The following is a 144,179-nucleotide window of genomic DNA, read 5'->3' on the forward strand; positions in this document are numbered from 1 at the left end:
CCCTGTTCATCACAAAGTGCTACTCATTTTAGTACTCCCTGTTCACCACAAAGTACTATGTTTTGGCATTCCCTATTCATCACAAAGTGCATTGATCTATCCTATCCTAGGGCCCCTACTTGAGTGTATCCTCTTGAGTAGTTTCCTAATTAGCAACATATGTTCAATCACAAAATTATCAATCCTAGCCATATCTGCTATTGTAGTCTTCCCTAGAGGACCTGCTTGAGTGTATCCTCTCAGCAGCTTATCCAATCAACAGCTTATGTTCATCACAAAAATGTTGATTTGGCCTAAAAGACATAAACGCACCTTTATGACATAAACACGCTTACATACTGCACATATGCGTCTTCTCTGCACATACGCGCCTGACATACATAGACATGCCTGTTAGGGATCCCACAAATACTGAGAGGGGGGGTGAATCAGTATCTAACTGGTAATAAGAATTTCTTAAGTTAAAACATGCAGAACATAATATAATAGTGTACCGGTATGCAAGAAATAATGCAATAAATAGAATCAAGAACATCCACATCAAAAGTACACCATAACACAAGATGTTTAATGAGGAAACCCGGTGAAAAACCTCGGTGGGATTTGTGACTCACAATATTCACTCACTGGCCAATAAGAGAATATTACTTACAATAGGGGCCTGCACATGCAGGAAGACCAACTCCCTAGAGCTCACTACTTAATGGGAAGTCACACTGACTTACAATAAGGATTATACTAATCCAATGACTTGTACTGCTTTACAATAGCATCTTCAATGCCAGATTCAGTACCGGTTCCTGCTCTGTTCTTTACATATACCCTTGACCTATATTTCGCACATTAGGTCTGCCTAATATTTTTCTTTTTTGCTTCTACATCACTCCTACAAATGCCTACAATGATCTCCTTTATATAAGAGTCATTTTACAATTTGCCAAGTCGGCTTACAATCATAAACAAAATATTATATAACAAAAATCTTGTTGGCCTTTGTGCCAGTATACTTGTTTTCTTCTGTGCCAGTGCCGGTGTCCTGAGTGTCAGTGTAGAGTGTGATCTGCTAATGCCAGTGCACTATCTTTCATGTGTAATACTTTGTCGGTATAATGTCTTGCCAGTGCCATAGGATTGCAAGGTTGCCATCAATGACAAAACCTTCAATCACATACAATGTCTCATTGGAGTGTGCATATGCCAACAATCTCCCCCTTTGGCATTGATGGCAACACTCATGAGAAATTTCAAAAATTATCCAAAAATGTGTAGTCCAAAAATGTTTACCAAAAGTGTGAGAGCTCCCCCTAAGCATATGATTCCTGTGTTTTGAATTTTCTCATCCCACTACTCCCCCTTTCGCATCAATGACAAAGGTTGTCAAGATGTCAGTAGAGTTTGTAGTTTCATCTATCCATAGACTCAACCTTGTAGCTGGGTGGTTATAATCTGAAAAAGATCTCCCAAAATTAAGTTTATACTATCCATAAACTTCTTACTATCTTTTATTGTTGTCTCAGTTCTCTTCACTGTACCGGTGAGATGCTGCAAATGCTCTGCCAGTGTTTTGCTTCCCTGTGTTAGTGCCTCAAAAATTTCCTTCCGCAGAAATGCTAAATAGTCCAATCTTGGACTTAGTTTAGATCTCAAATGTTTTGCCTTATTTATTATTCTTTCTTTCTCCCTTTCCAATTTGAGTAATTCTTCCTCAAAATTTGCTATCTTCTCTTCAAAAACTAATAGTGAATCCGGTGAGTTGACAAAGTTGTCTGCAAGTTTATTTATCTCATCATGTGCCTTGCTTATTTTCTTGTCAATATCTACAGTCAAAAAGTTTGTTTTACATGTATCTTTATACAAATTTTTGTATTCTTTCAATAAACTACATAGTTCCGGTAGAAGTGTGTCAAAATCTCTGTTACACTTCTTTATTTCCTCATCAAAGAATTTTTGTTTTTCAATCTCTACCTTATCCTTTACTGACTCTTCCTTTATTTTCTCAATGTTTTCTGAGATATATTTACACAATGTATCCAATTTTCCTAAAGAATATTTATTATCTATATTACAGTTGGGAGCTATTACCTTCAAAATTGGTATAGAATCATCAATTGCTTTATAAGCCTGTGAGCTACAGTCAGTTATTTTCTTGATAGAATCAAGTAATACCTCAGTCACATTTGCTGACTTGAATGTTGATGATGATCCAACAATCTGAGTACCGGTGGTAGTAACCATGCTTGTATTGACCTCTGGTAGGTCAGTTTGTGTCTGCATTTCTTTAAGCACTAGTTTCCCTACTTCACTACTTACCGGTGGCACTGTTTCCTTATGTACTTGTTTCGGAGCCTTTAGCTCTGTTGGTTTCTCTGTTTGTTGTTTTGTCTCAGTCTCTGACTAAGTCTCTACCTTTCTCTCTATATCATCTACCAATTTTTCTGTTTCCCCTGCTACCAGAGGCTCATTTGCCATATCTGACTTATTAGTTGTATCTTTGTCTACTATTATGTTGATCTTCTGGGTATCAACATTCACAGTATATAGGACTTCAGAATTAGGATTGTTATCTTCTACATCCATACTTTCTGTTGCCGGTTGATCTTCAGTAGTTGTTATTTTCACTGGTGGGGGTAGGTTGTCTTTAACTTTGATGCTTGGTGGTCCACCAACTTTGCCTTTCCCCTTGTCTCTATCTTTCTGATATACCTTTATAGGTTTAGGTTTCCTATACTCTTCTTGTTTTTCTTTGTCAACAGGAATATATCCCATCCATCTTCTGTTTCCTCTATTACTTCATTAACTCTTCCTGCCATTAGTGAAATATGCTGGTGTGCAGTAGAGAATACTGACCAATTTGCTTGAGCAATCAAATCATCAATTTCTTTTGGAGAGTTTACCGGATATACAGCAAGTAGCTTCTCTATTTTTATTTTCTTATCTAATTCTATCACTGCTTGCCTTCTGGCGTCAAGTCTTTTGAATAAATCATCAGGAATTTCATTTGCTACTTCCATCAAAAATTTCTTGTACATGTCCATATGCAATATAACACTATTCTCAACTTGCTCTTTCTCATCAACAGTTAGAGTGTCATAAATTTTCTCTATGTTCTTCAGTTTTCCTTCCTCTGTGATTTCATGTAACAGTATATCAAGAGGTGCCAAGTCTTTGTTTGTCCTTTTCTTCTTCTTAGGTGTTAGCTTTTTCTTTGGTGTGGCCTTTCTAACTGGAGATCTTACTGCTTGTTGCTTTTGCCTTGTTCTTCTAGGTGAAGGAGTGGTTGTCGGTGAAGGATCTCTTTTTCTTACAACTCTTTTAAAAGTTGTTGGCATGTCACCTTCTGAAGAAGTACCTACCGGTGATAGGTGAGTTTCAGGTTGTGGAGTTGCCAACTCATCTTCTGTTATGCCGGTTTTCTTTAATACATCTTCCTTAATGGCTTGTGCTTGCCTGGATCCTTTCCTTACAAATGCCTCAACCTTCTTTACTCTTTTCTTTGATTGTATTTGGCTTTCTATAGTCTCAGCACTACCAAATACTTCTTCCTTAGGTTCATTTGGGGCTTCCAAAAGTGCTTTAGCATATGTTTCAACTATGTGGTAATCTGTTTCATAGCCCATCTCGGTTACCCAAATTGTTCTTGGGATGACCGCTTCCATCCAGATTTCATCTTTCTTAATAACAAAGCATATATCATCTTTGTATTTGTATACTATTTTTTGAGATAACCTTATTCTTTTCTTCATTTTGGTCTTTAATGCTTGGAAAAAGTCATGAATATTGTTCTCCTTGTTCTCACCCATGTTATTGAACAGTTCAGTTAATTGTTTTCCTACCGGTATGTCATATCCAAGTTCTTTGTAACCTATACTGGGAACCTGTTTTGTTATGTGTAGCAATAGGCATACTAACAGATTTCCAAATCTGAAAGTTCCTTTCTTGTCCTTCTTGATTTTTCCAAGGTTGTCAATTAGTTCATCCTTTAGCCATTCACATATGTCAATTTTTCAATTATCTGTTACCATATCATAAGCATTCTTAATGCATAAACTTGAAACTGAGTTAAGTCTATTAGAATGAGTGGCTTTATAACCTAATATCATACTGATGAATCTCACATTGATATCTTTTACATCATTAACCCTTAGAGACCTCTTGTCGAATGTTGCACTAGTTAGTTTTGTAACTAGGTCATTGGGAACCTTCTTGGTTTTATCTGGTCTCTTACCGGTGGTCGGTAACCCTGTGACAACTTTCACAACTTCCTTGGTGATCTTATGGATTGCATCTAACCAGAAAAATTCTCCATGTACTCTGCTTAAAACTATCCTAATCACATCCTTAGGAAATTAAGGAATGCTAGGGATTTCTGTAAATCCTAGGGTTTCAATAATCTTGTGTTCATTTTTAACATTGCTGGTATCATCACATATCACGGTTTTATACATGGTTTTGATTTCCTCATCTCCTAACTCTTCAATGTTGCAGTGGATGTACATTCTGGGGTCTTCAGCATATACAACTCCCTTAGGGATTTGGGAAAAAGCACCTAAGGTATCATCCTTCTTTGCTATCTCGAGAACTAACTGAAATATGGGCCTAGGTCTTTTAATCACTTCAACAACAGTAGGGTTTGCTATGTATTCAATTGCAGAGGTGGATGACATGATTAAATACCTTTTACTGCCTTGGGTGGATGATTGCTTGGAGTGTGCTTGCTTCTTGCTTGAAATGCCTTAGCTCGAAATCTTCGCGCTCTCTGAAAATTTGAAATCACGGTGAAATGAAATGGAGCCAAAACCTTACTTTTATAATGTCTTTTCGCCATCTACCACATTTATTGCATGTCGGTTAAGTATTCACTTAACATTGTCTGCCAGTAATAAGTAATTTTCAACTTCTTATCTCTAACTGAGGGAATAATTACCACATGTGTCATTAGATTGCCAAACCCTCAAAGAAATTTTCTTCAATTAGATGAAGAACTTCCTGCCGGTGGAGCACTGCTCTGTCCTGCTGGTGAAGTGTCACTTTGTCCTACCGGTGAAGCATTGGTTGGTTCTACTGATGGAGAGGTATTCCCAATATTTAGATCAGCTTTTCTAATCCATTGTTTTGAGAATTCTTGCTTAACCTCCTCAACTTTTTCTTTACCTTTCAAGCTAGCACTTTTGTTGTCTACCGGCGTTCCTTTACTTCTACAAAATTTAGCAATATGCCCAATCTTGTTACATGCATAACAAGTTACATTATTCTTTTGAATATCTTTCCCATAACCTATGTCGGTTTGTGTTCTGCATTGATTTGATAAATGTCCAAATCTTCCACAAACATAACATCTAACATTCATTATGTAGTTTTCAGAGTTGTGACCAACTTTATTGCATTTTGAACATAGACCAGTGGGTGTATTGATATTCTGATAATTCCTAGATCTACATTCATTTTCTCTATGACCATACTTATTATAGTTAAAGTATTTTCCATTGAATTTATAAGCATTAGGTTGTCTTACTGGTTTGTTGTGATCCTGAGTATTTGAAGTACCGGAGCTTTCACCAACTTCAAAGCCAATTCCAGAAGTGTCACCTTTAGGTTTTTGATTCTTCAGCAAGGTACCAAGTTCCTCTGAGCTTTTCTTGAATTTTTCTTTGTGTTGATTTGTAGTTTCCAGTTCTGTTTCCAAGATTTCTTTTTGTCTCATCAGTTCATTTGAGTCATTCTGAGTATGCATCAGATCTGTCTTCAACATGTCATTTTCATAGCTAAGTCTTGTGTTCTCATTTGCTGCATCACTTAGTCTTCTGGTCAATTCTTCTTCATTCTTCTTCCTATCCTCAATCTGTTTGCAAAATCTCATAGTCATATCCTACATTTCATTTTTTGTTGTCATGATCTCTTGTTTCAACCTGCTTATCATATCATTAAGTGATTCCTTTTCATCATTTTCATTTTGCAATTTTTCACAAAGTTCTCTTCTCTTATTTCTTGCAACAGTAAAATTTTCTTGAAGTGTCTGAATGATATCTTGAGCTGCCCTTAAATCATCTTCTAATTTGATATTTTTCAATTTCTCTGCATCATAGTCTATAAGAGCTCCTTCAAGTTGCTTCATCAGATTTTCCATCTTTACCGATGTCAAGATCTTCCTCAAGTTGTTAGGATTCTGAAAATAGAGGACCAGTCTCTGATACTAATTGTTAGGGATCCCAGAGATACTGAGAGGGGGGGGTGAATCAGTATCTAACCGGTAATAAGAATTTCTTAAGTTAAAACATGCAAAATATAATATAATAGTGTACCGGTATGCAATAAATAATGCAATAAACAAAATCAAGAACATCCACATGAAAAGTACACCATAACACAAGATGTTTAACGAGGAAACCTGATGTGGGAAAAACCTCGGTGGGATTTGTGACCCACAATATTCACTCACTGGCCAATAAGAGAATATTACTTACAATAGGGGCCTGCACATGCAGGAAGGCCAACTGCCTAGAGCTCACTGCTCAATGGGAAGTCACACTGACTTACAATAAGGATTATACTAATCCAATGACTTGTACTACTTTACAATAGCATCTTCAATGCCAGATTTAGTACTGGTTCCTGCTCTATTCTTTACATATACCCTTGACCTATATTTCGCACATTAGGTCTGCCTAATATTTTTCTTTTTTGCTTCTACATCACTCCTACAAATGCCTACAACGATCTCCTTTATATAAGAGTCATTTTACAATTTGCCAAGTCGGCTTACAATAATAAACAAAATATTATATAACAAAAATCATGTCGGCCTCTGTGCCAGTATACTTGTTTTCTTCTGTGCCGGTGCCGGTGTCCTGAGTGCCGATGTAGAGTGTGATCTGCTGATGTCGGTGCACTATCTTGTCAATGTAATACTTTGTCATTATAATGTCTTGCCGGTGCCATAGGATTGCAAGGTTGCCATCAATGACAAAACCTTCAATCACATACAATGTCTCATTGGAGTGTGCATATGCCAATAGTGCCTCTGCTCTGCACAAATGCACCCATACAACACAAACGTACCTACACAACACAGATGTGCTCGCATTTGACACACACGCACTCACATTTGACACAGACTCCTTTGCATTCATAGACGCGCCTGGCACAAACACAGACGCGCCTAGCCTACCCAGACGCACCTAGTACCAGCATAGATACACCTTAGCTTTTTTTGCCCCCTGCTTGACATATCTAAAATGTATTTATTACACTACCTAGCATACATTTATGGCAACATTTTATGTGACAAAGTACAAGGAGGTTTTGTGGTACTTACCGGCTCTCCTGCATCTACTGGCCTCTGATATCAGCGAATGCGATCAAATTTGTGCACCAATGCCATCATTGTTGACTACTCTCTGCTCTCTCTGCACTGTGATCTCTTAGGTGTGTGGATGACAATGAGGATGTTTTCCCCTTGTGGTCTATCTTATAGACTGCCCTAGCCCTAGCCCTAGCCCTAACCTGCATCTCCCATGTCAGTTTTCTTTACCCAGTGACTCTGTCACTCTATCCTATCTTGTCAATCTTAACAAAGCTGAAATCCCTATTGCCCTTGAGGAAGCACATTCAGGTGCTTGCGAGGGGCATTTTGGAGGGAGATCTTTAGTTTAGAGATTGCTCTAAATGGGATATTATTGGCAGACCATGGAAAAGGATTCCTTTGCATTTGCTAAAAAATGTCATCAGTTTCAGCAACATAGTAATTTGATCCATGCTCCTGCCCAAAAACTTCGATCTCAAGTAGCGTCTTGGCCCTTTTCTACATGGCATTTGGATCTCATTGGTAAAATATCTCCTCCTTCATATCAAGGAAATACTTTCATCATCACTGCAACTGTTACTTTACGAAGTGGGTAGAAGCAGTTCCTCTTTGATCTACTACTGCCAAAGTAATTTATCAATTTATTTTTGAAAATATCATTTCCCAATTTGGAATACCTTTCACTTTGGTTTCAGATAATGAAGCATCATTCAAAAATAAATATGTGAAGAAGTTTCTTGAGAAATATCATATTCAACATAAATTTTCTACACCATACTATCCTCAAACAAATGGTCAAGTTGAATCTTCAAATAGGATAATGGAGAAAATCCTTCATAAGACTGTGAACAAGCATGGTAAGGATTGGAATAATCAGTTTATCTACACTCTTTGGGCTTACCGGATGAGTGTTCGTATTTCTATGTGTTGGCATTTTGGCACTAAGTTGTCATTAATGTCAACCGGCATGATGGATAATCACATAAGGGTGAGCATAAAGAATGAAGATCTACCAGTAAAGTACAAACCGGTCTAAAGGTTGGCTGCTTGTTTATGATGAAGAGGCAAAATGTGAAAGTTTCGAGTCAAACCACTGAGGTGAAGCTGTGCTACCGATATAGTGTGCTCGACCGGTTAACAGAAGAAGAAACCTCAACCAACAAAGGGATGTACCGGTATGTGTTTTCCGGACCTACTGTGTGTTAGTGGGCCATGTCTTGATCATCATGATGCCATGTGGAGTAGAGGTGACAAACATGTTGAGGTTGGTGAAGCCTCATTGATAGGGTTGATGAAACAAATAATCACCATTAATGAAGGTGCCACAAATCATAACATTGTGTCTGACCGATTGCGGCTCAAGAAAGAAGGAATGACAGAGGAAGATTAGGGAGTAGTTGGCACCTAAATCAATACAACAAAAATCCAATTTAGGAAATCCTAAAAAAGGAAACAACTGAAGTGTCTTTATGGGTCGACGGATTTCAAGGCAGGAGATCTTGTTCAAGATTGCTATTTTTAGCAAATATGCATTGGATAATGCAAACCGTGTACAAATGCATCTTTGAAGGACAAGTGTCTGATCCAAGACATACTAGATTGGATCAAATTGAAGATCTTGTCGGAAAGAGGAAACCCCAACCGCTTCAAAGTTTGAATTGCATTCTAGCGGGAAATCACGAAATAAGAAATGAGAGCTCAAGACAGAATGCAGGGTTGATGCTGTGAAGAAAAAAGGAGTAGTGAAGAGATAATGAGTAAGGAAAATGATTAATAGCCATAGAAAGAGTTATAAGAAAGTTGTAGTGTGTATGAGCTAGCATACTGGTGAGAGGATTCTACCGGCAGAACTATAGTTGTGCAATTGTGCCTAACTGGCAAGGTGTGGCAGAGCAGACATCATCCAAGTGTGTAATAGTGTGTTGAGAGACAATGTGAGAAAGGGAGATAAAGGTGATAGAGGCTAAGAATCAATGTGAGATTCAATGGAGAAGAGAAGACTGTCAACTAACAAAGAGTTATTTGATCAAAGAGTTGCAGAATTCATTTCCAATAAGAAGCCTTAATTGTATTAAAATAGTATTTTAATATACATTACCAAGTTGAAACTTGGTGCAGGGGTTGGTGCTCCTTGGGTTGGTGCCCTAAATCTTTGTAAGTCAATATTTTACCTATGAGGTTGGATTGGAGCAGTAGTCTCCAACATCTTTTCTCATCGAGGTTTTTCCCATATTGGATTTTCCTCATAAATCTGGTGTTGTGAGTTACTTTTGTGTGAATGACCTCTTAGGCCTTTCTTCTTGTATCACCGGTGTGACTAGTTAGTGGTTAAGTGAATAACTGATATTCTGAAGTTAGATCAGATAGAGAAAAAAGTTTGAAACCACTGATTCACCCCCCCTCTCAGTGGTATTCAGTGTTTAACACTATGGGTTGTACTCCTTATAATCTTGTTTATGGTGTCAATGCCATTATGCCTTTGGAGTTGGAAATTCCATCTTTAAGAGTTTCTCTTAAGAGTATAATGGATGATGATTCTTATAAAGAAAAAAAGCTCCAACAACTTAAGATGCTTGATGAACATCGCATAAATGCTCTTGAGCATATTCAAGCCTATCATAAAACTCTACAATGAAGCTACAATGATAAATTCAATTAGCATTCCTTCTCAATAGGTTATTTGGTACTTTATGAGAATCAACGCAATGTGAATGCCTTACCCAAGGAGAAAGGAAAATTCAGCCCTAATTGGCTTGGACCATAAATTGTTCTTTAAGTCTATGGATAAGGTGCTTACATGATAGCAAATGTGGAAGGTGCACCTCTCAAGGAACCCATAAATGCTATGCACCTTCATATATACTATGCCTAGTTTCTTTTTCTATCTTTTTTCGTCTAGTTTATTCTCTCTCTCTCTTCTTGTGTCTTTTCTTTCTTCAAAATTGAATAATATGTTAGCATATCTTCATTAAAGTATGTGGTATTAAATGATATTGTATTGTTTAGTCTACACTACTTCATTCTTGACAAGCATGTTTCTTCACTCTATTGTTTGTCTTGGATTCATCTATGTAAATTGTAATAGATTTACATTTTATATGTGCTAGCATGTTATACAATTTCTTATGTGTTAAGTAAGGTTATATAATGTTGTGTTTAATTAGAGTTAATTAAATCACATTAGTCATATAATTCTTAAGCTTAACACATTTTTCCTTCTATATCACCAAAGCAACATTTAATTAAATACTTAGTTATTTAATTAAATCACACATGTATCAATTTAATCATGAAGCATTGAGAAATCAATCACATTGAAATTAAATTAGCAATACATGTTCATTACCAAATATGTTACTTTTAATTAAAACAAAGCATACATTGTTTCATGAATTAAAATAACATGTTTGAGACAAAATAGACTGATAAATGTCATAACATGTATATCACTGTACATCAAACATATCATATCATGATCATCTCTTATCCCTAGAACTAGTAGTTGGAGGATGGTGACTAGATGTCCCCTCCTGATCTGGTCGTGTGGGTGGACCCATGGGTGTAATTGTGATGTGGAGCATGAGTGACTCCGCGAGGAGCTTCTGCAATCCCTTTCCATCATGATCCTATGATATGTGGCTGCCTCTTCCTGAGACGCTGCTAGATCTCACTCTGTCCATTGTAGTCTCTCTAACAAAGTACTCTTCCTCTCTCTCTCTCTCCAGACCTCCATCTTGACCTGAATGGGGGTGAATAGTTCCTCATGTCACCCAACACTCCTCTGTGGTCTATGCACTATCTGTAATACTATGTTCTGGATCAGGGAGCACCACCCCTGGGTGCCAACTGTAGAGATAGAAGGAGATTTTCATTAGTAACATTCTATGTCATTAAATCTAAAATATTAAGATGCACAAATTAAATAATCACAAAATACTTTACCTGGATCTCCCTCTCACCAATAGGGGTCAGAGAAAGGGACCTCCTACGACTAGGACCGACTAGGCTATTTGCACTCGTAGTGTCTCTGCACAGTGGGCATAGGATGGTAGGGACTACAATTAGGACCCCTTATAGGGTCCTCCACTCGCGATGGTATTCTTGGTGGATCTAAGGCTATGGTGTCATCCCCAGGGTGATGAGGAACTCCATCTAACTCGTCCTCCTTGACCTCCTTGCCCACCTCATCCTCCTCATCCTTTCTCTCCTCATCCTCCTCATCCTCTCCCTCCTTGTCCTTGTCCTCATCCTCCTGATCTCCATACTCCTCATCATCACCATCCTTCTCTCTCTCCTACACTGCCAACCTCCTTCTGCTCTGTATCATCATCCTAATCATTTGTTTCCTCCTCACCAGGATCCTCAGATGTGTTGGGATCCTCCTCGTCACCTGTGTGTCTCCATGGTTTGAGGTTACCTCTATAATAGTCTTCTAGAAAGATGGCTCTAGGGTATGACCTACCCCACCATGTGATGTATCGCCAATGTGTTCCCACATCATCTCTATAATCGGTCACAATGTCCCGATCTGACCCATCTGAATCTGTGATATCAATCTCATCACTGGTCGACCTCAGAATGGCGCCTGACCTAGTAGTCACATGTGAGTGCCAGATATAGATAGGCATGTTTGTCAGAACACATTGTGGAAACCCAAACTATCACCAAACTCGGTCGAAGTAGAATGGGACCTCAAGGTGGTTGTATTGTCCGTCTAGTAGACGGTTCTGTTGCATGCAGAACAATTGCCTCTATATCACCACCCACATGAACATCCTAAGGTAGGGTCTCCATCTGATGGCCTCCATTGTCAATCTATCAAAAGTCATCCTCCAATGCAACAGATCCCTGAATCACTACTCACGAGTAAGTGGATATGCAAATACTCTAGGCTACTCCAGAACCAAGTCAATGGGTACCCCAACGGGTCTAGTGCACGTAATGTGCTTGAATATCCATATTTGTAGCAGCGTGCAGGTCATCAGGCTACATCCCTGCCCGAACATGTACACTCTTAGGTCATGGTAGAGGTGGGCTAACATGCTTCGCCCCTAGGATAATACCCTTTGATGTCTCTCCATGTCTCTAACTATGTAAGTGAGACCGCCATGCATATGTGTGTCGTGCCCATTAGGGCACATGACTAATGCAATGGTCACAATCATAACCTGTCTCACTAGAAAAATCTCATCGATGGGATGTAGCAGCCAACTAATCATAATGTGGCCCCTCATCTCACTGGGCATCTCTCTCTCCTGATGCAGTAGACCTGCTCCATCCTATAAGTGGTAGTGCTGCAGTTGGCTCGATATCTCAACATTTCTCCCCTAATGGGAAGATGAAGAATGCAATATACATCCTCAAGTGTGACTGTCATCTCCCCCATGGGTAGCAGAAATGTGGAGGTATCCACGTCCCATCTCTCCATCGATGACATCAACATTGCCAAATGGAACTTGATGGTGGGCATGGTCATCACATACCACAACCCTACAATGTGAAGTAACTCTTTATCCTCTGGTGAGAGCCGTGGAATCTGACTTCGTAGGCTCCGAAAGGTGTGACTGACAATATGCTCGTGAATATAGGGAAAAATATGTAAATTGAAACATCAAATCATTGGTAATTGCTCAATCGATCATCATCATCTAATAGAAAACATCATCATTCTATCCTATTTGTTTGACGCCTTATTTGTCACGATCCGTATTTTTGATAATGTGTTAGTAAGAGATATAATGTAGGTTTTTATTTATGAATTGAAATTGAAACATATATGAGCATTCATTTTGATGATAATTCAGTTGTATACAAATAATAAGAAATGATGTATGCATTTTATTCATGCAATATGTAATTTGATATCTAGTATTATTTTAATTGGGGATCATCAATGTTGATGAATCATTAAGTGCAAGTGATGCAGGGACAAGTGAACGAAGTTGAAGGTGAGAACATGACTCAGGTAGAGTTGTTTTTAACTTATGACTTCGGTAGACTAAGGAAATCTCTCACACACCACATTAGGATTTATAAATTGCATCTTGTAATGTTGGACGATTTAAATGACCTTATTTGAATGCTTGTTTTCATTAGAATGATGAACTTGGAATGAGTAGTAGATTGATTTATATATTTATACATGTGCATTTATTGCATGATTTGAGTGGTGATTGAATTAAATCTAAGTTGTATGAGTGATTGTGAAATATTATGTTTTATTGTTAAAAGAGATGAAATGTGTAAATGATTCAAAAACGAATATTGACCCTAGGTTTATATGTTCTTTTTGTTCAGATGTGTATAAATGTATAAAAAAATCGTACTTATGAGTTCACTTTTGTAAATTGGGTAATAGTATGATATATATATATATATATATATATATATATATATATATATATATATATATATATATATATATATATATATATATATATATATATATATATATATATATATATATATATATATATATATGTATGTATGTATGTATATGAGAAATTGATTCAATCATGTACATATATATATCTATATAGTTATTATATAAATATCCTATGATTGTGGAATTTAATTACGTCACGAATTTTATTTTATCTATACATAATCGTTTGAGATTAAATATGTATATGTATTAGAGTTATAATAATGATTCAATTATAGACTTATAAGTACGTATGTGAATATCGAATATGTAGATAAATTTGCATAACTAAATTATTCTATGAAAATCGATATCATATACATATATAATCATAGTAACGGTTTAATAAATAATTTGTTAACGATTTTAATATTTAATATATATAAATGAAGTCATTATTTATATATGTAAATATAAATAAAATAAAATAAAAATAACCATTGGAAGGCAACTTAATTGAAAACCTAACGATGGAAAGGGAAGGTGGCGGTTTAATGCAAAATAATGTTAACTAGGGTGGTCGATAGTAATATCGACCACCCCCCTTAATTAAAGGGAGGGGTCAGTATTACCATTGACCACTTCTCCCACCTTTTAATAAAAGCAAACCACGTTGCAAAAAAACAACACTTTCTCCCATGTTTAATAAATTAATACACCGACCTCGTTGCAGCCACGTCTAACAAAGTCATGCAGTGATAGGGTTTAATGTTGGGGTCGTAGTCAAACCCACGTAGTCATAGTCTACCACGTAGAAGCCATTAAGACTTGAGAGATCACTATTTACGTAACTAACCATTTGCATATAGAAGTCGATAGTCGACTTAGTAAAACTGTAGTTAACCCCTCCACGCGGTGGCTCACGACCATTGGGGGCAGAAAGAGACTTGGCATGTAGTGCCATGGCAATTTGAAAACTGCTGACTTCTCCCCATTTCACGGTGGTAGTAGGAAAGAATGCAGTTCCCATGGAGATAACTGATAAATCAAACAATCTCCTCAACGATCCAAGACTGGAGGAGGTCAACTCAGCTGCAGAAAACAACAATAGGGATCCAAGCACCCTAGACGTGTCGACAAGGTAGTTAAATATGAGGTAGATGGACTGGGGAGTCTCTTAGGAAGGAGTGAACATGGGGAAGAGGAGTGAGAGACCTGTCAATAATGTAGCTAAGGTCTCAAACCCATGATAATGTCTAAACCAAAATAATTGCAGAAAACATAGCACGATATTAGTATAAATAGAAACATAGGCTTGATAGAGAGGAGGCAGAGAAAAGATATAGAGGAAGATAGAAAATAGCAAGTTGGAGCAGAGAGAAATAAAGAAAAAGATAGGAAATTAGAGGGGAGAAAGATAGAGGAGAGCAAGAACATAGAAGAGCGACAAGAGATTAGAGAGAATAGAATAGTGGAGATTTTGATGTGTTTACGACCGAGTTGTAAAAGATCGACGATGATCATCTCCAATTTAGTGTCGAACTTAGAGGTTAGGCTCTTGGATGAGTGTTAGTTGCTTTATTATTATTAGAGAAATTCTCAGAATATAGAAAGGATAAGGACTGAGAATAGAGAGCTCGTGAGATAGAAGAGCGTCGAGGAGGAAAGCATTGGAATCCAGACATATTGTAGACAATTTGAAGTTATCAGGGATCGTAATAGCCATGGATCACGTTTCTTGAGGTAGGTTCAAATCTAGTATGCTTTGTTGAAGATATTTAAGAGATAAAGAATGATCTAGTTTTAGATTTATTAAATATTCTAATGGAAGAGTTAGAGTCACAATATAAATCGATTTATAATTGTTTAAATTACGATCATGCAAATATAGATGCAATAATGATATATTTTATGAAAGTTTGTTGATAAAACTTAGTGAAACTCTTAGAAATTAGATCACCCAATCCTCTAGAAACAGAGTAAGAGGATAGAGAGAGAAACTCTGAAATTGAACTGTGAAGAAGATGAAATATTAAGATTATGACTTATTAAATAGTGAAGTTTATTTTAATATCATAAGAAAAGACTTACACTTTCAAAATAGATCCTTGCACGAAGAGAAAAGATGGTTATCAGGTGTCTCATTAAAAAAAGGCCATATAGATAGGCACTTTATGAATTTTCATCATGTTAGACTGTTGTTATGATAAATTAGTAAAATTAGTGAGGTGAGTATTTAAATCATGAAAAATCAGATATTAGTATTAAACAAAATAATATGATGTTTTGAGAAAAGAGGTAAATGAATCAAGACACATGGAAAGAAGAGAGCTTAGATGATATAAAACTTAGATTTCTAAACCATAAGAAATGGAATGCATGTTAATGATTACACTATTTAAATGTTTTGATAATTGAATAAAAGAATGTGTACTCATTTTATTCAATTTATATGTAAGATACATACATGTGTTACACCTTCTTCTTACTTTGTATTTATTTGAATATTTTTGATGAAATTATATTTGCTTTTCAAATTATGAAAGATTGTATTTATTTAGGTAAAAGTAACGAAATAGTGTTTAATTTATGAAAGTGATAGGGAAGATGTTATATCAATTAGTCAAAAGATTGTATTCTTGTTTGTGGGAACCAAGCTCTAGATAGGCTGGTGTATAGAAAGTTTCCTTTCGGGATGGGTGCCGAATATGGAATCTTAGAGAGAATAGTTGCTTTTTCCAACTATTTATTTTTGCTATGCATGGAATTTTACTCGGCCGAGTAATGAATTGAATTATCCATAGAAATAGATGGAATTCCTTATTTTATGCTCTCTACCATATCCTTGCATGATAATGCTTGTTTTTTAAAAGAATTAAAAAAATGAAAATGCTTGTATCATCTAGGCACACACTAGATTCCCTCTTGTCTTTCGAATTCTTTGGTTAAAACAATTCATGCAAGGTCGGGTATTCTTGATTGACTAAGAATTTTGGGGAAGTGTAAGCTTCAAGGTTGGGCCGAAAAAGCGCTTGAATCTTATTCTCATCTTCATTCGATGGACTGAAAGGAAGCGACTCAGATTGGAGATCAACGGATGTATCTCACTTTCTTTATGATTGTATATTATTTAAGGCAATATGAAAGCCTGAGTAGGGTATAATGATATGTAATGAGAAATTTGTACCTTCCATTTTATATGAAAATTGTATTTAACTCTTTGATATCTATGATTGTTTTATCAATTTATTAAACTTGTTTTATATTATATGTGAAATATACTTCTTAATTGACCTATAAGTTTATTTATGAATAAAGAGGATTATGTCTTATAGATTAATTTACGTCTTTACATTATCCCATGTGAGTCTTGGCCGCTCCAAGCTGGGACCATGGTTCCCTGGAAGAACCAGGGTGCCCCTCTAGAACCAGGGCACTCCCTTGGGACCAGGGCACCTTGGGAGGACTAGGGCACCCTCTTGGGACCAGGGTACCCAGGGAGGACCAAGGTGCCCTAGGGCTCGAACAGGGGGCACATGCAGCATCTAGGTGATGACATCATCAATATTGAAAATTAATGCAATCAATGAAGTTAAACAAGAGTCAATGGAAAGTCAATTCACCTTGTCGAGCGGTCCACCAGTCAAAATGAGTCGGCACAAGATCTCCATCCATGTAGGTCAATCGGGTCAATGTCGAGGCATGCTAATTGATAAGTGGGCTCCTCTGTAGTGAATAATGACAAAAGTCAAAAAGTGACAAATGGGAGTATCACTTTCATATTTATGAGGTATGCACTTTTTCATTTTTATGATTTTAAGTTATAAACCCTAATTTCACCCTTTTTACTCAATCTATCATAACTTGAGCTAGGGACATGTGATTTTTGTGTTGTCGGTGGTGTTGGAATTGTGAATTTTCTCTCTTTCTCCACATTCATTCCATAAAGCACTTGGAAGTACAATCAAGCCTTGTTGAGAACATTTTTCATCAATATTTTCATCATAATTCACTGCAAGAAACATGATACCCTGTTTCACCTCACTAATAAGCAAGCCAAAACAGGGGGCATATAGCTACCCACAAATTTCATCACTTTCCTTGGTAAGAATTAGGTGATTTTGTGATCTAACATGTGGTTTTGTAGGCCGTGGTTCCTAATTGTGTACTATAGATACCGCTGGGGACTTTGTCCGACAACTTATGGATATATCCTTTTTCAAATGATGTTTATTTTTTATGTAATTTATCTTGCATATACACATAGTGTCATATGACCGCTAAAGTGGGGGCTAAATGTAGCGTCGTAAATTGTACACCTTTGCTAGGGTGGTACAATTCCACGCTTGGTTTAGCACCCACCTTAGTGTGTTTTGCATCTTGCATTTCTCATCTCCTTTAAGTATTTAATTAATTAATTTAATTAAATATAAATTCATATTTCACCTCTTCACATGTTATAAAGTTGGGCCCTTTATCCTAAGTGCCCCTTTTCATTTTATTCCTCCAAGTAATCATTTAATCATAAACCCTAATTATGTCCTATTTTGATCTTTAAGACTCGATTTCGCATGTTAAAACATCTTGGAATCAACTATAACTTTGGGATCTGCTCTAATATCATCACATCTAACGACCACAAAATTTTGGTGAAAAGTTGGTCGGACCATGTGTACTTTGCACACAGTCCCCGACATTTTTCTCGAAATTTCGGGACCATAATTATATGATATTATAATACTTAACCCCAAAATAAATTCAAATCCTAGGTCAGCCTAAACATGAAATTAAGATCTAGGGTTTCATACATAAGAGCTCTCTTTTTTCATTTGAAGGTCTAAGGAATCGAATCTTGAAAAAACTTTTGGAGTGATTACAAGGAGCCTTCTATGTAGCTAAAGAATAGATCTTTGGAGTCTTCAACAACATTCAACAACACCTATCAAGCATTCTTTCATAAATTGGGGGCTTTTGAAGATATGGGAAAACAATAGGAGATCACCGATTGAAGATTGGTTTGTACCTCTCCCTTGAGGTTGGGTATGATTTCATGTTGTTTCTATGTCTTTGTATGAGCTTCATTACATTAATTTGATTTAAATTCATGCTTTATATCACTTTTGCATCATTGATTTAGAGAATTTACTTTGTCAATTACAAGCAATTAGGGTTTACTCTTAGGGTTGCTCTAGATTATTTACTCTCATCCTAGGATCTTGCACACACACAAGGTTCTTGAACACACTAATTTACTTTACAAATCGTCTATGCATTGAGGTGGAAATCACCAAAACGGGGTTTGACTAAGGCAAAACCATACATAGCCACCCAAAACCCTATTTTTCAACTATAGGTGTAGGTTCGGATCCGAGCGTCGCTGGAAGTTTCGAGACCGACATAATGCATAGGGACTGTTTCGAGGGCTAGAATTCACCAAAATCCCCTAGTACAGGGGCGTGGCGCCCCGGTCCTCCCTATTTTCAATAAGGTTTGGCAGAGTAACAGGTTTTAGATCTCAGTTTCCAGTTTCACAGGTACAACTTCAGGCCAGCAGAATCAAGACAGTGGCGCAACACCTTGGTCCCAAACATTTTTGCTAAGATTTCTGACATAGGTGCACCTCTGAATTTTCCTCTTAATATGTACTTTTCAACAATATATCGGTTATTCTCAGTTCTGCATCTTTAGATTAGGATTGTTTATGCATACTTGTAGTCTAGGTTGAATCATTCAAAACTGCACTCTTGCATCACTTCTTCCCCTCATTTGTAGCAAAAGAATAGAAATCCTAAGAGGTAATCCTTGGCTCTCTCTTCCTCACAAGAAGTAGCCAAAGTGTGTTACCTCCCTAGGCTCTTTCGTATTCCACGGTGTGTACATGAGAGTGGGATTGGGACTTGTTTGCTTAGTCTCACTTTTTCCCTTACACAAGTACAAAAAGGGAATATGGACACTTCTATCAAAGATTTCCCTCCTAAAGATGAATCTTTGGAGAATTTTGTTCATTCTTCTCCTAAAATGTATCTCCCTCATAAGGATTATTCCCCTCCTAAATTGCTCATAAAAGTTAAGTCCGCAACTCTGAAGCCCATTAAGTGGTGGAGTTTAATGTGAGGATACAACGAACACGATCCATAGTCATGATTGTTGTGATGTTGCACAACTCAGTAAAGGTGATTGGTTGTGATAGGTTTGTAAGCACGCAAAGGGGAATCACATGTCGACATGTTCTTTCCTCATTGGTCACCACCTAAAAAGGGGTAATAGTTGTTGCTATTGTAATGTTCAAATATGAAAAACAACGGCTAGTTCACGCCAACCAAATAGTTATGTGCCTACAATTAATGACTCAAATCCACCATTTTAAGCCAAGTTCTTGATCAAATTGTTATTTTTTTACTAGTAAGCATTCTTTAATACTTTCCTATGCCCTTTGTTATCTCTGTGATGCCAATTTTTGTACACTAGGGTTTTACTCTATGTTTTGTTAGTAGGAAATCTTACTTACTCCCAATCTTCTTCATGTCTGCTATGCTTTGAATATTACTTCTTTTCAGAATGACTATGTATAGTTGAGCATCCCTAAAGGTCTTCTTTGTAAACTAAAATTTGAAACCCTGGTAACAGTCAATTGATTCTTATCTATCAAAATCATAGAATAGGAAATGGCTGAATCATCTAGCCAGGGTAAGAGGAAGTTCTTAGATGAAATAATCTTTCAGCTTCCTAGATTGATTGACACTCAAGAGAGGGCCAAGGTTGGTGCCAAACCAAATGAATTTATCATCGACTATAAAACTATGTGTAGGGACCCTATAATGAAACCCTAGGGTTTCAACCTTTGGAGGAGGTGCTACAACAAAAAGAAGGAATGCGTTCCAGTGTAGTATTTGGAATTTAAATATGGGAATACTAGTTGTTTCTAATGTCTTTGTAAACATTTACCTACTCATGACAATTTCCAATAATTATAGACAAGGTGTAAGAGAAATTGTGGCCAAGGATAGAGAAGAATATTGTCACTGAGATGACAAAAGATTTATTGGAATCAAAATTTGATGCTATTATGGATCATGTTGTGGTGCTTCATGCTATTATGGATCATGCTGATGTTGCCTGGGATGAGCACGAGGAGCTATTGGGGTTTTATCAAATTCATCTCAAGTGGTAGAAATTTGTAGCTTGCTCTATCTCATTCTCGCAGAAGATGGTCATTGCAATTGAGGTCACTATTTTTAGACCTCTACCACTGTATCTACATGAGTTAATATTTGACATGAGGTCAAATTTAAATGTACTAATTCAGGTCTTCATCACTCATTGGATGTACACATAAAGAATTAAGTCAGAATTGTTTGTTTTTCAGTGTTTGGTGACTTACCATATGCCTACTCTATTTGACAAAGAGAAGAGTGATCTAGAAGGAAAAAGAGTCCTAAGGTCAAAGTCAGAAATTAAGACAATTTTGGAGCCAATGCTATTAGACATATTTGTTGATGAAACATAGACCATGAAGAAGCTAAGAACCTACCTGGATGCATTATCAAAGTTTGATAATGGAATGACAAGAGTAGAGGTTGCAAGGACAATAATTGATGATGAAAACTATCAGAAACACATTAGGCTGATCCAACAAATCAAAGAAAACGAACTGGGAGTTTTCTGATTCTCCTCTTCTCTCTTCTAAATTTTTGAATTAAGAACTAACCATTATTTCCCTCCCTTTTTGATTCTTTATGTTTTTCTCATTCCTTTGATAAATTTGGATGTAAAGAAGATTTGATTCTGTTAGGTGGTCAGTTTATGGTCCTATAGAGAGAATTTTGGTTTAAAGGTTTGTTTACTTGATGTATATCTTTCCAAAGATGTAGAAAGTTGCTCTCTGTCATGGTGAATTTAATAGGCCTGCAAGGTTATCAAATCTTCCAGCTTGCTAAGTGAGCTTGCACGAAAAAAGGAGAGCTCCAGATCATCTACAACAATTATCACCTGTAGGGAGAAAAATGAATGTCTATCTTTGTCAGGACATATAAAAAGGTTTTTGTCCTTTTCCATGTCAGGCAGTCACCTACTGCCTTAAAATATTGTAAAAGGCCCAGAGCTTGTTGCAACCTTATTCATATAAAAAGATAATCAAGGTCTTATTTTTCCTCTCTGGAAAATATATTTGTAGAGTCTTTCGAGTCTTATAAGTCCTCAGAGAATTTCACCAAGGTGAATTTGCATACCTTGTCCATTGGTCTATAATTCAGGAACTTGTTCAGTTCTTATGTCCTATTTCACTTTTCTTTATAAATTTACAATTGACATATGAAGTCCATGCGATTTTCAGGAGCATCTTAGAATCAAACTCAATGATTCTCAAGTTGTTTCCAATATGTATGCTCCAAAATCTTATAAAATCAATGATCAATGATTCTTTTGATTTTGTCTCTGCACCGTGTTGCTGATATGTGTGTGATTTCTGCTTCTTCTAAAGTAGAAGATTAAAATGCTTGAATCAATCATAGAGATTTTGTAGAGATCTTATTGGATACTAGGCACAACTTGTTGACTCATTTTTTATATTATGATTGATATTAGGTATTGATCATATAATAGAAGGTGTCTCTAATTAAGGATGTTGCAGTCACTCCATATGCTAAATTATAATAATGGTTCATCTAGCCCAATGGATAGGCACTGATCAAGTTCCCTGTGTTATTGACCTTGGCATGTTTTAAAATTACATAAATTACCTTTGTTTTAATTTTTGTTCTTATTTTAAGTGTTAGAATTAGCTGTTCTCAAGGTATTTCAGAGTGTACTAATCAGGGATATTCGTATCCATTTGAGTTAAATATTTATGTGATCATCCCAAATATTGAGAACATATCTATTGCAATACTTAGGAAATGGAATTAGGATTATAAAGTATTGCTAGAAGGTTTGTCCACCTTGGTTTAATAGAGCCTAAAGTGCAGAGGATATGACTGACCCCTTATCCCTAGCCACTATCCTATTAGTTGGCCTCTGATCTAAGCCCTTGAAGATTGAAGTTGGCTACTCACAAAGGATACATGGGTACATCAGTTGGAAACACCAACACTATGTATCCTCAAATCCCTAAGGAGAAGACACTCTTAGGTATTAGGGGTATCAAGCTTAGGGCAAATAACTTGCAACTTATAATAAGGTTGGGATATTAATTGACCAATTGATAAGGATGGGAAAGTCCTTTTGGTTTAGGTTCTACTAATCCCAGGGGTGTTCTTGAGCTATTTTTGTCGAGATAACAAAAGAGAAATGGTGATAAAATGAACCTTGATATAAACCATACCTAAGTCGTATGAAACTCATATTTAATTGTCACCAAGTACTTACATGTAGTTTATCTTGAAACAAAGATTTCAAACCTCTATAAGTAGAAACATATATCACACATATACTAAGGATGCTTGCTTCTTAACCAAGTACCTACATGCTAGTTTATCTTGAAACAAAGATTTCACACTTCTATATGTAGAAACATATACGACACAAAGACTCAGGGTGTTTGCTTCTTAACCCCTTAATATTTTTAACACATCTCACCTCATAAATAGATTAAGTAAGAACAACAATTCATATCTTGCCGTGAAAGATATTAAAGAGGCCCAGTATTATATTTAGCATGGGCTACAAAAGAGACACTTAGACTTTTTTTAAAAAAATCCTTCATAACCGGTGCTAAATATAATGCTAGATAGCCACTGATCACACAAACACTTTGTGACAATAGAATGATGAGACCATGCAATGCATAGGAACACTTCCCTCTACTGCAATCATTAAAGGTTGGTTGATATTTTATTATTTTCCATAGATGTGATAGGATGACAATAGGTTGGACATATAATAGATGGTTGCCTTTATGACCATTTTACATCTCCAAATAATAAATGTATAAGCATTCGGCTATCAAAAATATCTTAGGGGAAATTTAAACTCATGTCACATCACTTAAAGTGACACATGATGCTATTACAAGGACGCGTCTATTCTGGCTCCAAAAAGGCAGTACGGAGGGACTAACATGCGTGTTAGTCGCGCGTTTTACACCGTCGATTTTGCATTTAACGGTCGCGATTGACTAACCTGTCACTAACACGCTGTAGAAAGGTCTGTTTTGGAGACAGAATAGTCGCGGCCCTATTACAACACCCTATAACATGGGCAATGCCTTGGAGACGAGAATTCTATCTAGGAGGAAAATGTGATGTCTACAATTAGTATGTCGAGGAATGTCGAACAAAACGAAATTTGGGACAAGCTTCATCAACGTTTTTTTTCCTTATCTTTGCCTTTTGTAGCAGGGAAGAAGTTATTGTTCGTACAAATCTCTATCATCTGTTTCGTGAACGACAGACCCATTTTCACCAGACATTTTTATATGTCTCCGGCAACAATTTATTAAGAAACAGACTGAATTAGCACGAATTCTTCACCAGAAATGCTGTGTTAATGCAATTCTTTAACCCCCGGCTTTATAGACGGGTGCAATCTGCAGCTTACACGTTTGAAACCCAACATTGATTAATATTTATGTTCTCCCCGTCGAATTCTCATGGTTTGATTAGTCATTCGTATCTATTTGTGGCTATTTATGTCCTCCTCGTTGAATTGTCATGTTTTGTTGGCAAATGATTATGAAGAGGATTGAATTCCAGTGTAATTTAACACCTACCCACTACACTGCCTTGCCGTCCTTCCTCGTGCAAATACAGAATATTTCCATGCTCGTGTTCAGTGTTTCTGGGCAGCCTTCTTTCTTTGGCAAACTATCCCCTCCGCTGGAAAAGGAAAGAATGGGGCGAGGAAGGATCGAAGTGAAGAAAATTGAGGACAAGAAGAGTAGAGTCGTGACTTTTTGTAAAAGGCGAGCTGGGCTGATGAAGAAAGCGCAGGAACTGTCTGTGTTGTGTGACGCCCAAGTGGGTCTCGTTATCTTTTCTCAAACCGGAAAGCTCTCTCGTTTCTCCAGCCCCAGGTACACCATTACCATCTGCTTCTAACTTTCTTACCCGAACAGTTTTCACTCTATTGGCTTCTTGTATTGTATTAGCTGGGTATGTTTCATAGGTTAGAGATTTTCTTATGACAGTTTAGATTTAGGAAGGAGAATGGAAGGAAACACAAATGTGAGAAAACCCTGGTGTGAAGTAATGAAATCATTGACGTTCATTAGACCAAACTGCGGAATCCAAAATTGAGATGAACGGTGAACTAACAAAATCTGGAAGCAAACAAGAAGTGGTCCTAATCATTGCTGATCAAGTTTATCTTGTTGTGAATTTTGACAGGGTAATCAGTTATCTTCACAATTCTTTCCTTTTCAAACAAAGTGTTTAGAGACTCTACTTTTAAAATATCTCTATATTTGATCTAAATATTTTCATAAATAAAACAGTTCTTTATGTAATGTTCTTCTATTTTTACTAACCTAAATGTACAAAAAGACAACCTAAATAGCATCTTAGAGAAAAAAAAAATTGAAATAAAAACATATTAAAGTATAATTCTGTGATTAACTATGTGCCTAGTTGTGTGAGTGGAATTGAAGACTGAAGCCCACAGCTATTCTGGCTCCAAAACTGCAGTACAGAGTCAATAACATACAGATTATTGATTGTTATATACCATTGATTTTAAAAAGAACAATCACGATTTTTTAAATTGTCAATAACACAAAATACAAATTGAAAGTTTTAACACCAGAATAGACACGTCTCTAACTAAATATTTGTGAAATATAAATTCTTACCAAAACATCAAATCGGGATGTTCTACAAGACCCATCATATTAGTTGAACTATTAGTCTAGATTCAATTCATTTCCGTATTTCTTCAGTACGATAGACTGCGCTCTTTCTTACTTTTCTCTGTTAATTTATGGCATTTGCGGAGTTTCTCAAGGTCTAATTGTTAATCTACTTTTTTAAAGAAGTATCCAGTATTTCAAGTATAGTTATAAATGGAAAGTGCGTAGAGAATATTTTGTGCAGATAAAAGTGGCACTTATTACAGATTGATTAGGTACTCACCTATGGAAGGCATTTGATTCCCCCCATCTCTTATTTAAGAGAGAGAGAGAGGTTTAATAAAGAACAATGGAGTTTCTCAACAATAGTGAGGAAAAGGTAAAAGGACAATTTATTACTCAAATCTGATTTTACAGCCTGTACGGTGAAAAGATGGTGAGCACATTATATTTTGGTAACTACGTTGACTGGTTGGTGTTGTGGAGGTTATTATAACAAACTTATCCGTTCTTTTCCATGATTGTATCCTAAGTCTTTACCTCCATTATTTTGCTTAAAGATAATCTCTTCTGTTTTGAGTGTGTAGCTTGGATGACATGCACGAATTAGTCTCGTTCATCAACTTTAACTTCTCTCCTATACTGTTGTAGTTTCCTAAACTCGTTGAACAAAAATAAATGACAGCCCACGGTAACAGGTCGGTCATTTAGATTGTAAGATGCTCTATAGCATAAAGATATCAATCTCTAGTTGATGGATTTAGTAGATCTCTGAAATTGTAAAAGGTTGGACAAGGCAGCTATGTAACAGTCATACTGAACTGGATTGAATCTACAAGAAAAACCCATCTTAAGGAGCCACTGGTTCAGTGGTCATGGATTGAAATGAGAGCTTCCAAGCATTGAAATATGCTCTAACGTATAGATAATAGCACGTCAAGCATTTGTGGGTGGTGTATCGTGCGAAAGACTAATTGTAAAAAATTGCCATGAATCCAATAATTTGGGCCTCTATTGATGGGAATAAAGGATTTCATCATGTTGCTTGGAAATTTTGAGTTTACGATTACTCTCAATCCGTCATCAGGCATTTTTTTTCGGTTAGATGGTTTGTTAGGACTTTGGAAGGGAACGATGTTTGGAAATTTCTCTTTAGACTTTGTATTTTGTCAAGAGTGTCTATTTGATAACTAACTTGGAAAGGATTTGGGTTCTACACCCCTTCTTCTCACCATGAGTGAATTTGTTACAAGGCACACTTGTTATCAAAAGCATTTAGAATGCTTGGAAGCTCATCAAGCGCTAACATCTTAGGGCTTGGCAATGAGGAATAGCCTTTCGATTAACTATCAACTTGTTTGGTGGTCTTTGGTCCTATCTAGTCAAAACCATCTTCTTTTCAAAGCCCCTTGGGTTCATGATTTGAAATTCTTAAATCTAGGGGAAATAAAATTCTATCAAATTGCCTTGATATAGATACCAAGAGTTTCTTATCATGACTTGAGTCCAAATCAAAACTCTTTCTATCCAATTAAGATCAAGATACCTTCTAGATTGTTATTCATATCATCCCTCCCATATGGTTCAAAAAATTAGGGTTAGGTCCTTTAAGACTCAGTGGAAAGTGTTCAAATCATATCCTAAAACATCATTTTGTAATTGCAAACACTACTGCTTATGGCTTATGCCTCCTCTGCCAATATTGGATTAGATAAATCTCTATTAGCATGTCTCTAGTCTTCTCCTAGCACTTGGCATGATCAAGAGTTCTAGATTGTTTGGATAACTATTCTTGAGCCCAAGTTGGTTCATTTCGTGTGTACATTATTTACTATTGGCTCTCTCTTGTCTCATATAGGAGTTCCCAACCTTGCCATCCTTTTTGTTAGTAGTTCAAGACTCAAAGCATATTTTTAGTTATGCTCCGAAGCTTAAAAAGCTTGTATTTGAATGCATTATTTCTTTAGGCCCTTTTAGGCTGGATCCCTTCCCCTCTCATGGCATATGAAATTTCTAAGAAATCGGCCTTGTCACCCATTTAAAATTATCTAAATTTGGCATCCTTTCAAGGTAGAATTTCTTTGTACTATTTGGAAAGATGAAACTTTATCTCTCTTTAGGTTGTTTGATTGAGATTCAGTTTTCTATATACATTAAAATTATGATTTGCACTCTAATGTGCTTATGCCTAACTAGGTACAAAATCACAAAGGTTACACTTGAATTTGCACATCTACTTGAGAGATTTTAGATCACTGGGGTGAAGCCCTCTGTATGATTTCCAAAATTTTAGCTCTTTCCATGGGCATATGCATGCCCTGAGACTATCTACCAAAAGAGATATGAGGATCCCAGTTTGAAGGCTTCAAGGACCATGAGGCTCCTAGTTGGTCTCAACCTTCTTGCTTTCCTTCTACTCCTTCTCATGGGCATGATACTCCTAGCTATCTGGAATTTGGGAAGCTTCCTTGCCTAGAGTTGGCTATTTATTTTTCTTTGATATTAGCAGCTTGCTAATGAATACTAGAAGGGTCCTCTCATTGGTTGGTAGGTTTTATCATATTCACTTTCCCCTCAAATGCTTGATATCTTATGAATAGTACAAGCAATTTTCATTTGCCAACATTATCACATTTTTCTAACAATGGCTATATACCACCTACACAAATGTTGCAGCATCTATCTATACAAGACATGTTGCCAATTTTAAAAATTATTACAACATAATATGGTGGAAGCAACACCATTCAAATATAATTGAAAGATAGTTCCCAAATTCAAATGTAAGGAGAAGGCAACTTGGTGGAAAGGGGAGAGATTGGAGTTCCGAAGGAGTTGGAGCAAGCAATGGAAAGAGTACAAGAGTGTTTTGAGAATATTGTCAAATATTCACGCCATCTAGGACAAGCTGCTTGTAGTAGAGTCAAAGATAAAGGAGATCACTAAGGAAAATGGGAAGATATTGCATTTAATGGCCTAGATAATGAAGCATGGATGGCTGATAGATCAAGAATTACTAATTTTAGTTGAAATCAATTGTTGTTTGACTTTAATTTATGTTCAACACTAGGAAATTGACTTAGGGGAAGCATATTAGTGGTCGTTATAGTTAACTTCATGCACCCTTAAATTTTAAACAATATATCAAATTTTGACAATTTGTTTGTGCTTGTCTTTGCATGAGACTCAACTTCTTATAGCTATTGTTGTGGCTTCTAGGTAGTAACAATTTGCATGCTATGGGATCCATTATATGTTCAAGGGTAAAAAAGTACACATTTCAAAGAGTCGCCTGATACTTGCTTAAATATGCCTCAATAACTGTGCACTTGAAATTGCCAATACTTAATGCACAAATGCCCTAGTAGTCAAGCGTTATGGGTACCAATAAAGGTGCACAAATGAGCCAATTATGGTCCAAAAATGCTAAAAAAATGGATGCCTATTGGTACATGTGAAATTTAATAATGGGCTTTTAGGGTTCTTTTTTTTGTTTCTTTAAAGTTAGTAATTGGGGCTTTGGGTGTGCAAGGAGTGTTTGGTTATTGGAGCTATAACGACTGCTGGTGCTCTTCCCCTATTTAGAGGATGTGAGGCCTCAAATTTTTTGAGTTCCAAAATAAATGCAATACTTTGGCTCTCTGGATTCTACGCATTAATGGCTGGATATTACTTATGTGTGGAAGGTCTAATTTACTCATGATTTTAATTTAGGATAGTTTCAATGTGGTTGTACTCAATTGGCCATGTCTACGCAGCCTAAAAAATGGCTGCTTTATGCATTAGTAAAACACTTTTTATTCTTTGGCAAGAGTAAATATGTCAGCTAATTATCCACTGGCCCTTGTTTTAAGTATTGGTCCATTTGTATTTGATTTTTTTTATTTATCCAAAATTATACCAGACTTGGTTCACTAAACTTTTATGTATGAATGATTTTGTGTATGCTTATGGAATCCAGATCAGGTTTTGTTGTTTGTTGATTATGCTCTCATTTAAATTCGTTAATTATGTTCTCATTCAAATTTTTTTATTATTTATTTTTGGGAGAGAGTCTCAAGGATTAAGAGGGTATCCATTTCGTCAAAGTTGTTTGCGTACAAAATTGACCTCATCCGTTACATCACACCCCTCTAACTTTGAATGTAGATGCGTTGTGTAATTAAGAAACATATCATTCACCCTCACCAATTATACTCAAAAAAATTAAATTATTATTTTTTAAACTATTATGTCCTCATCGAATTGTCATGGTTTGATCTGTCAATTGTATTCATTTATGTTTGATTTTTCTTTAGCCGATAGACTTTGTTTATTGTGGACTTGTCATACTACTTTTTCCGAGAAAAGTTGTCTCACTCCTGAAAAAAATTGTGCTAGAAATAATCTTTTTGCATTTAAAAACAATGGAATAATATTGACTGTTCATTGTTTTTCTTTTAAATATTTTTTTAACAAGTGGATATTTTAATAGTTCAAAATCTATCAAAAGTAGTTTTAATTTAAGCTTAAAGTTTTTTAAGGGGACAAATTACCTTTTTTTATTTGAATCTTAGAATTTAGCTCATTGAATCTAAATTTTTAAAGAAAAAATAATAATTAAAAAACATATACTATTTTATTCATAATTTTTTTTATTTTTAAATATAATATACTATTTATTTTTATTTTTTTGATAAAAGTGGATGAGACCACTAAAATTATATTGATTATATATATTTTTACATGTGTCTGGTTCAAAGAGCATTGAAGGGAAAGAACCAGTAAGAAAACCCTTCAATATTGCTCAAGAAAACATAAACCTATCTACCATTATTATATATAATATTTTAATTTAACATTTTAACAATCATTAAATTTTCTAACTATTATTATATTATAAAATTATATATCTACATTAATTATGTTATATTTTCAATGTTGATGTATATTATCAATTTTTTCATCAACAATTCAAATCATGTTCCATGAACCATTATCAAGATGAATAAACTTGAAAAGAGAAATAATGTTCCATTGAAAAAATTGACTTACACATTTAAATCTAGCAGCTATCAAACAAATAATCACATTCTCTGAAAATTTGATACATTTAATATTTAATTTTTACTTTTGATATGCTATCAACTTATCCCTTGAACCTCTCTAAGTACAAGGTGCTAGTTTGTATCTATTTATGACTATTTATGTCCTCTTGTAGAAGTGTTAGATTTTGTTGGTGACGTGATTATGAGGAGGATTGAATTCCATTGTGAAAGAGCACCTACCCACTGCCTTATCGTCCTTTCCTACTCCTTAAAACTGCAAATACGCTATTTCAATGGTCCTGTTCTTGAGTTCCTTATGTTTATTTGGGTAGGTTTCTGTCTTTCGCTAAGCATCCAAGTTAAAAATGGGTCGAGGAGGGATCGAAGTGAAAAAGATTGATGACAAAAAGAATAGGGTAATCACATTTTGCAAAAGGCGAGCTGGCCTGATAAAGAAGGCGCGGGAGCTTTCCGTGTTGTGTGACGCCCAAGTGGGTCTCGTTATCTTTTCTCAAACTGGCAAGCTCTTTCGTTTCTCCAGCCCCAGGTACACCATTACCATCTGCTTCAAACTCTCTTACCCAAATACTTTTCACTCTATTGGCTTGCTGTATTATATTAGCTGGGTGTGTTCCATAGATTAGAGATTTTCTTATGACGGTTTAGTTTTGGGAAGGAGAATGAAGGAAAAATAAAATGCCAGACAAAGCCTCCCTCTGCTTTTCTCATTTTTGAAAAACAAAGAGAGATTTTCTTTATAGTTTATGTTACGAGATGGTTTGTATATGAATTACAGATGATCTATAATTTGAGGTTATACAAACCTTACTTCTTATAAGCTTTGAACTTATAAAAGAACCATAACTTAACCTATGAAAACCCAATTATTTTTTGGTTAAAGATAGAAACACATTAAGAATTATCCTTTGATAAAAGAATACGTAGTCGTGTCAGTGGAACTGAAGACTAAATATTTGTGAAATGTAAATTCTTACCAAACCATCAAATCAGGGTGGCCCACAAGACCCTCCATATTAATTGAATTATTAGTCTACATTCAATTCATTTCCGTATTTCTTCAGTGCGATAGACTGCGCGCTTTCTTACACTTCTCTGTTAATTTATGACATTTGCCGAGTTTGTGAAGGTAGAAATGTTTTGTTAATCAATTTAATCTACTTTTTTTCAGAAGTATCCATTATTTCAAGTTTAGATGTTTAGATATAAATGTAAAGGGATGGGTCTATTCTGGTTTCAAAATGACAGTAGGATTGACTAACATGCATGTTAATCGTACATTTTTCACCGTCGATTTTGTATTTAACGGTTGCAATATTTTGTATTTTGTATTTTGTATTTAACGGTTGCAATATTTTACACCGTCGATTTTGTATTTAACAGTTGCAATTGACTAACCTGTCACTAACACGCTGTATGAAAGATCTGTTTTGACAGCCAATACAAAATAAGAAGAGAATATTTTGTGCAGATAAAAGTAACACTTAATTATAGATTGATTAGGTGCTCACCTATGGAAGGCATTTGAGGAAATGGTGAAAGGACAATTTATAACACACATCTGATTTGACAACGTATACATTGAGTGGCTGGTTAGCGCAGTATATTTTAGTTATTACGTTGACTGGTTGGTGTTGTGGAGTTTATTACAGAAAATTTATCCGTCCCTTTCCATGGTTGTATCCTACGTCTTTACCTCCATTATTTTGCTTCGAGGTATCTCTTCCATTTTGAGCGTGTAGCTTGGATGACAAGCACAAGTTAGTCACTTTCATCAACTTCTCACCTTTAGGTGCTGATGTAGTTTCCTCAACTCTGTTGTATGGATCATTTGTACAATTTAGTATAGTTTCTTTTGGGTGCATGCCAATTTTAAAAATTATTATACCACCATTTACACAAATGTTGCAGGCATCCGTCTATACAAGACATGCACGTCAATTTAAAAAATTATTATGCATTAATATGACGGAAGCAACACCAATCAAATATAATTGAAAGATGGTTCCCAAATTGAAATATAAGGAGAATGACAACTTTTTGGAAAGGGGAGTGATTGGAGTTCCGAAGGGTTTGGAACAAACAATGGAAAAGAGATCAGAGATTCTTCAGAATGTTGTCAAATACACTCACCCGGTGAAAGAAATCTGGTACAGAGGAGAAACTCATAAAATGAACTCTGCTGAATGCATGTCTGATCCATTGAAATTATAGGAAAATAAATAATAAATGTTTTTTATACTGTTGCAAGGAGTTAGAGGAAGGATTTATTGTGGACAGATGAGAAAGTGTGGCATGAATCATGTGACCGGCTGAAATCTGTAAAAGACGGCATGAGGGGTTCTCCTTGTCTGTGCCGACAGCCAGGAAAACAATTAATTTATTACTTCTAACACCTGGGACAACTAGCCTGTACTAGAGTCAGAGATAAATAAGACAAGGAAAACATTAATGAAAATGGGGACACATGGAAGACTAAGACACCAAGAATTACTACTATTAATCAAAACCATTTGTTGTTTAACTTTATGATATAACTGCATGAAATTGACTTATTTAGAGAATGTGAGGCCCCAGAGTTTTAAGTTGCAAACAAAAATATGCTATACATTAACGCATTGGATTCTACGTATTATTAGACGATTAGCAGATTTTTAGTGTCTCAGGATGCATTTCACTTGGCTCTAAAGAATTTTATCATCAACTTCAAGATGCGCGTTCGTTTAGTAGCAAAGAAAGGGAGTCTAACAGATGTGAATCTTATTATCATCGGCTTGGATATACATTATTGTGGAAGGCCTCATTTAATCGTTTCAATGTGGCTGTACTGGGGCCTTAGGTCCATTTGATTTGGGTACGTTTCTCTCTTTCGCTGAGCATCATCTCTGCTGGAAAGGGAAAAAAATGGGTCGAGGAAGGATCGAAGTGAAAAAGATTGATGACAGAAAACGTTTTGCAAAAGGCGAGCCGGCCTGATGAAGAAGGCACGGGAGCTTTCTGTAGATAAGTGATGCTGAGCTCCCAGTTCCACCGTAAAACACCACCATGCACCGCAATGTTTCAACTCAGCCATCCACCGGTCATGCACAACCATCCACCGATCACCGATCACCGATCAAGGCATACCTAGCTTGTTTAGGCTAATTTTAGTTTTTGCATGAGAACTAGTTGTTCCGAACTAGTATTTGCATTCACATGTTTAGTTGAGGTTTTTTCTGTTCTTGCAAATAAAACATGTTGTGTATGCAGTTAGCTAAACATAGTGCATGTAATGGATGAAGTGCATGTTGATGATATATACGGTTGTAGAGGCTGCAACTTCTATAAAACTGCTTTAACTGTAAGGATTAATACTGCTTTAACTGTAAGGATTAATAGAGACTACACAATGTAATAAGTTCTGATTGAATTGAATAAAGAATTCTTTGTGTGTAAATTAGTGCTCTGTTTTTCTTTTGTTTATTGTCTTGTCTCTATTTATCCTCTGTTTTAAAATCTACAAATGGCATTAGAGCGGGTGAGAGGTCTTGGGTAGAAGCAGGTTTATGAAAAGAGCCCAAGTGGGCAGAGATTGGTAGATCCCTGTGTTCTTTTTGAAGTTGTTGATTGTTGCTGCGAAAGACAGAAGATTGTGTAAAGAGTTTGCAACCATCCAAGATTGGAGTCGCCTGTTTGGATGGTGTGCGTGCTGCTAAAACAGAGATTGTTGAAGGAGAGGGAGCTGTAGTTTTTTATTTCCACCCACAAGTTTGATGCTGTCAAAATCGCAGTTTGTTGTGTTTTATCTGTCAAAACAAAAGGTGAGTACCGCATAAAAAAAGAACTTTATAGAAGTCAAAAAAATTTGTTGTTCAAAGTCTGCTTTGCTGAAAAGACATCGGAGGAATAAGACAAAGTCACCAAGATAAGAGGTTGCTAATAATTTGTGAAGGTAGTAGAAAAAGGGAAGCTATAGTTGAGAGTGAGAAGATAGTCGCCAGAGATAGGTTTTGGTTTCGGCAGTAGTAAAGGAAGTGTTCAGAATTGTTGAAGAAGCCGCCAAACAGAAAGATCTACAAGCAGTGTCGGGTACAATCAACTTTTTGTCAATGGAAAAGATTGGTGAAAAAATAAAGAAAGAAAATTCTAGTTTAATGTTTGAGAAAGATATTTTGAACGATGAATTGATAAAGATAAAGAAATGTAATTCAGATTTGATAGACAGTTAGGAAAAGATATTTATGAAAGTTCATGTGATCATAGTTGAAAATCTCGGACTCGCCTCAGACTCGACAAACCAAAATTTTGGACTCGTGAAAGACTCGCGAAAGACTCGGCAAAAAAAAAACCGTAGTTTTACAAAAAAAACATAAAGAAATTAATGCATTTAGAGAACATAAGTGCCATAATTGAAACATTACACATGTCATATGATCTACAAACACGCAATATTTGAAATTTCATCATTCATGGCAACATATTCAAGTTTTGCAACATATTCAAGTTTCAACTTTCAACTCTAAAATGTATAATGGCAGCATAAGTATATAAATGTTCACAAAATTACATATAATGATATTTCCAAGTCCAACTCCAAATGTGAAAAACAACAATGTGAATGAACAAACCAAAGAGAAGACTACATCTTCCTCTTTGTATTTTTCCTAATATAGCTCAATTTTTCAGGCCTTGAGCTAGAAGTAGTAGCAATGGGTGTTGTGGTATCTAAATGGTGAGATGATTCTTCTTCAAAGTCAAAGTCCTCATCATCATCCTCATCTTCGTCCTCATCTTCATCCTCCATTTCATCCAATCTTGCTCCTTCTGCATCTTGTGCTGCTCCTCTCTCTATTTCTGCAATTTCTTCTTCAGTAAGGAGGACATCATCACCATCATTTTGTTCATTCATGGCCCAATCACCATATGGATCAATTTCATCCAAGTCAATGGCCTCATGTGAAACACCCTCCACCTGTCTAACTCGAAGGCGAAGGTTGTACCAAACAAATACTAAATCATTGAGCCGCTTTTGTGACAATCTATTTCTCTTCTTTGTGTGAATGCTCTCAAAGACACTCCAATTTCGTTCACACCCAGAAGCACTGCATGGCTGAGACAAAACACAGATAGCTATCTTTTGAAGATTAGGCGTGCCGACACCATAATTCTCCCACCATAAATCTACAAAAAACATTTAGAAATATTAGAATTGAGAAAAAAATGTAACAATCAAGTTTGTAGGTTTTTTCTTGCACTATTGAACTAAGTTACCAAATTTTTTACCTGGTTGTTGTTTTCCTCTCCTATCAATTGCTAGTTGTGATGAGAAGAGTCTCCCCTCTGCACTTTTGTAGATCTTGAACAATGAACATTTCCAAATTCAGAAATAGATACTAGATAGTCAAAGTGTCAAACTCAAATTCAATAATGAACATTTCCGAATTCATAAATAAAGATAGAGCAATTGCAAATGTCAAATCTCACCTCCAACTCATCAAGAACCTTGTCTCTCAACTCAGGATCAGGTGTCATCTTATCAATGCATGTAATAACACCTGCCATGACCTCCTCATCAGCCCTAAATGAATCAGAGAAGTAGAATTTCGGGTTCAAAAAGTAGGCGAAGGCATGTATCGGTTGGTGGAGTTGGTTTGTCCACCTACGATCAATGATGCGCCAAAGGATTTCACATTTTCTTGTATTTCCGCGATAGTAATGTGAAATGGCCTCTTTGGCCCTATCCATGGCCTCATAAATGAAACCCATTGGCATGCCCTCTCCATCCACCATACGAAAAACCCTTACCAAAGGTTCTGTCACCTAAAAAAATGAAAACAAATTTTAAACTAGTACAAAATCAACCCCTAAAAAATAAAATCAGCAAATAGACAAGATTGTATAAACTTTACTTTTGTGTTTGTTACTTACCGCAGTCAACTTCTCTCCACTTTTATTGAACCCTTCATCAAAAACAATGCTCACAATCTTCTCTGCTTCAGGTCTTTTGGAGTATGCAGACCCCAACCAAGCATCTAACACAAACATCTGCTTAAGATGAGGAATGGCACTAAGAATGCTCTGCAAAGTGATGAAGTGGCTAGCAAATCGTGTCACTCCAGGTTGCACAAGGTCCTTGCCATTTGTGTGTTTTCTCTTCTAAGCAAGCACCCAAGTATGGTTGTAGATGAATTTGGTGACACTTTTTGCATCTTCAACCACCTTCTTCACCCATCCAATCTTCCCAATGTCCTCTAGCACCAAGTCCAAGCAATGTGCAGCACAAGGACTCCATGTAATCGAAGGATGCCTCTCCATAAGCATTCTAGCTGCAGATACATATGCAGCTGCGTTGTCCATGATAATTTGGACAACATTCTCAACTCCAACTTCCTGAACCACACCATCCAACAGATTATACAAAGTCTCAGCATTTTTTATTTCATTTGAGGCATCAACAGACTTTATGAATACCATTGCACCATTTGAAGCCACCAAGAAGTTGAGAAGAGTCCTATTCCGTCCATCTATCCATCCATCAGATAAAATGTTGCATCCTTTTCTCTTCCAATACCTTTTCTGATCATCAACCACACCTTGTGTATTTTGCACAGCTTTCTCTAGCAATGGCCCACTGAAGTCATGACCTATTGGGGCCTTAAACCCCTTACTCGCCACTGCACATGCATTAACAAAACTTTCCCAATACACATTGTTTGCTGCATTGAAAGATAAATTATTATAAAACCAAAAGTTTGAAGCTGCTATCTGTGCTTGTTCATGCTTCTCTCTATTCCATCCTGTACCTTCAAGTGAAGGTTGTGCACCTAGAACATTGCGTGGTACAAAAAAATTATGGTCTAATCTAACAGGAGTGCCACTAGCCTCACCCTCATTGTCACCAAAAGATGAAAGTGACTGACAACCCCAACTGTGACCAATGGGACCCGAAGTGGACAATGTGGGATTCATTGCAGCTGCCATGGCTTCTCTTGTTTTTTGCCTTTCTTCCTTATGCATATCATTCTCAGCAAGAATGGCCTTCATCTCTCTAATAATTTCAGGAGTTGATTTGGGGCATGCCTCCACACCATATCCAGGTATTTGTGCAAGGTGGTATTTTAATCTATTGATTCCACCAGTCATCCATTTTGTGCGTTCGGTGCAAGTGACCTCCCCCTTTTTGCTTCCTGCAATCCCATATTTCCAAGCTTTATCTCTTTGTCTTCCTGACCTTGGGGTTGCCCTTGGAGTTGAACTTGTCATTGCTAATTTAACATGAAAAAAAAAATCAGCAGGGTTTTATGGAAAATCAACAAAAAAAAATGACAATGAATCATTTGGGAAAAATAGCATTCAAAAACAAGAAAAAAAAAAGAGGAAATAACTTAGGAAAGAAAATAGAAAAAAATTTGGCAGCATATCCCCTTGTTTTTCAAGATTTTTTTCAGTTTCAAAACAATGAAATGATTCAAATGAAAAAAAAAGAAAGAGAAAAAATCCTTACCTAGATCTCTCTTGCTGTTTTTTTCTTTTTCCCTCTACTCCTTCAAACCCGACAAACCTGCTAAAACCAAACAAAACTGAAAATCAAGTGAAAAATGAAAAAAAAAGCATTTTTAACCCTTCACGGGCATCTTTTTCTGGGCCCGCGAGTCCCTGCGAAAGACCCGCGAGTCCGAGCAAAAGACTCACACGAGTCTTTGCGAAAGACTCGCGAGTCTTTCGCAGGGACTCGCCTGGACTCACCTCGCGAGTCCTAGGCGAGTCGACTCGCGGCGCGAAAGGACTCTAGAGTCCGTGGCGAGTCCGAGGCGAGTCGCCGAGTTTTAAAACTATGCATGTGATAATGATATTCTTCAAAAAGAATTGGAGAAAGTTAAATAGAAAAATGGAGAATTAAAAGAAAAGTTAAAATTGTTTGATGAAGATTTTGAGAAACAATTAGTAGTGTTGAAAAAAGAAAATGAGTGTTTGAAAGCAAAGCCATTAGTTTGTGATGTATCATATGGCACAAAAGATTTGTTTCATCCCCTTGATCAATCGGCTGATATGCATGATTTACTGAAAGTTTCTTCAGATGAAGATGGTGAAGTTGAAAGTAAGGATGTGTTTGCATGTACGGATGCAAGTTGCGATGTTAAAGACAAAGGTTGTTCTAAAAATAATGTTGGTTGGAAGATGATGCAGAAAATGAGTTATAAAGGAAGAGGACTTGGAAAGCATGAGCAAGGAATAAGAGAGCCCATTAGGCCGGTAATGAGACCTTCCGGATATTGTAAGAAAAAGAGATTTGATGTTGCTAGTGTTACAAGCTTGTTCAAATTAGTTGAAAGAATCAAGTGCTCACATTGTCATAGAGAAGGACATAAAAAAGATAAGTGTTGGGATCTTCACCCTTGTTCAATTTGTGGGTTGAAGAATCATTGTGAAAAGTCATGTTGGAACAAAGAGATGAATGAACAATCTAAGAAAGGTTGTATGCAGATTGATTATGGTTGGATTGATGGATCCTGTTGGCAAAAGTTAATGAGTATGTTCAGAAGGTTGTATAAGCCTAAATGTTCGCATGTGAACAAAAGAAGTGATTGGACACAGTTTCGATGTTCGAGTCAAGTAGCAGATGACTACTTGCTATGATTGGTGTTGCACAATGAGTAGCAAGGGTTTAGACTTTGCCACATCAAGTTGCAAAGATCTAGTTTGTCAAAGCTTTGAGATTATATTGTGAGTCTTAGCATCAAGGGAGAGTATGTAGATAAGTGATGTTGAGCTGCCAGTACCACCGTTATAGGTTTACTGGGAGTTCCACCGTAAAACACCACCATGCACTGCAATGCTTCAACTCAGCCATCCACTGATCATGCACAACCATTCACTGATCACCGATCAGGGCATACCTAACTTGTTTAGGCTAATTTTAATTTTTGCATGAGAACTAGTTGTTCCGAACTAATATTTGCATCACATGTTTAGTTGAAGTTTTTTCTGTTCTTGCAAACAAAACATGTTGTGCATGCAGTTGGCTAAATATGGTGCATGTAATTCATGAAGTGCATGTTGATGATATATACGGTTGTAGAGGCTGCATTGAATTGAATAAAGAATTCTTTATGTGTGTAAATTAGTGCTCTGTTTTTCCTTTGTTGAATGTCTTGTCTCTATTTATCCTCTGTTTTAAAATCTAAACTTTCCGTGTTGTGCGGTGCCCAAGTGGGCCTCATTATCTTTTCTCATACTGCCAAGCTCTCTCATTTCTCCAGTCCCAGGTACACCATCTGCTTCTAACTCTCATGCCTGTTAACTTTCATTGTAGTAGCTTTCTATTTTACACGCTGCATTGTATTAGCTCGATATATTTCATAGCTGAGAATTTTTCTTACTCCGATTTACATTTGGGAAAGAGAATGGAAGAAAACAAAAACCTGAGAGGAAAACCTGTCTCCGCTATTCTTGTGTTAATGTGTGAAGGAACCAAAGCGTAGCCTCTGAAAAACCATAAAAAGGAAACTTAAAAAAAATCTGTGAGACTGGAACTTAAGCCGACTAAAAGAAAATTATGAGTCCGAATCATGATGAGGAGTTAAAGAAGTTATCAAGAATAGACTCGAAAAAAAAATTCCCAATCGCAATCCACAGATAGTAGATCACAAGAAGAAACACAAAACTGCTTTGTTGCTACGTTGACTGGTTGGTGTTGTGGAGTTTATTAGTGAATACTTATCTGTCCCATTTCATGGTTGTTTCCTACCTCTTTACCTTCATTATTATGCTTCAAGACATCTCTTCCGTTTGGAGCGCGTAGCTTCGATGACATGCACAAATTAGTCTCGTTCATCAACTTTAACTTCTCGCCTTTACTGTCGTAGTTTCCCCAACTATTTGAACAAAAATATGTCACTCCATGATAGCAGGTCGGCCATCTAGATTTGTAAGATGCTCTATAACATAAAGAGATCAATCTCTAGTTGATGGATTTAGTGGGTCTCTGAAATTATAAAAGGTTGGTCAAAGCAGGTATGTAACACTATACTGATCTGGATTGAATCTAGAAATACCCCTATCTTAAGGAACCACTGGTTCAATGGTCAAAGCTTTTTACTTTAGCTTATAAATCATGTGAGAATTTACAACATTTTCAAGTGAAAGAGTGCATAGCAGAATTGGTATGTGGTGCAAGTTCGAAACACAATTTCTTGGCAATCGAAAACTGGGGCTATATTTTGGTGGAAGCTGGCACATGCGGTAAACAGTGAAGAAATATTATTCTATAGTGATGCATGGTAGTTGCATTTCTTAAAAGGTGAAAGTACAGCTGACGCCATAGGAGTCTTGGTTTATCTAGAATTTTGAGTCTTATGAAAGGAGATACATACAAACTCCACGAGAGCTTCCACTTGGCTTCACCTTAGGCTTAACAGTAGCTAGTAGAAGTCGTCATTTTGGAAGTCACAACCCTGCTTGAAAATATGTTGAAATGGGACCAGTATCAGGGAGTGTCAATTTCCTCTTGTATTCAAAGAAGCTTGATAGAGGGATCAACTACATTGGCCTTTAAGTACCATATTGCATGCATTCTATATTGCACCACGAAAATATTTGAGCAAGCCATATAAGAAGGAAAAAGAGAGATGTAGATGGCCCTTGTGTTGTTGGATGAGAAAAACTAGAGAGGATTAGGACATAAGTCACCATAGCAGCAAGCATTAATCTTGACATGCCAACACAAATAAAGGTAGATATGGTAGGCATTGTGAGCTCTAGTTGTGGTCCATATATATGAGACGCATCCACCTCATCCAATTAGAGTAAGTCTAGTCACAAGGTTTTTAACTTCTAGTACAAAAATCATTAAGAAAGTGTACTAGGAAGTAGATAAGGGGCATCCAAATATCTATCAATCGATATTTTTTATAGTTTACATTCTTGTAGCAAAAATCTTTCCTAAATAGTTATTTATTGCTTGACATTCAACTTGGTTTATGATATAAACACTACCAACAACCAATATTCTATTGAAATGAGGGCAGGTGGCCATTTATGAAGACTCCCCTTTGGCAGATATGGTAAACATTGTGATCTTTAGTTATGATCCATTTATAAGAGGTTCATTAACCTCATCGACTTAGAGTAGACCCTAATCATAAGACTTGTTTTGAGAATGTAGTTGAAATGCGACATTCATTGCAAGGTGCATTATAGAACAAGGAGGTTCACGAGGAAATAGATAAGGTGCATGATCTACAAATTTATATTTTTACAATAATATTTCTTTAAATGTGATAAAGAATCAGTAGAAAGAGAATTTGGTGATGGAATTGACAATAATATTCCTTTAAATGTGATAAAGAATCAGTAGTAGGAGAATTTGGTGATGGAATTGACAATTATAGTGAAAGGGTAAAAGGTGCCCTCTCCAATAGACTTAAGAGGGAATTTTCTCTAGGATGTTGCAAACAGAAAATAAGTTTTGAAAGAATGAAAGAGACAATGACAAAAAAAATGGATGTAACATTCTTTCAAATAGGAGGATAGATGGAAGGACCCAAATCTTCATCAATATTTTGGCAGCTTCAAATTGTGCGATGGTTTTCTTGAAGATAGTTGATGGCTCTAACAAAATAAAGAATGCAAAAGATTTGAGCTTAATTTTGAAGGATGTTGAATTAGAGGTGGGTATAAAAAATGTGGTACGATTATCAAATTGATAATGCAATGACATATGTGCTAGTTATTACTTTAAGAGAGACATCCATCACTCTTTTGGATTTCCTTTGTGACATTGTATTGACCTTTGTATTTTAGAGGACATATGCAAAATAAATAAGGTGAGATTGATTATGGAAGATGCAAGGAACATTATAAAATAGATTTATAATCACCTTGGGGTCCCATCTTGGTGAGAGATTGCGTTAAGGGGAAAGAGATTTGTGTGACCAAGTGTCACAAGGTTTGCAACTAAATTTCTAATAGTGCAAAGCATTACTATTTTTTTTTTACATCAATGATTTAGATAATTATAAATCAAGTATAATTAGAATCTGGTGCAGTCACCAGCTAGGAGGGACCTCAAAGAGATCAGTCCAGACTGGTCAGCAAGAGTAAACACAACGAAAACACAGGGACATGATGGAGGCAATGCAGAACAGATTGAATTATATCATGAAAACTGATTACAACCAACCTGTAACAATCGGGTTACAGAAACCAACTTACAGGTCTACTAAAACATGCTCAAAATACAGAACAGGTCACAACCAGGACCTCAAACCTTAAGATCTATCTTCTATGCTCAGTCTAACTTCTTGATTACATTCTAATGCTCTATTACAATTATTTATACGATCCAAGAGGATCCAGTCGGCCCAAAAAGGGATCAAAACCTGAAGAACAAGACCTAACTTGTAAAACCAACAAAGGTCGGCCTCTGTCAAAGAAATTCCTCCAGAAAACCCAAAGGATGAAGTGTAGATCACGGGGAAAGGTCGGCCACATGCTAAGGAACATCAAAATCAATGCTCAGGACTCCACAAGCTACACAAGGGATCTGGTAGATCACCAATGCAAATAGGTCAAAGCAACTGGTAACAGAAAACTGTTTCGAAAACCAGTAGCGATAACTTGCCGGAAAATGATCCAAATGCTCCACAGTTTGGGAATAAGGAAGATGATCAAGTCTTCAAGCAAAATCCAACTCCAGAGGTTTCGGTGAGCCAAATCCGGGACACACAAAAAGAAATGCCGAAACTGCAAACAAAAAGTAAAACCAAAAAGGAAATATTTTTGGTTGATGCAAGATTGCTATGAACGGGGGATGCTCCTGCATTAGAATCAACATATTGAAAAAAGGATAAAAAAAGTTGAAAGAGAGGACTATAAAGATAGTTTTTGATAGTGTCTTTAAACTTCAATTTAGATTTAAATTGAAATCTTCATTTTTAATTTTAAAAGAATTTATCTTCCTCATATGTTTGTAACTTTAATTTTGTTAACAAGTGCTAGCATAGAGTTACTATTACATTGTTTCAACTACCGCTTAGTTTGGTATACTTGTGGTTATGCAGTTTGACAAATTGCAACTGCATTTCTCATTTGTATAAATGAGTTTGTTGTTTGATCAAATAAACAAGAAAGCATTTGCCTTCGTCCACATGGTATTAGAGCGCATTGATGTATCTATGCCTGTGCCATTATGGAGCATGAAGAACAAGGAGAAACCATGGCATCTAGGCATTTGGATTTCTATTGAAATTGGAAGATTGCAGCCACGGTAAAATGGTGATAAATTTTTCTTTTCTTAACAAAATTTAAAGCTTCAAAAATGTTCTGGAAAGGTGATGAAATATGCAACAAAACAAGAACAATTTTGAAGGAAATTCGTAGCGATTTGTGAGCAGTTTTAAACAAAAGCTGGACATGGATCTAGAAGAAAGGGCGTTTAAAAATTTGTGCTGGGCGTTTATAACCGTTGTCCCGCATTTAAAGTCAATTTGGGCAATCAAAATATAATGTAAGTTGTTCAAAGCTTTTGCTGGAAGCTTATATAAACATTGCTGGGTATGTTAATTTCTTCTGAAAAGAAAAATCAGGAGTCAAAAGTGCAGATTTCCTCGAGTTTTAATGACATTTCTTGAGTTTTTGAGTGAAACAGCAGCATAAGAAGGCGTAACGAGGGTTTTTCATTATATCATGTAAGTTTTCACCTTTCATCATATAATTTTATTGGACTACATATTTTGAAGACAACGTGAGAAAAGAGTGGTTTGAAAGAATGGACTAGCTAGTCATAGTTCTTGTTCAGCAGTTCGTTATTAAAAACATAAGGGTTTATTATAATGTTGCATAATATTTTTCACAACAAGCTTATAGACTACATAATAATGAGATTAATTTGAATTTATGTTTAGGTTTTTGTTGGTAGTGACAAAATTTGGGAATTTTAGAGGAGTTGGTTTATAATAGTATTGGTGATGAGTATGTGAGTTGGTGAAGTTTGTAGAAGTTTTATGTCTTGTGATTTCGGGAAGGCTCAATGCTTCACCTCTGTGAGCATCATCTAGATGCAATGAGTGTTAAGTGGACCATTCATTCTCATGAGAGATGAGTTCTTGTGAAACACTACTCATGAAACATGGGTCAATGAGTTTTACTAAAAAACTACACAGTTGAATCCAGATAGCAATATCATAACTTGTAGGACTTCCAAAAGAGATTTCATCACCATCTTCATGTGGAGCTCCTTGAGTGGGTTTCATGCCTAAGGTAGTCTTGTCATTTCAACATTTATCATTTGTTTAGCCTCTGTGTCTGTGGAGATATGATCTCTTTTTCATCATCACTATTGTGGAGTTGGGAACTCCAACACAAATCTTGACTTAGGCAATCCCCTATACAACACAACCTTTTTTCTTTGTTTTTTTGTGAGTAGGTACATATATGATTGCGAGACAATATAAACAAATAGAGCATACATCGATGGATCATCTTAGGTTTTGAACTGATGAAAACCATTAGATTAGGGCACCCAACATCCCTATCCTACCAGTTTGACCCACATTTTCGGAGATAGGTGCATAGAGCTTCTTGATCTTGTTTTTGGTCATCTCCCAAGTATCCATCACCTTCGAGAGGTGCCCAATGCTTTTGTCTAACATAGTCAGCCCAATTTCTTCTTTGTGTTTACATTCCATATTTATTTTAGTATTTTTGTGTTTCATGTTATATTTGTTGCATTTTGTTAGAGTTAGTCATTTTGCCATTGTTAGCCAGATTCATTCACACACACTTCACTATCTCAATCTTTTTCAACAAAGAAATGAAATCCCAATGCCTAGCTCTTTCTTAGGGACATTAACTAGGTCTATTCATGTTCTAATGTCATGAAGGATTGACATTTTCTAGGTTGCATTGATTATTCTAGGAATTTAATTTCCTCCATTTCAATTTTGTAGTTTTAGGAGTAGCATAAGGTGTTGTGATGAAGTCACTAAAGCCTTGTTAGATATGCCTCTCAATATGCGAATATTTATTATGGCGGACTAGATTGTAGATTTCATAAGATCATGAATTTCTTTGAATGATATTTGCCTAATAAAATTGAAATTAAAGAAGTCTTGGGTAGACTCTATCATAGTAATGTCAATTTGTATTTATATGCATGGCTTGGGTATTTGGAGTAATGTCTTTTTTATGTATTTAGATCAAATGGTAGGTGTTATGCAATGTTTATACCTATTTAGTTACATATTTAATCTTATCTTAGATCTTTAGATGATGTAACCATATTTACTTCAAATTAATCTTTATCATGTATGATTAATCTCCATTCTATATTTATCTCAAAATTTTAAATAGATATATGTGCATACATGATGATGTAAGTGATGCAGAACCCCAAGGAACAAAGGATTGTCACACAAACTCAATCCACTAGACCCTCAACTAAGGTCTCAACATTCACATGGATTCTTGGACAACACTGACAACAACATGAAAGGACTCCTCTACACTCCCCTTTTGCTCAATGGGACCACACTATACCCATGAACAACTCATGGAGATACAACTTCTAATATCAAGTCTATTCTTGACACCCTCTCTCTTGTAGCCACCTATAGATAACTTGGTTTATAACACAAACCTTTGCAGAACTAGTATGGACCATATAGAACCTTTTGTCTAACCCTAAGAACATTGATTACAACCAAAACAACACCCTTTTGTTTGTACAGATGCAATCAAGATGATTGCCTTCAACAAGACACCTACTCCTCGTAGCCTTGTTTTGAACTTTTAAGGTAGAACTCTGAAATCCTCCTAATGATACCACAAACTCTTGACATTTTTTTATGCCTCCAATGATGACACAAAACTCTTCCAAAACTTAGTACCCAACTCTTGCATTAACTAGTTCAAACACTGCTGCTACAGGAGGGCTAAAAGGCCTTTTAGGCCATTTTTACAAAGAAACCACACTCCAAAGGTTTGATCCAAAGACACCAATGAATGGGAAGGGTCTGCACACATTCCAAACATCAAATCCACAATCATATAGGGTTCAATGCACTTAGTTTTATCCCTGCACAATTTTTAGTAGTCAAAACAAGCTAGTCACATGAGGATGCCTAGCCTAGGGTTTGATTCCAAACTCCACTAGTTCAACGGCCCACTCAGAAACCTCAAGAATCTTAAAGTACATTGTCTCCTCTCCCATTCCTTAGAATTTGAGCCAATTTGGTCGAAGGAATGTGGAGTTAAAAAGACATTTCCTTAGAAACCCTGGTTTTGGAGGGTTTTCAGACCGTCTGTTACAAAAATGCAGATATCTTCCTTATTACAAAGTCTTTTCCTGCCAAAACAAAGCCAAATGAACATTAACTAATATGCCTATTCAAATCAATTACTTAGGCTGCACATGGAGTCCGTACAAGGCACTGTTACAATAAATTTCTGAGTGTTTATTGAATCTGATCACAATTTTACATCCAAACTTCATCATCATCATTCTTCTCTACCTCCAAGGCTTTAAACAAGGTTTCCCCAACCTCCTCAGCCAATTCCAACTGTGATTTGAATTAGGTAGCCGTTGGAGGGAGACTAGTTACAAAGTGACAACAAATTGACAACAAAAGTTGTCATCAAATTTGACAACTTTGCACAAACTTGACAACTTATGACTTTTGCCTATGTAACCTATTAGGACACATCATAAACCTTACAAATAGGCCACATAGAAGCCAAAATATATTGCTTGCCTCATTTAGGCATTTTGAATGTTATTTGACCATGGTTGACCAAATAGGTCCTAAGAAGATCATACTACAAGAAATGGCATCAAAGCTTTACATGGCTAATCAAAACAACTCAAATGGTCTTGAAAGACCTTATACAACTCAAAAACATTCAAGGAACCTACAAACACTTCTAAGAGTCTTCATTTCTTAAATGGTCTTCAAATCATGTTCATTTAGGCATTTTGGATGTTGAAGGTGCCTCAAGTGAAAGAACCCCCTCAGAGGAAGACGTTATTCAGAACCATGTGCAAGGCCTATGGTAAGCTATGTAAGGTAATAGTTGATTTAGGTTCTACTAAAAATTTGGTTTCCACAGAGATGGTAGACAAATTAAAGTTGAAAAGGGTTACCTCATGCTATCCCTTATAAGGTGTCATGATTGAATAAAGAGCAATAGGTCTTAGTAGATGAACAATCTTGGGTAGAATTTGAGATAGAAGAGTACAAGGACAAAATATTGTGTGATGTGATCCCCATGGATGCTTGCCATCTATTGTTAGGACATCCATGGCAGTATGTTGTACAATCCTACCATGATGGGAAAACAAACTCTTTTCTCATAACAAAAAATGGGAGAAAATTCAAGATGGATCCTTTATCGGATGAGGGCGTAGATAAGAACATTGGGTCAAGTGTCATGTTAGTGAGTGGGAAAGAGTTTCTAGACGTCCTAAAGGAGGAAGGAACCCTTGGGTATGCTCTGATTTTGAAGCCCCAAAACAATCCTAATATGCCTAGCTACGCCAAGGAAGAAATTCCCAAGGAGGTGCAACAATTGTTGGACAGGTATAAGAGCATAATGGTGAAGGAAATGCCTAATTATTTACCACCCATTAAGGACATAACCCATCAGATTGACTTCATACTAGGTTCTACTTTGCCAAACAAACTAGCCTATAATATGACTCCATCTCAGAATGAGGAGATTGCCAAGAAAGTGTAAGAATTGTTGGATAAGGGGTTGGTGAGAAAGAGTCTCAGTCCTTGTGCTGTCCCAACAGTCCCAGCACCTAAAAAGGATGATAAATAGAGACTATGTACTTATTCTAGGGCCATCAATGAGATTACCATAAGATATAGGTTTCCTATGCCTAGAATTGAAGACTTAATGAACTGTTTGGGAGGGGCTTGCTGCTATTCCAAAATTGATCTCAAGAGTGGGTATCATCAAATCAGAATAAGGCAGGGTGATGATTGGAAGTCAACCTTCAAAACAAATGAAGGTCTCTATGAGTGGATGGTGATGCCTTTTGGGCTATCAATGCCCCAAGCACCTTTATGTGCCTCATGAATGAGTTATTGAAAGACTTCATTGGTAAATTTGTTGTTGTTTATCTTGATGATATTCTTGTGTTTAGCAAGACAAAGGAGGAGCATTTGGAGCACTTGAACTTGGTTTTGAAGAAGTTGCATGATGAAAAGTTGATGATCAACATGGATAAGAGTGTCTTCATGAAGGAGGAGCTTATCTACCTTGGTTTTGTAATCTCCAAGGGGGATTTGAAGATGGATCCAGAAAAGGTGGAGGTTATCTTTTCATGGCCAACACCCAATATAGTAGGTGATGTGAGGAGTTTCCATGGATTGGCAACATTTTAGAGAAAGTTGATAAAAAATTTCAGTCATATATGTGCACCTATCCTAGACACAATCAAGGGAGGTAAAAAATGTAAGTTTTCTTGGACAAACGAAGCAAATGAATCTTTTGAGTATTTGAAAAATAGAGTAGCACAACAGCCTATTCTTGTTTTTCTTGATTTTAACAATTTGTTCACAGTGGAGTGTGATGCTAGTAATCTTGCCATAGGGGTTGTCTTGAGTGAAGAGGGAAAATCGGTGGCTTTCTTTAGTGAGAAAGTCAATGATGCTAAAAGGAAGTATTCTACATATGATTTGGAGCTGTATGCAACGGTACAAGCCTTGAAGAAGTGGCAGCATTATCTTTTACCTAAAGAATTCATTGTTTATATTGGCAATCATGCTCTCAGTTTTCTGAATGGATAGGAGAAACTTAGTCACAAGCATATGAAGTGGGTTGAACATTTTCAAGCCTACACATTTACCATCAAACATAAAAAAGGGTAGGCCAATAAAGTGACAAATGCATTGAGGAGAAGGATGTGCATGGTACAAGAAATTCAGTTGCAAAGTGTGGGAATTGATTCTCTCAAACAAATGTACAAGGATGATGAATATTTCAGTGAGATATATGAGGTTTGCACTCAATTTTTCAGATTCTTACCATTATGATTTTCTAAGTTTTTGTTGCAGCAGGGGTTGTTGTTCAAAGGGAGTCAGCTGTGTATCCCTAGATGCTCCATGAGGGAGAACATTATCAAGGAGAAACATTGTGGCAGCTTGGGAGGTCACTTTGGGCTTGATAAAACCTTGGAATAGGTGAAGAGGTATTATTTTTTGCCAAAGTTGCAGTCAGATGTCAAGAAGTTTGTTGAAAGTTGTAGCATATGCCAAAGGGCTAAGGGAACATCATCAAATGCAGGTTTATGTGAACCACTCCCTATTCCTAATAGGCCATGGGAGAGTATCAACATGGATTTTGTTTTGGGTCTTCCTAGGACTCAAAGAGGTTTTGGCAACATTTTTGTAGTAGACAGATTTAGTAAGATGGCTCACTTTTTGCCATGTAAATGTACTAATGATGCTTCCCACATTGTTGGCTTATTCTTCAAAGAAATTGTTAAAATACATGGTTTGCCTCTAAACATTATGACTGCCAGGGACTCTTTAAGTTTGTGGGACACTTTTGGCGTACATTATGGAAGATGTTGGGCACTCAATTGTCCTTCACATTAGCCTATCACCCTCGGACTGATGGCCAAACTGAGGTAGTGAATAGATCATTGGGAAATTTGCTTAGATGTCTCACAAAGAAACATGGAGAGGCTTGGGATATGATCATCCCTCAAGTTGAATTTGCTTATAATAATTCTGTCAATAGAAGCACAGGCATAAGTCCTTTTGAGGTTGTATATGGGATTCATCCAAGAGGCATTATAGAACTAAGAGATCTACAAGGATTGGAGAGGAGTGCTCAGGGAGAAGACTTTGCAGTGGGTATGAAGGATATTCATGATAGAGTAAGAGAAACTCTCCAAAAGAACACTGAGAAGTACAAAGAGAAGGCCAATAAAAAGAAGAGGGATGTGCAGTACAAGGTGGGAGATTTGGTGATGGCACACTTGAAGAAAGAGAGAATTCCTAAGGGGCAGCCAACCAAGCCACTCATGAAGAAGATTGGTCCTTGTAGGATTGTGCATAAGTTTGGTCCTAATGGCTATGAGATTGAACTTCCTCAAGGCTTAGGAATATCACCCATTTTAAATGTTTCAAATTTGTTTCCTTACAAAGGTGATGTTGCATGTTTGCAATTAGAAGGAGATGAAGGTTGCGTCAAGGATCTACCATCTAGCCCACCATTGAAGTTGGAGAGCATCTTGGACACCAAGGTAGTCAAGAAGACTTATAAGGAGTATCTTGTCAAGTGGAGTGGTTTACTCGATGAAGATGCGACGTGGATGACAAAAGATGAAATTCAAAATCATGGACATTTTGTTGCAGACCTCATTCCTCAAGAGACTTGAGTTTTTTATGCCCCTCAGGAGTATGGTGCAGGAGCACCTTGTAGGATTTGAAGACCATTTGAGCAATGAAGGGTCTTAGAAGTGTTTATAGGTTCCTTGAATGTTTTTGAGTTGTAATAAGGTCTTTCAAGACCATTTGAGTTGTTTTGATTAGCCATGTAAGACTTTGATGCCATTTCTGGTAGTATGAGCTTCTTAGGACCTATTTGGTCAACCATGGTCAGATAACATCCAAAATGCCTAAACGAGGCAAGCAATGTATTTTGGCTTCTATGTGGCCTATTTGTAAGGTTTATGTTGTGTCTTAATAGGTTACATATGCAAGTCATAAGTTGTCAAGTTTGTGCAAAGTTATCAAATTTGCTGACAACTTTTGTTGTCAATTTGTAATTAATCTCCCTCCAACTTCTACCTAATTCAAATTGTAGTTGGAATCGATTGAGGAGGTTGGAGAAACCTTGTTTAAAGCTTTGGAGGTCGAGAAGAATGATGATGATGAAGTTTGGATGTAAAATGGTGATCAGATTCAATAAACACTCGGAAATTTCTAGAAATTTGTTGTAATAACGCCTTGCACAGACGTTGTATGCACTCCATGTGCAGCCTAAGTCATTGATCGAAATAGGCATGTTTTAATGTTCATTTGGCTTTGATTTGGTAGGAAAAGACTTAGTAATAAGGAAGATATCTGCATTTTTGTAACAGATGGTCTGAAAACCCTCCAAAACCAGGGTTTCTAAGGAAATGTCTTTTTAACCCCACATTCCTTCGACCAAATTGGCTCAAATTCCGAGGAATGGGAGGGGAGACAATGTACTTTAAGATTCTTGAGGTTTCTGATTGGGCCGTTGAACTGGTGGAGTTTGGAATCAAGCCCTAGGCTAGGCATCCTCATGTGACTATCTTGTTTTGACTGCTAAAAATTGTGCAGGGATAAAACTAAGTGCGTTGGACCCTATATGATTGTGGATTTGATGTTTGGAATGTGTGCAGACCCTTCCCATTCATTGGTGTCTTTGGATCAGACCTTTGGAGTGTGGTTTCTTTGTAAAAGTGGCCTAAAAGGCCTTTTAGCCCTCCTGTAGCAGCAGTGTTTGAACCAGTTAATGCAAGAGCTGGGTACTAAGTTTTGGAAGAGTTTTGTGTCATCATTGGAGGCATCAGAAAGTGTCAAGTCTGTGGTATCATTAGGAGGATTTCCGAGTTTTGCATTAAAATTTCAAAACAAGGCTACTAGGAGTAGGCGTCTTGTTGAGGGCAATCATCTTGATTGCATATGTACAAGCAAAAGGGTGTTGTTTTGGTTGTAATCAATGTTATTAGGGTAAGACAAAATGTTCTATAGGGTCCATACCTATTTTACAAAGGTGGATGTGTTATAAACCAAGTTAGCCATAGGTGGCTACAAGAGAGTTGGTGTCAAGAATAAACTTGATGTGAGAAGTTGTATAGTCTCCATGAGTTGTTCATGGGTGTATGGTGGGCTCCCACCGCAGGTGATCAACACACCGCTTGACTGCCCGCCACTAGGTTTCTGCCCACCGCCCTTCACCTTCGCCACCCCTGCACCACTCCTGTGCCGCCCAGGAGCCGTCGACCTGTTTCTAACCCTCCCTTGTCTTTTCTGGCGATCGGATTTTTTTGCAGGCACCATTTCTTTTTTCGACGAGTTTTTCTAGGCAGATTAGTTTTTTGGCGGTGGCGGCCATACGACTGTCAAATTCATGCTCGCAGTTAGATGATGTTAGCATTGTGTAGGCAGCCTTCAGGCCCCTTATGGGCCCATCCAAAGCAACTTCGATCTTTTGGCCATATCTTGGGCTCACAGAGGTGTTTTTCGACAAACCTTATATCGTCGGAAAACTCTTTCTGAGCTCTATCCAGATCTAGAGGTTTGAATTTTATATTTTTCTTTTTTGATGGTGTTTTTAGCTGTCAAAGCTAGAGGTTCTTTTTTGCACTTCGGAAGACATAACTTGAGCATCCAAACTCCATTTTTCAAAAACTTTATATCGTTGGAAAGCTTGTTCTGCGTACTTTCCAGTCATATGAGTTTTCTTTCCAAATTATGATCTAGGTACATTTTATTTAGTTTTGTTTTTTCAACACTCTAGTGAATATCTTGGATGTTTCAGGTCATGCGATCTCTTTTTTTGAGTAGGATGTCTTTTCTTTGGTTGTTTCTTTTTGTGTTTCCATCCTACTGTCTCTTCTGATCATTGTATACTTTTTTTTGTAAACATCTTCTTTATGCAAACATAGTGAGATAAAGTGCCAATATGCATTGTATACTTGGGATCTTGCACATCTTGTGCCTTATTGTACATGCACTCCATTATAAAGTGCCATGGGGGGGTTAATGTTTGCCTTTGTTTGCCATCTACCTTTATCACGTGAGTGTTTCTTCCACGACATTCGCCTCATGATGTGTGCCAAGTGAGTGTTCCTTCCACAACACTATGTACTTTCTCTGTAGCTTCAATGTTCTTGGTTCTTCATCATACAGTTCTTGTTGGCCGTTCTTTTTAGTGTACCCGTCCCTTTCCCTTTTCAACATTATGGGGGGGTTTCTCTAGTTGGTTCTAATGCTTCCTTGGTTCGATTGGTTAGCTCTTCAGGCTTTGGTGTTTTATGTCATATGTATCTTCGAGTTCAGTTGTTTGCCTTTGTTTTCAATCTGATTTGAGTAGTGTCATTTGAGGGCACTCATGCAGAATACAGTCTTCTCTACCTAGTCATGTTCTATTTTAGTGGAGGTTCTTCAGATTAGCAGTTACTCTTCGACAATGTTTGCAGCTATTTCATGCTTCAGTGGTGTTCTTCATGATCTTCCTTTGTTCCTATTTTCTGGGACATTCTCTTGTTTGGAGGCTTCTGCAGACTTTCACTAGTCTTCATCTCTTTTTGGAGTAGAGTTTTTTTCCCATGTGGTTTTCTCTATTTCTCCGCCTTATAGAGACTCTTTTGTACTTGGGTACCTCATCAGACCTAGTTGTCGGGACCCATTGTTACTTTCATGTTTTTTTGTTTACATGGTTTTTTAGTCCTTAGTTGTTTTTTAGCTACTCCGTAAGTTCATTTTAAGGGGGGGTGTTAGAGTTATCTTTTATTAGCTAATAATTATTTATTTAATTATTAGTCTATTATACTCTATACTTAAGCTAAACTTAGGAATCTTATAATTTTTTAGGGTTTTCACCTTTAGGGTTTCAAGCATCCTTTTATAAGGATTATCTCTTTGTAATTTCATAATAAATTGTAATTATTGAATTGCATTCTTGTTGCACAATCAATATGACTCCTCTTTTATAGATCTTTGAATTTTGGCCTCTATAGCTTTTTTGTTTCTCTCTTTCTGTGACAGGTTTGCATGTAGGTGATCCTTAGGAGCTGTAGAGTTGATTTTTCCTCAACTCCTATACTTTCTTTAATCATACAACTTAATTAGATGATGAGGTCCACCTATAAATATGTTTATTAGCTACCCATGTACAAATGAAGAATATTTAACACCAAGCCTTCTCAAAAGTATAATGACTTATCCTTTTTTACTTTTGTCCATTATTTCTCATAATAAGATGTCTTTCATAGTTATATCAATAAAGAAGGTGAAGCATTTCCAATAATGTTTGTGATCTAAACCTTCATATATTTGGCAACGATCGCTGCAATCAATTTCAATAATGATCTTTGTGATGAAAACTTTCATAGATTTAGAAATGACCGTTGCTATGAATATAAAAAATTATCGTTGCGATCAAAACCTTCATAACTAAGATTAACTATCTCTATGAGCAATTTTACAATTTCAATGATCTTTGCAATTAATGTTATATCTTTTTAGGTTCAACAATGATCTTTGCAATCAATATTATAACCATTTAGTAATGATATTTACTATTAGTGTAATAGCTTCTTTGGTTTAACAATGATCATTACAATCAATTTTATAACCGTTCAATAATTATCTTTGCGATCAATACTAAAAAAAATTAGGCTCAACAATGATCTTTGTGATCAACGTTACAACCATTTAGCAATAATCTTTATGATCAATGTTGCATATATTGTATACTAGCAATTGCACCTTGGTGTGCAATAGGTACGCCGAAAAGGTTTAGAAGGTCAACATTTTTATGGTACATGGGATGAAGTGGTAGGTCAATTATCAAATGATGTTTGTTCAACAAATGTACCATTGGAGAAGTGACAAATTGAAATAAAATATGCATCCTTCCCAACATGACCAAAACAAAGCCTTTAAATAAGTATCTAATTAGGCTCTGTTAGGATAGAGGGAGAGAAAGATCTAGATATAGATAGAAAGAGGGAGAGATAGAGGGAGGGGATGGGGAGATAGAGATATCGATATTGGTAGAGATAAAGATAGATATAGAGATGGAGTTGGAGTTGGAGATGAAAATAAATGAGATGGATACAATGAGAAGAAGATGGGGAGATATAAAGATAGAGGAGAGATAGATAGATAGAACTAAGAGATAAGTATATAGAAACTAAGAGGGGGAGATAGAGGGGAAGAGAGATGTATAGAGGTTAATGGATAGAGAAAGATAGATAGAGATGTAGACAATGGGATGGGGTGATAGAAACATAGAGAGATAAAGAGATCAAGAGAAACATATATAGAGATAGGGAGGGAGGGATATATAGAAATAGAGATAGAGATAGATATCATAATAAATAGAAATGGATATGATAGGGGGAAGGATAAATAATGGAGATAGAAAGTGGGAGAGAAAAAGAGGGAGAGACAAAAATATACATGAAGAGAAAGGGAGAGAGAAGTAGAGGCAGAGAGATAGATATGGGGTATGGAGGGAGTGAGGAAAGTAGTGATGGGGAGAGATAGGGAGAGATAGTTTGAGATAAAGGTGAAGAAGAGAGATACAAAGAGGGAGTGATAGGGAGGGAGAAGGAGAGATATGGATAGAAAGAGGGAGAGATAGGGATAGAAAGAAGAAAATATAAACAGATATAAATATAACTTGGGATAGGTAGAGTGGGTGTGTATGAGAGAGGGAGAGAGATGTAAAGAGATATAATAAATAAGAGAAATAGGGATATAGATAATGAGTTAGGGTGAACAAGAGAGATAAATGTATAAAGAGGGAGAGATGGAAGGTGGGATGAAGAGAGAGGGAGAAATGTACATAGAAAGAGAGAGACAATGAGAAAGGTGTAGATAGAGATATGGTAAGATAAAGATATAAGAAGACATATAGAGAGAGAGAGAGGTAGAGATACATACATAGAGAGGGAGGATAAGAGTGAGATATAAAGGAGGTGATAGAAACAAGGGATAGACTGAGAGAGAGGTGAGATAGAGATTTAGATAGAGATAGAGATAGGGAGGGATAAATAGGGATTGTGTGTAGCTGAAAGAGGGATATATATAGAGATAAAGATAGGAAGAGAAAAACAATGAGAGTGTATGTGAGATACAAAGATAGAGAGGGGAGGAAAAGATAGGGATAAAAAGAGGGAGAGAAAGAGAGGTAAATATGGTGGGAAATATAGAGAAGATAGAGACAAGGATGAGGGAAAAGGTAAGGAGATAAAGATAAGGGAGAGAGATATATAGACAAAGAGAGATAGAGATGAATATGTAGATGGAGATGGTTGCTTTTTATTGTTGATCTTTTTAACAAATGACAAAATGATTTTTTCACCTTGACTACTCTATTCATCTTCATCCATCAAAATGGATAGACTACATGAATGACATTGATGAAAGAATAATAGAAAAAGATATCCCACAGAGTCATTTAATTACATACTTGTTTTATAGATTGAATCTATAATTTAATTATATTCATTGTTATATGATTGATCCCTCTCTAATTAATTCTTCAAGATTTAATTATAGATGAATCAACTTAAAAAAATATCACAATTTAATGTATATCAAAGTAAACTAAATAATATATATTATATAATATAAAATAATAAATACAAGTATAATATTTGCCAGGGTTTTTGTAGTTGGGTTCTAGTTGTAGCTTTGCACTCTCCTTAGTTGAAGAGATTTTTTTATTGGATATGTGATAGCATAACTAAGTATTTATTTTCTTTTACTAATATAGGGCGCTATCCCCACAACTGATAGCACTTACGTAAATAAAAAAATACAAGTATAATATTAATCATATATAAAATAAATATATACTTTAATAATATATATACATAATATTAGAATTATATCCATGATGATTATTGTACTCACAATATAATAAATAAAATAATTTATAATATCACTTTAAAATATATATATATATATATATATAATAAAATATGACTAATTATTAAATATAGATATAATCTACTCTATATTCAATATTATCTATATTTTGAACAAATAACATACAAGAAATATGTTACATAATTTTTTTTGGAAATCAAGGATGCCCAAATGTTTTGTCCACTGCATAGAGTAAGAGTAGAGAAATATTAAAGTTTAATGTCACTTTTCACCCAGTTGCATTATGTTTTCCTAAAGAAATATGAATTATATTTTATGTGTCACATTTCCCCAAGCTATGGTTTGTGGATGGAAAGAATTTGCCGAAAAAAGGCAAAGCTGACCGTTCAGATGAATGTGACATGGACGGGGCACAAACATAGATGAAAAAGAATATTGGTTCATAGGTGGGCCCCACAAAAAGTGAGCAGACACTAGCAGTACATTCCAAGGAGAATGCAAATGACGGTGCACGAAAAATATAAAAAGGCAATGTATGCACACGATTCTCCCAATCGTCTTGCATCTCGTTTAGAGAAAGTTCAACCGTTGATGCAACAAATTAGTTTGTCTATTTTCTAATAGGAGACACCTTCAAGTGAGTTATAAATAGAAATATAGAGATATAGAGTAGGAGAGATGTAGTGTGTGAGAGAGGGGGAAATAGATAAAAATAAATGTAGATAGATAGATAGATATGGAGAAAGAGTTGAGTTAAAGGAATCTAATGAAACAAAGAGAGAGATGAAGTTAAAGAGAGATAAATATAAAAATATATAAAGAGTTCGAAATAAAGATGAAGGTAGAAAGAGAAAGAGGGCGAGAGGGAGAGATAGGAAGATGTTTGAAAGAGGAAAAGTAAAGAATGGAGAAAGGTAAATATATATAAAGAGAATAATATATATGAGTGAGAGAGAGTAAAAGAGAAAAAAAGAGATGGAGAGAGCGTTAGTTAGAGGAATATGGATAGAGAGATGGGAATATAGAAATAGGGATTTAAAGGAGAGATATAAGGGTAGATAGAGATGGAGAGATAATGAGATAAATATAGAGGGAGAGATAGAAGAAGAAATATGGAGAGAGAGGGAGAGAGGGATAGAACATGGGGGGAAGGGAGAGGTAGAGGGAGGGAGAGAGGGAGAGAAGAGGGGAGAGGAGAGGGGAGAGGGAGGGAGAGGAGAGAACATGGGGGGAAGGGAGAGGTAGAGGGAGGGAGAGAGAGAGAGAGAGAGAAGAGGGGGGAGGGAAGGTAGAGAGAGGGAGAGAGGGAAGGAGAGAGAGAGAGAGAGAGAGAGAGAGAGAGAGAGAGAGAGAGAGAGAGGGGGGGGGGGTAAAAATATAATTACCTAACATGAATTAAAAATTATTTAATTAAAATATTTGAAATAATTGTAGAATTTAAAATAATTATAAAAAAGGATTACAATTGTTATATAATTTATTAAGATATTAATAGATATTTCTTCACACATTTGTATATTTGATATAATTATTTTGAATTTTGAAATAACAATTGATAAGTTAGAATAATAGTTTACATATATTGAAACCTTAGAATCAAATAATTATATAATTTAAATAATCTATAAAATTTTAATTTTAATTCTAATTGGAATGTAATTTTATCTCTAATTTACAAAATAAAATGTTACTTAAATTATTAATGTATAATTATATAATTAAATTAAAAAATCTACACTTATAATTATAACTTAATCTACATAATTTAAATTTTAATATTAAAATATAATAGTAAACTTACTCTTAGTTATAATTTGAATATATTATTATTTTAATCATATTTATATAATATATATTTTTTTGATAAAAGTGGTAAACCACTAAATTTTACTTTAGTATTAAAATTAATTTTAAATCTAATTCTTATAATATTATTTAATTAAAATTACAAATAATTCATTAATTTTAAATGTAATTCTTATAATATTATTTTAAAATTATTATTAAAATCATTATTTAATTAGAAATACAAATAATTATAACTTATTTTATTTTTTTTAAAGCATTTAATTATTTATTAAAATTATAATTATATAATTAAATTCAAAATGATTTTTTTATTAAATCTAAATTCTAATATAAAACATAAAATAAAAAACTTAAAAACCAAGGTAAGTATTTTTTAACTTAAAGATCCCCACCTTTAAGCAAGGATATTTTATTTAATTAAAGCTAGTTAAATCGATTATTAAACTTAGAAAGCATGCAATAAGTTGTCTCAAAGAAAGAATGGTGTAAGCATTAGTTGAGAGTTATCCATACAAGCATCTGTTGGGAGATGATTAGAATATCCAAAAACTGGCGAAGCACATGCTTCCAAAGCAATGAGTAAAGCTAGACCCCAATAAATACAATCACTCAGAATAACATCATGCGTTGCAACTGGACGCGAAAACACTTTTCCAAAACAGTTAAGGAGTAAGCGGACGCCAAAAATAACTAAACCTCAATGTAATGTGATCTCCTGAATTAGCATGCTTTGGGCTGAATATCTTTTGCTTTGCGATGTGTAAGAAGAATGATCACAGATTTATCCATGGATATTTACGCCATGACTGGAGCCAGCACAAGTCCAAGTCGACACCAGAAAAGTTGTGGCGGGACGAAACTCCCTGCGTTGGTACAAGGAAGCGGCAAATAAAAAACAACCAATGAAAAACACGGCTGTCAGAGAAAAGAGAAAGCAAAAAAGCGGCATAAAACAAAAACGGTGAAAGTTAGCGGCAAAGCGATCAACGGATAATATATTCCTGATCGTCTTGCATTGTTTTTATTCATTTTTCACCATAGATTTCAAAAGTTAGGCTGTGCATTCCATAGTAGGAGACGTCTTTGACGTAATAAGAGTGCTCCAACTTCAAATCTCACTCCTCAATATGGATGGAAGTCAATTAGCCCTTATAGTAGTTAAAAAAGTGTAGACTAAGTTATATGGTTTATCGAATGATATTTGACTTTGCGTGATTGTTATTTTGTTTAACATGGGATTTTTTTTATACAATATTTTGAACATAGTTGTGAGCTTTTCCCAATTAAGTACACTAATTCATCCATAATCCATATGTATACTATCTTTGAGAGGTTTTTTATTCCACTTTCTAATCCAACATAATTTTGGAGAATGATTCTTCAATTCACAAACAATACAAGGATGAAGATCTCTTGACATGTTTTCATTTTATGTCCTTACCTAAGTAAATGAGAATATTGTATACATTGTATTTATCAAGTTGATTTATTTGAACGTAACATCAATTTTATTTCTTTTGCCACAAACATATCTAAGGCCTTCATTATTGGTGTAAGAATTTGTCAAATATAGCCAAGATCAAGAGCTCAATGAATAACACAATAAGAGAGACAAAACATTGATAAGAATAAACTGTATTCTAATCAAGATGCAAAATAAGATCGATTAGATCATTACATACAATGTAAGATGAGCCTGCTTATAAAGGCAAGGCCATATAGATATGTGAGCACGCAAACATGACATGTGGCTCAATGAAAAACAAGGGTAAGTGAGCATAGGTAGGAGAAATAATAAAATATTCTACAAGAGGTGGATCACCCATTGAAGGTGGAATGTAACAATAAGATAAGACCACAAAAGGTGGAATTTCTCCTACACGCATCATCCCTATGTGCACACTTCCCTAAGTTTCTGGTATGCAAACTCTGATGCGATGCAATGCATTATCCTAAGTCAACTTAAGTAAAGTGTAATTATGAGACATAATTTACACCAACACTTGGTTCAATTGGCTCTTAAATTTCTTGCCAATGTTTTTTCAAACCTTTTCCTTCATATCCAATTGGTTTTATTATTTTAAAACCAACATTTATTAAAAAAAATTATTTGTCATTATCCTCATTGTAGTGTAGTAAATTGCATCCCTTTACAATTTTACACTCTATTTGGTCCCCTACTTTAGTGTTCTTTCTCCTAAATCATTTTAAGCCTATTTGGGCCCTATCCCTACTCTATAATTTAATGATTCAACTTGCAACTTAATTGTCGTCATATGTTAATTTCAAGACTAGGTCCTATGTTATGGATCTTGGTACTTTACCGCCCCTTTTGCTAGTTCATTTTTTAGTGAACTTTTAAATTTTAGGAAAACGATAAGAAGGCATCTCTTTTTTTGCAAAACCATTATCACTGATACTAAATGTTGATATACAGAGTGAAGCGATGGTAATTAAATCTTCTAGAAATGTATGTAAATTTAAAATTATTTATTTAACAAAAAAATTCATATGATTAAAATTATATAATTGAAAAACAACAAAAGAGATAAATCAACAAACCATATATAAAACAGGTTTTATGTGGAGAAATACTTTCAAGAAAAAAATCTATGTGAGAAAGAGGACACGTATATATTAATCTTCAAAGGAGAGATACATTCACACACCAACAATCGACTCTCTAATTGCACTTGGGCAGCACATTCGTACTTGTAAATAATTTAATGAAACTATTATATCATGTCTCCAATTTATAGAGAAATGGGAGAAGAAAATCGTACATGGTTTCCTAAGATAATGCATGATAAAATCATAGTTAATGTGAAAAAATCACATCCAAAATGAAGAGGTTCTTTTGAGAATAGTAAATTATATGACTCTCAATGAGCCATGAATAGAAAAAGTAACCTCCTTAGCAATACTAGACAACATCTTTGACTTGTAACTTCTCCATAATGACCTATATCCCAAGGGAGGCATCCAAACTATGGACAAAATCTTTGACTTGTAGTTCTCCTTCATAATGGCTTGTATCTCAAGATAGGCATCCAAACTATGAACAACATCTTTGACTCACAACTCCATAATGGACCAGATCTCAAGGTGGGTGTTCAAAATCATCACCCAACACATATGGGACCAACCAACCAAATTCAAGATGTTTACTAAATTTTCACATCTAATTTGAGAGATTTGCTAAATCTAGCCATGTAACCACCATTGCCAACTCCACCTCCTTCATGAAAGCATAAACAACTAATATTAAAATTTTAAGATAATTTAAATCACAAAATAATTTCTAATTACACTCTAACCATCTAAATATACTTTGAGTGTTGCAATACATGTGTAATACATAAGATTGCAAGATAAATGATAGCTTAATCCTAACAAATATCACCATTACATTTCTATACAATATACATAAAGTAAAAAAACAAAAAAGCTCCAAGAAAGCTAAAATCCTTAATTCTCAATTTAAGGAGATATTTTGAATTAGGGAGTAACTCAAATCATTCAATTTTGAGCATTACATATGATTTTGAATTATTTTTCTCTATGATATTTATACATTTTTTAGAACTTTTTGAGTGGAATTTGATTTTGAGATATTTTTGAAAGTGATTTGATGGATTAGGTTATTATTAATTTCAAGAATCTAATTTATGTTAGGATTTAAAATTTTTAATGATATATTTTTTTTTTTCAATAAAAGTAGATTATTCTATTAAACTTTTTTATTAATATATTTTTAATGATATTTTTATAAGTTAAATTATGAATTTAGTTTGTGAAGTATTTCAAGTTCTTTAATTAATTTATATTTATTTGATTATTCATTTCAACTTTAAAAAAGACATGAACTACTAAATAGACACTCTTCAAATCTTACTAAATAAATTATTTTTAATATTTTTTTTATTTTTTAATTGAAATTGCACACATCTCTTTGATAGAGCTGATTTCTTTTCTATATATTTTTTAAATAAAATATAATTTTATTCTATTTAACTATAATTTCTAATTCTTTAAATTGTTATTTATATATTAAATCTTACCTACAGTATATTATAATCTTAAATGTCAAATATATTTTATTAACATGTATTAAACATACTTGTTATATAGATAATTGTTTTCTTAATTAATACTTATAAGTTGGCTCCTTAAAAATATATTAATGATTTAGTTATAAAACTTTAATTTTAAATAAATAAATAAATAATTTACTTAATATTTTTAATAAATTTTTAATTTTGTATTAAAAGAATATAGACTGCACACATCTTTTTCCTAGAGATGATCATATATATATAAACAATTAAAATATAATTTTATTCTATTTAACTATAATTACTAATTTTTTAAATTGTTATTTATAATATATTAAATTTTACATACAATATATTATAATCTTAAATGTCATTTTTTTTAACATGTATTAAGCATACTTGTTATATAGATACTCTTTTTCTTAAATTTTAGTTACTGATAATTATAAGTTGACTACCTAAAATATATTAATAATTTAGTTATGAAGCTTTAATTTTAAATAAATAAATAATTTACTTAATATTTTAAAAATATCTAATTAACAATTTTTTTTATATACATTAATATTATAATTTTAATTTTAATTTTTTTTTAAAGTTCTTATAACTTATAATAGATTGATTTTTTTTTAACTATGATAGATTGATTTATTAATTATATTATACATATTACAATAAAAATCATGATGATGGAATTGTGTGGGCAGGGACATTGATGAAATTATTCGAATGTATTATGAATATATTGAAGGTTGTAATAAATCACCACATGAGGTATGACCTCTTTCCTATAATCTAGAAATGTATAGTTGTTTTTTTCTTTCTATATTTTCTCCCTCAAGAATGGTAGTTTGCACACTTAAATTTTATTAATATAAATGGGTTGTTTTATACTCACAACCCAAGTAAATGTTTTAATTATAAAATAATATAGAATTAGTCATTGTGAGACCTTTGAAAAATTAGATTATTGTGGAAGTGATGGATACATTCATATTCACTGTATCAATAACGTTTATCTTGCAGACACCTTTATAGATTATAATTGCTCCTCTAGTCCTATCTAATTGAAATAAATTTCTATTTATGTGTGATTTTTTTCTTAATATGTTTTATGCAATTTTCATACATATAATTTTATGAAATTTAGACGATTTATCTAAGTTGTAGGATTCGCTTGTTTGAGGCCCCTAACACGAACTAGGTCCGCATGGGTCCTGGTTCATGTTGGGTTCATGCCTGGTCCAGCCAGGGTTCACCTGAACCCGAACCAATGCCAAACTTACTTGTGATAAAACTTTGATAGTGAAGGGTTGTAGGTTTTGGAAGCATGTGCCATGGAAGTACCACCAACTATGAGCATCCTTCTTGAATCTATGACGAAGAGCATCAACACTCAGACTATTTTCATTTGCAAATTCTATGAACTCATTTGTGATAATATCTCGCAAATCATCATCAAGTTAGAGTCTAAGGAATGCTAGGGTAAGTGCACCAAGATGGCGAACATAAAAGTGGCCACATGCAAAAAAAAAAGGAATTTTTCATAACCCGTGCGTGTTCTATGAAATTCAAAAACATGTCAGGCTTGGTAAAACCAAGCCTAACCAAGCCTAGCCAAAAAAATAAATAATAAAAAAGTTCCTCAAAATGCGTACGGGTTATGCAAAACTAGAATTTTTGGCCTAGTTCTACATAACCCGTACGGGTTATGTAGAACTAGGAACCAAAGAGGAAGTGGGGAGAGAGATAGAGGGAAGGGAGAGAGGGTGAGAATAGGATTGAGTGTGTGTGTGTGTGTGTGTGTGTGTGTGTGAGAGAGAGAGAGAGAGAGAGAGAGAGAGAGAGAGAGAGAGAGATTGGGAAAATGAGAGGGGGAGAGAGAGAGAGAGAAGGAGATTGGGAAAAGGAAAGGGAGAGAGAGAGGGTGGAGATGGGGAGAATAGGATAAATAGAGGGAGAAGGGGGGAGAGAGAGAGAGAGAGAGAGAGAGAGAGAGAGAGAGAGAGAGAGAGAGAGAGAGAGGGTGGAGATGGGGAGAATAGGATAAATAGAGAGAGAGAGAGAGAGAGAGAGAGAGAGAGAGAGAGAGAGAGAGAGAGAGAGAGAGGGTGAGAGACATGAGGTAGATAGAGAATGAGAAGGAGAAGAGGGTGAGAGACTCGGCAGAGAGAGAAGTGTGAGGGGGAGAGAGATGAGATATAACTCAAGGAGGATAATTAGGGCTTAGAATAGACAGAGACGATGATGGGGGAAGGAAGACGAGAGAGAGGAAAAGAAGAGAGAGATGCATGTATACAAACATATATACATATATCTATATAAATATATGTATATATAACTATAGATATGCATATATACATACTTAAACATATATTATATATGTATGTCTATACATGTGTAGTAAATGTTAAGTTTACAAGCATACATTTTGATGTCTTCATAACTCGTACGGGTTTTGTGAAACTCAAAATGATGGTTTTGGTTCTACATAACCCCTACAGGTTATGTAGAACTATGAATGGTACTTTTTGTTTTTCAAAACCCGAGCCGATTATTTTTCACATCAAAACCCATGCGGGTTTTAGCTTGGTAAGAGGGTTGGAAAACGACCTTAAGGCTTGCAAGCCCATTTTCCCTCCATTTTTGTCCCTTTACACATTTTTTCATATTCCAACATGATTTCTCGACTTCATCGTCATCAGGTTTACAAATGATCAAGTGGGTATCTCTAAAATTACCACCATAATGTCAGACGTCTTCTCAGCTTTCTAACAATATAAATTTTTCTATTTTTGGACAACATTAGATAGTAAACTTTAATTTTTTTTACCAATGCCTTGACAATTCTCATAGACATATGTCTACCATTTTTTCAATAACTTTTGATATACTTGACCAAATTCAGAATAAATTACATATTATTGTTCTACACTAGATTCTATACATTTAAAAAAAAAAGAAGTTTGCATTTTCGATTATTTTGATGCAAGTTATGCCCAACGCACGAACAGGTACCAAATTTTCATGATGCGACCACTTCAAAAACTCATAAATAAAAATCAACAAAAATTACAAAAAAATACACAACTTCTAGATATCACTCTTACCTATCATCCTACCAAAGGGTTTTGCAAAATACTAAATCTAATTGTATATTTTGTGCAGCGCACGAAAATAACCATGTTATGTTTTTCTGAAAAAATCAGGAATAGTTTTTCGTGTGTGAGAGGTTTGACCTTCTTAATCTTATCCAATTTAAAAAACTTTAGTAGTTTAGAAACTAGATTCAGAGTACTACAATTCTTATTCTTTGCTCAACTCCTAATTTTGAGTGCATGACCTTCAAATATCACTTTGAAGTTCAGATTTACCTATTTTCAAAAAAAAGGTGGCCATTTATACCCCCCTTTTTGTTCACCATATCGGTGCACTTACCCATTGCCTTGTACCCATTAGAGACTTCTAAATCTCTCCATGGTGCATGCCTTCCTGGTTGATCAAGAAATTGATTGCTATAGTGCTTTGGTGTCAAGGCATAGGCAAGAAGATCCAAAGGAATGGTCATCTTATTCCACCTTTCTTCAACAATTGCTTCCACTTGTTTGAATAATTTCTCCTCAGGGTCTTGCTCTCTTGAATTTATAATGCACTTCATTTTTTCAAGCATTCAGTTCACAAATGCAAGGCCTATCCATGTTAGTGTAGCGAATCATGCTCATAATGGGCTTAGTGAAACGAAGGAGATATGTCACAAGATAGCACCATGACTCATCCAATGTCTTGACCCTAATTTTTGCTGCCCTCTCAGTGCTACTCTACTTCCATATGGTACAATTGTAGTTGGATCACCATATTGCAAAGTGCCACTTTAACTTTCACAAGCCATCTCAAGACGATTGTGTTTGATGCAAAACGGATCTCAACAACCTATAACACAAATTAATGCCAAAATGATTAAAAAATAAAGCCAAGCTTTAAAAAAGAATACACATTATATAGCTTGTACACAATGAAATTATGAACATTAAAAATAACAATTTTAAAAATCAGAAAATGTAAAATTAAATTACCATTTCACTTACATTCAATTGCTCCAAACTCGAAAAGGATCTTAAAATCCCTTGAGACATGTGGTGGTTTGTGATGAACAAATTTGGATGCCCTTAACCTTTGCATACACTTGTTTGATCCAATCAATTTTATTCCCAATCTTTTGTAGCATAAGATTGAGTGAATGGACTGCACAAGGTGTCCAAAAGATGCGATGATAGCGTTCCTCAACCAACAAACTAACAGCTTTATAATTTTTTGCATTGTCCGTTATTAGTTGAACAACATTGTGGGGTCCCACTATATCAATAACAAAGATGAGAATATTTGCAATAAATTGGTCATCTTTTAGTTGGCCCTCACAATCCACAACTTTCAAAAACATTGCCCATTTAGGGGACATTGCTATGACATTGATCAAGGGACGACTTTTAGAATCTTTCCACCCATCTGAAACAATTGATACACTTGTTTCAGCCCATGAATCCCTTATGGGCTTCAATGCATCTTCAATCCTCTTCACCTCTCTTTCCAATAAGGTTCTATGTACCTTCTCATAATCTAGGTCCTTATACCTTCTTAGAGTTTCTTTAACATTTTTCAACATCTTTTACCAATATGGGGAGCGAATAGCATTGAAATCCAACCCATTTGCATATATGCATCTTGCTACATCTTGGCTGGCAATGTCTCAACTCTCATTTTGAAATACGGTTTATAAAGGTCCCTTTGATCTTTTGTGTGTAACGGGTGCTTCACTTTTAGGCTCAACTGTGGAAAACAAGGTGTGGTTTTCTACTACAACATTGGGATTAGATGAAGGTTGCATTCCCTTTGTTTTTTTCTGGATCGGTTTGATTTAATCTACGGGATTCTCTCTCTTCTGTTCCTTCACACTCCCTAATATATTTCAACACCGTTTCATCTGGTATAGGCACACCATCTTTTCCAGGGCATTTTTTAATGGCTCTTTTTGGTATTCCACACAAATGACTTACCACCTGAAAATATGAAATATTATGTTCTTTACCACATCCTTGGAATTTCCAACGAAAATCCCACCTTCTGGAAGCATTCGTATAATGTCAACATACTTCCATAGGGGAGAATTTGGATCATTGCTTTGTTTTTTTTGTTTATCTGTGCCTATGGAGGAAGAGGTAGATGCCATTCTAGTTCCTATGGCAAGAAATAATATGAACACGTTTAAAAATAAAAACAAAATAATGAAAAACAAATAATGTTTCATGTTTGACAATTTGAAAACAAAAATAGTTGAAAAAAATGTTCAAAAACCTACCTCTTTCATCCAATGGGAGCTTGCAAATGTGTGGAAATGATGCTGCAACACTTGTTGAAGCTTAAAAAACCTTTCTTCAACTACTCTTATTTGATGTTGGAAGCCAAACTTTCTTCAACCTCCTAGCAAAAAACTGATGTTTGCAACACAAATGAGGAGAAATGATCCAACTTTAAGTTTTAAAACTCACTTTTGGGGTTTTAAATTTTTATTTCTTAAGTGGCAGATTTGAAAAATTTATGAAATTTTGCAAAAAGAAATTGTATTTTGGGTTGTTGGATGCTCGGGTTCGACCTGTGTTCACTCAGGTTCAACTTGGGTTCACCCTGGTCTGAACCAACCCTCGCAATCATGAACCCTAGCCGGAACCATAGGCGGACCAGACTGATACTAGGGGCCCAGGGGGCGAACCCTGCAACTTTGTATATAAACCAAGAATATTTAACATTTTAGTTCCATTGTCAATTTATTTGTCTTAATTAGAAGCATACAACTATAAGAATTCAAACCAACTCACAATTTCATAGCTAAATATTCTAGTATTTGGTATGCGACTGCAGATATAATTGGAGCAAGGACAACAATATAACTTTTAAGAGAATTCACCACTTAATTATCCTTCTCTTAATGCACTTAACTTTTCAAAAGAGGTGACTTATAAATTTTTGAAAAATTCACATTATCATGAATTCAACGTAGATTGTAGCTGATAAGGTTGAAGTGAAATTTTCAAGTAAAACAATGTTGTGGCAGCTACCAAGGCTCAAACACTCACTAGTTCATTGTGCTCACAATCCATATGCCTTCATTGGACTAACGTGATCAGAGGATGTGTGCCTTCGTTGGGTTGTTGTGCTTGCAAGTTGTGAGTCTTTGGTAGATTTTTGAGCTTGCGATTTTGAACATGGCTAAAGTTCTCTCACATTTTTAAAATTATGCCATAAAATTGAAAATCCCTTGCGATTCCAAAATTACTTCAGAACTTCAAGTTCGCTTACACTTTCACAATTAAGTTGGATTTCTAAAATTCCCTTGCAATTATAAATATCATTAGAGGTTAGAAGTTCTCTTGTAGGTGTAAAAGATTGACTACATGTATGTGACAAGTTTTCTCTTGTGTTAGCTTGCATGAGCAATTTTCTTACTATAGTGTTTTAAAACTATGTTACCCTGAGTTTCTCGGACATGGACGATAGGGGATGGGGGGATGTGTTTTGGAGTACCTGATTTTTTGAGCCATTTTTTGGGATGGTAGGGACGACAAATGAGACAACTATATAAAAAGAGGGAAAATTTAAAATATATAAAAAAAATTATAATATTCATATGATAACATTGTTAAACCATGCATATATACATTATCGAACCTTAAAATATAACATTTGTTAAATTAAGATTTCACATGAGAGTCAAAGTCAGATAAATTAGCAAAATTCAAAGCTTAGTTCAAATTCCTTTTAGAATTCATTGTCAATATGCATGCAATATTAAAAATAACATATAAGTTACAATAAAGTGCACAAAGGCTACAAGTTTCACTTTTAATTATGATATGAAAATACAAAGAAAGAAAGTACATTGCTGCCCTCAATCCGCATCTATTAGAATTTCATCAAAATTAGAGTCCTCCTTTGAGTCATTTCCCTTTTGAGGGTCTGCCTCATCCCATGAAATATCGGCCCCCTTTTGTGCATCCTCCACATCAACCTAGGCGACATTTTGAAGACTAGCATCCCACAGTAAAGCTAGAGTTTGTTGATACTCTAGAGTTTGACGATCCTAAATTTGAAGAGCACTATGCATAACCACTAGTTGATCATCTAGAGGTAAGTCTATTCCTCTTGATGGAGTGGATAAAGCCACATGTGGACCAATTCCTCTCTGCAACAGAGGAATTGCAAACTTGTGAAAGGAGGAAAACGACAAGCATCTTCAACTATGGTGTATCCTTCCCATGCCATGTCCATCATCCAATAAGGCCAGTTTTAGCTAATGAAGCTCTATATATATCTTTGCCTTTAGTTTACTGAATTTTGGACCATAAATATTTGTGAATGCAAGCCATTGTGTGTGAAGTAATGAAGACTCCTCATCTGAATATATATTTTGAAAGGGCTTCATTAGCCTTTCTTTCACATCTTCATTATCAAATGGAGGCAACCTTAAAACCTTTTTGTGCATACCATTTGGGATTTAGAGAAAAGACTATCACGTATGAAGTGGGATGTTCATTGTGTTCCACCTCTGCATTATAATGGGATTAATATGTTACTCATAATCCTAAAGTAAGATCCTTGGATGAAAATATTTGCTTTATCTTTTCAAGAATGCCATCAAATGTCTTATATATTTCTCCAAGATTGGGAGAGTCTATATCAGCATATGTAATGACTTCTACAACAGGTGAGATGAAAGAGAAAACATATATGCAAAATGCAAACAAAAAGTTAAAAATAATTAATTGATAGGCTATAAACCTCACAAGTTGAAACATTGAACAATAAAATTAAAATAGTAAAATATTAAAATAAAAAATTTTAACATGAAAATCAATAATTTAATATTTAATATTTAATAAAATAAGTAATTTAATTATAAAAATAGAAATTTCTTGCCTAACAATGGAAATCAATCATCATCAAGGATCTTTTGTTTGATGGCCCTTCTTTCCATAGGTGTCGTGCTTGTAAATGAAAATTTGAATATCTCTAGCTTTTGCCACAACTTGCTTCACCCAATCTATTTTCCCTATTTATTTTGATACATTGTTAATGCATGAACACAACATGGGGTCCAAAAGATGTGCTTGTAAGTACCCCTCACCATCATGCTAGCCAATTTGTACATAAGCATTGAATCCATGACCACCTCTACAACATTTAAGGTCTCAACCTCCTCTATGGCCTCTCTCAAAATGCTAATTTGAAAGTTTGAATCCTTATAGCTCCTTGAATAATCCATGAATATAACAAAATAAGAGCCAGCTAGGCATGCGACTATGATTTTGATGAGTGGCCAATGTGTTACATCGATCCACCCATCTATCATAATAGAATAACCTATCCTGATCCATATTTGCCTCATATCCTCCATTTGCAAATTAACCTTAGAATATTCTTTATCTAGGAGTGTAGTGTGTAGTTTATGATTTCTGGGGTATACAAAAGAGGGACCAATAGAGGCTAAATATTTGACCATTTATTTAATATAAGAGGAATGAGCCACATGAAATGGGATGACACGGGCATAAAAAATTTTGTTAATGGAAGATTTTTGTTGCATCCTCTGCTTGCGCATTAAACATACTTGCACAACTATCCTTAGCCTCTCAACACCACTAATCTTTTTCTTTCCTCTTGTGGCAATATCACTAGTAGCATTACCAAGTGTGGATGTCAAAGGCATAGATGATTGTCTACTTGCAAAAGAATGCGTTGATATTGTCACACCTTGAGACCTCATTTGTACCTCCATGTGCAATCTATGAGCCTCTAAGTTATCATCTTCCTTTATATCTAGACAAACTTTAACTCCATGGTATGTAACACCCAAGAAATGAGACTATTCCGTTTTGTAGCTCCCTCTAAAAGTTGCCTTGCAAATGAGACACAATCACACCCTACTCCCCCTTGAATTTTTACTTTTGGTATATCTATAGCTGCCACAAGTTGTAGAAGAGATTTTTTTTTTTAGGTTAAGAGTGCCTTTTGCATATTTTTTCAAGACTTTTGAAGACACTAAAATGGATTTGATGGTTGTTCACCTCATTCCCCTACATTTCCACACTTTGATGAGGCTGAAACTCTTGCATTTTTCTGAGTTTCTCTTCAATTTCACTACTATCATTCTTAGTATTGCTCATGTTGGTTTTGTGAGATTTATTAAAATTTTAAGATGAAAAAAAAAATCAGACATTTCTTACTTTAAATTCTGAAATAAATAAATAGAAAGATAGAATGACTTACCGTTTCCAATAAATTGTTCCCCCACTATCAAATATAAATTATGCCTTGGATTCAACCTCTCTACACCTCCTTCAACCTCGCTTTAATATTTTGTTTCTCCTTCAACTTTGTACCCTATTTCTGAAATCTTTTTTGATAAACAATTAACACAAAATGAACTCAAATGCATTGAAAAGAGGCTATTTTTCCCATTTAGGGTGACTTGAGGTGTGGGGGCCCACAAAAACAAATTAAAAAATAAAATTAAAATCAAGCTTGAAAAAGGGGGATGGGTCGACTCCTCTACATGTTTCCGCCGTCCCCACATTTTTTTGGAACTTTCCTAGTTGCTAGGTGAAACTTTGGATGGCTAGGGGACATCACTGACTCATCCCCTCGTCCATATGATGCTTTGGAAATAGGGATGCATCCCCAGGTAACAATTTTTTCATAGATTTCTTATCAACTCAAGGAAATTTCAATACTATTTTTCGAGATCTATTTTTTTTGAGAGATCTATTTTTTTTGAGTTCATGACTCCATTGACTCCATGGAGAAGGTTATTATTTTCTTTTCAATGATTTAAAATATGTTCAATGTTGTGATTTGAACTAAAAGAACATGATGTTTTATTTTCTCTTGTGTTTTTAGGGGTTTGATCCATGTATTTGCATGTGTTGAAATCAACATAAAGAGCTGAAGATGCTCAACTATAAACAAAGAAGCTTAAAAATGTCATTTTCTTTTGACAATCTCTCAATTTAAGATCAATAAGTTGTTACCTACACAAAGGCAAGGAGGATAAGTAAAGCGTTTGCTACTTCACAGACCTTGAGTTTTAGCTATACGAAGAATATTAAAGCTTGAAGAGAGAGACAACTACAAAATATTTTAATCAATGAGCAACTCATTGACAATAGAATCTAGAAATTCAAGGAATTTATGAGTTTTCGAAATGATGGTGGATCAAAAAATATGAAAAATGTTTATTTTTTATGAGAATATATCCTTAGAATTGTTGGATTTGGATCAATTTTGATAGTTTGTCCATCGCTGGATTGTGTGTTGCTAGATATTTTTGGATTTTCTAGAGTCCATGTGAATGGTCATTTAGCTTTCTTTTTACATTTATTTAGGCACTCTTTAAGGTACCAGATTTGTGAGTGATCTTGCCCCTTTTAAATGGCCTCATCTTTTCATATCTTTGCAGTTTGTGTTATTGGAGTTGAAGGATCAACAATGGATATCAATAACACCCTTGCTCAAGCATTCTTAGAAGTTTATTCCCAAGGTGTTTCATGGGGTACACCCCTTGAAACACCCCTAGATATTATTCTTCCCATTTTGAATTTGATAACACTTGTTGATGGTTAGCTTTTTTTACTTTGATAGTGTATTTTGTAGGAAGGGTCCTCCATAAAAGTATGCTCAAGGAATGGGTCAATCAAGCTTGGGTCTCAATGGGATTTGCCTTGATGCTATGCAAAACCTTACTAAAAAGATTTGTCTATTTTACTTTTTATTTGTTGAAATCAACAATGCTAAGGTGATTCTTAATGGTTTCCCTTAGCTTGTTCATTCGTTTTTGTTGGTTTTTGAATCCTAGACATAGGACTTTCCTCCAATGAAAAGACTCATCGGGTCCCTATTTGGGTTGAGTTCTTTGGGTTATCCTTCCCACAGTATAATTTTTAATTCAAATAGCTTATTCCTTAGGTGTTGTGGTTTTTGTTCTATTTGACTCATCCTTAGCATTGGGTTTGCATTGAGGGGGACTTTCAAAATATTTAAAATAAATCATGGATATCTAGATTGGACAAATGAGATACACTCAATGCATCCTTTACTGAATTTTCTAATACTTGCTATCAATGCTAGCTCTTCAAACATAAGATTTAAGATTGCCTTTTTAGTTTCTTCCTATCTAAGACACTCCTCTCAAAATATCACTAACTCAAAGACTCTTGCAAAAAAAGGAAGGGTAGCATATAGTTAATTGCAAGTGCAAATAAATTAATAATAATGCCCCTCCCCTCAAACCTTCTTTAAGATCTAGGGACTAGGTTCAAAAATTACTTTAAAGCTTCTAGAGTTTTGAAAAGCTATTAAATCTCTTATTCAAGATACTTCTAAAGAAAAATATGTGAGATCCTTTCTAAGTGTCATTGTTATCGCAGCCACTACGTAATACTGCTAAACATGCTTCCCTTCCTCTAGCTATGTTAGTAGAGGTCCCATATCGTGCTGGGGCATCTTGAATAGGGAGTAATTGATAATTAGGAGATGATTCTCGATTTTTGTTTATGAATTGTATCTCTCAGAATGTTCGAGATTTAACAAAGACACCCTTAGAACTCATTTCATTTGAGAGCCCTAGTTATAATTTCTAGGTTTGGGCATTCTCTAGCTACAAAAGGTTAAAATTACGGATTTTTTCCCTTTTGACAACTTCTTGTGTCATTTGCCATTTGAGTTATTTTGTCTAGAAATCATGAAGCAAGTCAAGGTTATGCTGTCATCTTTCTACATGGAATTAACATAATTGATTAGGTATGTAACCCCACTAATTGAGTGTTGTGGGCTCTTTTAAATTTTCATAATCATATTTTCAGAGTTATTAGTTTTTATGCTTTGAATGATGTCGAGATATATACCCTTTGGAGATGATTGTCAATTCAATTATTTTCGCCACTTGGATTCTATATGAGGATCTTAAAATGACTGAAAAAGCCTATAATAAATGTGGGTCTTTGTCTATGTGGTAGACAATTGGCAAAGAGGTGAGGTTCTTCATTTGTGATAAATTATGATTTTTAATCCCAATCTTAGTTATTGCCAATATCTTATGACATGTTACTCATGGAGTGGTCTTATAGTATGGCTTGATTGAGTGGGCAAGAATCTTGCTCATACAATTGATATCAGAAAAATCTTTTTCCTCTTTTGCGAATTGTTATTCGCTAAGTTAGTGGAGCTTTTGTTAGATGTCCTTCCAGGCCACTTTCCAATTTAGTTCTATAGTGTGGCAATTTTTTGAATCTAGGGCCATGAACTAAATTATTTCTCAATCACAAGGACATGTTTTCTCCCATTGGACATTTTTATAATGATGAGCCATATCCCATATAAGAGACTAATGGATAGCTTGGTGGAATGCTACCATCACCCGTACTTCCCAATTTCTTTGCATCTATGGGTATTAGGATATTTCTGTTGCTAGTCGTATAGGCCACCACCTTAGAGCTCCTCCAAGCCATCATTGCTCTGAAAGCACAACCATTTGATTTGATCACTCAACTTAGAATGGTTCAACTTTGCCATTAGGAGCAAGTTGTATATTCTCACATGTCAGTTGGCTTAAGACTGGAGACAAGGTTTCAAAATAGTTCTTCTAGGCTTCATGGGCTTTTACTTAATGAAGTAAGGGAAACCACTACTTAACAAGATTCTTGACATTCTTCAAGCCTTTGCTTGACATTATGAACAAATTTTGTCTGCTCAAGAGTGCACTTTGTCTATAGCTTTGTAGCAGTTCATAAATGTGGATATTTGCCAAGCTTCTAACTCACAATGCCTTCTCTATGGTTAGCTTTACACCAAAGAAAATTTGTGAAAGGCCATTTTTGCAATGTCTCTTAGTTTTGATGAAGTTACTTGTGAATTCTATAAAGCTCTTTAGGGACAATTGTGGTTGTTGATCTTCAGAAGGTCTATTTTGAGATCTTTTATTTTAAATCCCTAAGAAATTTAATTAATAAAGGGAATATAAAAAAATGCTTGAAGCAAGAGACCTTGAAGAAATCTGCAATTCACGGCCTCTCACTTTGTTGAACAACTCATATAATATTATTTCCAAAGCTGATTCTTAAGCTTTGGCCTCTTCTACCTCCACTCGTCCTTCTTGAAAATATTGGGTTCATTAAAGCTATATTTATCTTAGACAATATAGTTATTGTTTGGGAAGGGATGTAATGAGCTCAATGCTCTCAAAATGCCATTTTTATAAAAACTGATTTTGTCAAGGCTTATGGTTGCATTGAGCAGCTTTTTCATTCCTCTTCTACCTCCACTCGTCCTTCTTGAAAATATTGGGTTCATTAAAGCTATATTTATCTTAGACAATATAGTTATTGTTTGGGAAGGGATGTAATGAGCTCAATGCTCTCAAAATGCCATTTTTATAAAAACTGATTTTGTCAAGGCTTATGGTTGCATTGAGCAGCTTTTTCATTCTTGCTATGCTTCAATCACCTCGGTTCAGTCCATGCTTATAAATTATTTGTTGATGTCTCAATCTTAATTACTATTAATGGTTAAAAATTGAAAATTTGGCCATCCATCAAGTTTTCCCTCTTGCTCTAACTCTTTATGTTGATTTTGCTATTTATTAGTCTATGTAGGTTCTTAGACCCTTGTTAAGGGGATTATACTTCCTAATTCTCCCAACTAATTACTCAATGGTCATTTTGTCAATGATTCAGTCCTCATTCTTATTGCAAATGAAGACAATGTTAGACAAGCTATTCAATACTTTGATACTTTTTGTCAGGCCTCTAGCTTGAGTATGCATCGACAAAAGACTAGGTATACTATTGGCAATCCTGTCTTGCTACGGTAGACTAGGTATACTATTGGCAATCCTGTCTTACTAAGGTAGACTAGGTAGATAGTTTTGACTAGTATAGATCAATCATGGGGAATTTCTCATTTTCTTGACATTCCCTTTGCTTTTCAAACTTCTCCTATTACCTTTTGGCAAGCAAATTTTGTTACTAGAATTGAGATGAATTACTAAGCCTCTTTCTTTGGTTGATGAATTTCAAATTTGTTTCCACTCATGTTTACTGTTCTTGTTTTGGCCAACCTCCAAATCCTCTTAAAAAATAAAAAAAATGTAGAGGCTTCTTTGGGCCTCGAGTGATAAGAACCATGAACTCATCATGATGTTTGAGAATATTGTCTTCCCCATGACAGTGGTTCTAGGTTGCTTTCAAGTCATTGACAAGGCATTTCCTTTGTGCCAAATGGATTAATAGAGCTCTTGAGGGAAATAAACCTTGGAAAATTCTCTTTACGCATTGTATTAGTTTAGGTGTGCCTTTCAAAGGAATAGTGCGGAAGGGTCTAGACTCTAGACCTTGACTCACCATGAGGAAGCCAATTCAAATTCAAAGTATTCATTTAAATCATTTGAAATTCTTTGCAATGGTCAATCTTTCAATCAATTACTAGTCTACTTTTGAATGTTGTAGCATTCAAGCTATATCAATTTGTAATCAATTGATGAATGAATGGAAAGAGTACTGTCGCACTTAGAACAATTTGATAAAATTCTTTATTTGATATTTTCGATATATTTGTGTATTTGTATCCATCTCCATCTAACACCAACAATGAGGGCCTCTAAAATGATTTACATCAAGATCTAAATCAATCCAAGAAAACTCAAAACTAGAAGAACTTCCCAATAATAGAAGAACAATAACAATACTGATTAAAGAAAATCCACATTTGCATGCAACCTATTCTCAAATAGACATCCGAGGTACTGAGCACCTCCACTGAATTCTCCATTTCAGTCCACAACTCAATCAATAATCATATCATATTATCAACCAACAATCGCTCAAACCACTATCTCATCATTGTTGAGTTTGGGGCTCTTAGTCTGGTCTGACTTTGATATTATGTTGAGCTTGTATGGATCAGTTAGGACTTAAACCTAAGACCTTCCATTTGTTGCTGGAGTGCTCTACCACTAACCTACTAACCTCTATAAGACTAACCCATCTTTAATTCAGATGTGACTTATTTCCACCCATCAAGTTAAATAGTTAGGAGGGGATAGTTGCCGTCTAATTTGGCTGGGGATATTACTGACTTACCCAAGAATCTATAAAAGTTTTGCTCCGCCAACAAAAATAGTAGTGCGAGCATGCGGCACAAGTACGTACAGGGAGGAATGAGGAGAGCTGAACAACACGTTGGAGCTTTCAAAGATATCATTCTATGAGCGCAAATTGAACATGAGGATGTGGTTCTCATTTGTTTCCATACATTTGGATGAAGCTGCCTATGGATGGTATCTGGAATTACCTAATGGGTCACTAAACTATTGGAACCTATTTGAGATTACATTCCTAAACCATTTTTGAATATAAATTGATCCCATGGTTTTGTACCATCCATTCGCTATAGCAAGGCGGCAACCTAATCATAAATGTAAGTTTTCATATGATATAGACAACTAAAGGACCCTTACAATGTTGCAGAAGGGATGGTTATCCAAACTTATTTGAGAGCATTGCATCCTTTGAAATCTATGTGTTTTGGGCAAAATTTGCCAAATGCTATTCTGCAAAGTCCACTTACATTGTCTCAATTTTCAAATATGGAAGAAAGAGCAGGTAGACAATTAAAAAATCGTCACAACATCCTTGTGCAATTGACGAGGATAACATACTTCGATATTTGCCTGATCCAAAATTAACTTGGATATTCCAGTGTGTGCTTTTGCAGGCCGATTGGATGCTATATGCTATTTCATCTAACATATATCCAAGTGATGCCATCTTTACCATAATCCACTTAATTTGAAATGTTTCCGTTCTCAAATACATTCCTACAATGCTTTGAATCTGATTTAACACAATTATTCAGTACTAATAAAATGTCATATATCTCATTCACAACATAAATCGTAAATGATGTAACAGTGGAGTATACTGATTACTTTTCATTAAGATAGGCATCTGGTTACTAATTTATCAACATGAATCATGACATGCTAGAGTTGAAAAATATTATAATTGAGTTATTCTACTATGCATAAAAGAACGTAATTCTACTTTAAATAGTGATACCTTTATGTGCTAGAATTTATGGAGTGTAGAGAATGGACGTATGTAAAACCCAAAATGGAAAGAAGAGTTAATACAATAGCTTACCCTATAAAAACAGAATGTGGGAAAGTTTAGAAGACGAGTTAAATTCTTCTTTATCTTCACTACCATAATGTAAGATTTAGACTTGAGTTGTTGCGATTGAGCTTCCAAGAAAAGGATAGGATTTCTACAATGCTCTACAGTATTTCCTTAGAAAACTTAAAACCAGGATTGCGTTTTAGCTCAAGTCCCTGTCAGTTTCAAAAAATAGATCGTAATAGCTGCATGTTTCAATTGTTGTACTACTTTGGCATTAACAAAATGTTTAGATGGGTGGTTTCATTATTTGACAGGCATACAGCACCTCAGAAAATGCAGAAAACTGAATGGAAGTCATTATCACAGGATAAATAACACAATTGAAATGAAAAATGCCTTGCTCAACTGCCACTTGGAGGACAAGGCTTCGTGCTAAAAGTTGCTTGCAAACAAAATCAAAGTATTTTAAGTACTCTTGCTAAGAGATTGACACTTGAAAAGTTAATAGTGCAGAATTATAAATATTGCAAAGTTTTAAGCAAGGAACAAGAGTTATATAATTGAAGTTCAATTCTCAATCATGAAAGAAAATCCTAGGGAAAACAAACATAAAAGAAGCTACAGAGGAAGTCTATTCTGGAAAAAAATCATCAGAGAAGTAATAGACTTAATGAATAGGAGTTCATACAGATGCTAACATTTGATTTCAAAATGACATGAAAGCCCTCAAAATGAAGAAAGCTGAATGGAGTTTCATGTCATCGTGGCATAATCAACAGAAGGGGAGTCTATATTACGGCAGGATAGAAAGCTTAAAAAAGTAGTACTTTATTTAAATGATTTCTAATGTATGGAAAACAAACATACATATTAGAGCTGTGTGATGATTGGACAGTGCAAGGAATGAGTTAGACAAAGTTACAAACAATGAGAATCTATATGAATGAAAAAAAACAACATAATATTCTGGAAACAGGACAGGAAATAGGAAAGGAAACTTAAACAGAAAGTTCAAGGAAATAAATTTACATGTAGATTAAAACAATTTTTCTTGGATAGTCACACACAGACGACTGAGCTGAAAATCAATACAAGAAGCAGTATAAGCTATACCACGAAACAATTTAACACAATAAGAATGACACCAATCCTGTGTCCAATTAAAGGCCCTGCCCCTCTCCCATTGGTTCTGTTCAGATTGCGAAGTTCTCCGGTTTTCTTTTGAAGGCCTTGTTTTGTCTATTGGAGGATTCCACCGTGCGGGCAAAGAACATAACTCTATTTTCCCGAACAAAGTCTACTGCTCGTTGAGTGTTTGGAAAATCTGCCAAGAAATGCTTGAATTACTTAGCTAATACATTTTTTTTTGCAAAAGACCCAAAATCACACATGATGTAAAGAACTTAAAAAGTAGCACCTATCACAAACCTGAAAAACAAGAATTTCTTTTCCACATAAACCTAAATTGCATGATTTCTTTTGCACAAAGACTTGAAATGCAATAGTTTTTTTAAGCACAGAAACCTAAAAGCCAACATTTTTCTTCTTTGAACAGAAACCAGTAAAACAAGATTTTTTTTTCCATAAAATTGTTGAGAATTGGTGTCTCAAACTCACTGGCTTAAATCTCGGTCAGATGGCATTTTGTTCCTCCAGTGAGCATTTCGGTGTGACTCCATTCGGTGTCTTAGCGAACTCGAGCATAGTAGTGATTTCGGTATGACTTCGGAGTTCAGCAGGACTCTTCAAGCGGCGTGCAGAAATTATGTTTCTTACCGATATTGGTAAGACAAGTGTTGAGTCTTGGCGACCAGCTAGGATTTCGGTGTAACATGTGATGTCAATAAGACCTTTCAAGCTGGTAGATGAAGTCTCTTTTAGGTATAGCTTTGTTCGGTCTTGGCGATATCAGGGATTTCAGCGTGCCGCCGTGAGAGTTCGGTAAGATACTTCAAGCCGATAGCCGAAGTCACTTCTCTGGGCGATAAGCTAGGTGTCGATATGACTTTCGAGTAGTCTTGGCGAAAGAGACTATTTTGGTGTTGCTTCTATTGGTTTGGGTGAAGAGCGGCTTTCGATGTAACATGTGCTTTCTGTAAGACTCTCCTAGCCGGTGGCCGAAGTCGCATTGTCTGCGCAATTTGTCGGTTTCGCTGTGACGTTACCGATGTCTTGGCGGTGATCAATCTTTTCGGTGTGACTTAAGAGTTCGGTGAGATGTTTGTAGCCGCTAGCCGAAGTAACTCTTCTTGCTGAAAAGACAATATCCAATTTCGATATGACATTGCCAAGTCTTGGCGACAAAGAGGTTTTCCGTGTAACATTACATTTCGATGAAAGAGTTATAGGAGATTGCCGAAATGAGGAACTCTTGCCGATAACCATAAGACTAAGTGGGGACCACGATGGATCATATTGACCTACTGAGTTGTCTGCCGATAATTGGTCCAAGCTGGAGTCTAAGTGATTCGATGAGAGTTCACAGAGACAATTTGTAGGTATGAAGTGTCCGACGGTTGGAGCCATGAGGAAATTGAAACGAACTGTTTCTGAGCAGAGATACAAATCATCTGTTGAAATGGTTGTAGAGGTTGGTCCAGAAATTGGTCGAGTAATTGGAAGTAGGTCGTCTGGATGGTTCTATTGGATGCTAAATTGCATAACATTGTTCCTATTGCTTGTGAGGAGTGTGGATCGAATTCTGTCTGTAGGTTGAATGTTGTCAGAACAGAGACTATGGATACACTTGAGAGCTTAATCTGTATCTTGTATGTAATTGACATTTTACTGTAATATAGGAGATTGGCTTTGGTGGTGGGTTTTTTTAATCCGTAAGGGTTTTCTTACGTATATTTTGTGCTCTCTCTGTGCTTGTGTAATTCTTGTTGTTGCATCTTAATGACTGTAATTGAAATTTATTTTGTGCTCTCTCTGTGCTTGTGTAATTCATGTTGTTGCATCTTAATGACTGTAATTGAAATTGAAAGTCATATCTGCTTCTCTCCTCTTTAAATTTAACATTGTAAAAAGAATTTTCACACTCTGCTTTCGTTACAAAAACCCTGAAAAGAAGGAACTTGTTTTTAAACTAAAAGAATACAATAAACCATTCTAGCGTAGGAATTACCGGAGATTAGTGTAATATTCTTCTTCTGTGATTACAACCCCCCCTTTATCACCATAAAAGCTCTCTCAAAAGAGAATCCGACATTTGGAATTTGAGATAAGGGGGAGATTGGAATTAGAGATCACCTTACGTAGGAAAAGGAGGCATTCAAAGAACCCACATGCAATGCAACACGCTGATTAATATTTATATGTCAAATAGTATCTTAGCTGCCGATTCAAAGGAATTTAACATAGAATTATTTGCCCTACAAGACATTACAAACCAGTTTAAGTTTTAGTGTTGTATAATTTATTATTGCAGGTATTATTTTTGCTTAAATGGCTTTTGATTGGAAAAAATATTTCTTCGCTGATCTTATTAATCAGAAATTTGAAAAAATTTATAGTGCTGTTGGGATGTTCCACCACTGAGCTATCAGCTCTTTTGTTGATTGGTCTTTGGTTCGTGTGTGCCTTATTTTTTGAGCTATACTCTAGATGTTCGGGGATTCTAATTTGGCCTGGCTTTGCTAATTTAGGTCCTAATACCAAGTTAAGCTTTTTCATGGACCACTTTAAATGTTGAACCTAAACCTCCCCTTTTCTGCTGGATTGCTCTAGCATTGAACTAAAAACTATCGGCCCCCTTGATGACTAGTTTATCTTTAATTCAGATGAGACTATCCAATGCTTCTCTGACAGCATGCCCAATTTTACATCATAGGAATAAATAGAAAGTGTCTTTAAAAGCATATTTCTATAGACAAAAAAAATCTTTGTAATAAAATTGATTGAACTAAAGTGTCAACTGAGTTATAACATCGTCAAAATAAATAAAAAACTACTTACTATATTCTAGAATAAGCGAACCCACTTTTGATGATTCATATGTACAGCTTTGGCTTTACTGATATTAAAATCAATCTCATCTCATGTTTTTACGATGAAATTTTGTAGAACTAACCAGAAAATTGGCTTAGCCCTCCTCCCTTGCCCAAGCTCCTCAATTAGATCGAATTACTGAGAAGAAAATCCTTCACCGAATTTATAAGTATTATTGGAGATGCTTTTCCTCAATGATTTCTCTTTTATTAGACCTTTAACACGTCTGTTAGAAATTTACATCTATTCCTGATGTGTTGATACGTTGGAGAGTGATGTATTGAAAAAAATATTTAACCAATTTTTATTTTCATTTTTTTTATAATTTTTCTCACCTTTGACCTCTAAACCAAGCTCATAATTGTATTATTTTATATAGCGTCTTTATAGAATCGAATGCAAATTGGTCCAACAAATAATTACGTGTGTCTATAAAACCAAGTATAGGAAACCATTCTTAGCCAGCTTACTGTTATAGTTTAATGGGAGATCATGCTTAATTCTGTTACCATTGTGCAGTCACAACACAAATCAGAAGAGGTCGTAGGATTGATGCAAAAAATACAGTCCAAGGAGAAAATAGTTAGGTAAGCTTACATTGGCTACATGCCTAACATTTTTTCTCAGCGTCTTTATATCTTATTTGATTTAACTTTCAGGAAGAAATAATTTCATTCTACTTTTCATGTTAGGACTTTAATGGGGCAGGAACTGTCTTCTTTGTCTTTCACTGACTTGGAACAATTGGAGTACCAGGTTCAACTAGGAGTGAATAGAATAAGAGTGAGAAAGGTAATTTTTTTAAGTAGCTGCATTTCGAATCTTTTTTATTCAAAACCATTTTTGGAGTTTTCATATGCCTACCATGGTCTTCAGCACTTATAACCCGGTGTATTAGTGTAAAATGGAATTGAATTTGGTGGTAAACATAGGAATTAAGAAAATATTAAATACACTTGTTTTTACAATATGACAACCCATGTCGATTATGGCATTTAGAATTTTGTTTTTTAGTTTATTTGATTGTTGTTAGATGCTGTGGCAGAACCAACTTGTGGAGGAGCTCCAAAGGAGGGTAAGACCTATATTCAATCAATCTTTAATTTGAGGTTTTATGTATAAATATTGAATGAACATCCTTGTCTAGTTTTTTCATTGTGAATTCCTTGAGGAATGATATTTTTATATCTGATCTGATTCTCAACTGACATACTGTTGGAATAACTCAGGACGATGAGTTACGAAGAGATAATGATGCACTGCACAAAATGGTACGTCCACAAATTTATGTTGTCTAATATAGAAGATTATCACTCCATAGAATGTAATTTATCTATTGTAGATTATCATTCTATAGAATGTAACTATCTATATTGTTATAGATGCAGCTCTCTGAAGAAGGAAAACATGTAGAGAGAATTGTCAACAATAATGTTGGGATTCCATCAACTGTAATAGCTACCAGCCCTTGGCAGCAAAACTTTCTGCAACCATGGCAGGGGTAGATTCTATTCTTCCATTATTAACAAATCTAGTGCAGATTGTTATTCTATTCATTAATTATTTGGAGCTTAGCAAACGTAGACTCGGCTGTTTACTTCAAACCCTTTTGATATTCTGGCTTTGAAATGCACACTTAGATTGTTTTAGTATCACTTGATAATGAGACTCATGGGTGTATTGTATGAATTGTTTTCAGAAATAAATCACTGGCACGTCTACCTGAGCAGGAGCATCGTCACTCCATAATGCAAGGGTGGCAGTGATCAAAGTATTTCTATACCATACAATTGATGCCAAATTGCAGTAGTTTTAGATGGTTTTGATGTCATGGTGGAGCCAAAAGGTCATGGATACGTTGTTAAATAAATTACAAATAATTTGATGGGTATGTAAGAACTGTTAGTGCCTGTCCTATTATTTGAACAAAAATGTTTAAGACCTTTTTTTTCATTAAATTAAATTTTTGTTTTTTATTTTTTCAAAATAAATTAAAGATAGATTTTAAGAGATCCCACTCTTTTAAGAATATCAATAAAAATATATTAAAGAATTTCATTTAATGATGAGGGACAATATGGAATGAAGAGCTGAAGACTGTAAAACATCATAAATCAAAGTAGGGGTAATAAAAGGCAAGCTCAGGACCACACTTTAACAGCAGATCAAGCAATTCAAAGCAGTTTGATGCTGTACTATTTCAGGGAATTTTATAAAATATTGTGAAACTATTATTGCTTGAAAATTATTATGGATTATTTTTTTAAAAAAATATGTATACACAGAAATTACATTGTGCTGCTGCACAAAAACACAATTTGATTGCATGTCTTGAGCGGATTACATCTGCCTTTATTTATAGAGGTCTATAGATTTTTTCAAAATACAACAGCAAACAAATGTGAGAGAAATGAGGGTCGGTGATAAGTCGGTGATGTTAAGTAAGAGAAGTGTCTGAAATGCAAGGTGGGAAGGTTCCATTTTAAATGTTCGATTGACAATACTGCTTTGTTTGTTGGTAGAAATTAATATCTTTCAACACTCTCCTTTCGTTGGAAGTGGAAACACTCTAAGAGGGGGGCTGAATTAGAGTGAATAGATTTCTTTCTAATTAAAAATAACTAGAAGATACAGTCACAATACAACATTAAAACAATATTCAAAAACATTCAAATAGATTGTTCTATTGAGGAGTAACAATCATTATTAATGCTTTAACGGAAATCTGAAAATTACCAGAGTGCTGCAATTAACGAAAATCTAAAAATTAACAGAGTGCTGCAATAAAACCCACTGCCATATAAAACAGATTTATGTAACAAAACATGGATAACCCATGATAGATAATATGACAAATAATAGACCAATTATGTATCAGAGCTTGACAAGAATATGATAAACTGAAATGCACAAAACAATGAGACATCACATGACACAATTATTTTCCTGAGTGGAAAACCCTCATGGGGTAGAAAAACCACTCGAACCTGTTTTTCATTAATATCAAATCTTCAACTCTGTTACATCTGTTTTCATAGGAGCACCAACTCCTTCCACTATACTGCCTTTGTTAAGCCCAAAAACTGAAATATCATCTACAATATTGTAGATATACAAAAACTTTTGTGTTTTTAAGAGATTTTCTATTTGAATTTTTCAATCCCGACTCCTTGCTTTAAGCAAAGAATATATATATATATATATATATAGATAGAACAATGAAGCCATCCTTGATTCGTGAACATCACCAACTCAAGGTCATCACCTCCTTGAGTTGGGGTTAACCCAACCGCTATAACTGAAAAACTAAAAAAAAATGAAGAAGATTCCTCTTTCAGTGAACCCAAGACGGCAAAACTGAAAACTTCCTTATTTACTTTGGTTTGCATCTTAAAATGCAAATAAAAGTAATTAGAAAGTTATTTAACAATAAATTGAAACAATGTAGCTGTCCAGAAATATACGCAAGTGACAGAAAATAATAGCCTTTATTCTTCATTTCCAAAATCAAAGAATCCTTGCAAGATGCCAAAGATTTACCTGTTCCAACTGTAAAGGTAAAAACTGAGCAATGTTTGAAATAAAACTCACGTTCTTTTGCACTTTTACAATGGTGCTTGGAAAACAAATAAACCCACCGCATCTTGAAAAACGCTACCAAGAGAAAAACTGTCTGAGAAAGTGCTATGATGTTGGCTAGGGTTTGAAACATTTCAAAGCGATGAAGAAAATATCTTGGCTTAATTCCTTTGTATTCGAAAACCAAAATACTTTGCCAAAATAAAAAGATCTTTGAAGTCCCGGGCAATAAAAACACAAAGTCATTAAAAAACTTTCAATAAATAATTATGTTTTGAGATCCACATAATTTGTGCCACATCATCTTATTCATCCACATCACTGTCCAGGTCAAATCAAATACCTTCAGTAAGACCAATAAAACAAGATGGTCACGTGTTGTAAAATATTTGCCACAACCAATGAGATTCAACTAATCAAGTGAATCATCCAAGAGCAATTTTGTCATCAAGGACAACATAGAAGAGAAGTCAACAAACTCCCCCTTTGTCCTTGATGGCAAAAACAAGGCCATCCAAATAGACTGAAAGAAACCACAGTCCAAATGCCAAACTATGTACCAAGTTTCAAATGCTAACCTGTCTGTGAATCAATTGCCAAACTCTGTGAGCCAAATGCATGCCAAACTGAATGCACCATAACTGAAACAACTGTAAATGCCAAACTTTGTGAATCAAATGCATAATAATATTCTCCCCCTTTTTTCTCTCAAGGACAAAGGGAAAGAGACAAGAATAATCAAAATCAGCTACAAGATATAGCAGAGAGCAAAGGGCAAGGAGAGTAGTGATAAGCTGCTGGTGGAGAGCAAGGCTCCCCCTAAGGCAATGATCAAGTTAATGAAGTAGAGATTGAGAGACAACTCCCAATCGAGATCGTAGTTGTTCAAACATGTCTTTTGCCAAAGGTTTGGTAAAATTATCTGCCACCTGTGCTTGAGTAGGAACATATTGCACTGAAACCTCATTAGCCAAGACTTTCTCACGAAGAAAATGAAATTTAATGGCTATATGCTTGGTGCGGGAATGCATAACTGGGTTCTTAGATAGATTAATGACACTAGTATTATCACAAAGAATGGAGATTGGTTTAGGAACAATAATACCCATATCTGAAAGTGTTTGAGCCATCCAGAGAAGTTGAGTACAACATGATGTAGCTGCAATATATTCAGCCTCGGTTGTTGACAATGAAACAGAATCTTGCTTTTTACTTTGCCAGGCTACAAGACGGTCACCAAGGAAAAATGCTGCACCACTTCTGCTCTTTCTGTCATCTAGACAACCAGCCCAATCAGCATCAGTAAAAGCTAGTAATGTAAAGTCATTGTTGCGAGGATACCAAAGACCATAGTCTAGAGTACCCTGAATGTATTTAAAAATCCTTTTAACAGCATTGAGATGAGACTGTTTAGGTGCTGACTGAAATCGTGAACTACAAACAGCTTGCATTAAATCTGGTCTAGAGGCTATTAAGTACAATAGACTACCAATCATTGATCTGTATGCAGATTGATCAACATCAGGTGAATCATCAAACTTAGATAACTTACAACCAGTCATCGTAGGAGTACTAATTGGATGACAATCATCCATTTGAAATTTTTTAAGCATCTCTTTAGCATACTTGGTTTGTGATAAAAATAAGCCTTGTTTAAGCTGTGAAACTTGAAGACCAAGGAAAAATGTTAGTTCTCCTAGCATTGACATCTCAAATTCTGATTCCATTAATCTAGAAAATTTCTTGGATAAAGCATCATTGTTGCAACCAAAAATAATATCGTCAACATAAATTTCAACCACAAGAATATCATCACCTTCAGTTTTGACATACAAATTGCTGTCAACACCACCTCTAGTGAACCCATTGGCTGTTAAATGTGCATCCAATCTGGAATACCAAGCTCTAGGAGCTTGTTTAAGACCATAGAGGGCCTTTTCAACCTGTAGACAAATTCAGGATTGTCCTTTGATACAAAACCTTCAGGTTGTCCCATGTAAACCTCTTCATCTAAGTACCCATTCAAGAAAGTTGTTTTTACGTCCATTTGATAAACTTTGAAATTTTTAAAACAAGAATAAGCCAAGAAAATTCTAATGCACTCAATACGAGCAACTGGAGCATAAGTTTCACCAAATTCTATACCTTCTTGTTGAGCGTACCCTTTGCACACAAAGCGTGCTTTATTTCGTACCACTTTACTAGACTCTTCTAGTTTGTTCCTGAAAATCTATTTGCCACCAATCACATTTTTATTATCAGGTCTTGGAACCAACTCCCAAGTTTTATTTTTCTCAATCTGATTGATTTCATCCTGCATTGCTTTCAACCAACAATCATCATTTAAAGCATTATCAACATTTGTAGGCTCAAACTCAGTTACTAAACAAAAATGTTCAGCAATTTGAGCTTGTTCTTCAATCTTAGCTTTCCTTCTAGTTAATATTCCTGCATCTCTATCTCCAATAATTAGAGTTTGAGGATGCCTTTTAGTGATAATCCTAGAAGGTGTGCATTGAGGTGTGGTTTTGTCAGAACTTGATGCAATTTCTTGTTGAGAATTATCTACTACTACAGCAGATACAGGAGTTTTATCAAGTGTTAACATAGGTTCTTCCTCAATATCCTGCACACGACTGTTATCCAGAAACACCTTCTCATCAAAAGTAACATTTATTGTTTCAACAATTTTATTGAGTCTTAAATTGAAGCATTTATAAGCTTTGCTATGTGTAGAGTATCCTAAAAATATACCTTCATCTGATTTAGACTGAAAACTACCCAAATTTTCATCATTTTTTTTAATAAAACATTTGCAACCAAAATTTTTGAAGTATTTAATTGTAGCAGAATGACCATACCATAGTTCATATGGAGTGAAATTAGATTTCACTCTGATTTGAACCCTGTTTAAGATGTAAACAGCTGTATGAACAGCTTCTTTCCGAATCTATCAGGTAATTTGGCTTCATCTAACATTGTTCTAGCCATCTTTTTTACTGTTCTATTTTTTCTTTCAACCACCCCATTCTGTTGAGATGTTCTAGTAGTAGCATACTGCCTTTTAATGCCATGATTTTCACAATATTCAACGAACTCTTGTGATGTAAACTCACCTCCTTTATCTGACCTCAAACATTTAAGTTTGAAATCTGATTCTTTTTCAACCATTTTGCGAAAAAATTTAAATCTTTCAAAAGCTTCTGATTTATGTCCGAGAAAGGTTACCCAAACCATTCTAGTGAAGTCATCAACAAATATCATGAAGTATTTTTCACCAATAATAGATCTTGTCCTCGTAGGACCACATAGATCGGTGTGCACTAGTTGTAAAGGTTTAGTAGAAGAATGTTCCTTTGATTTAAAACTCACTTTTGTTTGCTTTCCTTTGATACACCCTGAACAAACAATATTTTCTGGTTTATTAAGCACTGGTAAACCTCTCACATTTCCAAATTTGTTGATTCTAACCAGATTATCAAAGTTTATGTGCCCTAACCATTTATGCCACAACCAGTTATCTTCAACTTGACCCATAAGACACATACCTTCATTTCTTTCATAATTAGATGAGTCAAGAAGGTTATATATATTGCCATGTGTCCTTAAGCCTGTTGCAACAGTTTTGCTAGATTTGGTTTTGATTGCACAACCTTGTGAATTGAATGAAACATTGTATCCACTATCACAGATTTGACTAACACTTAAAAGGTTATGTTTAAGGCCTTCTACATAATATACATCATGAAGAGGTGTATCATCATTAAGAAGTAAAGATCCTCTACCTTTTATTTGAATCCCAGAATTGTCACCAAACTTCACAAAAACACCAACATGATCTTCAAGTTTTAAGAACTTGTCTTTATCCCCTGTCATTTGGTTAGAACAACCACTATCAACAACCCATAAAGTTTTCTTACTAGAGAGAAAAGCAGTTTGAACTAGCATGGATTGTTCAACGTTCTGGACTTGTTTAGGTCTCCAAACCTTTTCTGTAGTTGGTTTGCTTTGCTTGCACTGTTTAGAAGTATGACCAATTATTTTACATTTGAAAGACCTGATCATATTAGAAAAACCAAAGTATTGTTTATGACCAAATCTTGGTGTTCTGGACATCATAAATTTACATGTGCTCACTTTGTGACCAAATCTGTTACAAAAGAAGCAATATCCATTGAAAAATGAGTTAAATCTGAAATTGTTCCACTTGTTTTCAACTAGTTGCTTTTTGCTATCAGTTTTTACATTTTGATCTGCAGAATTTGAGCATTCACCTGTGACATCAATCTGTTTTTGTTTCCCTAGCATATTATGCAAGTGAATGGTTCTTTCATGATCTTCAACTTGTTTTTTTTTAGAGTTAATCTGTTATTTGAGTGCTTGAATCTCCTTTTCGTTATCAGAAATCACTGATCTGAGATTTCCTATAACTCTTTTAGAGTCATCTAATTCAGTTTGCAGAGAAATAATCAAATTATCTGAACTTTTCTCCTGAGAGGAAATAAGTTTCTTGAGTTTTTTAATTTTTTGAAGAGCACAAAGCAGTTCACCTTCAAGATTTATCTCACAATTCTCTGAATCAGATTGACTATTCAATTTACTAACCATTTTATTGTTTGCAGTTTTAGAAGAATCAATTTCAACCATGAATAAGGTTTCTCCTTCATCACCTAGAGAGTCATTTGACTCATCGTCAGAGTCTTCTTTGCTGAATAGACTCTTTTTCTTCTTGAAGTTGTTAAAGTTGAATTTCTTCTTAGGACTGAAAACCTTTTTCTTATAGAGTTTTTCACTTTGATCATCATCATTGTTTTGTTCAGCATAAGGACATTGGGCTGCAAAATGACCAGCTTTGCCACAAGCAAAGCATTTCAAAGGCAGTTTACTTCTATATTTCTTTTTGAGCTTTCTTACTGAGAGAGCCTCTGAAGAATCAGATAATTCCGATTCACTATCTTCATTCTCTTTCTTCTCCGTTTTGAAGGCTGATTCTTTTAATGACGAACTAGCACTGTCAACTTTATTAGTTCTCATTTCAAATGCAGTCAAGGTTCCTTGAAGATCATCTAGGGTAAGCTTATTGAAGTTTTTCTTTTGTTCAAGGGCAGAAACTTTAGTTTAATATTTAGGCAATAAAGTTCTAATCACTTTCTTAACCATTGTGAATTCATCAACCTCTTCACCTAATCCTCTCATCCCATTTACAACTTCATCAATCCTTAGAAGGTATTCAACAACTTTTTCATCATCTTTCATTCTCATTTCCTCAAATTGAGTTTTGAGGGTGAGTATTTTTGACTATTTGACTTTTTCATTTCCTTGATAAATATTTTCTAGTTTTTCCCAAATGTCATGTGCAGATTTGCAATGCATCATTTTAACAAAGACGTCTTTGATCAAGCCACACAAGATGGCATGTTTGGCTTTAGCATTCATTTCATATTATTTTTTCTCATCAACAGTAGTAGGTATGGTAGCAGGTACAGTGTACTTACTACATACTATATTCCATACATCAAGGTCTATAGAAATCAAATATGTTTCCATTCTAATTTTCCACAACACATAATCGGTTCCATCAAATAATGGAGCTCTAGTAATAGAAGACCCCTCTTGAACATTTGACATGATGAGAGACTTCCAAGACCAGGATCTATCCTACGAAAGATCGAATGCAGGACCCTATGCTCTGATACCACTTGTTGGAAGTGGAAACACTCTAAGAGGGGGGGGGGTGAATTAGAGTGAATAGATTTCTTTCTAATAAAAAATAACTAGAAGATATAGTCACAATACAACACTAAAACAATATTCAAAAACATTCAAATAGATTGTTCTATTGAGGAGTAACAATCATTATTAATGCTTTAACGGAAATCTGAAAATTACCAGAGTGCTGCAATTAACGGAAATCCGAAAATTACCAGAGTGCTGCAATAAAACCCACTGCCATATAAAACAGATTTATGTAACATAAAAATGCATAACCCATGATAGATAATACGACAAATAATAGAGAAATTATGTATCAGAGCTTGACAAGAATATGATAAACTGAAATGCACAAAACAATGAGACATCACATGACACAATTATTTTCCTAAGTGGAAAACCCTCATGGGGTAGAAAAACCACTCGAACCTATTTTTCATTAACATCAAATCTTCAACTCTGTTACATCTGTTTTCATAGGAGCACCAACTCCTTCCACTATACTGCCTTTGTTAAGCCTAGAAACTGAAATATCATCTACAATACTGTAGATATACAAAAACTTTTCTATTTTTAAGAGATTTTCTATTTGAATTTTTCAATCCCGACTCCTTACTTTAAGAAAAGAAAATATATATATAGATAGAACAATGAAGCCATCCTTGATTCGTGAACATCACCAACTCAAGGTCATCACCTCCTTGAGTTGGGGTTAACCCAACTGCTGTAACTGAAAAACTAAAAAAAAATGAAGAATATTCCTCTTTCAGTGAACCCAAGACGATAAACCTGAAAACTTCCTTATTTACTTTGGTTTGCATCTTAAAATGCAAATAAAAGTAATTAGAAAGTTATTTAACAATAAACTGAAATAATGTAGCTGTCCAGAAATATATGTAAGTAACAGAAAATAATAGCCTTTATTCTTCATTTCCAAAATCAAAGAATCCTTGCAAGATACCAAAGATTTACCTGTTCCAACTGTAAAGGTAAAAATTGAGCAGTGTTTGAAATAAAACTCACGTTCTTTTGCACTTTTACAATGGTGCCTAGAAAACAAATAAACCCACCGCATCTTGAAAAACGCTACCAAGAAAAAAACTGTCTGAGAAAGTGCTATGATGTTGGCTAGGGTTTGAAACATTTCAAAGCGATGAAGAAAATATCTTGGCTTAATTCCTTTGTATTCGAAAACCAAAATACTTTGCCAAAATAAAAAGATCTTTGAAGTCCCGGGCAATAAAAACACAAAGTCATTAAAAAACTTTCAATAAATAATTCTGTTTTGAGATCCGCATAATTTGTGCCACATCATCTTATTCATCCACATCACTGTCCAGGTCAAATCAAATACCTTCAGTAAGACTAATAAAACAAGATGGTCACGTGTTGTAAAATATCTGTCACAGCCAATGAGATTCAACTAATCAAGTGAATCATCCAAGAGCAATTTTGTCATCAAGGACAACACAGAAGAGAAGTCAACACCCTTAGAATCCGATTATGCCAATGAAACACTATTCTTTGCAAATTCTTTTTCTCTGTGTCTAACAAAGTCTGCAAACTTCTTCAAATTCTTTTCTTACATAGCTTCAAACCATTTTTGTGATTTTCATATCCAATTCTTAATAATGATGCCATTCATTTGGCTTCTTCCACTGTTGTGGCAATCTCTCAATATCTTGATTTTTAAAACTTCAATATGGAAGTTCTTGTAACTTATCTCTAAATGTCTTGCTAGACAATTCTCTCTTTTGTCTTGAAACATCCATTATGCCTTTTGAGAACCTTGCTTGATTGCAATCAACTTTCACATGAGAACTTTTATACTTAAACAAAATTTTGATCATACTTGTAATTTTGTCAATTAGATCCAAAGGTTCATCCACAATTCATTTTCATACAACCTGTCACATATTCATTATTTGATTTTCTATTACAACACATCTTTTCATAATGATTTCTCAGCCCACATAAGGTACAAGAATGTAAATCCCAATATTTTTCTTTCCTATGTCCTTTCCTATTACAATGTGAACAATTCATGCTTTGCATCTCTTGAACTTATTTGCTTGAACATGAAACACCTATATCATTCTCTCTTCTACCTACAACATATCCAAGACCTTCATATTTTGGGCCTCATTGTTGTTTCAATAGGATTTCTCATTCCTTGATCATGTTTGCCTAAACCTTTACCTTTGTATCTCATTCTTTTCATGATCTTCAAACCAACATTCATTTCATTGCTATTACATTTAATAACATTATCATTTTTTTTTGACAATCTTTATCACACTTTTTAAGCAAAAACACACTTATCAGATGTCGAGTTCAAATCCTCTGTATTACATTAACATCACATACTGATGCCTTATACTTCAAACATTCATTCTCATCTTTCAATGTTTTAATTTCTTTCAATTGTAAATTATTTTGTTCTTCTAATCTCTTAAGATTTTCTTCCAAATCTTCATTCTTCTTCTTAACCTCATCAAATAGCTTTAACTTTTCTTTTAACTCTTTATTTTTATCTTCGACTTTGCACAAATCTTTCAAAAGAAAACTATTTTCTACTATAATTTTAGCCAATTTTTTCTTTCAATGTATTAATTCTTCTTCCAAGCTAATTTTCTCCTTCATTACCCTTTTACCATAGAATCAAACAATTTAAACTCACCTGAAGGGTTTAGTTGTGCCTTTAGTTTACCATATTTTCATCAAACTTCACATTCTTGCTTAAAGCTTCACAAATCATTGACACTATGATAATAAATCCTATAACAACTGTAGCTCGAACAAATCCTATAACAATTGTAGCTCGAACAAATCTTTTCACCTGTCTGACCTTGGTTCCTTCGGAGTTCATACTCCTATTTTGTTGTTTCTTACCTCCTTTAGGTTATGTTTTGTAAGGGTCAGCACCCTTGTTTGTTGTTTTTGCAATGTTGGTAGTTTTTGGCTATGTTAAGGGTCAGTGTCATATTTAACACTACTTTATTAATAAAAAACATTTGTAATTAGAATAAATATTTGTGTCGACTTGAATTTCATCATCAAAATATTATCTGCAACATATTAGTTTCACAAAATATAAAAGAAATGCTACAGGAAATCCAAACTCAACCAATGAAACTACATGAAATTGATATTAAAATAAAGACCATATTACCTTCATGATTTAAGTCTCATTGTGTCCTAACTCCATTGTTCCTGGTTGCAGATGATGTGCTCTCAGACAAGCACTGATAGCTTTCAAGATGACATATGAAGAATAGACTGATAACTGGTAATTAACTAATACTATGATATGCAATGCAAATGATTATGCTAAATTGCTTCAAGATAAAACTCACGGATGCATAAGTTTTAATCAAAATTTTAACTTGAAGACTAACTCTTTCTCAACTCAAACTCCTACCTTTATAGACTTTTGAGAGGATAAAATGATGTGTCCTGGATCAATGGTCATGATCAGATCTGCAAATTTGGATAGTTGTGAGCAAAGGTGAAGGTTGAGAGAAAGGAGGAAGGAGAAGACAAGTGTCACTCATATCACCTTGACTGGGTTGCTGACTGAGAGAATCTAAGGATGGTTGGAGAAGATTTAGGCATGAGTGAACAAGTGGACTTAAGTCCTTCCTAAAACATAGGGATATTGGAGATAATATAGAAGAAGGTTAAGAAATATGTGTATGTACACAATATTTCATTTATTTTGGAAGTTGGAGATAAGTGGCTAATAAATGTTTTATTTATTTTAATTTTGTTGAATTAATTTAGCTACATGATGGATGAGTTGACAAAGGAAAGATGAAGTGGAGATGGAAGGATGAGTTGGAAATAAAATTAAATAATTAAGAAATTATTTAATATTTGAGACTATAGGATAGAGGAATAACCATTAAATATTAGATACTTAATTGATTGATTAAAAGAATAATTAAATATTAGATATTTAATTAATTGATTAGAGGAAAAGGATAAATGAATTATTTAATAAAATGTTTCCATTAAATTAACTAATAGAAGGACATGAAATTAAATAAATTAATATTTTCAAATTAACTATTTAATAGAAAAATAATTATTAAATAAATATTAAATATTGATTTAATCGCTCATAGCTATTTTTTTTTGTATACATTTTGCCCCTCTTTGAAATGATGTTTTGATTAAGGAAAACAAGTTTTTAAGGGACGAGAAACCCTATACAAGACAGGTTTTAGAAGGACCTGCAACCTGAACCAAAAGATAAACTTGAAAGTCCACTCAAAGAAATAGAACACAAAAGAGACATGGTACAGACAAACACAAAAGAGGGAACAACACAAAGGGACCCCCAACAAAACCCAGCGGGCTGCAAAAGGCAGCAGCCCCAACCCAATCAGGACGAATCAAAAATTTGATCTGCCCTTGTGGGATCAAAGAGTCATATCAAAAGAGGACTGGGACAATTTAGATTTTTTGCTTTTAACAGTAATCCATCCCTCCTCAACCCTAGCAACAACCTTTTGCCAAGAGGATGGGTCAAGAATAGGGGACCTCCCATCACCAGGAGGAACAAATCCAACATCTAGAGAGGCAGGGACAACAGAAGTTGAAGAATCAGACAAAGGTCCACCAACAGTCTGGGAAGCAGGAAGGCCATCCACCGAAGAAGAAGATCCAACATTTTTCAAATGATTAGTCAGGATGCCACCGCAAGCATCCACACACTCCTGAGGAAAAGCTACACTAGAAACAGAGGCAGCAACTAGAGGCAAAATACCATCGGCCTAAGGAACCTGCGCAACCACCTGGGAAAAGCTTTTCTTTTTAACACAATAGTGTTAAGAGGAGGCACCCTTCCACAAAGAAGCATAATTTTTTTCTTCTTTTTATCAGTTTCACACTGTGCAGCAACATGTCCAGTCTGGAAGCACTTTCGACATCTAAAGGGGATACCCTCAAAGTCGAGCGGTTGGACCCAAGATCCCAAGGAAGATTCAATCTCTATCTCAGTTGGAAGCCCTTTAGAAACATCCATGCTAACCAATATCCGAGCATAAGTAGAATGATAAATTTGGAAAGAATCCTTATCAATCTCTTTGAAATGATGTTGAGACAACATTCTTTCAAAGATTAAATCAAGTCTTGATAGTGTGCCTGATGGAGATAAAAATCCTAATTGTGTACCCCCTCGGGAGATTGATCGTGAAATTGTTGAAAATTTTGGATAAGCGATTGATCTCACGATAATTGAAAAAGGTCCTTCAATTAAATTCATTTATGAAAAATAAATAAAATTGCCTCACTTAAAAGTATTAATTACCCTTCCAAATGGTAAATATAAAATTAACCGAAGGTAATTTTAATCTCATTTGCATCTTTGTTAGCTTGTGAAGAGAATTGTAGTTGGTTAGGTGGCAAAATTGTGATTTCGTTCGAGAACCATTGATTTGAGCACGTTCGATGATATCATGTACCTTATCTCGAGCTTTTTTTTTTTGCAAATTGTTGTATGATTTTCCTTGCTTTTCAGTGCGTGTGTGGCTATTTTGAATTTTTTATATTTTTGGCTTTATGATTTAACGCTTTTGTCTCGTATGTTAGCGCATATGCATTTGATGTTAGCGTTTTTATGATGTATGTTAGCACTTATGCTTTGAGTGTTTGCGCATATGTTAAAAAAGGTTAGCGCATATGATTGTTTCACGCTTTTGTTCCAAGTGTTAGCGCTTTCATGAAAAAGGTTCACGCATATGTGTGTTGCAGCACCTATGTTCAATACAATAGCGCTTTTGTTCTAGATGAATTCGTTTGATGTTGTTCATGTTAAAATTCATTTTCATGATGTGATTTGGTGCTTTTTGATGTGCAATTGTGATTGATGGGTATTCGATTGATGTCTTGATTGATAGAAATTTGATAATGTTGATTGATAGGAAAAATGATTGATAGATTTGATTTGATTGGTAAATTTATAGATTAGCTCTAAGAAACTGATTCAGTTTCTGATGAAGAGCATAATAGAGTTTGATTGAACTCATTGATTGATAGGTTTGGATTGATTTGATAGCCTGATTTGCTTCATTTGAAAAGATGTACCAATTGTTGATGTGGTAGATTAGCGATCACTTTGATTTGATAAATAGATGATTGATAATTGATAGAGATCAAATTCATTTGGTAAACAAGAGAAACTCGATGTTCTCCAGTGTCGGGAGAAATTCCTGGCCATGTACCACTTAGTGCTAGAGCTTACACAAGTTGAGGTTAGACACATAGATGCCTACGGATTACGCCATTTGTTATATATGCCTGATATTACCCATAATAGGGGATTGTTGACTGCCTTAGTAGAGAGATGGCATAGCGAGCATAACACTTTCCACCTGCCCACTAGTGAGATTAGTATTACACTCGAGGATGTCTACAGGATTCTTCACATCCCTGTGACTGGTGAGTTAGTCCAATATGATTTTCAGGATCATGGAGGGACAGAGGCTTGCAGAGCCATATTTGGTGATGAGAGCATTTCCAGAGGTGAGATCCAATGGGAGGATATGATCATGTATAACGCGACTCTCCTTGTGATTCTTGCAGGTTTGATTGGGGGATTTATCTGTCCGGACAAGAGATCTCGAGGTTTTGCTGTTGGCTGGGGTGAGATTCTTTAGAGCATGATGGAGCATCAGACTCGATATGCTTGGGGTGTTTGCATGCTCGCTCATTTCTATCATGATCTTCATCAGGTTGTTTTTTACGAGAGTTCTAGTCTATCTACGAGATGCACACTTTTATAGATCTATTGCTGGGAGCACATTGCTATTACTCGGCCTATCCATCATAGAGTTCATGGGGAGAGGTATCCATATGTTTATTTATATGCAGGTATCCTTACTCAACATAAGATGGGTAAGATGGAGTATTGGAATTGGGTTCAGGATTCATTGGATAGCATCATTTGGAGACCTTATATCGATTGTGAGCCATGGATGGATGATACACGAACATTACCATATATTATGCATAGTAGATATCTCATTGGTTGGACTCCATACATTATTGAGCGGCAATTGATTAGTCTTATTTTGAGGCAATTTGGTATCATTCAATACATGCCTACTAGTGTCACTATATATGCATGACGGTACAAGGATAGGTGAGTTTGGGGACCTTCTTTGTCTTTTGAGATAGCATGTGCAAAGTTTATGCCTACTCCTAGGGTGGCTTATGATTTGAGATTACACACTCTAGATCTTGGGGTGACTGCAGATTATGCTCAATACATGCTTGCACACCCGTTTCCTCATATTATCGATCCAAAAAAACCTCCTCCCATCTTAGGAGATGAGGAGGATGATTCAGATGATCCTATCATTAGGAGACAAAGATGAAGACGATAGCTTAGAGCTGCTCAGGAGGCCGAAAGTGATGGAGATGAGGGAGGAGATAGAGGTGGAGGCGATAGGAGACCCAGATGGAGAGGAGGTCAATTGAGAGTCCGTGGAGGACCTTTTGGACCAATTGGCAAGATTGGGAGACCACTTCCCATGGGTGGGAGAGATGCAAGACAGATTGGGAGGGATACCGGTAGGGTATCTGTGAGATCAGTGAAAAGATTACCCTCTACAGGAGGAGGAAAAATTATTGGATTGGATGGGGGTTGCGAGAGAGGCATTGATTTTGGTTAGATTCAACCAGACTAGGGTTATTGCAACTCATGGTGGAGAGGAGGAGGATTCAAAGGATCATGTTCCTCTTATTAGATGATGGGTTCTAAGAGCTCCTCGGTCTGAGATTCCAGCAGGTGGACATGGAGGTGGAGATGAGGGGATTCAGAGTCATGTTCCTCAGCAGGATGTGCCAGAGAAAGATACCTTGGAGAGTCTTAGAGCACAGATAGATCAGCTTATAGCACAGGTGCAGACACTCATGATAGAGAGAGACGGGGCTGTTAGGAGACAACAGGATACTCAGGGTCTTCTTGATCACATTCAGCAGGTTGGATTGGGCACTCTCTCAGTTGATATCGTCAGAGCACTATTTTGGGTCGGGAAGGAGACATCACACAAGCGACGATTATAGGAGGATGTAGTCGTAGAGAGCCAGAGGACAGCTAGCTATCATACCACGGTGAGGATGGATACTAGCAGCGGTGGAGTCATGGGACCTCCTTAGAGGAGTGGTGATCGTGTGAGACAAACATCTGGAGGATCTTCTTACCCACAACCACAGAGACAGACAAAGTCAGGTGATAGTGGCAAATGACAACCTTGACTTGATTTATATTGATGAGGCATTTGTATTTTTTATCTGATATCATTGTATACTTGGACATTTTATTGTTTTATGATGATCTATATTCAGACAAGGACCCTATTTGATGGTCTTTTATTATCCATGTTACTCTATATGACGATGATCTATATGAATTGATTACATGTTTGATGTTATGATCTTTTCTTTTCTTTTCATGATGATGATGTTCTATATGATGCAACGATGTATGCTTTTGATTTTTGATTTTGATGATCATGGATGCACTTGAAAATGATTACTAATCTTAAATGATGCAAATGCAATTATCTATATGGGAATGCTTCTAATGAAATACAAATGATCGATATGAAATGTTTTTTGATTCTTAATTTTGATGATTTTAAATGCAAATGATGATTAATGAATGCTACTTATGGATGTTTATAATGATTATAATGAATCTAAGTACAAAGATGCAACTAAATGACTTTAATGGATAAAAATAACTACAATGATAATGATCCTAATACAAATAATAATGATGATGTACTACATGATTAATGAAATGCAAACTAATGTAATTAGTGAAATGCAACTAAATGAAATGAATGATGATTGAAATGATTCTAAAGATAAATGCACCTACAATGATCAAATGCAAATTGTTTTTGTTTGTCCAAGTATACTTAATCTTTATTTATGACCATTGATCTATGAATGAAATGATATGCTTAAAATGCAACTAGAAATGAATGCTTATAATGCAGATGAAAAATGAGCTAATCTAAAAATGATCTAACTAAAATGATACTTCCATTTTTCATATATTGTCTTGTAACAGTGCTTGATTTCATCATTGAGCTTTAAAATGTTGTAAGAAAATACAAGCAACCTGACATAATCATTCAAGTTGACCTGAGTATTTATTACATGGATTTTGATATAGCAAGTTTATACAAGCAACTTGATATAATGAATCAAGCTGACTTGAGTATTTCTCGTAGAACATACAAGGATTATCTCCTTTCATGCATGACTCAAAACGTCCTCCATGATCTTTTTTCGATCATATCCTTAGACAAGTACATACCTTAATAAGAGATAAACCACATACATCAATCAAAGAAAATAATGATGCCCCATCATAGCTTCTCTAGTCATGGACATCCTTGAGTCGTATAGAGTACATGATTAGCAATAAAATCAAGATATAAACACTGAATCTTGTATGTCATTCACATGTTCTCATGGTCATTAACTAATATAATCATCTTGATGAATGATCATTGATAATATTTCATTACCTACTGGTTGATTCTTCGTTTTCTGAGTTGCACAATTCAGTTCTTATAAAAGGCCTTCATCTTCGTTGATTTGTTGCTCACTATCTGTTTCAAAATCCTAGGTGTTTTTGGTTTTTCTAAGTTTTCCGAATGTTTTGGATTTTCAAAGATTTAAAAGATCACCTTAGCAAAAGGAATTAGAACTTTTCCCTTAGTGGAAACAAAACTTTATTATGGATGTACGAATTGATCAATATTCAAGCCATTGCGGGATATAATAAAGATATGATTGATTCCGATAAAATATAAGATGGTGACTACGACAAGTATGTCAAAGATTGATAACTATTGGTAAGCTACATATTTTTTGCTAATGGTTCAAAGCAATGGATGTGAAAGATGAAGTGGATGAGCTAGGATAGATGGAAGTGATAGATGTGATAGGATGAAGTGAATAGGTGCGCAAAGCGATCTCATAGATGAAAGAACCCACTTTTTTAGATAGTGCATGTTTACCATGTTTTCACTGTCTAAATTTATTACATTTTTTTCATATTTTGATTTTTTTCTCTGTTTTCACTGTTTTATGCTTTTTAGGGATTTTCTGTTTTTTTTTTATATTTTTACTGATTTTTTTCAGGACTTTATATTCTTTTTATTGATTTCTTTAGGAACTTTACATGTCAAGCATAAAATTTCTTGAGATGAATGGAATTGATAAGTTCATCAAACCAATCACTTTCAGGAGTAGATAACTTGTATGCTCCTGAGCCATATGTTGCTACTATGACAAAGGACCTAACCAATATGACTTGGCTTTGTGATTATAACTTCTTTCCATTCTCTATTGATATACCTTAAAATGATCTCTTGCATTTTGATGACATTCCTGAATTAGCTCAAGTTCTTAAAGTCTAGAGACTCGTTGTTCTTCTTCTAGTATAAGACCTTTCAAGGAAACTCGTAGAGAAGGTATCTCTACTTTTATTGGTAATATGGCTTCTGATCCATAGACTAAGAAATATGGCATTGCCCCCATTGGTTTGTGCCTGTTGATTTGGTATGCCCAAAGAGAAGGATTTAGTTGAATGTGTCAATCTTTTCCATCTTCATTAATTGTTTTCTTCAAGATTTTCAAGATAGTCTTGTTTGATGTCTTAGCTTGACCATTTCCCTATGGATAATGTGGTGTAGAAAAACTATGTTGGATATGGAATCGCTTGCATAGTTCCTTCACATTTTGATTCTTAAATGGTTGTCCATTATCAGTGGTCATATGAACTCCATAGTGATAGATTATATAATTCAAGATAAATGATGATATTTGTTTTCCTATCACTTTTGTCAAAGCTACTTCTTCAATCCATTTAGAAAATATTCAGTAGCAGTCAGAATGAACTTATGTCCATTAGAGGATGAAGAATTTATCTTACCTACCAAATCAAGGACCCATTGAGAAAATGGCCATGATTCTTCAATAGGATGCAATTCTTGTGTTGGTGCGTGGATGATATTCCCATGGATCTGGCATTGTTTGCATTTCTTGGCATATGTGAATGAATCTCTCTCCATAGTAGGCCAACAGTAACCCATATGTAGAAGTTTCTTAGCCAGTTTTAATCCACTTGAGTGTGTGCCACAAATACTTGTGTGAACTTCATTAAGAACTTTCTCAGATTCTTCTTGTTCGAGACATCTCAATAAAGTGCTATCTAGACCTCACCTCTATAAGGTGTAGTCACACAAATCTGTCCAGCTTAATTAAATAAATATTCGCTATTTATTTGATTAAAAATCCACTAGCCATCAGTTAATTAAATTAATATTTAATTAATTCATCCCCAAACATTCTTCTATTAATTAAATAAATTATTCAATTTATTTTAATTAATTCATTAAATCAAATTCCAAACAATTAAATAAATAAAATCTATTTATTTAATTAAATCCCCCTATTGCTCTTTTAAATAAATTAAATAAAACATTTATTTAAATCATTATCCCCCCCACTTGCATTTTCCTACAAATGCAACTTGCACACATTTATTAAAATAAATAAATTTTTATTTTAATAAAATTCTATTTTCCCTCGCCCACCAAATCCACTTGCAAAATCTAATCCCCTTCTAGATTCTTCTAATCCCTTCCTAATTAGTCTAATCCATCCCCTAATTATTGTCACATTCCTAAGCAAAATGGAGTCACTTCTCAAAGACTCCAAAGTCTTTGAAAAGCATTTAATGCTTTGTGTGTTCAACAAATTAACCCCCAAAGTCTTCCAAGACCACTAATGGCTCTTACATGACCATTTATGGCTCTTACATAACCATTTATGGTTATTTCAAACTTGTCTCCTCAAACATTTATTGTTTTGACCATATTCATCCATTTCACATTTGCACAAGAATTTATCCATTGGATAAAAGCTTTATTCTTTGAATAAAGAGTTTATTCATTCAACCAACCTTGACTCTAAATCTCAAAGTCATATCAGGCATTTAATGCTTATTCCCTCTCCTCTCAACCTATCTCACATTGATACTTGTCATCCTGGGATTGGGTTGAAAGCCCTCACATGGATTTGAAATCATTCAATCCTAACCCTTGTTGAGATTGCTCAATCTCAACCATCCATTGCTCCATTTTTCCTATAAATAGAGCCCATTTCTTCATAATCCAGATCCTGAAAACTTGTATGCATTTAAGCTATAGACATTTTAAGAGAGCATTTTAGCATAATTAACTCATATATTGTCATCTTGGATAAAATAAATCATTTTTAGTATCAATAGCTTAGTATTAGCTTTTCATTTCAGATTTGGAGCACAATACTACAATCTCAATCCTCCATAAGCATCCATAGTGCAAAAAGCTACTGAGAGCTACACTATTTTGGAACTTGGAGAGGAGAGGAACAAGGGAGAAAGAGCTAAGAGCATGCTAAGAGGCATTTGGAGATGCCTCATTATCTTTATTTCATTAGTTAGATATATTAGCATGATTTTAGTGTCTCTCTTGATATGCCTGTTTAGATTAGTTTTTGATTAAATAACACTAACGGTTTCTTGTGTGTTTTGTGTTGTTTCTCTTAGACTAACCTTGTCCATTTAGCAGGGCATCATTTGGCGAACCCGACGTGAATCAAAACACCAAAAAAATATCATCTTTTTAGCAAACTAACATGTCTGAATGTTGAAAATGTCACACAGGTTGCGCTTTAGCGCTATTGAACACGTTCTAGCGCTACCGACACTTATTCTTTTAGTGCTATTGTTCTTACAATAGCGCTATTGTCCAAGTTTCAGCGCTTTTGGATTTGTTTTGGCCCGTTTGTAGTTATTTTGGAGCTATTGCAATCTTTCAGCGCTTTTGCCTCTCTAGCTTTCCCATTCTTTCAGCGCTTCTGTGTTAAATAGCGCCTCTGTTCAAACACAGAATAGCGCTATTGTAACAGAATGTTGTAAAAATTGCCTTGTAACCAAAAAAGTGAAAATTTTAGGCTTGTGGAAGCCCCCCCTTGGACATCGATTTTACTAACATATTGTTGTTTGTGCAGGTTAAAACTCACCATTAAAAATCACAAACTTGTCTTTTGGTGCATTAAAACTTGAACACAAACAAAACTTCATTGCTTTCTAGTTAGGATAACTTGTCTTTTGGTGCTTAAAATCAACAAACAAATTTGATTTCCTTGCATCAAACTAAAAAGATTTACAATCCACACTTCCAATTTTGGTGCACATAAAATACACAATCCATTTGTTTTGATTTTTGCAAACAAATTTTACTTCAAGCAAACGTGTTTTCATTACGTTGACTAGGATTTCAAATTCTAGAATACAAAACACATTGCCTTTGAAGGTTAAAAAGAACACCACGAATGTTGGAGCAACATCTCCAAATAGTTAGATCACATTGCAAATGGTGGATTAAAAAGAACAAGTGTCTTTCGTGCTTGGCACACTTGTGCAAAAAGTCGGTCGAGTGGTCCTACCTCTAAACACACACTATCCTCTCCCTTGGCTTTCGTGGTCCTAGGTGCAAGAGAAAAATGTTAGTAACACTCAAAAATTTTATCTTTTTAAGAGAGGCCTGCCAAGAGACACATCACTCTTGGGAACGACCTCACACGGTAAATCCTTCAAGCCGCTATAGAAATCAGGTGAGAGCGAAAGCTGTAGCCTTGGGTATAGCTCTTCCTACAGTGTAACTGGCCGAAAGGACAAATAGGCCCCACCACCAATTACAAGGCTCTTAAGTGAGTCATTGCAGAATGAACTTATGTCCAAAAACATCGAACATGACCAAACACCTTTAAGTAGTAGCCCACCCGTTCTATTGATTGAGGATATTTTCGATATAATTTAGTGCAAGAGCATAGATGGTTTTGCTCCCAAGATACTCACCATACATATTTCCTTGAGTAGAAACATAGCTTTTTGAAAAGTCACTTGTGGCTTGATAAAAGTGGTGACTCCCCCATCATAGGGATCATCTATTTGTTATGCTTATGCAAGACTTAGTCTATCACATCCTTACTTGCCACGGTGGGATTCATAAGGTATGTAGTACCAAAGTCAAAGAAATATCAAGATGTGGGCTAAATTTATCACAACTGGCCATTTGACCTTAGGGATAAAAAGTGTTTGAAGTGTGTTCATTTTAGTCAAGACCAAGTGCAAATTGAGCCGACTTCAGGCTTTGGAAATACACCTTAAAATACATCTAAAGGAAGGGTCATATACAAGTCCAGGGATTGGGTTGATCTAGACCCATACTCATTTGTGCCTTTGAGGCAACATTCTTGTGTTTGTGTGCTTGCTTTGTTTTCTTGTCAAAGAAACATCAAATCAGAAAATCAATCCCAAAAACAAAGTATTCATCCAACATCTTTTAAAAACAACCAAAAACATCAAAAACAAAGTGCAAACAACAAAGAGTCAAAACTTTATGACCATTCTTCACATCTTGCGAAAGAAGAAGCGTCATCAGAATATCAACTTGAAAAGAAGACCATTAAGCTCAAAGGCTTTGATCAAACGAAGGAAATTCTTCTATATCAATAGACAAATATTTGTCTCCCATAGAGTTTTCTTGCGTCACATGCATCTCTACCTTCAAGGAAAAACAAACGAATTTGATTCAGAATCATTGAACCGCAGAGCTTTTATGCAATATAGAGCTCTGAGTTACCACAAAAACCAAGGAGGTAAGATTAATCCCAACTTTTTCCCAAACTTCTGTATCACATACAACACAGCTCAAGAAGTGCCACTAATGCTCGAAAGGGAAGAGGTAGAGTTTGTCCCATTTGTAACACAAAGTTTTTATTGAAGTTGAAAACATTTTCATCCATCATCTCACTCATACATCATCACTTCATCATCAATCCGTCCCAACTCTCAAAACATTAAGAGGTTCTTGTCCTAAGTTCTCTTTTTAGATATTGCTTGAATCAAACACCTCACATCACTTTTTAGATTGTTTCTACATCTAGGATCAGCTCATCCTAAGAAACACATCTACGCAAGTTAAAACTAGTTCATGAGTGAATCCTCTCATTACTAGGTAGTTAAATCTGTAACACATCTCAGATTTCTCTACACCTTATCACACCAAAATCTTATCAAACAAGCAAGCAATTCAAAGAAGGAATTTTGGTTACATCTACCTTAAAAGTGCTAGAGATCCACATGCAACACAATTCACCAATCATCAATCTCTCATTTCATCAAAAACTCATCATCATTTTCACTCAACTTCAACAAAGACTCATAAACAAAATGGCTCAAACCCGATCACGGTCAAGACAACGAGAAATAGAAATGGAAGAAGAAGAAGAGGAAAATCTCAATGAATTTCAAGAAGCACTTGGAGGAAATGCGAATGACGAAAACCCAAGTACTCCTACTCCTGCAACAATAGAAAGGGCTCAGCATAACCCTCTCTTTAACAGATTGTTTGATGAAATACTCAGGAGCAATGCGGATGCTCACTTCTTAAAACTCGCTCAAGAAGGAGCCAAACTCCCCTCTGACTTTGATCTTGCCCAATTAAGACAGGCATCAGAAAGACAAAGTCGCCATGAAGAGGAAAGACGTAGAGATCCCATCAGATATAACATTCCTCGAGGTAACCCACCACCTCCTCCTCCAAATGAAATGGAGATGTTGCGGCAACAAGTCGAGAATCTCACCTAACAACTTCATAGTGGTGTCAAAACTAACCAGTTCTCACTCAATGACATCTGTCCCTATCCTTTTGATAGGAATCTTTATATGCCACCCTTTCCACAAGGATTCGAAACACCCAAATTTGAAAAATATAGAGGAAAGGGAGATCCTCGTGATCATGTCAGAGAATTTCATTCCACTTGTCTCGAAGTGGCATATGAAGACACATACCTAATGCGCCTTTTTCCCCAAAGCTTGGGAGGAACAACCACATCATGGTTTTCCCAACTATCAGGTGGCATTAGAATATTTGAGGAACTCATCCAGAAGTTCCTAGCTCATTACTCTCATAACATTGAACGCGACATCACCATGGCTGATCTGTGCAACACTAAACAAAAACTAGGTGAACTATTCTCAGTATTCCTGCAACGATGGCACCAAATGTCTAGCAGACGTTCTCTTCAGTTACCTGAACGAGAACTAGTGGAAATATTCATTTCCATCTTAAACGAAGAAATGGAATTTCACCTGGATGTCAAAGACACGGACTCTTTTAATGATATGATCACCAAGGGTTTGAAATGTGAAAGGGCACTTATCAAGAAAGGACTCATCAAAATCTTTAATGAACCAAAAGATGGTCCTCGCCCACGCTTCAATAGTGATAAACCAAGCTTCTGGAATAAAAAGAAGAATATTGTCAATGATGGGGTTGTGGATGCCAAGACTATACAAAATGCACAACCTGTGGTTCGGTTTGCAGGACAAAATCCTCCACCTCAGAATAACACAAATGCTCCTTCCAATCAAGGTCGCATCACATCTCATGATGAACCAAGACCTTGTCAGCAAAAACAGAAACAAACATACACTCCCTTAGGGGAACCCATTGAAACAGTATTGCGACAACTCATTTCTCAAAATTTGATCACTCTACCTAAACTATCAAACTATGAGCCTTAGGTCAAACCAACATGGTGGAGAGATACTGAACACTATGAATTCCATCAAGGAAGAGGACACAAGACAAGTAACTGTCACTGCTTAAAAGATCTTATTCAGGATCTCATTGACCGAGGAGAAATTGAAATTGAAGGACATGACCCAAAAACAACCAATAATGATCATCTAATGTTCAAAAATCCACTTCCATCACAAGATCAAAGGGGTCCTTCCATTTCCAGGCGAGGCACTGATACCACTGATTATACACAGGCTGCGTATAATTATACTGTAAATCACCTGTATGATGCCAATGAACAAGTTCCAACTATAACCATCAAAAATCCCAACTCCAATTGCAATGTTGTTACATGTCGCGGCAAGGTTACCATAAAGGCAGCTCCACAAGGCACCACCTCCATCCCAAAGCAGTACAATCTTGTGGAACAATTAGACAAAACGCCTACGCTTATATCCATTTTAGAACTATTGCGCCTATCGCCATCTCATAAAACTATCTTGGATAAAGCACTCCAAGAGGCGTCAGTCCCTGCAAACCTGAATACAGACCAATTTCAAGCCATGGTTGGAAATCTAAAGTCCTCACCTTGTCTCACTTTTTTTGAAAGTGACAACTCTTCCTTCCAGCAACCTCATAACACTTCGCTACATATTGAAGGCTTTATCAACCAGCATAGGATCAAGTGAGTCTTGATCGATAATGGAGCAGGCTTGAATATTTGTACACTACAGTTGGTCATAGCGTTGGGATATGCGATAGAATCAGTGGATCCTCGTAAGAGGATCACAATCAAAGCCTATGATGATGCAGAGCGTTCATCCAAAGGAGCTGTGGTACTACTAATCCGAGTAGGCCCTGTGGTAAAACACTTCATCTGTCAGGTTCTGGACCTTCCTCTGCCATACAATCTATTGTTAGGAAGACCTTGGATACATCCCATAAAAGTCATTCCATCTACCTACCATCAATGTATCAAGTTCCCACATAACGGTGTAGAGATCACAATCCTGGGCGATGCAAATCCCTTTGCGTATTGCCATAATATCAGCCATCAACCAGAGATTACCATTCCTAATAATAGAGAAGCCATTTCCTCCACATCATATATAAGTCCCTCCTCTCTTGCCAGTTCGAACACCACTATACCAAAGCAAGAAAATCTTAAGATGAAAATAGTAGAGGAAGGTCCTGGGGAATACAACTTGAGTCAACTCTTTTGTGTGGGACAAATGTCCACTTCTCCTAGAACACATGGTAAACCACAGCAGTTACTCCAGCAACCACTAAACACACCTGCATGTGCTTTGACACCTTTCATCCCTGGAAAGAGTCAAGAAGAAGAAACCCAAGATGAGGACTTGGCGGACTGGATCTATAAAGATCCCATCACCACTGATCTACCACAAGTTAGACTTCCTACGGATCAGTATGGCAAAGGTCTCCTCATTATGCAAAGAATGGGGTATGATGGTCAGAGTGCTTTGGGATATTGCAAACAAGGACGACATGAACCTCTGCTGCCGAAATTAAAGCCCAAAGGTAATACAGGCCTAGGCTTTAAAAAAGAGATCTTTCCTAAGCTCAGATTCAAAGGAAAACCCAACAAACCGTTATGTCAGCCTACTACAAAGAGGACACCTTTCATAATCAAAGCAGCATCAAGCACCATCCCAACTGCCCCATCGAGGCTCAAAACCCCAACACGACTATCACCAATGCCACTCATCCCACCAAACAAACTCGTAATCCCATCAGCAGCACCATTAGCAGCAGCAACTGTATCAAAATCCACAGCAACATCTATAGCACCAGCAGTTCCAGCAGAAGCAACTGAGTCAATATTACCGATACTCCCTGTACTAGATTCCCTTATCCCCATCAATCTTCCTGCAGCACTGATCACTACAAAGGTACACCAACCAATCACACCTGCAGTATTTAACTCAAAAGACATCCCAGTATGGTATAGTAATCAGATGCTGGAAAGTGACTCAGAGACCGACTCACATGAGTGGGAATTTGATAATGTACAGCTTAACACTTCAGATGAGGAAGACACATCACCACCTCCACCACGCAAAGACATCCCTGTTTACGGAGAAGCACAGATAAAGACCACTTGGGTTCCTGAACTGGAAACGTCTTCCACAGACCCTACGTCTCATCCTACGCCTGATTCTGACAGGGAGAGTACCATCAATGACCTTCACCATAACGTCTTAACCCTCACTGATACATCTAACGCACTTAACCTAATCAATGAAGTAATGCCCATTATCCACCCTGAACTCATCGAATGGAACCAACCAAATTCCCCATGCCTTGACTTCTTCCAAAATGATGAGGCCATCATTGACTTTTTGGAATTAAGGGATAACCTACCAAGCGGGGATCACAAAGCTAGATTCGCCATTGAACTTAATAGCGCAACATACTTCGAGGCGGATGCCAAACCTTTCAGCTGCAAAAATATAACATTAAAACATGGATCTTCTAGTGAAAACCACACTGTGGCACTTTTTGATCCAACAAAAGTAAAAAGAAAGAGCGTATCCAATGGTGAAAACCTCTCTGAGGGACCTGAGGATGAAGGGTTTGACATTCTCCCTGCTAATGCACAATAGGAACGATCAACAATTCTCATCGAGGAAACCAAAGAATACAATGTGGGGACTCCTGAAAATCCTCACCTCATACATCTAGCATCTCTTCTCACTCCAGAGGAACAGCCTAAGTTTATAGAGTTCTTCCAGAAGCGTCAGATCAACTTTGCATGGTCGTATGCGGACATGCCTGGGCTTGATCCAGATTTAGTCATGCATCACCTCACCGTCGCAGAAGGAGCCAAACCTGTCAAGCAGAAGTTTCGTAAGATGCATCCTCAAATTGCAGTGCTAGTCTAAACAGAACTCAAGAAACTCCTAGATGTTGGTTTCATTAGACCAATTGATTATGCAGAATGGATATCCAACATTGTGCCTGTCGGCAAACCAAAAGGGGGCATCCGCATTTGTACTGACTTCAGAGATCTGAATAAGGCATGTCCTAAGGATGACTTCCCCTTACCAAATATTGACATCATAGTGGATCTGACAGCGGGACATGCCATGCTTTCACTTATGGATGGCTTTTCAGGATACAATCAGATAAAGATCACACCAGAAGATCAACATAAGACAGCCTTCACATGTCCATGGGGCACATATTGCTAGAATGTAATGCCTTTTGGTCTAAAGAATGCAGGAGCAACCTATCAAAGAGCAATGACCACCATCTTCCATGACATGATGCATACCATGATGGAAGATTGTGTTGATGACTTACTAGTAAAATCTCTCACCAGAGAAGGGCATCTCCACATCTTAGATAAAATCTTTGATAGACTGGAACAATACCATGTTCAACTCAACCCAAAGAAATGTGTCTTTGGAGTAACCTTCGGGAAGCTTCTAGGGTACATTGTCTCAAGCAAAGGCATTGAGGTCGATCCAGCAAAGGTTAAGGCAATCATGGACATGCCACCACCAAAGAATATCAGTCAGCTAAGGACATTACAAGGGCGACTTCAATCCATCTGAAGATTCATTGCACAATTGGCTGATAAGTGTCACCCATTTACACATCTGTTACACAAGAACATCCACTTTCAGTGGGATGCCCGATGCCAGCAAGCATTTCAGACGCTTAAAGACTATCTCATGAATCCACCATTGCTGATGCCACCAGATCCAAGCAGATCGTTGTTACTCTATATCTCAGCAACAAGTACAGCATTGGGTGTACTACTGGCACAACATAATGCAGAAGGAAAGGAGTGTGTTGTTTACTACATCTCTCGCACACTGGTTGGCTATGAACTCAATTACACACCTATTGAGCGAGCTTTCTTAGCAGTAATCTTAGCAGCCACTAAATTAAGGCACTATCTGTTGACACACAAGGTACAACTCATCGCAAATATTGATCCACTTAAGTATTTACTCAGCAAAGCAGCATTGACAGGTCGTTTGGCCAAATGGGTGATGATTCTAAGTGAATTTGACATCAAGTATGTAGACCGTAAAGCTATCAAAGGGCAGGTTATTACAGATCAGTTGGCCGATGCACCTCTCATAGGTGATCATCCTCTCATTTCCCATTTTCCAAATGAAGAGATATTCATGATCACAACAATGCAACCATGGAAATTATACTTTGATGGTTCGTACACTAGACATGGCTCGGAGGCAGGCATTTTGTTTATCACACCCCAAGGTGACAGCATCCCGAAGTCTTACAAGCTCACATTTCCATGTACCAACAACATAGCAGAGTATGAGGCCTTGATCACAGGACTAAGGCTAGCCGTATAATGGAAATTACAAGAACTACAAGTATATGGCGACTCACAACTGGTCATTCGACAAGCAATTGATGAATATCAGACAAAGGATGACAAAATCATGCCATATAAGCAAATGGTGGACACTCTAAAGACATCGTTTACTACTATCACCTTTGAGTAGATACCAAGAGATCAGAATCGAGCTGCTGATGCTATGACCATCGCATCTCTCCTAGATCTTCCACAGATTTCAACACGCTACGAGTTCTTGGTAGAACAACTTTGGATTCCCGCTTATGATATCCCCGAATCCGAAATGATATGTCGCCTTGTCGGTTCTGAATCCCCATGGTATGGTGAGTTCTACACCTATCTCCGCGATCATACCCTTCCTCCCAACCAATCGAATAACCAACGTAAAACCTTCATTCGCCAAACTGCTCGATATACCATTATTGCCGAAACCCTATACCGACGTAGTCTTGATGGTACTCTCCTTCGATGTCTGGAACAAGATGAGATAACAAAGGCTTTGGAAGAAGCCCATGAAGGCATTTGCGGGACTCATTCAAGTGGTCCATCACTAGCCAAGAAACTCCTACGCAATGGATACTATTGGCCATCTATGGAAAAGGATTCCTACTACTTTGTCAGAAAATGCAAGAAATGTCAAGTTCATGGTGACCTGATACATGCACCAGCCCAGGATCTACAACCAATCATGACATCATGGCCTTTCTGTCAAGGGGTCTTGACCTTGTGGGTAAAGTCCATCCATCTTCATCCAATGGCCACAAATTCATTATTATCACCACCGAATATTTCACAAAGTGGATCGAAGTTGTTCCAATTACCCAAGTCACCGGCAAGCAGATTGCCTCATTCATCCTCAACTACATCATCTGCCGGTATGGTGTGCCCATGTCCATCATTACAGATAACGGTCTTCCTTTCAAAAATCAGGATGTCCATGAACTTTGTGAGAAATTTCATATCCAACATCGCTTTTCTACTCCCTATTACCCACAAGGCAATGGTCAGGCTCAAGCATCTAATAAAAACATATTGAGGATCCTAAAGAAGACAGTCAATGATGTTGGTCGTGATTGGCATGTTCAACTAAATCCAGCACTATGGGCATATCGAACTAGCATTCAAACCCCTACAGGTGCAACTCCTTATTCATTGGTCTATGGTGCAGAAGCTATCTTGCCTATTGAGGTCGAGATACCATCATTACGGGTTTCCTTGCATAATCTGATAGATGATGAAGCTTACAGAGTATCTCGTCTTCAGGACTTAGAGTTACTTGATGAGAAGCGACAAGTTGCGTACAATCATCTCAAAGCCTATTAGCAACGCATGAGCAAAAGCTACAATCACCAAGTTAGACCTCGTACATTTGAGGTAGGTGATCTTGTTCTACGAGAGAATCCTTGCAACCAACCAAACAGAGAACATCAAGGCAAGTTTGAAACAAATTGGTTGGGCCCATATGTTGTCATTGCTGTGTTCGGGTCCGGGGCATATCAGTTGGCTACATCAGAAGGAGAACCGCTTGCAGATCCAATCAACAACATGCACCTAAAACAGTTTTATACCTAAGGTGTATAGAGCATCAGGCTCCCCTACATACCAGAAAATACCAAAAACATTCAGAAAAATGTCCTGAAGAAAATACAAAAACATTCAAAAGAGTAAGAGAAAAATCATGCATCCAAATGGTGAACAACCACTCCGGTGGCACCTTGGGTAAGTACGATGGTGAAACCCTGGCAAACAGGTGTCACTCGTAAAGGCAATGGCTCCAGTATCTTTCAGACTTGTTGCGATCACATCTACTTCATACATACATTCATCCATCCAAAACCATGGCTTGTTATTCATTTGCAATTAAGAAAGTACTCCATGCATCTTGCATCCTGCTTTTTCATAGTCATGTCTAAAACTGGGGGCAATGCCTTTAACCTATTGATGGAAGTGGATTCTACATTGTCTTATGATTCATTAAGGTCTTCATTCCAAGCAAGTATCAAAAATACCAAAAACATTCAAAACAATTCAAAATCCAAAAACATTGACAAAACCATTGAAAAATCCAACAAAAACATGGCAACACTTTGTACACACTCATCCATGCAGATATCAAAACAGCCATTGACAAAATACTCACATGATGACCATTTACCCAATCGACCACACAATCCACATCAACACTCAAAAACTGTCTTCAACAAGCATGCATCCTTCCTTACCAAAACAAAGACAAAAGTGACGTTTTCTTTGACAAGAAAATTATGTTAAGCTATCAAATACTTGGTTGATTTGTGAGTACAATCATTTGTTTATCTGTATCGGGATCTTTCAGCGTTGTTTTGTATCGTTTGCACATTATTTCCGATGAAGTTCTGGTGCATGTACTAATGGTGTCTAGGTGAAGAGTTCACCAAGCTACGTAATCTTATGCCAAATGCAGTCATAGATCATTACGGCTTGCTGACTACAGCGTATACCTCGACCATATGAGCATGAACCATTACCAAGGATCCTTATTCTTTATTCTTTATGTATATACTATTTGTTTGCAGGTACAAATGCTCATTCTTTGGTTCCTCCTCATCCAAATTGGATAAAGGTTTTATCTCTTAGTACGGTATGCACTTGTCTCAGGATATGATCAGCCTAAGATCAAGGAGGACGATCCAAGTCATGCATGAACAGAGATAATCCTTGTCTGTTCCACAAGCAATACTCTGGTCGACTTGACCCTTATATCAAGTCGTTTGTATTAACTTGCTATATAGAATTCATGAAAAGAATACTCAGGTCATCTTGAATCATTATGTCAAGATGCTTGTATTCTCTTCCAACATTTCAAAGCTCAATGATGAAAATAGAGCACTATGGATCGTCATTTCATCTCATATGTTTATATATTGCATTCCATTGCATATCACCCATCCGTTCACTCATTCATATGTAGGCTTTATATGCAAAAGTGACCATTAAAAATTGGTCTTGGATACAATCACGACCGAGTACTCTGATACATCATCAATGCATCATGCCAAGTCTTAAAAACCTTGCCTTCCTCATGGTCATACCATCATCGCATTTAGGTGCATCTTGCATTAAGTACCTTCATGTCATTTTTAACTCTGCATATAGTTCATTTTCTTGACATTTAGTTTTCATTAAATCATTTGCATCATTGCATCAATCATAAATAATTAGATTTCGTGAGATCAAATTGTCTTTTGATTGCTTTTAAATCATTTACTAGACATTCAGTTAGTGTCAATTATCCATCATCATTTTATCATCCTTTATCATTTATTATTGTATACATTCATTTATCCATTTAGTGAAAAGTGCATTCATTCATTCGTTAACTAAGTATCTTATTATGCTCATTTTAGGATTCATTCACATTGCATTCATTTATCCTCTTTTTAATTGCATTAAGATGCAGTTATTAAAACATTAGTTATAGTATCATCACATTATCATTTATACTTAAAATCATATTTAAGCATTTAAAATCATAAATCCCTTTGTTTACAAAACATTGGTTTTTAACATTTTATATCCATTATATATATGCATTCATTTAAACATTATCATATAAACATTTGTACTTTACATTTTGTTTATCCATATTTATTCATCTAAAAACATCTAGATGCATATCCATACATAACATCATTCATTCGACCATTGCATTAACATCATCACATAAATCATCTCATCATTATATCAAAATAGGAAACACCAAAATCCTGTTCATAAATTATCATAAGCATACATCATCATCATGGCATTACATACATAAAGCATTACATCAAAAATCAAAAAAATCATACATATACAAACCTGCATTCATATGTAAGTATCCCACATCATGAATCATCATAAAAATATGCATATAAGAAACATCTCATCAAATACATACATGTACACATATCCATCTAAGCAATAAACTCATCATCCTGCATAAACATCCATCTAAATCAAATGCATATCATCAAAATATGGGATCTCCTCATATATATCATCTCATATATCAGAGTACAATGAAGTCTACAAAATCGGCTACCAAGAGCCATCCAAGATACAATCCAAATAATAGACAATAATACAATACATATATGCAAAAATGCTCTCTCAAATGCCACTCTAGCCAGATGCTGTCCCAACACCTCCACCTGCTCCACCACTAGTGCCGACACCCCCTGCTCCATCTCTCCATGGAGGCCTCATCGAACCACCACTCCCTTCTGCATCCCCTAATCTCTCCCTCCGCAGCGGACCCATCACACCCCCACTGCTCTGCACCCTCTGCGATCGCTCTGATCTAGTCTGCCGCATCTGAGAATAACTGAGAGCTCGCTGACTAACTGGCACCACCTGCTCATATAAACCCCGCTAGTACTCTATCTCCGCCTGTGCTCGCTGCATCTCCCTCATCACCTCCCCCGTAGGCCCCTGTGCTCCTACTCCAATCCGGACTCTCTCCTGCAGCTCTGCCAATCTCTCCACTGCACTATCCCTCTCCCGCAGCACCACCGCCAGCTCTGACTCCCATGCAAATAGCTGCACATCCCTAGCTGCCACCTCCGCCTCCAAATCCTCTATCCAAGTCTGCAAGCGTACTATCATGTGATCCCGCAGATCTCTAGTGGCTCCCTCCTCGGTATCCATAGCTGCCTCTCCCGCACCACCCTCTCCAGTAGTCCCCTCCCCTCTGTCCATCGGTATCTCTCTCTCCATCCCCCTCTCACTCGACTAAACTCCTCCTGGTATCAATGGTCCCTGTGATATCTGAAGAGGCAGTCCACCTCTCCCTCTCCGCTAACTCCACATCCCCAACCCACCACCTCCTCCACCACCACCTCCTCCATCTTCTCCACCACCTCCTCCACAACCTCCTCCATCTCCTCCTCCCCCTCCTTGACCTCCTTCTCTCCTCCGTCTCTGTCCCCTCTCATCCTCAAAACCTGGGATCGGCTCTGCTGGATCTGATATCCGTGGGATCGAATGCGCTACCCGGTACTGCGTATACTCATCTGTCACCCCTGCATCAACGACCCTCAGTCATATGTCCCATGGTCTCACCTGCAGTGTCCGAAACTCTGCGAGTGCCTGATCAAATGGTAGCACTGGACCCCATGCATACCTCTCCCGAATAACCCGAGCATACTCTCCTGATCCACTGGGCAATCCCTGCTGCCATCCAAACTGCCTCATCACTCGCCCGAGCACCTGTCTCTCCACATGGTATGAGGTCCTCCCAATGAGGAATCGAGTCATAAACACATAAGGTAGTGCCTTTGCATCATCATCCCATGGCTCAAACTCCAAGTATGTCCGCCATATCACTGCATCCAGATCGTCTAAAGCTCACCGCCACCACTCTAACTTCCCCAGGTGGGGCTGACTCATCATGCCGCTATACATAAACATATACGGCTGGTCTACTACACGGAATCTAAGACACACCGGTCGAGTCACCGGTAGGTGCTCCCAAGCCCAAATATGCAGCAACGTCATTCCCACTGCTAAGGAACCCCTCCCCTGATAAACCACCTCATGGAGCTCCTGGTACATGTGTACCAGCATGCACGGCCCCCACGCAAATCGGGTCCCCTCGGTCATCATCATCTCGATAACCTGTCCCCATCCAACGGCCAGCCCATGTGATCGCCTATCTGGACACAGCAGACCTCCCACAATACTCGACAAAACTGCTGGTAGAGGCTCATATAAAGCCGCTATATCCTCCCAGGCAATCGAGCCATCATCAATAAAAATATCCTCATCAAAAATCCTCTGCACTGCAAGAGTCCCCCAGGATCTATCATATGTGACCAGCTCCCCTCGAATTGGAATCCGCAGGATGCGCCACACATCCTCCAAGGTCACTGTCATCTCCCCCTATGCCAAATGGAAGGTGCACGTCTCGCTGTGCCACCGCTCTGCTAGTGCTATGATCAAACCATGATTCATATGAATCACGAGCATGTGCATCACCTCATATAGTCCTGTCGAGGCAATGCAGTCTATCTCCGTCTGTGTCAATCGATCCCGCAACCCCTGTGTCATAGGATGTCGCTCACGTAATTGCAACACGCGCAGCTCCTCCTGCACATGGACATTCATCAATCACCATCAGTTGTTTTGTTTTCAAACTTTCTTAAGTTTAAACCTAGACTATCATCAGATACTTTGATCAAGTATCTTCGAGTCTCAACAGGTAAGCAATCATGGCCACCTAGACTTCAACGGGCATTTATCCTAATGACCTAAGTCTCATCATGCTGCTATGGTTCAAAACAACTCCCACTTCACATCGCCATCCATCAATCATTGGCATCGGGAGATTTTCTTCATCCACACTGGGGCATCTCTTTATCTTAAGACAAAAGCGCTATTATACCAACAATAGCGCTACAACCCTAACAAAAGCGCTCAATTAGTTATCCAAAAGTGCTTAAACTACCAAAGCACTAAAACAACTACATAGTAGCTCTACTTGAAATCAATAGCGCTCAATTAAGCCCTCAATAGCGCTTATTTAGCAACAGCGCTAAAACTTGCATACAATAGCGCTACAACCAGACAAAAGCGCTCAAACAATGGGGCAATAGTGCCATTGCGACGCAGTAGCGCTAGTTAATGGAGCAAAAGCGCCAAAACCGTAGTTCCAGCGCTCTTGCTCTGAATTGACTTGGACTCAGCTAAAAACCTATCAAAAATGCATAAAAATTAAATTTTGGAATTTGCGTACCGCTGGTCCATAGTCGTCTAGGCGCTGGAACCGTCGAACTCACTCAAATCTATGCTCAGTGATCGGAATCAGCATCCTAACTGCTACTCGCTCCTCCAAATGTTCCTATCAGAGCTCTGATTTCCAAATGGTTGCGGTCACCAATGATCCTATTTTCACCCCTTTTACCCCATTTATACCCTTCACTATCACCGTAACTTCCCCCCGCTCATCGCCGTGGTCCTCGTGAACTTCCCAAGCCCCCCATTTCTCCATTTTTCCCCCGTTTTCTTCTATTTTTCACCCATATGGCTAACTCCTTCTCTTCTACCACCCTGCCAACTTTCATTCTTTTTCGAGAGATCGCCCGATTTTTCAAAAAAATTCGACCCATCTCTCGAGGGGGCATACCACCGATTAAATTTACATTTTATGGGGCATTTCTTCACATCAGTTTTTCTTTCTTCGAAAGGACACGATAAACCGCACTGTCTCAAAGAGGGGCAAATGTAGTCACACAAATCTGTCCAGCTTAATTAAATAAATATTCGTTATTTATTTGATTAAAAATCCACTAGCCATCAGTTAATTAAATTAACATTTAATTAATTCATCCCCAAACATTCTTCTATTAATTAAATAAATTATTCAATTTATTTTAATTAATTCATTAAATCAAATTCCAAACAATTAAATAAATAAAATCTATTTATTTAATTAAATCCCCCTATTCCTCTTTTAAATAAATTAAATAAAACATTTATTTAAATCATTATCCCCCCCACTTGCATTTTCCTACAAATGCAACTTGCACACATTTATTAAAATAAATGAATTTTTATTTTAATAAAATCCTATTTTCCCTCACCCACCAAATCCACTTGCAAAATCTAATCCCCTTCTAGATTCTTCTAATCCCTTCCTAATTAGTCTAATCCATCCCCTAATTATTGTCACATTCCTAAGCAAAATGGAGTCACTTCTCAAAGACTCCAAAGTCTTTGAAAAGCATTTAATGCTTTGTGTGTTCAACAAATTAACCCCCAAAGTCTTCCAAGACCACTAATGGCTCTTACATGACCATTTATGGCTCTTACATAACCATTTATGGTTATTTCAAACTTGTCTCCTCAAACATTTATTGTTTTGACCATATTCATCCATTTCACATTTGCACAAGAATTTATCCATTGGATAAAAGCTTTATTCTTTGAATAAAGAGTTTATTCATTCAACCAACCTTGACTCTAAATCTCAAAGTCATATCAGGCATTTAATGCTTATTCCCTCTCCTCTCAACCTATCTCACATTGATACTTGTCATCCTGGGATTGGGTTGAAAGCCCTCACGTGGATTTGAAATCATTCAATCCTAACCCTTGTTGAGATTGTTCAATCTCAACCATCCATTGCTCCATTTTTCCTATAAATAGAGCCCATTTCTTCATAATCCAGATCCTGAAAACTTGTATGCATTTAATCTATAGACATTTTAAGAGAGCATTTTAGCATAATTAACTCATATATTGTCATCTTGGATAAAATAAATCATTTTTAGTATCAATAGCTTAGTATTAGTTTTTCATTTCAGATTTGGAGCACAATACTACAATCTCAATCCTCCATAAGCATCCATAGCGCAAAAAGCTGCTGAGAGCTACACTATTTTGGAACTTGGAGAGGAAAGGAACAAGGGAGAAAGAGCTAAGAGCATGCTAAGAGGCATTTGGAGATGCCTCATTATCTTTATTTCATTAATTAGATATATTAGCATGATTTTAGTGTCTCTCTCGATATGCCTATTTAGATTAGTTTTTTATTAAATAACACTAACGGTTTCTTGTGTGTTTTGTGTTGTTTCTCTTAGACTAACCTTGTCCATTTAGCAGGGCATCATAAGGTATCAACAATAATAGTATAGCAAGACGACTGACAGATAAAATTTCTTCTCTGATTGCGGGATAGGTCAGGAGGAAGGATATTCTCTTTTAAGTATTGATAAGTTTGGCCGTATAAGGATTGACTGGTTCTAGATATATGGAAAATCGTGTAGGTATGATGGGATTGAATGGTAGGGGTTAAAATATCTTCCACCAGAAATTCGTAATGCTATTGATTCTCCTGATTCTACAAGAGAAATGCTATTGTAGCCATTGCATCTGCTTCTTTATTCTCATTTCTTGGGATCTGAGTGAATGAAACTTCTTCAAAGTGTTCTTTAAACTCTTCTACCAACTGTTTGTAGAGCATGATCTTTTCATCCTTAGTTTGATAATCATCATTTATTTGATTGATGATAAGCTATGAATCACCATAGACATGTAATTCCTTGATATTCCATTCAATAGCCATTTTGAGACCAATAGTCAATGCTTCATATTCTGTAGTATTGTTTGTGCATGTAAACCGTAGCCTATCTGATTTCGGAATTGTGTGTCCCTGAGGTGTGATGAAAAAAATCCTATGCCTGATCCTTATTGTGTATAAGAACTATCAAAGTACAACTCCCAAAATTTTTTACTTATTGTCAAAATGTCTACATCATGAAATTCAATGTGCAATGGTATGTCATCTTGTAAAGGTGCTTCAACTAATTGATCAACAATGACCTATCCTTTGATAGCTTTTCAATCAACATATTCTATATCAAACTCAGTACCATAACCCAGTTTGCTAGCCTGCCTATCAAAGTTGAGTTGTTCAACAAATACTTTAGTGGATCTATTTTTGCTATCAGTTTCACAGAATGAGTCAGCATATAATGTCGCAGATTCTGAGTTGCAAATACAAATGATAGGCATGTCTTCTCTATCGATTTATAATTCAATTCATAGCCGACAAGTGTTCTACTGATGTAATACATTGCTATTTATTTTCCTTCTTCATCATGTTGTGCTAGGAGAGATCCTAATGATACATTTATCGCTGAGATATAAAGTAACAATGGTTTCCCTTTGATTGGTGATACAAGTATTCGAGGATTTATGAGATATTCTTTGATTTGCATAAAAGCCTCTTCACACTTTTGATCCCATTTGAATAGAATATTCTTATGTAAAAGATGAGTGAATGGGTGACATCTATCTGCTAATTGAGAGACAAATCTTTTGATTGATTACAATATTGCTTATAAAGAATGCAATTAACTTATGTTTCTAGGTGGCTCCATTTCCACGATAGCTTTGACCTTTTCTGGATCTACTTCAATTCCACGAGCTAATATAATGTACCCAAGAAGTTTTCCAGAGGTTACTCCAAATGCACATTTCTTTGGATTTAATCTTAACAGATATCTTTCAAGCCTATCAAAGATCTTGCCTAGGATGTTTAAATGTTCCTTTCTTGTATGAGATTTTGCAAGTATATCATCTACATAATCTTTCATAAATGTATGCATATCATGAAAAATTGTTGGCATATCTCTTTGATTAGTTGCTACTGCATTCTTAAGCCCAAATGGCATAACATTCCAACAATAAGTACCCCAGCACGGGTGAATGTTGTATTTTCTTGATCTTTAGGGGCGATTCTTATTTGATTGTATCCTAAGAATCCATCCATTAATGAAAACATCTCATGTCCTACTGATAAGTCCACAATTATATCAATATTGGGTAGTGGGAAATCATCTTTGGGATATGCCTTGTTCAAATCTCTGAAATCAGTGCAGACTCTTATGCTTTTATGTGGCTTTGACACTGGCACAATGCTTGAAACCTATTCTGGATAGGCAATAAGTCTTATGAAACCCGCATCTAATAGTTTCTTTAGCTCAAATTTTACAAGGAGAGCGATGTGTGAATGCATCTTCCTTAGCTTTTGTTTAATTGGTTTTGCTTTTAGATCCACGTTGAGACGATGCATGATAAGATCTAGACTAAGACCTAGCATGTCTGCATAGGACCAAGCAAAATTTATCTGTCTTTGTCTGAAGAATTCTATGTATTCTTTCCTCTCTTTATTTGATAATGATGTAGCAGAATGAAGTATCTTGGGATCCTTTGGTGTGCCAATGTTTATTAGAATAACAAATCTCTTCTGAAAAGTATGCAGGGAGGATGTCAAACTTTCCATCTTCTGTGGCCTCAAAGAGGTTTTTACCGTTAGATACGTCCTTTATTTTTCCTTTTGATTGATCTAGTGTTGTCATGAAATGGTTTTCAGCACTAGCTCTTTTTCCTTGTTAGATTTCAATTTTGCGACTAGAAAGTTTGGCATTCTCCTTACTGCAAGAAATGTTACTTGATTCCACGATGGAAGATATCTTAGGTGTAATGGGTTTGACAAAATTAAGATACACAGCTAAGTCATGGTCATTGGAAAAGACATCTAATTCAGGGTTTTGTATGTTATCCCAATCAATTAGTTCTGGATGAAGAAGGGTTAAGTCATAGTCATCGTCATTGTTAGGTGCTTCAGGGTTCATGACATAATAGTCATAATTTGGTGTAGAGTAGGTAATGTCATAGATAGAACGATCTTGAGGATAGTCTCTCCCAAGTGTTCTCCAATCAGTTCTAACAAAATCAGTATTAGTATTTTGTGGTTCACACTCAAGTGACTCTTCATCTAACGTTTGTCCCTCAAACTAATGGATTATATCAACACACACCTTTAATACTGCAAGTTCCTTCTTGATTAATTTCAATAGATTCATTTGTATTTTGAAGTTGACATACTTGGGCACATGATATAGAGGATTCTTTTGCTAGCTTTTGTCTTCTCTCTAACTCAACTTCTTCTGGACTAATAGTCAATCCTACTTGAATATCTCTTAGTTCTTCTATGGTTCTTCCATACCTTGGTACATCTTTCTCCTCATTTGATAGAAATATGATATTTCCCGATGCTTGGTCAATATCTGTTTGTGCTTCTTGTGGCATTACTTCTTAGTCTTTTTCATCCTCTTTCTTTTGTTGTCTTGTATATGCCTCATTTCTCTAGATTCCGAGTTCTTCTTGTCTTCTTTCTAACTCTATCCTTTGTTTTGTAAAAGACAAGTCTTAATTTGTGATAGTTGCTTTCTCTTCATTCTTTTCTTCACTAGGTGATAGATTTGGACCCCATTCATAGTCATTTGAATTTTTCTTTGAATCATTGTGTAGGATTACATCACTGTACCATACAAGAATATTGTATGGTACAAATAGTTCTCTAATTTCGGCCATCTCTTCTTTTACTGCTTCTGGAATATCTTGTTCAGATTTAACATTTGCTCGTATTCCTTGAACTTGTTTACAAGATTCTTCTTCTCTTTTGATTGCAAGTTTTTCTTGTTGTTTCTCATATTCTTCTTGTTTTTGCTTATTGGCTACTATTTTTGTTGCTTGATGTATCTTTTCTTGCCATGGTTATTCTTTAGGGACTGATTTCTTTCTCCACTTTGGCTGTTGATAATTATGTTGCTTTTGATTTGATTTTGGATATCCAAGTCCTGATTTATCTTCTTTAGATTGTGAGTGAGGACAAATAGGTTCTGAAATACCTTGTTGTCGCTTATCAATTGGTCATTTTCCTTCATATCCCATTTTTTGCATGATCCTATAACCATTGCCATATTTCTCTATGGGAATATTGACTTTTGCAGTTGTTGCTATAGTTTCATTTTCATCTTTGTACAACCAACCAAGAAGGTCCTTGTCTCCAGTTTCTTCTGCAAGTGTTCCAGCTCTAACAAATGCCCCATTAAACATTTCTTTTGATTTTTCTGAGATTCATGGTTGAACATTTGTAGCCGCTTTCCATATAATTTAGGTAAAAGTGGCAAGTTATGCAAAGAATATTTTCCGATTCCTTCATGATTTAATTTGAGCTTTTTCTCGAAGGTTTTCCATAACTTTTCTTTAATTTCTTTGGTAGGATATACTGACTATCTATTATGTGGAACTCTTGTATCTTGTGTTGGCTTCAAATTATTGAAATATTGGCTAGAGTCTACAATTATAGTGACATCTTGTCCCTCATGAGGAAACTTTACACATTGGTGATATGTAGAAGGAACTGCTTGCATGTTATGAATCCATGGCCTTCCCAAAAGAATGTTATAAGAGAGGTTCAAATCTAAAACCTAACATAATGTATTTCTTTCCATAGGTCCTATTTTGATTGGTAACACCACATTTCCTTTAGAAGAACGCTCCACTTCATCATAAGCGTTAATGGTTATTTTCTTCTTTGGTCTATTGCATTTTCTGAATATCCCAAAGCCTTATTAAACTTAATGTACAAATGTTTAAGCCAGCTACACCATCTATGAGTACGCATTTGACACGAGTTTTATTAATGGTGACTTCAACATGTAAGGGAGAATTGTGAGGATTATTCAAGGATGCATCATCATTTTCAAAAAATGATAAGTAATGAGGAGCTATAAGGTGTCCCACCATGTTTTGGAACTGATCTACATCCAAGTCTTTTGAAACTGTTGTTTCCGTTAGAGCTTTTTCCAAAATTTCCTTATGCATAGGTGAAACTTTGAGAAGCTCTAAAAATGTGACCTTCACTTTGCTTCTTGTAATGACATTGATTGGTTTTGAAGGCATGATATCTTTAACGATGATGACATTTACCACATCATCATATGTATAAGTTTAGTTCACTTTGGCTTTGCCTTTGTCATCTTTTGATTTAGATTTTTCACCTTTTTCATAGTTTGGAAGAAAAGATTTGAAGGTTAGGTGGGATTCGTTTGTCTTATGACTATCCGCTGTGATAGTTCCAGTATCGATTAAATCTTGGATAAGATGTTTCAATCTTTGACAACCACTAGTTTGGTGTCCTTTATTTCGATGGTAATTGCAAAAATGATTGTTGTTCCACCAATTAGGTTTGACTTGTGGTTCATAACTTCTTACTTCTAGTAAAATAATCAGTTTTTTCACAAGAAGAGTTTTCAAAGCTGATTCCAAGGGTTCTCCAATGTTTGTGAATTTCCTACGAGGATTGGAGAAGAAAGACTTGGATTTATTTTTTTCTTGATTGTTGTTGCTTGGGATTTGACTTGATAGATTAAAGATTGGTTGTTGTTTTGTAACGTTATTGTCGTCATTTCCTCCATTGATGACATTCCTATTTTTTTACCAGAACTTGGGTTTGTCATTGTTGTTGTTGTTGTTGTTGTGGTGGTGGTGGTTGTTGTTGTAAGAATTATTGTAAAGTTTTATCTCTCCTTTCTTTACCATTGTGTCCTCTATTTTTAGACCATTCTCAATCATCTTAGTGAAAGAAGGAGGACATTACATTTTTAGATGATAACTCATTTCACTGATAAGATTATCAATGAATATGTCCATTTTTTCTTGATCGGGTACATCTCTTGGATACCTATTAAACATTCATTTCCATCGTTGCAAGAAGATCATGAAAGATTCACCGTTCTTTTGCTTTATATTGCATAAATCCAACATTGTTATCTCATTCCTTACATTGTAGGAGTATTGTGAAATAAACCTATTCACGAGATCTTCAAAAGATTTGATTCCAAATGGTAATATTGAGAACCATTCCATTGATTGTCCATTTAAATTCCTAGGGAATAGATGCATTAGGTAAGTTTCGTCGTGTACAAATTCCATACTCTTAGTATAAAATTCTCTAATGTGATCTTGAGGATCAAATTTCCCATCGTATTTATCATATTTAGGGATGTTGCAATTTTGGGGAAATGGTACGGACGTGTGCACAAAGATGGTGGTCAGAAAAGTGGACACCACCCAAAAAAAACATGGAAAAACAGGCAGTGCGTACGCAGTTTTAAAATTTTAAATTCTCGCGTATGCGCTTAGGTTTGTTCTTCCCAAGCATAGAAAAGGTAGCGCGTACGTGCTACTTTTAGGAAACTGAGCGCGTACACGCTATGCCTAGGAAAATTAGCGCGTACGCGCTGCTTATAGGAAAATGAGCGCGCACGCGCTAATAATCCAAATAAAACCGCGTACGCGATGCCTGGTAAAAAACATTTTTTAAAAAAACTGGGTCTCATTTACCCGTAAAGCGCATTTTTTACTTCTTTTTTTCCCATTTTCTAACCTAAACCACAAACAAGGTGCTAAATTTGTCCTCCAGGCTATGGATCAAGGTTAGTTTTTGTTTATTTTTGTCTTTCTTTTTGGTTTATGCAATTTGTTTTACATTTTGAATTTAATTTCATTAATTTTGATTAGTTTTTTTCATTTTTTGTTTCAAAAACCAGATTCTTCTAATCCAGAACAAGAACAACCAAATGCACCTCCTGAAAACCCACAAGAACAACCAAATGCACCTCCTGAAAACACACAAGAACAACCCCCAATTCCTCCTTTTGACCGCACAGCCGAAACACAGGAAGAATTAATTAATCAGTTAGGACAAAATACATCTAAAATCAATAGACTGATTGTAAAATTGAAAACTTCTAAACTTGACCATCATCAATCCCTCGTCGCTAGCCTAGAAACGTTAGCTAGTGGTGCCATAGCTGTTTCCACAGAAATTACCAAATGGGGAAACTTTAGGGATAGGTGTCGTCAATTCTATGCCAATGGGCTATAATACGTTGGAGTTAAAAACAAAAATAATTCTAAACAACAAATATGTGCCCTTTTTGTTGACCCCAAAACTGGTCAGTTATTACCTCCTAATGCAAAGAGGTTTCCCATACATTGGTGTACCAATGTGTAGATGAAGAATCTTTTTTGGTAGAGGTGGTGGATGGTCTTTGATGATCCACCTTGTAATAATTATGAGGTGCCATTATATTTTTTGAGAAAAATATATTGTGAGTTTGTGCTCAATGTGCGCCCAAATTATTTTGACATGAGAGAGTTTCATGGTAGAGGTGGTGGCTCTACCCAAGATAGACCTAGAGCCCGTAGGCGATTAGCCGCAGAGAGTCGCCGCCCCCTAGCACCCAAACCCAAGGTGCATCGGGTTGTCCCATTAGAGCTGAAAGAGTCGATGGAGCTACAGACTCTTCAAGCGGCCACAACATTGACTGGTGCCATCATCCAGCATGACACATCATTAGCACACCCTATTGTATTGGATGATGAGTCGTTAGAGGGTGACAGAGAGCCCATCAAGCATATGTGTGTCAGTTGCTCGGGGATATGCTCGGGGATAGATGATGCAGCCGGTGTAGATGGATACTCATATCATCTATGCACAATTTGCGGTTGTAGATGTCAGGCTCACACGGTTGAGGATGTCGCGCTGACAGATGAGTTGATGGACATGGTGTTTGCCCATGAGCCATAGACACAGGTGTGTTGATTTGAATTCATAACATTTTATTTATCAGTCACTTTAATTTTGTAATTACATAAATGAATTTTAATTTATACATCGATTTAAATTGAGATAAATAATATGCATTTCAGGATGCAGCAGCGGTATCCCATACACCTCCCCTAGTTACCACAGCTGCAACTTCGACGCCTGAGGTATAAATTTTGTAACATGTTAAAATAGAATATTACACTTTGAATTCAAAAAAATACAAGATATACTAACTATCTTTAATTCTTGGTCCAATTTCTGGTTTGTAGGTGTTGACAGGGGACGAAATGTCCCAGATTGATGACATCATGCTCTCAGCGATCGATTTTGGCCTACAAGGCTATACGGTATGATATTTTGTACAAGTCTTTTTATGTATTGTTTTGATGGAATATACAAGTCATTTCATTTTAGATTTTTAAAATTATGTTTAATTTATTATCTGTACTAATATCTCATGTTAATTTTGTGTTTTTAGGGTACCCCCTCCACGTCTAGGGCTCGTCCTAAGAGAAAGATTTCCTCAAAAATGGCAAAACGTGTGAAGAAGGTAATTGAACACATTTTTAGTTGTACAATTGTTTGAAAATGTTGAAATCAAGTATTAGTTGGGATTTGTAGATTGATTAGTGTTTTTTGTCTATTTTACATGTACATCGGCCATTGAGCTTTGTGGATATGTTGAATGCACCTGATTCGCCCGCGGATCAAGAGAGGGCAAAGGCATGTATCTCTACTTTATTTTCTTGATTTCATGATTATATGCACACGCACATGTGAACTTGTGATATATTATAATCTTATAATTTTTTCATACAAGAAATATCCATACCTATTTCGTCAATGGTGAACCCTCCTCCTTGCACTAGAGAAGCATCTCAGGATCCGGTACACTTTTGTTTGATATGTAAAATTAATTGTTTTCAACCTTCAATACTTATCATTATATTAATTGTATTTAATCTTTGTACATTTTTTGTATAGGTAATAGCATCAGTTTCTACATCGATGGTGAGTCATCCTCAGTCGATTGGAGAAGCATCTCAGGCACAGGTATGCCATTGTTCTCTATATTATAACAAAATACAATGAATACAAAATAATGAACTTATTACACAATTATTGGATCGAATATCGATATTTATATATATAAAAAAAGGCATGTCTGCCAAGTCAATACAAGTATTACAAAAATGTGGCATATGCCATGTCCAAATCGATATACAATAAAAATGTAGAATATATCTACATGTATTGGTCATTCTATGACCAAAAATAACACTATATGATCCTAAAATTGTGGTGGATCATCAAAATCAAGCCTCTTTGGCGTAGTACGTGGCTCTGTAGATGGCTACAAAACCACAATTCAAAAGCCAAGTTAGAATTCTTTTGTAGAAAATAGTTCACAATTAACATCATAACTATGCATTTAACTTTAATTCCTTTGCAATTGAAATGTAGACTACCTCATCGGCTGATCCAGGAGCTAATGTCTTCGCTCTCCTCTCCTTGTCACTCTTAGGAGTTTTCTTGAAGACATACTTAAATTGATCCACGTTATGGCCATACCGCGAAGGAGTCTATTGTAGATTAAATGTACAATTAATACAATGTACTAACATAAATATATTAAAAACACTTAAAAGATATCCTTTTATAAATTTAAATGAATATTTGCATATGTAATCAACAATATGAATATAAACAATAAAAATATATGATATAAAGCATTGCAATCGTGGAATATGATTTGATAAAATTTCTAAAATGTTGAATTAACCCTACAAAACTCCTTGTATTCAGTTCATTATTGTGTATTCGCTATATTTGGTGGCTGCCTTTTTATAAATTTAAATGAATATTTGCATATGTAATTAACAATATGAATATAAACAACAAAAATTGACAATATGAATTTAAACAATAATGTGTTTGGTGCGAGAGCACCCTCACGCTCGCAATGGTCAAATTTTATTCCTCGTGTGCACAAACCGACATCGCAAGTGCGTCTGGGTGGGCAAGTTTATGCTAGGTATGCCCTTGTCATGCATCCCAAAGCACCAGAACGTCGAGAGTCATACCCTACCAGTGCGATCTCTCAAGTGCCCTGAGTCCAAAAAATTATCAAAATTTGATGGACTGTTTCTTCCAATCCATGACATATACGATCGATCTGTTTGATCCCATGGGGTCACGTGAAGCTCCTCTACAATGGCCTATCTTAGTTTTCGATGACTTGGAGGCATTTTCAATTAGTAGCATTTTTTCGCTTGCTCAAAAAACCGTCAGTTGCTTGCAAGGAAAAGTTGCAAGATTGGCTAGAATTGATTTTGTTCCTCATGTGCACAAACCGACATCACGAGCGCATCCGGGTGGGCAATTTTGTGCATCCCAAAGCACCAGAACGTCGAGAGTCATACCCTACCAGTGCGATCTCTCAAGTGCCCTGAGTCCAAAAAATTGTCAAAATTTGATGGACTATTTCTTCCAATCCACGACACATACGGTCGATTTGTTTGATCCCGTGGGGTCGCGTGAGGCTCCTCTACAATGGTCTATCTTATTTTTCAACAACTCAGAGCCATTTTCAATTAGTAGCATTTTTTTGCCTGCTCAAAAAACCGTTAGTAGCTTGCAAGGAAAAGTTGCAAGATTGGCTAGAATTGATTATGCTCCTCGTGTGCACAAAATGACATCGCGAGTGCGTCTGGGTGGGTAGGTTTACACTAGGTATGGCCCTATCATGCATCCCAAAGCACCAGAACATCAAGAGTCATACCCTACCGGTGAGATCTCTCAAGTGCCCTGAGTCCAAAAAATTGTCAAAATTTGATGGACTGTTTCTTCCAATCCACGACACATACGGTCGATCTGTTTGATCCCATGGGGTCACGTGAGGCTCCTCTACAATGGTCTATCTCGGTTTTTGATGACTCGGAGCCATTTTCAATTAGTAGCATTTTTCGCCTGCTCAAAAAATCGTCAGTTGCTTGCAAGGAAAAGTTGCAAGATTGGCTAGAATTGATTTTGTTCCTCGTGTGCACAAACCGACGTCGCGAGTACGTTTGGGTGGGCAGGTTTATGCTAGGCATGCCCCTATTGTGCATCCCAAAGCACTAGAACGTCGAGAGTCATACCCTACCGGTGTGATCTCTCAAGTGCCCTAAGTCTAAAAAATTATCAAAATTTGACGGACTGTTCCTTCCAATCCATGACACATACGGTCGATCTGTTTGATCTCATGGGGTGCGTGAGGCTCCTCTACAATGGCATATCTTGATTTTCGACAACTCGGAGCCATTTTCAATTAGTAGCATTTTTTCGCCTGCTCAAAAAACTGTCAGTTGCTTGCAAGGAGAAGTTGCAAGATTGGCTAGAATTGAATATGTTCCTTGTGTGCACAAACCGATGTCGTGAGCACATCCGGGTGCACAGGTTTACGCTAGGCATTCCATGTCGTGCATCCCAAAGGACCAGAACATCGAGAGTCATACCCTACCGACGCAATGTAGAAGTTTCTTGACAACTTTTTTGACAATTTTTTTGCTCAAATTGTATCTAGTCTCAATCTAAGACCCCTATGACCCAATAATGACTCAAATAATTATCCATGATTATACAAGAATCAAGAATGCTCATGATTGACCAGGGACACATCACATATACTCAAAACATAGTCACAAAACATTGACACACAAAATAGTCACAAAACATTGTCACATATTATTAAAAAATTTGCCTCTAAATATGGTCAAATCAGCTCTTGGCTATTTGATTATACAAAAAATAATCTTAAAAATAATCTCATGGGCTTTTATACAAAATTTGGAATTACAATATATGCGATTCAGCTCACTGCCATTTTAATATACAAATCATCTCATGGGCTTTTATACAAAATTTGGCATTACAATATGTGCGATTCAGCTCATCACCATTTTAATATAAAAAATTTGGCATGTACATATGTACAAATCAGCTCATTGCCACTTAAATATACAAAATGATGCCCCTAAACATGTAAAAATCAGCTCATGGGCATTTATATATATAAAAAATGAATATAGAACAATTCGTCGACAATTTATACAAAATTCTCAAAATCATTCTATTTTGAACCGTAGAATCAATCAAGTGAGCCTTCAGGATCAGATCTAACCCGTATTGTGTCAAGTACTGCCTCGTGGTCAAATTCACAAACTTTCCATAAAATCTTGTTATGAGGTCTACCACGATACTTCATCAAATGAATATTTGTTGCAACAACAAGGTTAGAGAAATGAAGAATATTTCTGTGTGTTTCAAAGTCCTCGAACAACCAAATATCAGAATTCTTGATAGGGTATCTCCAAAGCCATGTTCCTATCACGACAACAGACCCTATTGGGTACTCAATACCCTCTCCGTCAATAATTGTGGTTGTCAATTTTCTTTTAGGCTCAACACAATGACACAAATAGTAATTTGTTCCTTCTTGATTGTTCTCTTCTGTAACAACTGCATACACATGACCTGCATTTTATAAAGTGTTAATTAATACCAAAAATAAAGTATGATGTACAACAAAATGAACCAAAAAGAATACTTGCAAAAAAATTAACTCAAAAAATCACATGAATCCACTAGGTCGGATACATGGTCAAAATCCACTGATGTCTCCATCTGGCTCAATTGTAGTGCTTTGGGAATTTGATATGAATCAATGGGAACCAACGGTCTACAAGACCATTTGTCAACCCACTCTTCTAATTCACATTCTTCCCACAAACAATACATGCATGAAGAGCAAAAACATACCATCTGTCTCATATAAATTACCAGTGAACTTGAATTTGAACTCATAAATGAGTGCATGTCAATCAATCCTGCAACTGTACAACAATCTAGATAGTCTTCAATGTTAGATTCAGTAATCAACCAAAAATATCTACGAACCAATGACGTACCTAGATCACCTGGACCCATCATAGACTTACACCATTGCACAATTGTTTCTGCATCTACCAACTCAGCACCATCTTCATACTATAATTCTTCCCTGGCTAGGGCTCTTTTCACACATGCTCCTGCACCATTGTGCTCTCCCTTACCATGTCCAGCCTCAGTGAAATTCCAAAAATGTTGTACACCACTTGTCACATGCATCCTTGTCAACCAATAAAACATCCTTGCATTCTTGAATTGTGTGGTGCAATTATCTGACCATATTAAGTGTCGGTTGTATCGTATATTTCTTTCCCTTAAACTATCATAGAAAACTTTAAAGCATCCTTGTACAAACTTCGATGAATGAGTATGATCATCACTTATGTAGAAGTGATACTCTCTTACAACATTTCTATCCTCCTCTATGCTATCATCTGCATGCATGAATGCTATGTGTACAAAAATAGAAACTTGTGTAGAGTGATAATACATGGATTGCACTTCATTTTGAGGTTGTAGTGTATAATTTTCAGTGAAATCAACGATAGAGACAATGGTGCCAAGAGGAAATGTGTCCTTACACAACTTGAATTTCTCATCTAACCATCGAGCTCTATGTGTATGCATTATGTACTCATAAACTAGTTTCTCTTGAAACATTTTCATAAATTAAGCTACACATATATCATTTTTCACTAGCTCACATCTCTTCAAATCTTTTCCATCTTTAACTCCATATGTGACTGTCTTGTATTTTCCGAAAGAAACTAGTTTCGTACCAATTTCATGTGTGCTCTCCAAATGTATGCATCTTGGTAAACGTTGCAAACCACCACATATAGCACAAGAACCTTCCAAACAAGGCATCTTATAATAAATGCAACCATCATGTCTATTACATAACACACTTGAAATAAATTCTCTTGCCAACGTATGAGGTGCTTGTATATTACATTCCTGCAAAACATCATTAGTGTGCAAAGTAGAACAAATATGACGAAAAAATATCATAATGCATGGAAAATTCAACATGCATCCTACAACAACACGTGGTGCGTACATGATTAATCTTAATATAAAAAGGTTTTGCCATTTCAAAAAATCTTTGAGAAATTTTTATTTGAGGAAACTTTTGAAGGAATCTTTCATAAAATTTAGTTTGAGTCATATCCAAATAGTGTTTCGTATGTGGCTCATGATTTTAGACCCAATTCGCCTTCTAACAACATCTCTTTGGTTGGGCGATACTCTTGTGTTGTCATGCCAAAAATTTTCAATTAATGTTTTTAGTGCATCTACAACAACCTTGTCTTTGCTTGGTAGTCTACCTGAGAATGCCCAAAGAGAATTATTGTTAGGTTCCTCTATTTGTTCTCGCCTCTTTAATGCTTTACTTAATGTTTTTCTACTAACATTTAATGACTTACTTGTTTTGCTTATCAAACGATCTTTTTTTATTTTCTTGCTCATTATGGTTGATGTAATGACACGTCGAGTAGCATTAGAATCTTTACTACGTGATTTTGAACCAATAGATTGATATGCATCAAATAGATTTATGACAATATTTCTTTCATTATTACTTTCAGATGATCTTAGGCCTAGAATTTTCATTGTCTCTCTAAAATTCAAATTTTTAATCATTTGAACAATTAATTGACATCTTGCGGTTTGATTTAAGTTTTTAAAATATTTTTGCCATATTCTTTTAACCATTCTCCTACAAGTTCATTCATTCATTTTATTGGGCATTGACTTAAATATATTCTCATCAATGTCAATTAAATACTTTGGTTTCCTATGAATGATTCTAGGAGGTGTTAACATCGGTGCATTATGTACATTCAATTCATCAAGTAGAGAAGGTGTAATATGTTCATTGTTTAATTGATTATTCAATGCGATATCTTCTTCAATTGTATTAGGTTTAAACGGTAAATTATCAAATGTTTCTTCTTCAATTGCATTAGGTTCACACGGTAAATTATCAAATGTTTCTTCTTCAATTGCATTAGGTGCATTATATTCGTTTGGTAAATCAAATTGAGATGTTGAGGTTGCTATACCTTCTTCTCCCATTGTTCTTATGTCACACAATTTCTTCATACATTGCCTTTGTCTTTCCTTTTGAGCCTCTTGTTGTTCCATCATTCCTCGCTTGTTCTTTCCCATGGTTGAGATCGGTTGACCTAAATAGAATCATATTACATATATATGTAAAGAAAAGTTCAAAAATAAATAAATAACCATAAGTATGAATCTTATCACTATTTTTTGGAATCAAACTATTAAACAATCACAATTTAATCATTTGAAACCATGCGAAAACAAAAATTCAATCATTTGAAATCATGCAAAAACAAAAAATTCACTTACTTTTATATATAAAACAGTGATAGAAGTGCAGACACAGTTCCAGTGGGGCCTTCAACGACCTCAAAAACTTCTTTTGAGGCCATTGAGGCTCTTGGGCAACTAAAACTATGTCTATAAACTGCGTAAGCGCTACATTGATAACCACGTACGCGCTGTTAGACCATAAAATGTTGACAAGCCCAACGATATTCTTTTCTCCCATTCTGGGCTGATAAGTAGTGCGTACGCGCTACTAAGCCTAAAAATGTTATCCTAGGGTATCGAATAATGGGAATAGTACCTCGTATGTGCTTATGAGTAATAAGTACTGCGTACGCGCTACTAAGCCTTAAAAAAGTTATGGAAGGGGTATGGAGGAAGGGAGAGGGAGAGAGATGGAGAGGAGAGGGAGAGAGAGGGAGAGAAGAGGGGAGAGGGAGAGGAGAGGGAAGAGAGAGAGAGAGAGGGAGAGGAGAGGGAGAGAGGGAGAGAGGGAGAGCATGGGGGGAAGGGAGAGGTAGAGGGAGGGAGAGAGGGAGAGAAGAGGGGGGAGGGAAGGTAGAGAGAGGGAGAGAGGGAAGGAGAGAGAGAGAGAGAGAGAGAGAGAGAGAGAGAGAGAGAGAGAGGGGAGAGCAGAGAAGGGAGAGAGAGAGAGAGAGAGAGAGAGAGAGAGAGAGAGAGAGAGACAAAGAGAGACAGAGAGACAGAGACAGAGACAGAGACAGAGACAGAGACAAAGAGAGAGAGGGGGGGTGGGAGAGGGAGAGAGAGGGAGAGGAGAGGGGAGAGGGAGAGAGGGAGAGAGGGAGAGAAGAGGGGGGAGGGAAGGTAGAGAGAGGGAGAGAGGGAAGGAGAGAGAGAGAGAGAGAGAGAGAGAGAGAGAGAGAGAGAGAGAGAGAGAGAGAGAGAGAGAGAGAGAGGAGGGGGAGGGAGGGAGGGAGGGAGAGAGAGAGAGAGAGAGAGGGAGAGAGGGAGAGAACATGGGGGGAAGGGAGAGGTAGAGGGAGGGAGAGAGGGAGAGAAGAGGGGGGAGGGAAGGTAGAGAGAGGGAGAGAGAGAGAGAGGTGGGTGGGAGAGGGAGAGAGAGGGAGAGGAGAGGGGAGATAGAGAGAGCGGGAGAGAGGGAGAGAGGGAGAGGAGAGGGGAGAGGGAGAAAGAGGGAGAGGAGAGGGGAGATGGAGAGGGAGGGAGAGAGGGAGAGGAGAGGGGAGAGGGAGAGAGAGGGAGAGAGGGAGAGAACACGGGGGAAAGGGAGAGGTAGAGGGAGGGAGAGAAAACATGATATAAATCAAAGAGGAAGTTGCAGATAAGAAATAAATTCACTTACTTCTATAGAAGTGCAGACACAGTTGCAGTGGGGTATGGAGGGAGAGAAGAAGAGAAAGAGGGATGGGGTATGGAGGAAGGGAGAAGGGGGGAGAGAGAGACCTTGTACGTGTTTGAGAGGGAGAGACGATACACTTACATGTGTATATATATGTTTAATATATTATATGTATATAAACATATTATATATACAATGTCATATTATACACATATTATATATTACATATATTATATGTATATACACATATTATACATAGAATATCATATTATACAATAGCACGTACGCGCTGCTTACACTATACATACCCCGTACGCGCTTTTTAAACCATAAGTACCCCATACGCACTTTTGACTCTTTAGGCTTGGAAATAGGCCTAGATGACAAAGCTACAGATTGGAAGTTTGATTTCCCTCCATTTCTCTCATTTTTGACGTGTTTTATCTTATCAACTTGGTTTATCGACTTTGTCATCATCAAGTTTACACTTCATAAAGTGGGTATTTCTAAAATTGCCACCATATTTTCACCCATCTTCTGAGATTTCTAACCATATAATTTTTTTTCAATTTGAACAACAATAACATATTATTATTGAATTTCTTTTACTAGTGTCTCCATAGTTCTCACAGACATAGGTGCACCATTTTTTGAATAACTTTTGATATACGTATCCAAATTTAAAAAACTTCATATATTATTGTAGTGCACTTGATTCTTTACAATTTTTTTAAAAAAGTTGTATTTTTGATTTGTTTAGTGCAACTTATGCTTCGCGTATGAACAGGTACCAAATTTTCAGGATGTGATCGATTGGAAAAATCATAAAAAAAAATATACTCAACAAAAAATTACAAAAAAATACGCATCTTCTATTTCTCACTCTTAACTATCTTTCTGCCAAAGGATTTGTCAAAATACTAAATTTAACTGCGACTTATTTGATGCGTACATCAGACACTATGTTATGTTTTTCAGAAAAAAGCAGGGTCAGTTTTTCGTGTGTGAAGGATTTCACCCCCTTAATTTTATCCAATTTTGAAAAAGTTTAGTTGTTTGGAAACTAGATTAAGAGTACTAAAATATTTATTTTTTAATTATCTTCATATCTTAAGTGGATGACTTTCAAATTTTGCCTCTAAGTTCAGATTCACCTGATTTCAGAAGAAAAAAAAAGTGTGCACTTATACCCCCGTTTTTTACCACCATCTTTGTGCACTTACCCATATCATATTTAAACTTTTATTAAAAGGATACGGGTAGATATCTTCCAATGAATACTTCATGGAACTTGTTCCATTCTGCATATCTTGTATTTGTTGTTGTAGAGTTTGCATTTGTTGGGTAAGATTTAACAAAGGATTATCCATACAGTTTCTCCTTGTCTCTTCATAAGTTCTTTTATCACTACGCTCTCTTCTTGTGTCATCATGTTCTTTTCTTGTTTCTTCATGGCTTTCTTTGTTTATATCTTCATTATTTGGATCATCTATATTTTGATTTTTACTTGTCTTTGCATCTTGTTTCAAGCCTTCTATGTTAAAGTCTTGTGGCAATTTAGCTCCTGATTTTGCTAACATCAAAAGATATTTTTCTTTTTGCTTTGCTAATAATTTTTCCATTAGTCTATCAAATTTGAAATCTTGCTCAAGGTCTCTAATGGTATTATTGATCGCTTCTTCATCAACAACCATATACCAAAAAGTTTGGAACGTTGAACTATCTTCTTCTTCCATTTGTTTTTTTTTGTTTTTTGAGTTGTTCGTATTGAGCTCTAGTCCAAACTGGTATGTGATTGTTTTGAAATTTTTTAAGTTTTTGACCTTAAAGACAACTCAATAGGTTATTATTGGCTTAGGAAGGTATGTTTGTTGATTTTACCACTTTTGTTGGTTCGTTGTGATAAAGCGTCTCTTTGTTGAAAAACATGTCCTTGAAAAATTTCTTCGTCAAATTTTGTCCCGCAACCATGTAAATAGTGATGAAAATGGTGTAGGAATGTCCTATGTTTTAACAAGATCTTGCAATTGATATACAAGAATTTAATCCTCTTTTGAGTAGATTTGGAACTTGACTTTCTTTTCTTAAGGTGATACTTAAAAGTCATATAAGCATATGATAGTTTACAAGTTTGTTTGATTCCAATGTGAGTGCAATTTTGATTTTGATATAACCTAGGTTTAAAATAGGAAAGATATATCCAAGGTAATGAACACAAGGTGGATTGATCAAGTTTTGTGATAGAGGATTTGATATATCTTGATGAGAAACTGATAATGATGTTGATTTTTGCACTTTTATGTTTGAATCACTAGCTTGTTGAATGTTTTATGCTTATGGAAACCTTTTTGGAAATAGCATGTTGGATTAGTAACCTAGTTATCGAACTAGCTTGAAAAATGTGTGATAGTTTAAAGACAATTCTACTCAAGAAGTGTTTTGATACTGACTTGGAAACTTTAGTTTGATATGCTTTGTCTCAGATGTGAGAAAGCATTTGTGCTAACTTTTGGTCAAAAGTGCTAACTTTTTGGGACAAATGCACTATTTTGTTGCTTGAAAGCACTTCTCTGACTATGTTTCAAAGATTCTTTTTCAATTTTTCCAGCAAGTTGTTGGATTTTTGCTCATTTTTTGATGATGATTTTGTTCAATTTTTTACCATTCTGAGCATGCTATAGACATAGAAGACAAAATGTTTGAAAAACAAAATGCACAAGCAAGTACTAATCTTATGGCAGCCTGAGACAATAATTGTTGAATCTCACATGGGTTTTCCCTTGAGGCTACACTATTCAAAGTGGATATTTAGATGCTTGACCCCACTGGTTCCATCCTTGGCACTCACTTCTCTGGGGCACCCAAGCATCAATTTCCATGAAAACTCCCCATGGCAAAATTTATATCTCTATTAAGAACCATTTGTGTGTGAGCCGCTTCAGAGGTCCGACCTCTGACGCCAACAATTAGAAGGATTTTGGCAACTAGTACAAGTGGTTTTTAGTAAAGGCTTCCCGTCATGTGGCCATACATGTAGCACTTTTAGCTTTGTAAATAAAGAAGGTTCCCAGCCTATAGAGGTTACGCTCCATAGGGTTTATGGGGAAACATAGTGTCGGTATTAACTTATCAACACATGTTGCTTGTGAATTTCGTCACAAATACGATTTAATTAGAGTGGATCGGAAGGACTCGGTATTAGCCCGTTTCCACTTTGTGTTGTTCCCCTCTCACTAGCCCCCTCAAGGCAGCTTGGGAAGGCAGACCCTCTAAAGGTTACACATAAAAGAAAGTAGGCCTGGTTTTCTGATCACCGTATGAAGGTGAGAGCATACTTACTTACTACTTCATCAAGCACATAAAACACCAGTTTATTTTAGCCCTCTACAATCTATGTGCAACTACTTTAAAGAAATCACTCAAAATGGAAGTTGCATGTTGTCAATTTATCCCATTAGTTAAGCTAAATGAGTAAGATATGATGTGTTACTTTCCGAAATAAAACTCTTAATTAACTATGTGAGGAAATGCATGAAATTTGCTTAAAAACAATCTTGCACATAGATATGTCAGTAGTTTGAAAATTTTAGTTCTTGGACATTCGGACCTACAGAAAATGTTTGTTAGTTGCAAATAAAAGTGCTATCCTAAGAAATGTGTTGTTTTTCACCTCAAAAGCGTTAACGTAGAGGACAAAACCATGAACCTGCAATACAAAAGCACAACTCTGCAGACTAAACAACGAGAATTCACTAACAAAAGCGCTAACCAAAATGACACATGCATTAACCTGTGAGACAAAAGCACTAATCTAAGGATTAAATGTGTTGATTTGTAGACAAAAGTTCTAACCTAAATGCCAAATGTGCTATCCTGCAAGACAACAATGATAATCTATTAAATAAAAGCACTGTCAAAACTCACATAGGCGTGAATCTGGATTACACATTGTGGGCGCCAAAATGTGTCAACTTGAATTTCATCATCAGAATACTACCTACAACATATTAGTTTCACAAAATACAAAGGAAATGCTACAGGAAATCCAAACTCAAACAATGAAACTACATGAAATTGATATTAAAATAAAAACCATATTACCTTCATGATTTAAGTCTCATTGTGTCCTAACTCCACTGTTTCTGGTTGCAGATGATGTGCTCTCAGACAACCACTGATAGCTTCCAAGATGGCATATGAAGAATGGACCGATAACTAATAGTTAACTGATACTATGATATGTAGTGCAAATGATTTAAAGATAAATGATTATGCTAAATTGTTTCAAGATAAAACTCACAAATGCATAAGTTTTAATCAAAATTGTAACTTGAAGACTAACTCTTTCTCAACTCAAACTCCGACTTTTATAGACTTTTGAGAGGATAAGATGATGTGTCCTCGATCAACGATCATGATCAGATCTACAAATTTAGATGGCTGAGCAAAGGTGAAGGATGAGAGAAAGGGGGGAGGAGAAGACAAGTGTCACTCATCTCACCTTGATTGGGTTGCTGATTGAGGGAGTCTAGGGATGGTTGGAGAAGATTTAGGCATGAGAGGACAAGTGGACTCAAGTCCTTCCTAAAATATAGGGATGTTGGAGAGAATATAGAAGAATGCTAAGAAATATGTGTATGTACACAATATTTCATTTATTTTGGAAGTTGGAGATAAGTGGCTAATAAATATTTTATTTATTTTAATTTTGTTGAATTAATTTTAGCCACATGATGGATGAGTTGGCAAAGGAAAGATGAAGTGGAGATGGAAATGAAATTAAATAATTAAGAAATTATTTAATATTTGAGACTATAGGATAGAGGAATAACCATTACATATTATATACTTAATTGGTTGATTTGAAGAATAATTAAATATTAGATATTTAATTAAATGATTAGAGGAAAAGGATAAATGAATTAATTAATAAAATATTTCAATTAAATTAATTAATAGAAGGACATGAAATTAAATAAATTAATATTTTCAAATTAACTATTTAATAGAAGAATAATTATTAAATAAATATAAAATATTTATTTAATCACTCATAGCCATTTTTATGTGTATACAACATTAATAATGTTAATAAATCAACAGTCAACATCAAGAATCCAAACTCTCATTGTTTAATATAGTTGCTCCCGTTGCTTCTCCCACTCGTGCAGTAATTTTGAATAATGCCTCGGTTATTGACTACAATGACTGTACACTAGGTTTCATTGCCCTCCTCCCCAGCAAGCCTGGTGATTGGGGTGGCTTGCGTTCCCCCTATGTTGGTGGTTTCAATGACTCTCCTTTGAATCGTCTTATTCTAGTGGTTGCTCCCGCTACTGCCCTCCCCACTGCTCGGGATGTCGTGGTTCTCCTTGGGTTTGATGCGCTTGATTATGTGGGTGGTGTCTCCTCCCATTCTAATGAGGGTGTTGTTGTGGGTATTGGATCTTTTTTGTCTAGTACTGTTGTTGTTGCCAATGTTGCAGGTTCTAAGCTTTCCAGGCCTTCTACTAGTGGGCACAATTTTGCTTGTGTGGCTAGATTTGTTGCTCATCCTGCCAAGGGGATCTGCCCTTTTGCTTGTGCCAAGACCACTCTTGTGGTGGTTTGTGGTCTCAAAGTTGCTGAGAATATTGATTACTACCAACACCCTGTTGGCATTATGTGAACCAGCATGAAGACATAATGATATTGTATGTTGTCATTGATGTCAATATGTGACATGGTGTGAACCAACACATGTGATAGGTGAAAAGAGAGAGGAACCGACATGTGAAAGTAAAGCAGCATATTTGTTCAAAATGAACTGGCATGCAGTTATGGGAATCGACACACGGAAGCATTGTGTTACTACCGGTTGGTAGGTAGTTTCCACTTTAGGATTTCCGGTTGGAGTACCTCAAGCCTGTGTGACTCAATCGGTGATCTTTGTGTGATGAGTTAGCAGTATAATGGAGAATAGATCATGTTGCCACGTAAGCTCTGTGCGCGTGAAGGATCTTGCATAAAGAAGACTATTCCTATCTACCTCGGGAATGTGCAAAGTCCGTCAAATGGTGATAACGCATGATGGGTTATCAGCCGCCATGAAATCGATGGAAAATGGATGATG

At 36.0% G+C, this 144,179-nt stretch overlaps 1 protein-coding gene across 5 annotated transcripts; it reads left to right on the top strand.

Moving 5' to 3' along the window:
• Positions 1-24,348: 24,348 nt before the first annotated feature.
• On the top strand, positions 24,349-85,163 carry LOC131051390 (truncated transcription factor CAULIFLOWER A). Of its 5 annotated transcripts, none has more exons than XM_057985892.2 (8): positions 24,349-24,672; positions 63,651-63,717; positions 83,673-83,740; positions 83,846-83,945; positions 84,187-84,228; positions 84,383-84,424; positions 84,536-84,654; positions 84,853-85,163. In XM_057985892.2, the coding sequence occupies exons 1-8, from the start codon at positions 24,419-24,421 to the stop codon at positions 84,917-84,919; spliced, it is 759 nt and encodes a 252-aa protein (XP_057841875.2). In that variant the 5' UTR covers positions 24,349-24,418; the 3' UTR covers positions 84,920-85,163. The 5 variants fall into 5 exon arrangements, with proteins under 5 accessions (XP_057841875.2, XP_057841884.2, XP_057841893.2 ...); XM_057985901.2 differs by having other exon boundaries at positions 84,542-84,654; XM_057985910.2 differs by having other exon boundaries at positions 84,199-84,228.
• The last annotated feature ends 59,016 nt before the right edge of the window (positions 85,164-144,179 follow it).

The sequence above is a fragment of the Cryptomeria japonica genome, chromosome 2 (assembly GCF_030272615.1).
Source record: "Cryptomeria japonica chromosome 2, Sugi_1.0, whole genome shotgun sequence".
Classification (NCBI taxonomy): domain Eukaryota; kingdom Viridiplantae; phylum Streptophyta; class Pinopsida; order Cupressales; family Cupressaceae; genus Cryptomeria; species Cryptomeria japonica.

What these genes read in the sequence shown, in the direction of transcription:
- LOC131051390 (XM_057985892.2), top strand. Translation starts at nt 24,419, where the DNA reads ATGCTCGTGTTCAGTGTTTCTGGGCAGCCTTCTTTCTTTGGCAAACTA. An exon ending in GTAATAAATCACCACATGAG is followed by an intron (nt 63,718 to 83,672) that starts GTATGACCTCTT and finishes ACCATTGTGCAG; the next exon opens with TCACAACACAAATCAGAAGA. An exon ending in ATAGAATAAGAGTGAGAAAG is followed by an intron (nt 83,946 to 84,186) that starts GTAATTTTTTTA and finishes GATTGTTGTTAG; the next exon opens with ATGCTGTGGCAGAACCAACT.